Raw genomic sequence first — 102,114 nt, forward strand, 5'->3', positions numbered from 1 at the left:
CAAATGTGCCAGCCTAGATGATGTTGAAAAATGTAACCTTAGGTCAAAATAATGTTGAGCACAGTGACACTGTAAGCTTTGCACTTTTTGCTGATAATTAGTATAAGATACATATATTAATACATCATTATTGAAATTCCAGAGTGCATATTCAAATAATAGGCTAAGGCTGGATGACTGGTACATGATAAATTGCAAAACCAGTAGTGAAACCATAAATGGCTAAATATCACCAGAATACAGAATGTTGACTTTTTAAGAAATTTAATTAGCTCATTTACATATTAACCAAACTGCTGTTTCAGTAACAATACTTTTTGTGTCGGATATTTTGCAGCGTGTGCTACACGGTACTCACCTCGAGGGTAATGCCACTCAGTCGCACAGGTACGATTTTAAACGTGCTCCTCAGGTACCGCAACCCAAGAAATATTCGATGTGGACGATGCTGCAAACTAAGAACCACAGACGCAGTGTCTGAAAACTCACCAGGACTGATAAAATGATCAGTCGCTGTATAGACTGGACCAAAATGTTGTGCAGACATTTATCACATCAGTACTGCATAAAAACACGAAAGTTCGGCAGGCCTGTAACACCGCAGTTGTGATATCCATATTATTTTGACGTTTTATTTCAGCACGGGTCAATGAATAAAACTGAAGATTAGTGGTTAAGTAAGTAAATAAGTAATCAATTTCTAAATCAATTCTTGATAAATGTTATAGTGATAGATTTGAACATTGAACAATTATTTGAACACATTTTGAACATTAACAGGAGATTATATTGGGTTGCAGGGTGAAGGGTAAAGGGTTGGGTGGTGCAGTGGGATTGACCAAGTCCTTCTCTGTGGTGGGTCTGGGGTTCGAGTGTTGCTTGTGGTGCCTTGTGATGGGAACTGATTTAATTTTAAGCAAAATTACACCTATTCTGGGGTCAAAGGGCGTGCGGTGGCACAGCAGGTTTGGTTGGGTGCTGCTCTTTGGCAGTTCTGGGGTTTGAGTCCTGCTCGGGGTGCCTTGTGATGGAATGGCGTCCTGTCCTGGGTGTGTCCCCTTCCCCTCTAGCCTTATGCCCTATATTGCCAGGTTAGGCTCTGGTTCACTGTGACCCCACTTGGGACAAGTGGCTTCAGTGTGTGTGTGTGTGTGTGTGTGTGTGTATTTGGTTATGTATAAGGCTACCAGTATTCCTGCTCCTCCACTGCTGCAGACTATAACAATTTCCTGTATAATGTAATGTGTTCATTTTGCAGCGATCCCTCAGCCAGAGGAGAAGTCACACCTGAGAGTGCTTTGCGGTGAGATTATTAGTCACCACAACGGCTTTTTTGTTTGACTGATACATTAAAGAAAATAATGACAAACAAATTCAGACCAAAGGCAAAAAATATGCAAATGCAGACAGAACTGACGCACAACAAGGAATAAAAGAGAGGATGTATGTCCATTAATGTGATACTGCATCAAAACATACAACATCCTACTATAGTACACACCATAGTTCTGAGATATACAGGCTAACTGAATCTTTTACCATTTGGCAAAAACACCCTGGTTCTTTCATATTGATGTCATTGGTAACATAATGATGCACTATTGACTATATCATTGTTTAAGTGGTTTACTGTGGGGACAGCCAGTAGTGTAGTTGGTAGAGCTGCTTGCTGCCTTTAGACTCAAAGATCACAGGTTTAAATCTCACCTCCAGCTGTAGTACCCTTGAGCAAGGTACTTATACTAAATTGTTCCAGTAAAATTACCCACCTGTATAAATGAGTAAACAATTGTAGGTAGATTAAAACTGTAAATCACTTTGGAGAAAGTGATGTATGGGGTAAATCAAATCAGTTTAGCCATCTATACAACGTCAGGTAAATATCTTGCTTAAAGGTACTAGAGCTGAGATTCAAACCTGTGACCTTTGGATCCAAAGGGAGCAGCTTTAAGCACTACACTACCAACAATCCAGTTACACTGTTTGCTACCTTACCATGGATGAGACTATGTCACCGCTACCATAACCATACCTCTGACTTTAATGGTAATGTGGATAGTACATTATACAATAATTATTATACAAGAACAGCACTTTAAATAAAACCAGAATGTCTCACATTCTAACTGATGTGAGCAGGGATAAGTCTATACCACAGACGGACATAACTTACTGATGAAGATATAAAAGTGACTGAAAAGATTCATGAACGTAACATTGCTTTCATTGCTCCTCCTTTGTTTTCCATGGCTGGTAATTGGGCAGTTCTCAGGCAAAAACCCACTGAGTTCGAGGAGCTTCCTGTCAACCGCTGATTTGACTTTGCACGCCATGGGTTGCACCTGCTGCCTGACTCATGTCTGGCGTGAGAAGAAGTCCCAGAACATTTCAGTTAAGAGACACAAGGTGATCATCACATCACGCTGCTCTGCACCACACATCGACGAAGAGCTCAGAATTAAGGTGAGACCCACAGCACTCAACTCTTGTCTTGGGTATGTCTGGTACAACCTTCTGCTCAGCTCCACTTGCTTAATGTCTGATTGGAACTATACCAATTGTCTGCAGGTCTTCCAGTTCCTCCTCCAGCTCTAGCATTACATCAGTGTCATCAGTGTCTCTTCCTCATCTCCTCTTCCATTTCCTTCTCTTGACCTTCCAGCACATAGCATCTCCTCCATAGTCCCTCCTTGTTGTAAACCTTTTTAACTGTCAATACACTGAAATTCTCAGTCCCCACTGCTGACCTCCAGAAGTGCCTCCAGAATGGACTTTCTGCTGAGACTTCTGCTTCTGTCCTGGTTATTTCGACCTGGTCATTGCAACGATCAGCCAGGGTGGTTCCAGAACATCACCACAAACCTATTTAGTTCATCTGGAAACATACTGCTAGGTGGGCTCTTTCCCATCAATGACCTCACTGCAAACTGGAGCCAAAATCTAGGACCTAACAGCATTCGCTGTGACAGGTAACAGTAGCCAGACGGCTTTTCATAACATCTGTCTGAGGAGAACATTCTAGAACAAAGAATGCAACATTGCGTGGCCCTCAATTAATTTTATGGAAGAGATATTACTCACTTCTCTTAAAAATGTCCTTTTATATTTATTATGAATTGTTTTTTTCCTGTGGATAATCACATGTATCTGTATTTTTTTATTTGCTGAATGAACGACACAAACTATTCAGATAAATAATATTAAAGACACAATTAATCAATCAATAGTTTTGCGAGGTTCTCTTTGCAAGACCGATTTTGCTTTTCATTCAACAGCATAAATCCAAATGGCCTGGGTCTCGCTCTGGTTATGAAGTACACAGTTGACGAGATCAATGCTACACCACATTTGCTCCCCAATGTTACGCTGGGCTTCGAGATCTTTGACACTTGTAGGCAGTCGTTCATCATCGTGAAACCCACCATGTTCTTCCTGACCAATGGCTTGTCTGAGAACGTCAGTGTGTTATGCAACTACACGGACTACAACGCACGGGCCATGGCAATCATCGGACCCCAAACCTCTGAGATGGTCACTATCATTGGAAAGCTTCTAGGTTTCTTCATGATGCCACAGGTGGGCCCAAGTACAAGGATTTACCCCACATTTTACATTTCACTGACACCGCAATTTTAACAAGGCTAATGACGGCAACAATCATTTGTTTAAAGCCTTCCACAATTACTTAAACACCACATGGGTAAATACACTGTAATTATAGACTTAATTATGTCACCAAGATCACTTAGAATACTATTATAATAAAAAATGATGAATTTTAACAAACTGTCAGTCATGTTGATTCTATAATTCCCAGATCAGTTGCTGTGTCACCTGGGGCAGTATCGTTGTTTATGTCACTGTACGCAGGTCAGTTATGGAGCCACCAGTGACACGTTCAGTGACAAGGTACAGTACCCATCCTTCCTGCGCACGGTTCCCAGTGACCAGTGGCAGGCAGCTGCTATCGTGGACCTGCTGAAGAAATTCAGCTGGAACTGGGTGGCTGTGGTGGGCAGCGAAGACGAGTACGGCAAGCAAGGGCAAGCAGAGGTGTCCTCACTGGCGGCAGACAACTCTATCTGCGTTGCTTATGAGGGCCTCATCCCTGTCTACAGTGACCCTATGCCCGTGGTATTGGATATACTGGATGGCATCTACAACGCCAAAGTTGGTGTGGTGGTGGTCTTTGCCCTTCCTAATCCTTCCCAGATCTTCTTCTCCCAGGTGAGTGGCTTCGCATGAGCTCCTTTCACCGTGCGTCACTGCAATGTGTGATGAAGACTCTTGCCGCTCATAGCCACCCTCGTATTTATATTGAGTATTCCTATTCACTTTGTTGTAGTTTACCATGCCTTATGTCACAAAGGATTCATATACGGTTCTCACTGTTTGGAAAGCATTTTTTTCCAGTGCAGTTGTCTTTTAAGAACATCCTTCCAGTAGGTTCATGGTTCCATCAACAGCAGTGATCAACAGCTTCAACAGCAGTGATCTGTCAGCAATTTTAATTTTATCCATAATTTAGTAGAATTTAAACACATGCTTAAGGACTAAGCAGCATAGCGAAAAGGCAACTTTAAGGACACTGAAGAGATGTCTGCTGCTGGACCTTGAGCACTGAGACTGCCTCCTTTACTCCTGGTCAGGTGATTCAAAGGAACATGACGGGTGTGTGGGTGGCCAGCTCGGCCTGGGCCCTCAGCGACCTGGTGATCAGCCTCCCTAACATAGCGAGCATAGGCACCGTGTTGGGCTTCACTGACAACACGCAAAAGCTCAGCCTGCTTACCAGCTATGTCACGGTGCTCTTCACACGTATGAAAGAGGAGAGGGAAAAGGGGCTGCTGTGGAAAGAGGACTATTTCCCAATGGCGAACCCTTGCCCCAGCTGCTCAAACCTCTCCCCAAACAACATAAGTTTGATTACTCAACCTGTACTGCAACGGACGGCCTTTAATGTGTACAGGGCTGTGTACAGCGTTGCCTACGCCCTTCACCAGCTGCTTGACTGCAATGCGGCCAGCTGCCAGAAGGGCCCGTCCACCATCTACCCCTGGCAGGTGGGTAACTTTCTCGAGGCAGCAAAAACGAAAGAACCTCCGAGACAGAGATTAACAGGATGCGTTCGTATCTTTATTGCCGCAGCTCTTGGAGGTGCTGAGAAATGTGTCCTTCGTCATAAAAGGCAAACGCTTTCAGTTTGACAGTGATGGGAACCCAAACGTTGGGTATGACGTCCTGACATGGAACTGGAAGAACGGCACCTTTAACTTTACAGACATTGGGCAATTTTACAAGACCCTGAAGATCAACCAGTCTCTCATAAACTGGTACACCAACAGTTCGGAGGTAACCGTTGCGTCACAAAGCACTCGGATCCTTAACAAATGTACATTTATGTGAGACACCTTGAGCACACTGCATAGTTTCACTGCATTGATGAGGAAAATGTTTGTACTTATGCACATGAGGAAAAAAAAGAACGAAATAAGAATTCACCTGTAATTTGCATTATGTATTTAACACAGGAGGGTCCAGGTATTAGGGAATCTATTAACACCATACCGCCAAGTGTGAGAACGATCTCTCATCTACTCACCCATCACACAGGTCCCTATGTCCACTTGCTCTGCAGACTGTGAATCTGGACAGGTTCGTCGTGTCAAGGGCTTTCAGTCTTGCTGCTTCGATTGCATTGACTGCAAGGAAGGAACCTTCCAGAACCGTACTGGTGAGTCAGCCACCCACATATCAGACATTAAATTTATTCTTTTACATATGTGATGCGTTTCCCCCAAGCTGCTTACAACATTAAGATACTTAGAGTTATTTACATATTTATACAGCTGGGTAATTTTAGTGGAGCAATTCAGGGTAAGTACCTTGCTCAAGGGTACTACAGCTGGAGGTTGGATTCAAACCTTTGGCTCCAAATGTAGTAGCTTTAACCACTATGGTGTTAGCTGCCCCTATACATGCAAAAGACAAGCTTTGGAAATTAATCATTCAGTAAATCCAACCCAGAACGCCAACAAATATTCATGTAGAACCTTGGCAAAAAAACATTGCTGCACGTGGAATGTAGAAAAATGTCGTAGAAGAGCTTCCTGAAAACATCTCCCGTTGTTCTGACAGAGGACATCCAGTGCACGCTCTGTCCCCAAGGCCAATGGTCCACGGTCCGCAGCACCAACTGCACTCTGCCCACTTTTACATTTCTGTCGTGGAGCAGCTATGAGGCCCTGGGGCTGACGGTGGTGGCAGTGACGCTGATAGTGTGCCAGGGGGCCGTGGGCCTGCTCTTCCTGCATCATCGTGGGACCCCTTTGGTTTGTGCTGCGGGGGGCACCCTGAGCATTCTAACCCTACTTGGCATAATAGGAGGGTGTGCTAGCGTGTTCCTGTTCCTGGGCAAGCCAGCCAACGTGATGTGTCATCTGCAGCAGCCTCTGAGTGCCATGTTCGCCACAGTGACCCTGTCTACCATCCTGGGCATTTCCCTGCAGGTGAAATCAGTGTACATACTGAAAATATAAAATGTCAATAAAAATGTGTAGTTGTTCACATTTATGAAAGCATACTTGAGGTTGAACTGGACAAAAATTTAAATTTAAAATTATTTGGCATCATAGGGGTATTGGTGATCAGTCCCCTGTCGCCTCTTCCCTCAGATTGTCTGTGTGATGGAGTTCCCTGAAAAGACTCCAACCCATCTGGAGATGGTGCGTGGCCCCGGCAGCTGGCTGGTGGTGTTGGCGTGCTGCGGCGTACAAGCAAGCCTCTGTGGCTGGTTCGTGCAGCAGGGGGTGTCGCTGTCCGTCTACCTCTCCACCTTGAAGATCAACTTTGTGAGAAAGTTTTTGCGCTGCCCAGTTGACCCAATGGTGGGTCTGGGTCTGATGCTGGGTTACAACTGCCTGCTGGCTTTGTTGTCTTTTATGTGCACCTTCATGGCCAAGAAGCCATCCAGACAGTACAACCTGGCCCGTGATGTCACCTTCTCCACCCTGTTTTACTGTGTGGTGTGGGTGGTCTTCATTCCCATATACACAGGACTGGATGAAAAGAACAAGTCAGTTGCGCAGATGGTTGCCATCCTATTCAGCAACACGGGACTGGTCGCTGCCTACTTCCTTCCCAAATGTTATCTGCTACTGAGGAATCCAGATCTCAACACGACAGAGTACTTCCGGATCTACCTGGAGGCCACCCCGCCCGCCTCTGAAAAGGATCAGGACCAGTAGAATTGTACTAGTACTAGTACTAATACTAGTACTGTATTCAGCAAGCGCAAATGCATGGAGCACATAATTTAATTGATATAGTTAATGATTTGAGAAATATTATGCTAAAAACTGTGTAATGTGTACAATAATGTGTAATGTCCTCAAAAAAGATTAATTACTTTAGCAAACTCTTTTGGTTGTACATTTCAACAGATGATTTGTTATTCAATTTCATAGTAATTAGAGGTAGTACAGTTGGCCTGTGCTGGCTGTCTAAACAAATGTGTATGAATTCATGCAAAATGGTAATAAACAAAAAAGATCTGCACTATTTTCAACTTTTCAAATCGAAATATACTCGTACAGTGCATTAATAATAGAAAAAGCTATAGCTGCAACAGCTTGTTGTATTTGTCAAATCGCGTCTAGATTTATTGTTCTCCGTCCAATGATTTTCCATGTAAAATGAAATTGTGGGTCACAGAACATCGTTTGTTCCCTATCCATTTACACTTTTTGTGTACACACTGCAGACCTGAGACTGAAACACATTTGTGTTCAACTTCAAAGTGCATTTTCAGAAGTCTTTCAGAATTACTTGCAATAAAAAAATACTTTTTCTCCACAACCTCCTGTTTGCTGGTTGATTTGTCGCATACGTTTTGCAGTGTTTCTGCCAATTTTTACTGTTCCATATGTGTGCATTCAATAAAAGATTAATAATACAGGTGCTCCTTGATTTATGTAAAGGTTCAGTTCTGTAAAAATCTAGGATGTACAGCAGCTATAACAAAAAAAATCTTTTTCACTTTTTCATTTCACCTTTTTTACCTTTGTACTACATTAAAATCAAAACTAATTTAAAATGACCGAAAATAAAAATACCTTGTCTCTACAAACTCTTGCTCAATAACAACTTGACAGATTTAGCCCATCAGCAGAAGTTATTAGAGGTTTATGACACGAGCATTGGTACAACTCGAAAAAACCATGTGTAGGAAAAGCACTTTTGCAAATATATACAAGTTTTCTTAAGCAAAAACTTAACGACTCAACATTGCAAACAAGGTGTGGTGCTGTTATCCATTTGTCACAGTCCAATCCAGTGCTGAGGTCTGGTCTAGGCAGTAAGAGGTAGTACACAGCTGTCCCTCACATTGGTAATAACATTTTGGCAGCATTTTTACACTGTTGCGCCAAAGGTCATATTACGTTGACTCCGCCTACCGTGTCGAGTCTCTTGGAAATGGTTGCTAACAACAAATGTTGAAGCCTCAACCTGACACTAGATTAACCTGTCGTTGAGAATATGTATTAATTAGAAATTTTTCCTTCTTTTAAAATTATCCCTTGCTGGGTCATGTGACATGTATGCATTTTACCCAGAAGGCCAATTTGTAATTTGCTTTTTTAGTTTATGTCTCATTTAACCTATCCGGACCCTGTTGAACCTAAATTTCTGTATCCCTGAAAGATGCTGGGTTGGAACATTTGTAAGTTGTCTTCAGATATTAAAAAATGTAAGGACTAGGTTAACGAAATCCAGTATGGCAGCCCATTTGCCACACTGGGACTCATGGGGATAAATGAAATTCCAAGGTCGAGGTCTGGTATTGGTCAGCAATCAAATTCCTGGCGCTCGTGCTCGATAACATTATGGTGTAATTTTTAACACTAGTGGATCAAAGGTCATATGAGGTCAGCTCCGCCTACCAGGCAGGGTCTCTTAGGAACAGATGCTCACAGCAAATGCTACAGAAGAAGTCCTCAGATTGAAGGAACTGCTGTGATCCTGTGGTCTCAAAGGTAGTTATGAACATTGTTAGACATATACAGAATAAACATGCGTTAAATGTGCGAGAAAAATTAATTTATGGCTGTTACACAGATTAGCATGCAAAAAAAACACTACATCGATAGGGGACATGTTGATGCTGCTCTCCGCAGTCCCTATGACTGATCTTACACTGTTGTCATAGACGAATGTAACAATATGTACAGAAAAAGCACAACCTCACATGGACAGTGTTTTCTGCATTGTTTACAGTTTGGGCAAAACAACTCCAAGTTGTTAGCGAGATAACCAAATGAAATAATTTAATTAAACGACTGAAGGATTTGACAGTTTTCAAACTCTGAAACCTGTTTTAACTGCCAAATTAACAATAAGTTGTGATGATCATGAATATTGTATTTAAAAAAAGTTAGCATGTTCAGTATTCTTGTTAATCTTTGCTGTTGAGACAAATAGGAAAACACTTACATAGTGTTCCTAAGTTTTAAGGAATTAAGTAAACTGCTTGGCAAAAAAAAAAAAAATTTAAACATTAATGACTGTTTATGCCAAACTTGTTTAATTTTTTTTACAGGAGTCCTGCCAGACAGTACTTTCTTACAATGAGCATTTCTGTTTTGCTGTTGAATGATCATTTTCACCTGACCTGCATTGTGATACTGGGTTTGATCTCCTGTTCCTGTCCCTATGTAGTAAGATCGATCATCATGCCTCGAGGGCGGTCAGCCAGGAGCATCCATTCCGACAGAAGTGAGACCGACCTTGGTATGTATGTGGTCTCTTTCGGGAAATTCATAACTGGAATAACTGAAGACCTGCTCCTGCAACACACTTCTCTCTGGTACTCAGAGTGTTTCTGTGTTTTCTGTGTGTGTGTGGGTGTGTGGGTGTGTGTGTCGTGCAGCCGAGGTGGAGATGACCAAATTACAGAGGCAGTTTCGGATCATGGAGGGAGACCGGCAGGCGTACACCATACAGGCACAAGAGCAAATCCGCACTCAGCGGTGAGGTCCCTGGACTACACAATTCACAGCATCAATCTGTCTACATTTTATTATGTCACAATGACGCCCACAACTCAGTCAGCAGCACCTGGCTTTAACAGGAGCGCTTGGCTATAAAAGACACCACTGGACCACTTACCAGTTGCGGAATCTCGCTTGAGACAACTGTCCCTCTCCGCTCTCACCACTACCTCACCTTACTTCTCCCATGTCCTGTCCCTCATTGTTGCCCAGTCCTGCTCACGTCTCCTTGGTAACGACCGCCCGCCTTGTCCCCCAACCACAACTTCAGATCCTTGCCTTCAGTTCGCCGATCAACCGACCATTTGTCCGTCCCCGACCAAGAGAACACATCTAATCCTTTGGGTCTGAATAAACGATCCTGTACTTGGGTCCAGCCTCCTCTGTCTCCTCTGTTCACCATGGTAAAGCGAGGGGCTAGTGCAAAGTGAAGCACCCTCCCCCTGTAGGAGTCCCGCACATGGGCGCAAAAAAATCACAAAGTCCACCTCCGAGGAAAGTTTAGGGGTCAAAGCGGGTGGTTGTTACAATGAGGAACAGGGCTTTGAATCTAAAGATAGCAGCTCTACTCACTACACTACCAGCTGCCTGTATAAACTTGTATGTCTATGTACATCGGTGCATGTCAACTATACACACAAAAAAATTTCGAACGACACCATTTACACCCCAGAGCCTGTTCTCTTCATATGTTCATTTATTGTTAAATCTGACAATTTCCATGTGGCTTTGTGTGTACACTGTGTTATTTGTATGAGTTCATAGCTTTTTATTGGATGAGTGCATACTGTATTTAGGAGTGTTTAATTTTGAGCCTTTTCTGGATCTGCATATGTGTGTGAGATGCAGACTAGAGATAGAGAGGCTCCAGGAGGAGCAGAAGGAGTTGCAATGCAGACTGAACGTGTCCCAAGGCCATTCCCTCCAGCAGCAGGATGTAGCCATGCGTCGCTTGCTGAACCAGCAGGATGAGGTCAATGAGCAGCTGGAGCGACAAGGGGAAACCCTCAGCCAGCTGGAGCAAGAGGTGCTATGTTTACGTTCATCTATTTAGCAGACGCTTTTGTCCAAAGCACCTTCCAATGAACTCTCTGTAGTGTTATCAGCCCACACACCTTATTCACCATGGTGACTTACACTGCTAGTTACACTACTTACACTGGGTCACTCATCCATACATCAGTGGAACACATTCTCTCTATCACTCACCCACCATGGGTGAACCTGAACAGCATGTATTTGGACTGTGGGAAGAAACCAGAGCACCCAGAGGAAACCCACGCAGACATGGGGAGAACATGCAAACTCCACACAGACTGAGCGGGGATTGAACCCATCATCTGAAATCACAGCCCTACTATAGTGAAACACACTTCATCCAGTGCCATGCCACTCTCTGGAGCAACCTACTTGCCCTGCAGTACATTGCTTCAGCAAAAATGATCCAGCTGTAAAAGTGGATATTAGCTTAACATTGGAAAGCACTTTGGAGAAAAGCATCAGCTAGATCACTAATTTCATCCCCTATAAACTGGAATTTCACTAATGAAGTGAATGAATGACGATCAAAAAGAACCCTGTTCCCGATATATGAGGGACAGGTGTATATTGAACACACCTGTCACTGGATGATGACCATGTGACTGAAGCTGATGACTGCCTACCACGTTGGACGACACGTACTTTTGTGAACTGGGACATCAAGTTACCATTCAGTCAAAATGTTATTATTAGTTCTAAACTGACATAAAAGTCTTTTCTAATCTAGAATCCCAGGAGGGTGGGCAGTCACTGGCACTTGGACCCCCTAAAGGTTTCTTCTCCTTTGCCTTTCAGTTGGGAGTTTTTGCTTCTTTCCTCTGTGGCCAGTAGGCATAATTATAGCATCAGTAACATCATGGATAATGTGTTACTCTAGTTCGTCAACTGTCTTATTTGTTTATTTCTTATCCCTTTGTTCAGGGCTCTGTGTTACTGTGTAAGAAGAGCTCTATTAAAATAAATTGAATTGAATTGGTTCCAAGAAGAGGCAGGACAGAAAGTTATTTTGTGCAATACAATTTTGTTCGGTAAGCCCATTAAACATATTACTGTCCATGAGAAACGACAATGTTCACCTGTTTGTCCTCTTTCCTGGTGGAACAGATAATCAAGATGGAGAAGAAGCTGGCAACGCTGAGGAGAACTGGGAACATTGTGGATGCTACACAGAAGTCTGAGGCCTTCGAGAAACAGAAGGCCACCTTGGAGAACAAGCTGCACCATGTGAGCACCTCATGGTATCACCAAGATGGGAAAGCTGGTAGTGTAGTGTTTAGAGCTGCTACCTTTGGATCCAAAGGTTGCTGATTTGAATTCCACCTCCAACTGTAGCACCCTTGAGCAAGGTACTAACCCTAAACTGCTTCAGTAGAATCAACCAGCTGTATGAATAACATTGCAAGATGCTTTGGAGAAAGGTGTAAGATAAATGAATAACATAAGATGATGTATCAATGCTGAAAGGCCAGAAAGATGGTATGGGGCTGATCCCTGGTCATTGCTGTTTCTGCCCCTGCTATAGGCCCTGGTCCAATTTAATGAGCAGCTTACCAAGAACGCCCAGCTGAGGGAAGATCTGGAGGCTCTGCGGTTGCAGTGGATCTGGTTCCAGCAGCTTCAGTATAAACTGGACAAGGTAAGGGTTCATGTGTCCAAACCAGGAAAGAATCACACCTAAGCAAAGAGGCGCTTAAGCAAAAACTCTCTGCTTCAACTGTTTCAGGAGCTGCAGGAGGTCCACAGGGACATTGGGGATATGATAAACCAGTCCACGGTGACCTATGATGCAAGGTGAAGCCTTCATTTGCCATAAAAACAACATCTCACATGTTTTAGGAAAACTTTTGCATGCAAATGCCGCTCTCTTCTATTCTGCGTCAGGGTTGAGGCTCAGTCCAAGATGGTGCAGCTGAAGGAGAAGGCTGACAAGGACCTGGCCCAGTACAGTGAGGAAATGAAGGAGCTGGAGAGCGTCATTGCACACGAGCGTCGCCTCAAGGAGTTCATTAGCACCAAGAGTAAGGAGAGGAGTAGCAGAGAAGACAGCCTGGATCCCACACACAGGCAAGGTATGATGATGTGAGACACACATGAGAAAAATGTGGTTATTTGGCATGGCGATCAGTATTGTAGCAGTACAAGTGGTGCTTGAACCTTGTAGCTCTTGGGTTTTGGCTTCAAATTCAGCTCTTTCGGCTCCTTCGATGCGTGTTTTCCCCCCATTTGTGGCAGCATGCTGGTTCCTCACAAAGTCCAGATGTGTTTCAGGTGAACTGCTGGATCAGAATTGTCCGTGCGTACATTTGCACTGCGATGGCTGGGCGTCCAGTATGTACCCTTTCTCCAACCTTATGGTTTGACTCCAGTTTGACCAGATCGATTCCTGATCACGGCAACCATAAAACGAACAAATGGTTTCTGAAAATGGACGCAAGTGTAGATTCAAATATTTCCATTACTCTACAGAGAGAACTTGATATTTATGCTTCGTTACAAAAATCACAGTGACATACTACAGTACATGTCCCATTTTACAACACTGCTGGTGTATGACAAATAGCGATGGGGTGAAAACAGGAGAACTGTAAGAGGTGTGCAAATTAGTTTAGGTGGCTTCTATACATCCGACAGTTCGGTTCATCAAGCTGCATAAGGGTTGCAAATAAGATGTTTTGCACCGAACTGGAAGATTTTGTTTTACACTCATAAATGTTACAAACCCCACACATTTTTCATCAAAGAATCTAAGGTAGCTGCCACATGCTGCAAGCTCACAGGTAGGTTTTGTTAGATCTACCTCTCCATTTTGTCACCATTTCCACAAGTTATGATATATTTATGTGTGGGTTGTGGTGAGGCATGGAATGTATAAAAGCAAATGTTTGTCTGGATGAAGGATAAGTCTTTTCTGCAGCATTAGAGGAGAGGGAACGCAAGAGAGTGGAACCAGGGGAGGAGATGCTGGACTCTCTGGAGGAGGTCTTTCACAAGATTCAAAGTGTGACTGGAGAGGAGAATCTGGACTTGCTTGCATCTAAATTCATCCAGGGTGAGTCCGCACACAGGCACGTTTCCACACCCACTAGCCGTTAATATATGATCCTCAGACTTTTCTCTATCAGTTATGAAAATGCCATCATGTGACATACAACTCATTTCCAGAGAATAACTCATCGTCATGTTTCATCCTCTATAAAGTGAGCAAAAGGATTACTCTTGTTTTTACTACACTCGCATAAAAATGACAGCATGCTTTTCTCATCCATCATAATAATGACATTTTATTACACTTCCTTCATGGCGCTGTCATAATTTTATGCGTAATGACGTCACGTCAGCAAAATTGAAATGGACTTTATGGTTTCAAGAGGTTTCTGGTACCTTTGGTCTCTGCAGTATCTCGTGGCCAGTAATAGGAAAACGTTGGCAATATTTTGATCTTTTGTTTTCTCTGTATCCATGCAGTTGAGGGTCAAAATTTTGCCCTGTTCAACTACATCATCGAGCAAAACAATGAAGCCAAGTCGCTGAGGGACCAAATAGAGCAGGTCAGGTTGCTTTTGTAAGACACGGGGGACATCATCAGCCGGTTTAGAGGCACCACTAAGACAGAACACAGGCTTCCCTTCCATAACGAATGTAATTCCCTCCACAAGATCTGCTCATAAAGATAATTTTCAGAAAAAGAACTTATCATTACCCATAATTCTAAGTTTTCCTTTCTCTTTTCAACTTTTAGCTCTTTAAAGCCCTTTTACTTTAAGTGTTTTTCTATGAATGATGGAGTCACAAGGTTTGTTTGAGATGCTTGGGAGCGGCACACGGCAGTCTGATGACTGCTTGGCTTATGTAATACTTCACACGTCACCAAGATGCACGATTATTTCATTTTCTGTTCTTCCTAAAGGTGTTTCTTGTGAGAACTGAGAGTTTGTCGTGCAAATTTAAGTGTACAAGTTACATTTGCTCGTAAGTCAGAATTCTCATAAAAGAAGCCTCTGTATACAAGTGAAGCCGTGAATGTTTGGTTGCATTGCAGGTACTTTTGAATAAAGCGATTTACCCATTTTAAAAGGTATACATCTGGAAAAACCTTGTTCAGGCCAGGATATACAGTAGGTATAGTCCATAATAGAACAGCGAGTAGTGCTGCTGTCTGAGAGTGCGTTGGTGGTGCAAGAGGAGGTGGGTTTGCTCCCCGCTCAGTCTGTGTGGAGTTTGCATGTTCTCCCCATGTCTGATTCCTCCAGGTGGTCTGGTTTTCTCCCACAGTCCAAAAACATGCTGTTTTCCCATGTTCCCATGTTCACCCATAGTGTGTGAGTGACAGAGAGAGTGTGCTCCACTCATGTATGGATGAGTGACCCATTGTAAGTAGTGTATCTAGCAGTGTAACACACCACGGTGAATAAGGTGTGTGGGCTGACAACAGGTTAATATAAAATGACAGATCCAGCAGGAGATGGACCAGTTCCATGCGGAGGAGCAGAGCCAGGAAGCAAAGTACCACAAGCTTTTGAGGGACACTGATATTCAGCAGAGGGAAGCAGAGGCACAGGCACAAAGCTATGAGAGCCAGGCTGTAGCAGCCAACAACATCTTGGAGCAGATTAAAACAGGTACACACTGCAGCTGCAGTCTATCTGTTCCGTCAAACGCGGTAAAATGCTCCTAAAAACAAGTACCTTTTGAAAACTTGGATATGTATAATTGATATAGTACGCATACAATTTACATAGTTTATTTATAGTACACTCCCTTTACACATTAACATCCAAGCTAAATCTCTGCATGCCACTCAGCTTGATGTTCCCAAAACTCAGGGTCTGACTACCTTACCTGCACAGACTACATACCACACACACACACACACACACACACACACACACACACACACACACACACACACACAAAAGTTAACTGTCATTACAGAGACTTCCTTTCTGCAGGAGTGGATCGGATGTTCCGGAAACTGAACTGTGACCTCTCTGCACTCGAGGACATGCTGGGTTCCTCCACAGAAATCAAGGACAGCAACATCATGACCTACCTAAGCCTAATAGAGAAAAGGACCAATGAGCTCCTGAGCACACAGGTTTTACTCAGCTCAAAGGTACTCCTGGTTCAGTGGACTCTTAAAGTTGTGGGTTGCTCCTCTCAGGATCCTGCTTTATGGTGATTCTATTCGTGTAACGTCTGTCTTATACAGACCCTTGACAGCTACGATCCAAAAGATGTGGCTCGGATACTGTTGGGTCAGAGTCTTCACCTTCCAGCACAAAATATATCGATCCAGTCACCAGCTCCTTGGTATGTAACCTGTTTTACATGACTCATCACCTCTAAGCTCCAGTTTCCACTCTGTGTAATCTATTATATACACTTAGAATTTAAAGCCCTTCATGCAGTGTAGCTTTCTGTACTAAATCTGAGAGCGTGAGGTATCGGGCTTGTTCTGATCCATCAGGAATGACCATGAGACAGAGGGTTCTCTAGTCACTGATGAAGATGAATGGTCTGTGACGCAGCAAGACCTTCGCCAGAGAATCATGATGGAGGTGAGAACAACACACACACACACACACACACACACACACACAAAGAATACAGTTTACTGTCATTCACTCAACGTTGACCTCAAGTGCAGAAAAAAGCCCACAAATGACAAAATAAGTACTCGATGTACACATCCCGAGCAATGAATGAATAAGTAGTGTTTCAGTTCTGTGTGGACTGTGGGAGCTTCCAAAGTGCTCGCATCTACGTAAAACATGATTATTCAAGCCAAAGTGCTTCAACAGTTTCATATATACGCAGTTTTACTCAGTGATCTGCTCACTGGATCACACAGTTGCAGTCAGACTCTTGCAGCTATTCCGCAATTAGGGGACACTTATTTAAGAAAAACACATTTCTCACCTGTGCATACAGGTAGATGTCTCACTGGAGCAATTCTGCATCTTCTTAGGTGTTAACAGAGCCCTTGTGGGGTTTCATCCAACATTACGCTTCCTGATGTCACCTGCAGGGTAAATAAGGTTCTGCTGAGTGCTCTTTCCATTCATCCTGTGAATTACATCTCAGGTCCTACAGAAGGAGGCAGCAGCCCAGTCAGTGAGAGAGAAGGATGAAAAAGGGTTCCGAATTGGCCTGGCTTCTGGGCACCGGCGGCGTTTGCCGAAGCCCAGCGGGGGGGGTGGCTCAGCGCGCCCTCGCTAAAGGCAGCAATTTCATCCTCTTTGGTCAATTGCCGAGTGAGCGCAGGGGAGCAGTATCCTGCACAGCACAGGTTCCTCTTAGAACCGCAGGTTACCCGTGCCATTTTCCGAAAATAAAGAAAAACATTTACTCTTGCTGTGACCCTGCAGCAGTATGCAGTGGTTACATGTGTGGTGCAATGAAACACTTCTGTGAAAACAGGTGGAGCCACAGTCTTCTAATTGTGTTCCCAGCAATTTCCACAACTGCATCTATGTGTTGTTTGTGTAATGACATAGTTCACACTATAATTTACACACTACCACTAACACACTCTCAGAAACGACAACAAAAAAATGGTACCAGACAAGGAATATAAAGAAAGAAACCAACAACAAATCCCTACTCATACTGCCCATACAGTGCTGCTCGAAAGTGTGTGAACCCGACAGGGATGGCCATTATTCCTGTATGAAATATTAAAATAAACTTCTAAAATCCAAATGTTAAATCTTAAACTAAACTTATAAAATGAATAAATGATTATGATTTACACACCAGATTCTACTTACCTACTTGGTGTAACCAATGCATTTTGGGCTTCACTTCTTTTTACACCTGCACTACTTGTGTGTTTCTACTACACACATGATTTCCTCTAAAGTAACATGGGATTTGTCATTACATACCTATTATGTCAAATGAGAAACACCGATTGTCATTAAATAACTGATAAAACTAAGGGGTACAATGGGTTCACACACTTTCAAGCAGCACTGCAGATGAACAGCTAATGTCACTTGAAAATAAATACACATGTACATAAATGGTACACAATTATTGTGATAGCAAACATCCACAAATATACACATGGAACACATGTAAAGTGTACCTAAAGCATCCATATATGCAGTGATTTTCAGAATGAAACACATCGTCTGATGACACTCGTCCCGAGCGGGGTCGTGGCAAGCCAGAGCCTAACCCGGCAACACAGGGCGGAAGGCCGGAGGGGAAGGGGACACACCCAGGACGGGACACCAGTCCATCACAAGGCACCCCAAGCGGGGCTCAAACCCCAGACCCACCAGAGAGCATAACCTGGTCAAACCTGCTGCGCCACCACGCCCCACTCAGAGTGAAACATAACAGACTAAATATGAACCACATGCAAAGGTTTGGACTCAACTCATGTAAAGTTACTGGAGCAATTTCTCAAGGGGTACTACAGTGAGAGGGGGAGTTTGAACCTACAACCTTTGGTTCTAAAGGCAGCTCCAGCTACAACACTACCAGCTGACCCTTGCAGATGCTAATTATCTCTTGTTTGTGACTCTACGGTCTCAGTACAGCACCTAAACTGTTTCCAGATCCAGGTTGTTCTCTAAGCAGCCCTCCTCTGACTTTTCTTATTCTGTCCTTGATTGAAGAATCTGTTAATTCTCCAAATTCACATATTACTGCAGCTTCTCAGCTCAGATACTGTTCATTTCATCAGCTTTTGGCATGATTGTACAAAACGTGTGCTTCTTATAAGCAGTTTTTCTTTAAGATGCACCAAAAGCATCAAACTTGTCCGTAATCGCTTGCGTTCTCAGGCTGCCCTCAAAGACCCAACACGTAGTCTTAAACAACGTGCAAAAACGAGACTTTCATTTTACCGGCCTTGCGATCACCATGCATGGCTGAAGAACACATCCCAAAATGCTAATTAATAACACTTAACTTGGAGTTTTTTTTCTTTTTTACATTTAACTGAAGTGTGAGAGGTAGCTGTACATCTTCAGGGATTGGGGCCTTGTTGTGGTGGAAGGGCTTGCGTGATCTAGGGCTCTCCAGAGCTATATCATTGGGAGAAGAATGCTCCTGGTAGGGGGGTGCGATGGTGCAGTGGGTTGGGCTGCAGTCCTGCTCTTCAGTGGGTCTGGGGTTCGAGTCCCACTTGGGGTGCCTTGCGATGGACTGGCGTCCCGTCCTGGGTGTGTCCCCTCCCCCTCCGGCCTTACGCCCTGTGTTGCCGGGTAGGCTCCGGTTCCCCGTGACCCCGTATGGGACAAGCGGTTCTGAAAATGTGTGTGTGTGTGTGTGCTCCTGGTAGGGTCTCCCATGGCAACAAGTTCTGGAGTGAAGATCCAGACTAACGCGATCCAAAAAAACCCCTATGGCAAACGGGAACAAGAGAACGTTTACCCTGCCCGGAACGGGGTCACCAAGACCTACCCCTGGAGCCAGGCCTCAAGAATAGGGAATACAAGAGTTACACCCCATACAATCACTAGAGTGACCATGGTGTTTGTTCACCACCTGGCAGGGAGGGTATTTCACCCACACACACAGTCTGAAACTGCTTGTCCCAAGTGGCGTCGCACCGAGCCAGAGTTGAGGCTGGCAACACGGGGCACAGGGCTGGAGGTGGAGGGGACACACCCGGGGCAGGACGCCAGTCCAACACAAGGCAGCCCAAGCATGACTCGAACCCCAGACCCACCAGAGAGCAGGTCCCAGACAAGCCTGCTGCACCAGCGCACCCAGGCAGTGCACCACTAACCCCTATTAATAGAAATTAGCAATTTGTTCAATAATGAATAAGCCTATATGCAGCTACACTGGTTCATATGTTGCAATGTGACAAATTAACTGCACTCTGGGACAACCTGTCTGCATCAAAATCTTCTGTTGATGTAATGCGCTTTTAGTTAGTGTTTTTTTTTTCTGAGCTATGTCGCTTCGGAGAAACGCGTCTGTTAAATGAATAAATGTAAATGAATAAATGGAAGTGTAAACGTACGCAGTGCGCGCGCCACCTAGTGGCAATGTACTGGAAGAACAGCGCGAGCTCCCAGTCGGCCCTTTAAAGGATCCCGCAAACAAAAACGCGCAATTGAAAATCAGAGGAACAGAACGAACAAAAAGAGCGACGTCAAAATTAGAAAATCATGACATTTTGCCACCACATTTATCGCATTATTACTATTACCATGGCTGCGTTTTTGGTCTCTTGATTCTGAGCGTCCCTTACACGTTTCATTTACATTTATTCATCTGACGCATTTACAGTGTGTAACGCGGTACTTTCAATAATTTTGCCATTTCAGCAGCAGGGTCCTTTTTACTGGGTAAATTCAGGGTAAGTACTGCGCACAAGGGTATTGCGGGTGTTTTAGAAATCTGCAGAAAACTCTTCAATCAGATGTATATATATACTGTATATATGTGTTCTCTCTCTCTCTCTCTCTCTCTCTCTCTCTCTCTCTCTCTCTCTTTCTCGTGAATATACGATATTACCTCCCTACCTCCGGAGACAAAGCGATCAATTATGTATGTAAAAGTGGGGCGGTCCCTTTAAGGCGGCATTCCTGAAATAGGTAGCCCCTTTAAATAGGGGTGGGAAACCCCACTTGCTAGGTCTCAAGTGCAGAGGTCGTTTATTCGTAAATAATAAATATGTTATTAAAATAACGTTCTGAATGTTGTTTTAGTTTGTGTAATGGGTTTGCTGAGTTTCAATGGTGAATTTAACATTGCTCTTCATCATGGTGGCAATCACTTGCTGGTTTTTATTCCATGTGTGTGGCGACTCACTGACGAGACGTGTGAGCCCTGAGGCTGAGGAGCGGAGATCATAGTTGAGCTGTTTAATTTAATATTTATTAAGTGCATCTCTTTAGGGAATAAACTTGCGCTGTTTCTGTGTGCAATGAGTTTTTAATGGTCAAATTTTTGATGTTTGGAGAAGTCTTGTCCTCATCGTTTTGTGTTCACAGGGCCTTTTTAAATTATTGTTCAGTTTTCTCTCATTCTTCGTTTGGTGTTTTAAGTTGAGTTTATTCATTTTTTATTTGGTGTGATGCGGTTGATTTTTAAAGACAAGTTGCATCCAGCAGTGTTGAGGTTTTACCTATCTACCTATTGATTTGTCAATAAGTTAGATATATTTTTGGTAATGAACTCCGGGTCTTTTATTTAACATGTACAAAAAGCAAAGGTGAAGAGTGTCGCGCGAACAAACGAGCCGACGGGATGCGCGCGGAAGGACGATTCTCCTTGGCAACGGTTGCTAACAACAGATGAGGACGAACTCTGCGAATTGAAGCGCTCGCCGTCTGTGGCCCCAAGGTAGTTCATAACGCTCTTAAGACCCATGCAGAATAATAATAATACCCTGGTGTTGCAGTAAAATTGGTTTGTAAATCCGTGTAACTGTGTAACTATGCAATCATCAGCATGTATGTATAAATAAGAGTACATGGAACACGTTAAGGCTCCGCTTGTCTGTAACCACAGTTTACATTGTTTTTGTCATAAATGTTTCTATCTGTAATAATCCACTGGCTGCTGTCATACTAACAGCGTTAGTGTGTTCAGTATCACATTTAATATTAGGTCTGGATTACTTGTCATTATCTAATGTTTCAATGCTGAAGGTTAAATGTTAAAAATGGAATTTAAATATTATACTTATTGATCAAAAATCAGTCTGAAACATTCAGATTTGTTTTGTGCATTACATCAAGCAGAGACAATCACAATGCTGTTTCTTAGTGAGCATTTCTGTTTTGCTGTTGAATGATCATTTTCACCTGACCTGCATTGTGATACTGAGTTTGATCTCCTGTTCCTGTCCCTATGTAGTAAGATCGATCATCATGCCTCGAGGGCGGTCAGCCAGGAGCATCCATTCCGACAGCAGTGAGACTGACCTTGACAATATTGGTATGTATGTCTCTACAGCATGGTTTCACAGTAAATAGTGTGGATAATCATCAGAAAACACAACTTTGACCAAAATAGGTGATAGTCTCAGGTTCCCCTGTGGACTCCTTTGGGAAATTCATAACTGGAATAATTGAAGACCTGCTCATGCAACACATTTCTCTCTGGTGCTCATAGTGTTTCTGTGTTTTGTGTGCGCGTGCGCGCTCTGCAGCCGAGTTGGAGATGACCAAATTACAGAGGCAGTTTCGGATCATGGAGGGAGACCGGCAGGCGTACACCATACAGGCACAAGAGCAAATCCGCACTCAGCGGTGAGGTCCCTGAACTACACAATTCATCGCATCAGTCTGTCTACATTTTATTATATGTACAGTATATTATCACATACTGTATAGCTGACACTGTTTTTCTAAAGTGTTTTACAGTTATTGATCCATTTACACTCGGGGCAATTTTACTGGAGCAACTTAGGGTAAATACCTTGCTTAAGGATACTACAGCTAGAGGTAGGGTTCAAACCTGCAACCTTTGTATCCAAAAACAGTAGATGTACCCACTACCCTACAAGTTGCCTATATAAAGTCTACCTACATCAGTGCATGTCACACACAAGATAAGTTTGAAATAAAATATTTACACCCCAGATCCAGTTCCCTTCACCAATTAACTAATTTCTCTTTATAGCTCATCATTTCCCTGTGGCTTTGTGTACACTGTATGTTCTTATATTTGTACGTGTTTCTAGCTTTTTTTACAGCATGTGTTGTATGTTTTGCGCTTTTCCTAAATGCATATATATGTATGAAAGGCAGTCTGGAGATAGATAGGCTCCAGGAGGAGCAGGAGGAGCTGCAGTGCAGACTACAAGTCTCCCAGAGCCACTCCCACCAACAGCAAGATGTGGACACTGTACAAGCCATGCGCCGCCTGCTCAACCAGCAGGATGAGGTCCATGAGCAGCTGGAGAGCCAGAAGGAGAGCCTCGTTCACCTGGAGCAAGAGGTGCCCTGGCATGGAGTGCAGATAGGCATGGACATAAGGGGGGGATACAATGAGACCAACTGAAAAGAAAAAAATCCTAATTTCAGTACAACAGTAGTATCAGAACTCTTGTGTAAAGCTTTGAGCCTATAATGTCATATTCAGACTATAACCTGGTATTGTACTGTAACTGCAAACTCAAATAATGGATCTACACTGTATGAATGAGCTATAGTCTCATTCTTGTTCAGACTCCTGGCAGAGCAGAACAAACTTATTTTCCTTTGTATCATATGAACTCATGTTTCAATTACGTATAGTATGACCGCAACAGGGCCTCTATTTGAGTTACAGATTCTCAGCATGGAGAAGAAGCTGGCGGGCTTAAGGAGGACAAGAACCTCTGTGAACCTGAAACAGAAGTCTGAGGCCTCTGAGAAGAAGAAGGCTACCCGCACGCTGGAGAATAAGCTGGACCGTGTGAGCACCTCAAGGCATCACCAAAATGGCGTTCTAGAACCAAAAAGCTGCAAGGCAGTGTGATGCTGATCCCCAGCCGTTCTTGCTTGTGTCCCTGCTGCAGACCCTCGTTCGATTTAACGAGCAGCTGACCAAGAATGCACAGCTGAGGGCTGACCTGGAGACGCTGCGGCTCGAACGAGTCCGTTTCCAGCAGCTCCAGCGTAAATTGGACAAGGTGAGAACACCTGCAGGATGTGTTCTGGACAGGACAGAATTGCACTCAGGGATCTAGGAAAGGAGAAGGGGGAAACATTCTGCTTTTTCTGTTTCAGGAGCTGCAGGCGGTCCACAGGGACATTAGGGATACGATCAACCGGTCCACTGTCGCTTATGATGTCAGGTGAAGACCTCATTTGCCATAAACATCATGTGGTGCTTGTTTCAGGAACGGCTTTGCTTACAAATCCCTCTCTTCCATTCTGCTGCAGGGTGGAGGCTCAGTCCAAGATGGCGCTGCTAAAGGAGAAGGCAGTGAAGGACTTGGCTCAGTACAGTGCAGAAATGAAAGAGCTGGAGAGGATTATCGCACACGAGCAGCATCTCAAAGACTTCATGAGCACCAAGAGCAGTGACAGGAGCGGCCATGGAGGCAGCTTGGATCCTACACATAGCCAAGGTACAAGAGTGTGTGACAGACTGTATCGGGTGTCCCTTTAGTTACTTTTCGTGGCGGTGAGGTTGGGTACAGTAGGTGCCATGGAGTTGAAATTGACCCATAGCAACCACTGGTTTTCACGGTAAGAGGGTAAAGAAGTGGGGTACCTTTGCCTTCTTCTGCACACGTCTTTGGACGGCAAACATTTATGTGCATTTACTTTTATTTATTTAGCAGATGCTTTTCTCCAAAACGACTTCCAATGAACTCTATGTAGTGTTATCAGCCAACACACCTTATTCACGAAGGTGACTTACACTGCTAGATACACTGGGTCACTCCTCCATACATTCTCATCCAAACACTGGGAGAACATGCAAACCAAGCACAGCATGAGCTGGATCCAATCTTACACCGAAACCTTTTTTTGTGAAGTCCTTTGAGAAGCTGCTTTTAAATGTGCTATAGAAAATACATGATATTATTATTTTTATTATTATAACACTGCCTAACAAGGCAAGGCAGTTCTCCAAATTTACTGTATTCACTCATAACACTAGTAACCCCTCTCTGCTCTGCTAAGTATCATTCGTGATAAACGAATGGCTACTAATTGCATTGGTTCATAAGTACGAATACTCTTAATATGAGCATTTGTTATGCCAGTGAAGCCTGCAGAGCCAAAAATCCATGTTAATAACCGATGAGACCGAATCCTCATTCCAATGAAACAATTTTTATTTTAAACCCACAAGCAATAGAAAAGCAATGACTAGAATAAGAAAAGGAAGAAATGTACACCTACTTTGTATAACCACTGAGACTGTTGGAGTTGTTAAACATCCATTCAGAATATGTTTGTGATAATGTCAAATCTGGAGAAAGTATACAGCATTTTGTAGGGGCACCAAGGTCTGAAAGTATTCCCTTACTGTCAAAGCTAAATTGACTTTTATGTTACTTTTATACATCTTGTAATATGTGTTTTACCACTGAAATTTTTTTTTTTTTTTGGGTGATGAGCACTGGTTTAGGTCTTGCACAATGAAATATCTTCATCAGCAACAATATTGTGAGCAGCACAGTAGATAGTTGGTACTTCATAGTGCCCAGGGTGTGGGTACAGACACACACACACACAGGCTGAAACCGCTTGTCCCAAGTGGGGTCGCAGCAAACTGGAGCCTAACCCGGCAACACAGGGCGTAAGGCTGGAGGGGGAGGGGACACACCCAGGATGGGACACCAGTCCATCGCAAGGCACCCCAAGCGGGACTCGAACCCCAGACCCGTCAGAGAGACAGACTCGAGTTTGAACCCAGATAAGCCTGTAAGGAGTACCCACGCTCTACTGGTGTTGAGCTACTCTGAGCACACAGAGTAAACTTTCCTCCCACTGAAGACCAAGGTGTTTCAGATAGATTCAAAGGGGTGACTTTGAATTGCTTGTCGTGTGTGTATGTGTGAGCGGTCACCTGATTGCCGTGTCTGCTTATGAAGTTCTGCTCTGAACACCGTTTGTGGTTCGCATGCTATCAGTGGAATGCGTAAAAGTGAAGGGTTCTCAGTGTATGGATGTCTGAGGATGAAGGGCAAATCTCATCCCCAAGAGCCAGAAGAGAGGGACCACAAGAGAACGGAAAAAGGGGAGGACATGGTGGACTCTCTGGAAGAGGTATTTCACAGGATCCAAAGTATGACTGGAGAGGAGGATCTGGACCTGCTTGTCTCCAAGTTCATCCAGAGTGAGTCCACACACACGTACATTTGCAAAGTCTACTGGGGCCATTATTGTGTAATAATGATGTTAATTGAGAGCTGAATCTTACTGGAATTTTCATAAGTGATATCTGAAATATCTACATCAAATCAGTATCTTGCATTTTTTTATTTCAATAAGGGCTTACAGTCTTGCTTTACACCCTATAATCTGTTTATAGGAATGAAGGATGTGCCATTGAATGATTTTCAGTCTTTTTTATAATATATTTATTAATTTAGCTGATGCCTTTCTCCAGAGCAACTTATAGTGTTAGGCCCCCTACAATTACCTGTTTATACAGGTAGGAGAAATTTAGGATAAGTACATTACTCAAGGGCACTACAGCAGTAGGTGGGATTTGAACTGGCGCACTCTCTCTACACTTCGCTACCTGTAACACCCGCTGAGATGGCACCAGGTTATTTTTCACATCTTTTGTTATTATAATAATCACACTCAACTCCCTCAAACTTGGTTATGATGTAATGGCTGTGGGATTCTTCTTTTTTTAATAAAGACGTCTTGGCTTCACATCAGCAAAATACTGACCGCATTATTAAAGTGGCTTGTGCCTTCTATTTCAGTAGCACCAAAAAACCCTCAAGTGGATGATGGAGAAGCAATGGCCCCTCTTTGATTTTCTGTTTCTTCTCTGTGTCTGTGCAGCTGAGGAACAGAACTTTGCACTGTTCAACTACGTGAACGAGCAAAACAACGAGGCTGAGTCTCTGAAGGACCAAATCAAGCAGGTCAGGTTGCATTTGAAACACACGAGGGACTATACCAGCTGCTGCGGGGCCACCACTGAGTTGTATCAAATTTTCCAACATTATCTTCTGTGTACGGTGAAAATTTCATCCACAGTTGTTTATCATTTATCATTTATAAGATAGACACTGTAAGAATCTTATGTGAATCAAGATATATAAGCCATGTCGCTCCTGGAACTTGAACAGACACCTTTGAATTACAAGTCTGAGTTTTGCTGCAGTCTGAGTCAATGCACGATGACAGGTTCAGCAGGAGATGGGCCAGTTCCAAGCAGAAGAGGAAAGCCAGGAGGCAAGGCATTGCAGCCTTCTGACAGACATTGACACGCAGCAGCGCAAAACCGAGGTCCGAGTGCAGAGCTATGAGAGCCAGGCAACAGAAGCCAGCAAGATCTTGGACCAGATTAAGACAGGTAAATATTGCAGGCTCAGTCATGTTTTTACACCTGGATGCAGTTACACTCTTGAAAAGGCACCTATATACAGTACAGTCACACTAGACTCCTTTTACACACTTGGATGCAGCCACACCCTCGATTTACCACCATTTAGTCTTAATTGTGCGATGACAGCACTGCTCTAGGCTAACAGTCACATCATCAGTGATTATACGCCAAACACAGTGGCACAGCGGCACGGTGTGGGCACCATGGGCGGCACGGTGGCACAGCGAGTAGCGCTGCTGTCTTACAGCGCCTGGGTGGTGTGAGAGGATGTGGGTTTGATCCCTCCTCAGTCTGTGTGGAGTTTGCATATTCTGCTTGTGTCTGTGTGGGTTTCCTCTGGGTGCTCTGGTTTCCTCTCACAGTCCAAAGACATGCTGTTCAGGTTCACCCATAGTGAGTGAGTGACAGAGAATGTGTTCCACTGATGTATGGATGAGTGACCCAGTGTAAGTAGTGTATCTAGCAGTGTAAGTCACCGCGGTGAATAAGGTGTGTGGGCTGATGACACTACACAGAGTTCATTGGAAATCGCTTGGAGAAAAGTGTCTGCTAAATTAATAAATGTAAATGTAAACACCCCCATGTGATTTCTGTACCGCAGGAGTGGGACGGATGTTCCATAAGCTGGAGTGTGACTTCTCTGTACTTGAAGATATGCTGGGCTCTTCCACAGAGATCAGGGAGAGTAATATCATGACCTACCTGAGCCTCGTAGAGAACAGGACCAATGATCTCCTCAGCATGCAGGTCTTCCTCAACTCCAAGGTAGACCTGGCTATGTAGACTACCGATAGCATGGACACTTCAGCTCAGGAAACTGCCTCGTGTTGGTCCTATAGGTGTAATGTAACACGTCTGTCTTACACAGAACCTTGGTAACAACTACGATGAAAAAGATGTGCCGTGGTTCCTGTTGAGTCAGAGTCTTGACATTCAGCCGGAGAATTTATTGATTCAACCACCATCTGCTGGGTATGTCGACCAGTTACAGCCTGTATGTGGTTTTTTTTTTTTTTTTTTTTTCCTTGGCCTCAGCACCTTCCAGTTGGCTCTCGGTACTCGGGGTGATTTCTGATGTCGTCCCTTGTGTCGAGCACCTTAGACATTGTGGAATTCTCTGAGTTTGTATTCTTTTGAGATGTTGAGATTGTTCCTGTTCGGAAGGGATGACATTGAGACAGAGGCTTCTCTTGTCACCGATGAAGATGACAGGCCTCTGACACAGAAAGAGCTCCGCCAGCGAATCCTGACAGAGGTGAGGACAACACACACACTTGCATACATTAATCCCCTTTGAAATCCGAGCCTCATTTCGCCCACGCCATCAGTTTCATTTGCACACATTAGCTGCTGTCATTGGTGGTTATTCAGTTATTTAGGAGACACTTTTAGGCAAAATAACTTACATAGCTGAATGGATATGTCACTGAAGCAATTCTACACCTTTATTATGTGCTGAACAAAGTGCACGTTGTGGACTTTCACCAACACTGTGTTTTTAAAACTTCTCCCGAAGCTGTGTGTTACCTGCAGGCCAGTTAAAAAAAAAAAGTTCTGCACAGGACCTCTTCCGTTCATCCGCTGAATTTCATCTCAGGTCCTACAGAAGGAGGCGGCTGCTTGCTCAGCCGGAGAGACAGATGATAAAGACTCAACAATCAACATGGTCTCCAGCCAACAACGCCGCTTCCAGGACTTAAGTCTGGATGTGTCACCTTCCCTTCTCTGAGAACAGGTTATTTCATTGCCCTTGGACAGTCCCAGAGTGAGCGCAGGTGACCATACGCCGCACACTGTAGGTTCATGGGCATTTGTCGTTTTTCCGTTCTTACGGCAACAGGCCACATTGTCTGCCATTTTCCAAAAAAGTAGACATTTAGGAAGCACTCACATGGTATCCAGTGCAATGCGGTGCCGTGGCAGTAGGTGGAGATGTGGTCTTTCACTTGTTTTTGCAGCCAATTTCAGTGCTGTACTGTATGTATTCTTTAATAATTAACACATTGCGTGCAATAACTAACATTTCTGAAATTCTAGTTTCACAAATATAAATCACTGTTCCAGGCTTTCAGTAACTGATTTTAAGAATATATGATTCAGACTTAGGAATTAATTTTAAGTAACTCATATATATTTAAATAATGTAATTGATCGTGTAATTTAGAATAAATGCATTACATTTATTGAAATATACTATATATAGGTAAAATATGCATTATTGCATTTTATATATGTAATGTACTATACATATGTAATATGTATAGTACATTACATATACCTTTTCTTCTCTGGCTAGATGTTTAATTATCACACAAAGTTAGAAGGAAAAAACCAAAAATTTGAGAAGATCACTTGAGTGTTTTTATCTTTTAATTATCGTACATCTGAACAGTGCATTGTATAATATGTTATAAATTGAAAGCAATACATTCATTACACAGGAAACTGATGCCAAATACAACACTACAGCAATACAAATATGATACAATACACACACGCATATTGACTGCTTCTCCCGAGTGGGGTTGCGGCGAGCTGGAGCCTAACCTGGCAACACAGGGTGCAATGCTGGGGGGGGACACACCCAGGACGGAACTCCAGTCCGACGCAAGGCACCCCAAGCAGGACTCGAACCGCAGACCCACCAGAGAGCAGGCACGGGTCAAACCCGCTGCGCCCCCGTGCCCCCCTCAATACAATACAAAGGAAAGTAAAACTGATACAAATACAGTCCAAAAAAAAACATTTGAGGTCTTTATACATACACTCTCCTCAACATCTAGTAGTAGTTGTGTGCATACACAAGTAGGTTCATGTGCCCCCCCAAGATTAATAATGCATTATTAAATTGTTTCTCTGCCATTAGTTAATGTTCTCAATATTAATTTTCTGTAAGACATTGAACTTCATGCGGTGGGTTCTTCAGATGCATCAAGGTGTAAAGAGTTAAGGAATTACCCAAATTTGGACTTTTTGCTTTAGCTTGAGATCCTGGCCGTGGCTGTGCACCTTTATTCGAGCTCCATGTTTGTGCACATTTGGAGCGCAGCCTGCAAGAGCCACTGGACCCCAAGAATATTGCAGTATGTCTAACTGCAGAGTGGGTGTTGTCTTCAAACATTTCTTTATTCATCCGTCAAACCCTATTGAATGTTTAAATTCACTTACTTTCGTTACAAATGAAGAATGTCTTGTATGAAAAAGTTCTTGTATGATAAGGCTGGAAGCTTAAAACTGCTGTTTACTGAGCAGTGACAACAAATATTGTTGCTTATGTGGCAGATCTGTGGGCTGGGAGTAAAAATTACATCACTACCATGTTGTGTCTCGCAAAATGGTATTCTTCCTTTGCTTTGATTGGGTAAAGAGGCAGAAATCCCCTTTTGAACTGTTGAAACAATTAAATGAGTAAACCTCTAATGCAGCCACTCTTTCATATGTAAAAAGACCAGACCAACTTTATATACAATCTTAAACGATGTTTGTGAACATTTGTATAGCTTCGTACTCAACTATTTATATTGAGTATGTTCAGTGCTGTCAAGTGAGTTTATATCTTCACCTGCTGCTATCATTCATGTGTGTCACTGAATGTTCAAACATGATGCAGTGTATGCATATGTGTTATCGATGGTGTGTGACCACGCTAAGAGGCTTCACTTCATTCAAAGTTAACAAAGGATTCATACTTAATGGAAAAAAGAAAGGGTTCACGTAGCAAGTACAACCACTACAGCCCTGCGCTGAAACACCAGATGTCTCCGGATGGATCCCCATGGAAATGCTGTCTCACCCGACATACACACATGTCCACTTGGGTTCCCAGTGCTCCCAGTCCAGATGGAAGAGCATTCCCTGTGTTTCCAGCACCAGCCAAGGTGAAGATGTGGCTGGGCGGACCTTCCGTCTCAGGCATCCCCAGGGCCTTTCTGGCTTGAATTCCTTGTGTTGGCACTGTCACTGCCCCCATTTAGGGAAAAAAAACAGGCATCTGACAATAATATCCTCACCACCACCCAATTCGTTTAAAAAATACATTCTCAAAGAACTAGACTCAAGTGTTTGCTTATGGTATCTTTCCAAGGTGCTTAGTACATTGTCCTTGGTCCAAAAGGAGCACTTGTGCTGAACAACATCCTATACAATATATAAATCAATCACGTTATAATCCAAGTTCCATTCACAATAATCTTTTGTTGTCTATGCATCAAATTGCAGATTTTCATTTTTTATATCACTGGTTGTGTGTTAATACACCGCCTATCTCCTTAGAGTGGATAGAATGGAGTTGATCTCAAGCAACATGCAGAAATCCAAACATAAACAACCTTGCATGTGGCTCCAATGAAAGAAATGGGGTTATAGGATCTACTGCACCCGAGACCACAAGATGTTAACCAGTCCAGTTACACTAGTCATGCAAAAGAAACTCACTTTGAAAGCATACTTGTTCCGCAGAATAAACACATCCGTCACTGGAATGCGTAGCCTTCATTGGTGGTCTTAAGAAGTTACGAAGGTACGGCATTGTGGAGGTGATCTCAGAAGCAGCTGAGGTGAGTGACTCTAGTATGTTGTGGTAAATGTTTGTGCTCGCATCTCCAGAGCTCCAGGCCCCATTCAAGGTGTGTAACAATCTTCAGTGTGCTCGAACCACCAGTCCTTTGTCTTCACACAAATCACAGTATGAGCTGCAGGCGGGATTTAAAGAGCCACTTCATGTTAAAAGCAACGTGCTATATATGGATATTTGTTCATACGGTTCTATTTTAATCTTCCTATTCAACAAACGTGTTTGGAGGCAGCCTGAACAAAGGGTGCGGTAAAAGTGCTTGCAGGTTGACTACACATGCAGCGGAGGGCCCAGAGAAGGAAACAGGTCTGATTTTGTGTCAAACACTGACAACCTTGATGTTCTCAATTTCATCAAGCAGAGAAACTGAACTCTGGTGTGTGTGCCTTGTAGGTAAAAAAAAAGACAAAAATGAGTCATTCATGTTAGTCTAAGTAGATCATTCACCACCAAAAATCAGTAATGAGTGTATTCAGCTTCACATATGGGAGTCAGGAGCATGTGGATCGTGCAGGAGTGTGTCTGGTTATGCGTATACCGTATGTGTGTGTATGTGAATAAGGAAGTTTTCCTTCCACAGATGTGCACGCAGTCAAAAGGAAGTGAGACTATAGCCCCTTATGCTTTTTATGACTTTTGTTTTCATAAGATAATCTCCTTTTAAAATAGCCTTGCTGTGTGATTGCAAATACTGATTAAGACGGGGAAGGAGGGAGGAGGACCCACGGGTGGGGGGCATTAGTTCCCTTTGAAATCCGACCCTCGTTTCGCCCCCGCCAACCCTACCACAATTCCATGTGCACACGGCCCTTCTCCGTCACCATGGCGATGCTCCCTTTAATCATAGCAGAATCTCATTTCCTTGTCTTGACAACGGCGCCAGGTTGCCCACAGAGGCTGCCTGCACCATTCACCGTCCAGCTGGTGGAAAGATCCCGCCCCCCTCCTGCATGTTGCCCCGCCCACAGGCAACCAGCCACAGTTCTCCATCTTCTTACGCTCCCTCCTTCCATCCGTTCATCCCCGTCTTTGCTCTCCTCCACCTCTGAGCCTGCTCAGCTCCTCTTTTCCTGCTAACTTCTTTCGCCTCCCCTCCCCCAGGTATGCGCGTCCTCCTGCATCGTTTCCTTGTCTCTGCTTTCTGTCAGTCCTCCCACCATGTCGCCCATGCTGGTTCACTGATTTCACTAATACATTCCTAGACTTATCCTTTGCAGCTGTGTTCTCATGGATCTTCAAGTGGCAAACTGCTGCACAGAGCTGTACTTAGGAAATCACCGTGTCCACTCTTACGGTACCCCACCACGGTGACTTGTGTCCACTCAGAGTATCTTGCACCCTCTGTCCTCTTGTCTCACTCCTATATGCTTATGAGCCTCTGGCTTAATGCACTTCTCTCTGTCTTTCCCACTGTGCTGGTGTTCTCTCCTTCACTCTTCTCTTTACCCCAGTATTACAGTGGGTAAAGGAAGTACGGTGGTATTACATTCCCGCTAGTGCTTTATTCAAAGGAAGAAATCATTAGAGAATTAATCGAGCTGCTTTGACGTTAAACGGATGTGATGGAGCACCTTCTTTTTCGACCCTTTATTTTATAAATGTTCATGTATTACCAAAACTGAGACTTATCCAGTCTTACAGATCTCTTACCAGGAAAAGTTTCATAAATGTCTTTTTTTTTTATTGCCATACGGATAGGATCCGTTGCAATGAATAATCCACCAGGGTTGTTGCGTAAAGTACCGTATATTCAAAGTACAGTATAAAAACTTTGGCAGAGGACTGAGCTACGAGTTTCACTGACAAAATAGAGACATACATTTGTCGCTGTGTGATTGTGTACGTATGGCTGCCTTTTAAACCAAATCAATCCCTGTCCTTCTCTCCCCCCTCCCTCACCCCATCCCCCTCCCTCCTCCCTTCTCTCTCTCTCTCTCTCTCTCTCTCTCTCTCTCTCTCTTTCTATCGCTCCTTTGCTCCATCTCCCTTTCTGCCCCCCCCACCCCCCCTCTCCCTCTCTCTCCAGCAGTTATTGTGTGTTTGTCTAGGCAGACTGCCTGGTATTTTCCAGCCACTGCTGTGGTTCCAGTCTGCAGTCTCCACCCAGAAACCTTCCTCCCTCACACACACATACACACATACACACATGCTGGTTTCTCGTTGCTAGGCAATTTCCCTTGTGCAGGCAGGTTGAGTCTGGCCAATCAGGGAGCTCTGTTTACTTTCAAACAGGTAAGGGGCAAAGGAGGAGTCAGGCCTTTCCAGCGAGCACTTATTCAGCGCACTGCAAAAATCAGCTTTTCCTCATTTTATATTTATATTTATCCCTTCGGCTGACACGTTCTTCCAAAGCGACGTACAATGACGATTGTGTAGTGTTTAGCGCACACCTTTATCCAAGGTGATTACAGTGCTAAACATACTACACTTGCCTACAATCATTCACCCATTTATACACTAAAACAATGAATGACACAGATTCACACACACTAAACATTTTAATTCACTTATCACAGCAGGTCCTTTTTTTACAAGTCTGGAAACGTTGTCGGTTACAAGACTTTATCCCACGAAACACTGTGATCCAGATCTAACATAAGCAACCACTTGTATCTATAAATTACTCTTTATACAAATATCCTCCTTCAGGGATGGTGAAAAATAACAAAGTCTACCAAGAACACTCCAGACTATACTAGCAGGGAAATTTATAAACATGAGAGCAAATGTTTTGAAAATAAAATTGCCCAGATACCTAGATCGTGTGTAAATTCGTAGGCGCTCTTGGTCAAGAGGCGCAATAACGTTAGAGGGCCATTAGACGGCACCAACAGCAGTTTGACTTCCAGCTCCAAGCAAAAACGGTGCGTTGCTAGGCAGTTCCGCAGCTAAAGTACACACTCCGTTGCCCTGATTGTCACGTACGCTCTTGTTCTTGCTACGACTTCATTATCGCTAGTGGTGTTGTGGTGTTAGCAGGTGGTCACACCACCAGGGAACCAGCCCAACTGCCACTTATCCTGACCCTGCGTCGGGAGGGACGCTTGCTGCTGTGAAGGCAAAGGGGAGCTCAGTGCGGGGTCCTCAATGGTGGCGTAGATCTGGTAGAGTAAAACCCCGTACGAAATCAACAGTAAAAAAACGGACAGAGAGATCTGGCAGCAGGAGGCTCTGAAAAACCTCTGACACCAGTCGGTGCATATTAAAAATCTAAAACTCTGCACTTTAAACAGAAATGGCATCACTTTCCTTCTTGGCGGTACACATAAGCCGCGGGAGCACGACGTGCTCCGAGGTGAAGCTTCAGCAAGCCGACAGGAGCGCTGCTGAAGGTGAAAAAGGGCGGTGGCTTCTTCAGGGGCTGGAGAATGTAAGAGATCCGTCGGTCGGCTCCACGCGCATGAGTGTGTTTGTCAGTAACCACAACATGGCCCTTGACTGCATGCAGCACTGACGCTCCAGGCATCTGCAGCCCCACACGCTGCCCCCCTGCCCTCTCCAACAAGCCCCATGTGCTCCTAATTCCCGCAGTACTTGTCCTGTCCTGTTCCACTCTGTTATTCAAACTTTTTTTTTTTTTTTAAGGCTTTAGGGCTAATTTGGTTCTTGCCAGCTCCTACCTTCAATCCTCCCTTCCCCCTCATTCTCTAGCTTTTCCAAGATCCCTTTTGGCCCTCCCTCCTTCCCTCCTTACTTGGATCCTCCCTCGAGCCCTTTCTCCTTCCCTCTGTCCCCCACCTCCCCCAATGGCACTTCTCCCCCCGTGTCTCTGGTGGCTACACATGGGTTGCTATGCAGATGGCTCTTTGTTGGCATGCGACAATGGGCTCTAGGGTCAGCGCGACCTACTGACTCACAGTTCTCCCATTTGGGCCTTGTCCCTCTCTCCCTCACCTCCACTCAGCAGTAAAGAGTAGAAGAGAAAGAGTCCGAAGGGCAGCTCGCCTCCCCCCCCCACTCTTTCTCTTCTGCTCTTTACTCGACCTTTCTCTGTCTCCTTCCAAAGAAGAGAAACTGGCTGCACAAAGCAAACACACACACCCCATGTGCGCATTCCAGTGTCAGGTTTTAATTGCTGGCATATAATTTTTTTTATCGATTTTTAACAAGAGCCCTCCTTCGTTTTCCCAGGTTACACACACAGTCCGAAACTGCTTGTCCCACGCGGGGAGCCGGAGCCTAACCTGGCAACAGAGGACGCAAGGCTGGGGGGGAAGGGATGCACCCAGGACAGGACGCCAGTCCGTTGCAAGGCACCCCAAGGGGGACTCGAACCCCAGACCCACCGGAGAGCAGGCATAGGCCAAACCCGCTGCACCACTATGCCCCCATCTTCCCAAGCTATATTTCATCCCATATTCCTTACTTCTGTCTGATATGCATAAATGGGAATATACATAATTTCCATCTGAGCGCAGAGAAATAAGACTTTGGTTGTTGTAATGGTACAATAATAACAAAAGCTGGCCATGTTTTAGAAGCGAAAAGCGTTAAGGCAAGTGCAGATTTTCGAGGAGGTCTCTGGCGAACTGTGGAAAGGTGTTAAGTGTAGGCGTCACAACACGTCTGGGTAACGGTTCAGCTTTTTTGTGGTTTAAATGCTGCGCCGCAATAGCCGAATTAATCAAAGTGTACTTTGCGTTTAGCGTGTGCACATTTTTTAAAATCCAAGTTTGAAGTATATCATTTTAATGACACCGGTATGGCCAGGAACAATAACATGAATATTAGACACGATTCTGTTGTAGGAGGTGGGCAAACAGTTGAGGATGTATTGTATGACTTTAGCCCTTGTTTTCGCGAGAGCTGAAGGAGGCCCACATTTCATCTCAAAATTCCCACCTTGAAGGGCCAGGAAGCAGAGAGCCAATCGCAGGAGGCCGACAGTAATATAGTCGCCGACAGATGAGCTGTTACCGCGGTGAGATCACGCAGACCCTCAACCAATGAAAAAGCCCCGCTGCCGGACAGGTAGGGGGAAGCTGCATGTGGGAGGGCAGTGCTGAGAAGTGTCAGTTCGCTGCATTACTGGAAATTTCCACGGAAGAGGTGGGGTAGGGAGGGTGCAGAGTAGAAGGGAGGCTGGGAAAGGAAGGCGCTGCGCAGACTCGATGCACAAGCCGAAGGCGTCTCACGACATGCCTGCCTGTATCACCACCATCTCATTCTGTGCTCGAGTCCCACAGAAAGGCCTTGGGGTGGGATTCGGGAAACTGCTGCACATCTCATGTTACTACAATGACCGTCCGCCCTGAGCTCCAGTCAGTCTCACACACGCCATCGCCGGATTCTTCTCTGTTTTTCCCACGTGCCGTTCTCTGCTCGTTTTGCTCAGTCTACAAGTCATGTCTTTCTGTGTTTCATCTTAAAACTTTCTCATTCTTTCTTTCTTTTTTACCCCAGCCACTACAGAAATACGCCTTCTGTCCATTCTCAGGCCACAGCCACAAGGATTTACATTAATGGGCTTTTATTTTTTGCCTAATTTGCAATTTTATAAACAAGACTTGCAGTGTTATACACATGAATAAATAATAGATGATAAATATTTATGATAAATGCTGAGGATACAAAGGCAGTGTCTTTTTCAAGACGTAACTCTGCGAAGTTTGAGTTCGCAGTATCAACATGGAATGTGTCTGTGAAGCATTGTGAGAACGTACAACTGGCGGAAGCCACTCGTCCTGAGCAGGGTCACGGTGAACCGGAGCCTAACCCGGCAACACGGGGTGCAGGGCTGGAGGGGGAGGGGACACACCCAGGACGGGACGCCAGTCCATCGCAAGGCACCCCAAGCAGGACTCAAACCCCAGACCCACCAGAAAGCACTGTGCCACTACACCCCCCATTGCAAGATCATCAAACGTTAAATTATCTTGGTTTATTCATATATGATGGATAATGGAGACGGTACCTTTCTTAATGTCTTAAGTCCTACACGTCTCTCGTAGAAGGATCAGGGAAACTTTGAGCGTCACTTTACCATCACTTTATACATCCAGCTCCTGAAGTAAGAGTGGAGTGAATTTACACTGATTCTCCCAGGTATGTCCGCTTTTTTTGTGGAATCCTGGAAGAACCTTCGGGAGTCTGTAGCACCCTGCTCGCACCCTGCTCCTTCGGACAAAAGGACCCAGCGAGGCCCGACTGCCTCCCAATTACTCTGACCATAACCCCCCCCGCAATAATGGCATCTGACCTTTACTGACCCCAATCCCTCCTGCACTTCTCTAAGTTTGGTGTTCCATGGGTCAGGTTGTGTTTTTTTGATCCCTTCGTTTCCAGGTGGAACTGGGAATAATCTGTTGCTCATTTTAGAATGATCTTTTGCTCACCTTCATCCTCATAATGGGTACTATGAAATTTTGTGCTCAGCTGAAAGGGCCACAGTATTTCACTGGGCCACATTCTTTCTGCAAAACTTAACATATTTAGTTGTCAGTCTTCAAATACATTACATTTATTTCCAAAGCAACTTATGAGATTAAGCTACTTACAACTATTTACCCATTTATACAGGTAGGTCATTTTACTGGAGGAATGTAGGGTAAGTACCTTGCTCAAGGGTGCTAGTGGTAGGATTCAAACCCGCAACCTTTGGGTCCAAAGGCAGCAGCACTAACACTCCACGACACTGAACTACCACCTGCCCCTATGTAACTAAGTCAGTAATAATACAGCCAAAACATGCGTATTAAAAACATCAAATGGAAAGTATTTTCAAATGACATAATGCAATTTCTTATTGTAAACTCACAAGTAGCAAAAAACAATGGTAGGAAGGAGAAATGTATAAAACATAACCCTATTTTTTTGTTTAATTAGTGACTCCATTGGAGTTGTTAAGCATGTATTCAGAGGTAATGCTAAATCTGGACAAGAGGTACAATATTTCCAGTTGCCTGATGCCCAAAAGGTATTCTGTTACTCCATGGCTACGCACATTTCCTTATTATTTGCTTTTCTACATTTTGCAGCGCACAAATTTTAAGAGACGAAGAACCTTTTCCAATGATCGATTTGTTTTTAGAAGAATTTTTTTCATTGTTCTTTTCTTCTAAAATGTCTTTCTCGTGGAGCTAAAGACACCTTAATTTTCATGCTCCGGATTATAGGAATGTGGCTTCCACTGGTATCTGGTAAGGAAACGGAAAAAACTATAAAAGTTGTCCAAAGACGATAAACGCTGGATGTGAATTTTATTTTGAATGCTGTGAAAAGGTCATTTCTAATCTTATAAAACAAGTGTTACAGTCCAACGGACTGGTGTCCCATTCAAACTGTATCCTGTCTCATGTCTTGCTCTTCCATAACAGGCTCTGGATCACTGTGACCCTGCACTGAAACAATCAGTTATTGATAATGGATGTACTTTCATTACAGTTTTGCCTGTGGTTTTACAAAGCCTAATCCGTCAATAAACATATAGCATTTTTATTTATTGAAACTTAGTGGGTCAGGAGGTACCACGGTGGTTAGTGCTACCAAGCTGAAAACAAAGGACCCAGATTGGAATCCCGCACCTGCTATTGAACCCTTGATCAAGGTCCTCACTTGAATTACTCCAGTAAAAATTATCCTGTTGTATTAATTGATAAATAATTGTACGTAATTATAACTGTTTTAACTGAAAATAATCAGCTAAATTCAATACATTTATCTGATATTGTGCTCCGAAGCAACTTGCAACGTTAATTTACCTACAATTACTTTACCCATCTATACATGTGGGTATGTGGGTAATTTTACTGGAGGAATGTGGGGTATGTACCTTGCTCAAGGGTACTATAGCAGCAGGTCAGATTTGTATCCAAAGGCAACAGTACTTATCACTGCTGCACCAGCTGGCCCTTAAAGTATTTCCTAAAACATTATTTGCAATTTGAATTAAATCATTATTCGTAAAAGTGACTTTGGAGTTGCAAGCAATCTGAATTAAGAACACATTTCCAGTTGCAGTTATGATCATCAGCTGGGGAGCCAGTGTACAACATTTTAACAATAAAAATAGTGATGAGATTTAGTTTAGGCATTCCTAGTGGCATCAAAAATATTTTGGTCAGCAATATTACATGAATACAGTTTCTACCAGGATGCTAATTACAACTCATGGGAACATTCCGCACTGTGCTGGTCCAGCTCCTGGTGTTTTTCCATTGAGTTTATGGCTCTTCGTGTTCCCAACAGTCAGATTGAAGCGGCATGGATCTGGTCCCTGTGTAGTAAAAGTTATAACTGATGCATGTGGGGGGGGATGAGTATCTTTGAATGTGGCAGATCTTGGATCAAGATTAAAACAGTGCGGAGACCGCACTCCAACGTGTCAAATTCAGTGTCAGATTCTTCATATTATAACCCCGGCAGCAAAGAGATCTCAGTATGAGCGTATGAGCACATGTGAGTCACTGGATGCATCTCTTTCCGTTCACACGTGAGTGCGTGTACAGTGAAGGAGGATGGATTTTGTGTGTTCGAAAGCTTTGCATTACTTTTTGATTGGTTTACCGAATTTTTTACTGTGCGCTTAGATAGAGGTGACAATTCAAATTCTGTCCTTAAATCACTCGCCGGTTCGTAAGAGAAGGTGGGTGTCTAATAGGAAGGATAAAAACATATAACCTGTTCGCTTCGTAGAAAGGGCCTCTACTAAGAGATTATTTTTTAATTCTTGAGAATTTTATGTTGAGACAAGAGCTGTGTGTCACATTTTCCCCTGCATGAATACATTCTTTTGTTATTTCTTCACGGTGACCTGATCACAAGTGTGGCTAAACGTGTTTTACCAATAGAAGTGACGTTTTCTGTTTTTAAAAGTCGGCCTTCGTCCCTTCATCCATTTCTTTTGGCGTTTTCGTATGCCTTTCCACCTCCACGCCGTTTCCAGGCACGACATCACTTTGTAAGCAAAGTAGAGACTTCAACAAGTCTATCTTTCAACCGTGTGATGTGAAAAAAGTCAAAAACCCTCCCGAGTCCAAAGTGAGCTCTGCTCAGAGCACTTTGACAACTTTACACCATTCAGACATGTTCACAGTAACATTTACGGTGAATTAAGCAGTAGCGCAAGCCCGTTCCCTCGCACTCCCTCGGCGCTCTCTCCCCCAGCGGCCCCCGCCACCTATAACAGCATCCACCAGCAGGACAATTTTGGAGGAGTTCCAGTATCCATGGAAACGGGTCAATGTAGCAGGATCGCCAGAATAGGGGCGAAAAAATCAACAGGAAATGACTTCACAAAGACAACCCCCCCCCACCCCCTCGCATGCTCTCATTTTTCCACTTACAGTGAGTGAGTAATACTTGGACTGGTAGCCCAGGATTTTATCTGACCAGCACTCATGTGGAAAAGCAGACAACTGCGGACACTAGATTACAGAAGGCTGTTCCTGTTGCTCTCGTGTAGTCCTCCTCCGAATGCGCAACGGCCATTACGCACTTGAGTCAGAAGTTATGTGCGAAAACTTTGCTTCTCACTAATAAATGACTCGAGGTATTTCAAACAGGCAGTAATATGTAAATGATGGGAGTATACGGTACCAGTGGTAGCAAATTCACACCCATGCAACAGGTCGGGACGCTGATGCAGATACTAGATTCATGGTTGGCCTCTGTTTTACTATTAGTCGCATTTCCTCAGATGCTGCGCTCAGTTTCTTGACAGCTCAGTGGGGGAGTCCTGGAAGAAAATAAACTTTTGCGGTGGGGGGGACATTGAAAAAGGTCTGTCTCTCATTATGACAGCTCACTAGTAAAATGAGCAGTGATGAGGTCACAACCTCCCCTGCACTGGATTCCCAATGATATCGATTTCTCATGAAAAATCTGGACAGAAGTGTACAATTTCATGTTGCCTTTTACAGTGATGACTTATTAAATAAATGGTGCTCTTGTGATGCACAATCATATTCAAAAAATTATAAACAGGACCATAAGATTCACACATTATCCATACAGCTGGTAGCAGATTGCATACCTTACTGGTCACCATGGTGGTAACTTTATTTATTTCAGAAAAGTTTGTATACATAGATAATGGTGTAAAAAAAGTTTAATCTCTAATCACACTGAATAAAAACATCTGCGGATCTTAATACACTTCTCTGCACTGAAATTCTGGTTTATGCACCAAAGCATAAACCAAAATATGGGACAGCTTGCAGTGTGATGGTTTGAGCTGCGGCCTTTGAACCAAAGGTCGCAGGTTTAAATCCCACCTCTGGCTGTAGTGCCCTTGAGCAAGGTATTTACCCTAAATTGGCGCAGTAAAAAGTTACCCAGCTGTATAAATGGGTGAATAACTGTAGTTAACACTGTAAGTTGCTTTGCAGAAAAGCATCAGTTAAATGTAAGCAGAAATATATGCATTTTTTTTTAAATTGCTGACTTGGAGGGAAACAGAAATAAGAGTAAGTGAGAATGTAGGCAGAAAAGTGCGAGGGGAGCCCTGCACTCATTGACCCCTGGCCCCCACCCCCAGCACTAGTCCAATCCGCAGCGTGAAAGATCCAGTCCAGGCCTTACGTGTCAGCTGCCAGATGAGGCTCAGCACCGAGTGGAACAGGAGAATACGCCATCTGTGAGCTCTGAGAAGGGCATTGTCACTAAATGTGGTGCTTTAGAGGGCAGCTCCAGGGCCAGTCCAGATCCAAGGCAGCAGAAACCGACACGCTGCCCTCAGCGCACACCTGGAAGCGCACAGGGAGAATGGCTGCCCTCTCCTGGACACCCCTGCAAATGACAGAGGGATGAAGGCGCCAAGGTTACGGACTCCGAACGCCCCGTACAGCTCGCTGGTGCTGCTCAAGCGCGGCTGTACTTCTGGAAGATGAACTTTTAGACGGCCCGCTTCGATGTCGGCTCACTGAGTCAACTCCACGCAACGGGCTCCGTGGCAGGATCCCGTCTATAAGCCCCCCAAGTCGGCAAAGAGGAGGAACTGAGATAAAACAGGACTGTGTAACAGAACTTCCTCAGTACTCATTATGAAAGTGTGTGTGTTTCTTTCTGGATTCTTCCAGAGGCTCAGTGAAAATGAAGAAATATGGCTTCTTTTAATTAAAAAGCACCAATGCAAGGCAATGTGAGCGAAGAAAAAAAAACAAAGCTCAAGTGCAGAAAATAGCACAGTAGTAGTGTGAGACGGGGCGACGAGGGGAGGAGGCCTCGCCGAGAGCCGCCCTGCGTCACGCTGAATGGAGCAGCTGCTTGGTCAGCTCCATCCGCAGCACAATGGCCTCTACACAACATGCTAATGAAACAGTGGCCATAAACAAAGACTCTACAGCAGCCTTGCTGTGTGCATCAGCCCAGCGGCAGGCTGTCGGCCATACACACACAGCAGACACGCGGCCAGCTCAAGAGGCTCTCCGCCCCCACAGCCACACAGCCAACATAATCATGTTAAGGACCAAAATGGAAAAATCCTCTTCTGTAAATCAAAGGAACGAGTTCTGTTAATTATTTCACTGACTTTTAAAAATAATGCTTTACTTACCTATACAGTTATCATGGTTTACCATTGTTCATTTACTTTTCATAGCAAATATAAGTAAGGTGAACTGATGAGTCTAAATTGCCTATAGTATGTGTGTGTGTGTGTCCATCAGAAAGTCTGTTACATTGCTCAGCAGTATGAGTAGCTGAATGGGGATAGAGTTTAGCAAAGTGTATGTAGTGCTTTGTTACACTACACATTGTAGAAAAGTGTGTCACTCTGGGTAAATGCTGGTTTTTTCCCTTAAAGAAACATGAGTGACAAATTTAAGGTGTATTCATACATCCTACCATGCAGAATCTACACAATCTTCTTAGAGTGACCTAGCCTTCCTTACGAGTGGTTGCTTAAGTTTTGTTGTTGTGTTTACCTGTTTTTTTTTTCCCCATCAGTCACAAGAAGATAATGATCTACAGTTATAGAAAAATACCCATTAAAATGAAATGTGTCTGCTTCAACGAGTTTTTTTATCAGTAACACTAGGTCACAACAATATAAACACCAAAAGCAATGTGTTATGAGTACATCTGATACTCATAACACATTGCTTTCAGTTTTTATGTTTTTCTAATAAACATTTCAACATCTTTTTGACACACTTCTTCTGGCTGCAGTGCACTGATCTTATGATGCTGCATAAAGAAATCTGTTCAGCTTTATCCTAAACACTGAGACAATGGCATACAATTGGTCTTTCTTCCGACAGTCTTTAAACGCCAGTCCTCGAGCATTTGTGGCTTTTTGTCTTCAGCTTTACTTGAGTTTAGACACTGTGCCTTGTTTCCATAAGAAAGGCTTTGGTAGGAACTACTGACAACAGTCAGCCAGTCCATGCAGAAGTCAGGCAATCGTGGACAGGTAGCAGGACATATTGAAGAAAATGAACTTCCCAAGTAGCGTTCCAGGGCCTCAACAGCTGTTCTACAAGTTACTCTTCTAGAGAAATTTTTATTTATCTTGTTGTTGCCTTAAAATGTTCCCTTGACCACCTCAGGGACAAAGGACAGCAGGTGGCACAGTGGTTATATCTACAGCACGATACTTAAAACCTTCTGCTGTAGAACCCTTGACCAAGGTATCTACCTTTCACCGCTCCAGTAAAAATTTCCCACATGTACAAAAGGGTAAATAACGTAACTGCAAGTTACTTTCACCACTACAAGTTCCTTTGGAGAAAAACATGAGCTAAATGAATAAATAACTAATGAGGATTCAAAGATCAGCATCTAGGTTCTGACCCGAAATCCCACCCACAGCAGTTACTGAACACCAGACAAGAGAATATAACATGTAAAAAAGCTTCATTTTAAACAACGGTGTAGAGCCCCCCCTCAAAAAAAAAGTTATTTTCCATTGATATTTTACAAAAAATGCAATGAAGCAACAACTTTAATTCCCATATTCTTTCATCACGTGGCACAGGGGTACCATCCTGGGCTGTTTGGCCCTAGGTTTGAATCTGGATCAGTCAGTGTAGAGTTCTTATGTTCTGTGTGTGTGGCGACTGATCCGTCGAGTCCAGCAGCCTCCGCTTCCAAAATAGGCTCCGAACCACCATGGCCCTGACTGACTGACATGGACACAGTATTGAGGTATTGATAATGATTGATAGGAATAATGACCCTCCCATTAGACTGCAGTAAGACTTTCAAACTAAAGTTATTGCAGACAATGCATTTATGGATGTTAATTTAAGATCTTTGCTCTGCAGAGCCTTTAGTTTAAAAAAAAGAAATCAGTCCCATTTAAAGTTGTGAGGTCTTCTTTGACATTAAACGACAATGAGTTATAGATCTGACATGGATGGGAGTGAACCAACTACAGCCAGGTGTGGATCCAACCACAGGGGCACCGATGTGTTTTGGTAGACGAGTTTATTGACATGAATCTCGACCAGAGTCCACTAGCGCTGCTGGTTTCACGTTTAACAAATGGCGCTCAGATCATCTGCGAGTTTAAACACTGATGGGGGGGTGGAGAGGGGGGTGCTGCGCTTCGTCGCGCGCAGAAAGAGGAAGGCGCTCCTCGCGCAGGGGCGTGTTTTCGCACAGAGCGCCACGGTCTGGAACCCGCGTCCAGCTGTAACCCGACACCTGCAACCGTAGTTAGCGACGAGCAGGAAACAAAGGATGAGAAAACGTGGTTATACCACACTGAAATGAGCTCAAGAAAACACGTGGTTCAGTTAACGATCTTAACACAAGCTAAGAAATGTCGTAAAACATTTACTGGCACAGGAAATGAGTCTTTCAGCGCATGTCTCAGGTTTCCCACCGCTCCAGTTAGACGTTTTTTGTGCAGTTAAATCCCTACTTGACACACAAGTCTATGTCGTACAAGTAACATCACTTTCAAAAGTCTCAGTTCGCCTGGACTGTTCGTACGTGTGAGTGTTATACTAACGCTGCAAACTAGTTTCGGAACAGAGACGATATCAAGCATAGCTAGTGGATTATATAACGCAGCCAGTATTTTTTATTCTAGTTATTCAGATCCTGCCGCGATTTACAGTATGCATTGTCTAATTTCTGTTTAATTTTACTTGCACTAAAAGATGCCGTTCTTGCATTCGGCCAATTAAAAAAATTAGAGGCGGAGTTTAGAAGGCGGGATTATTTTGATAAGATTGACAGTCGCGGTGTCCAATAGAACATCGACAAAGCCTTCGGTTCTTTTCTCTGGCCAATCCCGCCATTCCTTGACCTGCTCTCTCTCCCTCTCTCTGTCAAGCGTCGAGCTTTGAGTTCTGGGGTTGAAACCAATTTGTTTCACTCCTCTTGTAGCTTCCAGATCCGTAGCTCGTCTTCATCACTGTATTTCTAAGTACAAAAACGGAAATAGCCGAATAAAATTAATTTGGATATATTCTTATTCCTTGCAACAATGGCAGACAGCGCAGTTGACACCACTACAACCTCTGAGGTCTCACCAAAGGTAAGATTATTTGAGTAATACTTATGAATATTAATTTAATGTTAGAAACTTTAAATTAAACCCTATCTGATTTTTTTGATACCGTTAAATATCGCGTATAAGTTAGTTAAATAGCGCAGCTGTGGCTTAGTTTTTAGGTCCACTTACTCTGACTGTGTGTAGATGCAGTATTCTTTAAGATCGTATTCTGCCTCGGTCCCGGTTACAGAACCGTTACGTTTTCACGTAACAGTATTTCTCTTAGTTTGAGAAACTGTCATTTTACTTGAAAAGGCATGAAAACTGCTCCTCGCCGTCATTTCTGTAGTAGGCATAGGGAAATTGAATTACTTACTGACGTGACGTTCGGAAGCTGCCGCGTTTTCGGTTTTGTTCGTGGATTACAACATATAATACTGTTGTAAATATTGTCGCCGTAAAATTAGGCAAGTTTTCCATTTTTTATCGCCGCGCGGTCCTGCTGAACATCGACAATTGGGACTAACGGGAGCGGAGTCTGAAACGGCGGGAAAACGGTCATTTTAACGCTGACCTTCGGAGCGCGCGGCTGGCAGTGCGCGCGCGTGCGCTCACTCGCTCGCTCGCGCTAGGTGGTTTTCCTCGCGAGGCGGCGCGCGTGCTCGCGGGCGTTTTTCGCGGCCACGTTTCTACTAATTCTTTTGTCTACCCGTCGAGCGCGCGCCACAACTCAAGGAACCAGTGACGCGCGACGCTCTCTATGCGCTCAAAGCTGCGGCAATTCCGTTTTCACTTTTAAAAACAAAAAAATAGTAAGCTTGTTAGGGAATGTTTTATTCCTTCCCTTTGTTACCTTTTTTTTTTTAACTCGTTTTTTCCGTCTTGCGCCGTTTTAATTTTTGACTACTTGTACCTTTTTTTTTGCCGCCTAACGAAAAAAATGTAATACGTCGCTCAGCTCGGTATTTGCAGAGAGTGTTTTTTAAAGGTTTTTCCTGACTCTTTTATCGCTCTATTAGTCAGTGTGGCCGTAAATTCATTGTGAGGAGTTAGTTGAGGGCAAAAGATAACATATGTCAGGAAGCTATTTGTGGTTTTCACAGCATTGGCCCATTGCTTAGTTTTTCCACTTTAACTGAGTAGTGCTTTACACCTGCTTCATTCCAAAAGAGAAGGTTGATTTTTTTTTTTCTTTCTTCAAAACAAGCATTGCAGAAAGTTATCTCAGTGACTCTTTATGTAATTTTAAGCACTGAAACCAACCGTTTTCTCTCTCTCTCCCCCCTTCTTTCCAGGACTTGAAGGAGAAGAAAGAAGTTGTAGAGGAGGTGGATGAAGCCGAGAAGGAGAACGGCAGCGACGACGCACCTGCCAATGGAACAGTGAGTGTGGCCCCATCCCCCTGTGGGCCCCTGGGCCTTTGTCTCCGGCACCCTCGTGGCGCAGGTGTTGGGTTCACCCCTCCCCCACTTCACCCTGCACTTCTTTGTTTGGGTTGTGAAATGACACAGATGTGAACCGAATGGGGCCTTCAACTGGTCCTCTGTTTACCTTCTTCCCTCTGGTTAGTGTGAGGATTATGATGTGAGATGTACAGCAGTTGGAAACTTCATTCACAATTCTGCCATTAAATACATTTGATTAAGCGCAATTTAGCCAAATTTAGTCTTTCACCAACTAACTGCTTAATCCAGTTTTGCTGGGTGTGTGTTTTTGGGCTCCTCAAATTTAACGTTGGTCTCATTTTAAGGATTATAGCAGTCTAAAAAATTTTCATCACACGTGTGCAGTCCATGCTACAATCAACATTACTCATTGCTGTTTCCTTGCGTCAATTATTATTTAGAAGACAAATGGTGCTGAAAATGGTGATGAGACCCCTGAAGATGAGGAGGAAGAAGAGGAAGGCAAGTGATTACTTTGGCTTCTCATTCATCCTTTGGCTGGTGCCATTGACTGACTCTTGCAGACCTTCTCTTCATGACACAGTGTGACTTAATCTCTGATGTTAGGAGATGGAGATGAGGGTGAGGATGGAGAGGATGGTGCAGAGGAAGAGGCTGATGGACATGCTGTGAAGCGCCAAGCGGAAGAGGAAGTATGTAACTCTGCATACTTTGTTTCAAGTCCAAAGTATCTTGTCACTGATTACTGACAACTAAAATGTAATGAAAATATGCAGAGAGCATATTGTCTCCTAATATAGTTTTTCTCCTTATACTTACTTAGGAAAATGTTGAAACAAAAAAGCAGAAGACAGAAAATGGCAGCTCTACAGAAGATGAAGTGAAAGCCTAAAGCCTCAGTCTACTTTCAGTAGCTCTGTCCACATGGTCAATATGACCTAGTAGAGGTTGTGCTTTCATATACATCACAGAAACATTTCCCCCATATTCTATTTGCACTGGAGTTCTATAACGTCACAGCCCTTTTTTTGTAAAATGTTATTTATTGGTCCCTTCATGGCCAGTTTTAATTACTGCTGAAAATGGGGCCTGTTCATGAGAACAGTCCCTTTTTTTCCTTCTTCAAAACAGTTGTGAAGCACATTTTCTACTTTGTTACCTGACCAGCTGGTGATAGTCTTAAGCAGCTGTGCCCTTTCTTATAAGGTTCAGACATTTATATGGTGACCTCTTAAACATTCAATGAAGACCAAAGATAAGTTTTAAGCAGGGGGTAATGGACAGTTAGGGTTAGAATGGTTCTATTTTAGCTTGTGCTGCTAGTAGTTATAAAACCTTGCCTTGCTGGTCTGTAATGTAACGGCAGATGGCACACACAAATTTGAGGGCCTCTTTACTGAACATGATAATTTGGCCCACTGAGCAAATAAGCTTATGCAATGTTTATTAACCCCTCTTAAATCTTAAGGTTTTGGTCCCTGTTCTGTATCCATTTGTTTTCTTCAAGGTCTGTACAGTTTGGTTTAATATTTGCTGGGATAACAGATTTAGGTCTTTAAAAGCTTCGGAAAACCTATACTGGTGGTCCTTACTTTGTCCTCTCTAAGCAATCTTTTTTTAAAAAAAAAAAAAAAAAACAACAAATGGTTTGTTTGCGCTGACCACTGCTTTGTATATTCTGGTTCTGGATTATAAATAAATCAGTCTTGTCTTTTTATTTTTGTGTGTGTGTTTTATGATTGATCACCAAATGTCTTGAATTTTTGTCCTGCAGACCTTTCTCTGTACAAGTATAGGGTATAAGGGCAACACTGGCACTGTGGATAGATCTCTTGCCTCACAGGGCTTACACTATTAGGATGTAGATTCAAATTCAGTTACCTGTGGTGTTCTCATACTTGAGTAGGTTTCCAGCAGGTGCTCTGGTTTCCTCCCACAGTCCAAAGACAGGGTTCAGGTGAACTAGAGTGAATGTATGAATGGCTATGCTGCAAAGGCTTGGCATCCCATCCAGGGTGCACCCTGTGTTTCCAGGATGGGCTTTGGACTGTTGTGCCCATGCCCTGGACAAGCATTTAATGAAAGAGAGAGAGGTATGGTCTCAAACTGCTTTTATCGTATGTTTTACGGTTTGTCGAACTTTTCCTTGTTGGAAAAATTTACTGACAATGTTAAATGGAAACACCGTAGACATTTGCATTAAGCAAGTAGTCCTGTTTTGTGATTTTGGGTGTGTACAGTAGTGTGAGGAATGCTTTGTCTTCTGTAATTGCTGCAACTGTTTTTCAAATGGCAAGTTCTTCAAAGAAAATTTAATTTTTTTTTTTAGAATTGGTCCTTGTCACTTAAATCTTAGAACTTTTTTCTTAGTCATGGTTTTAATGTTTGTTTTCTAGCAATAGTGGCTTATCACTTCCCTCTAGCTGTTAAAGGTAAAATTGCAAGTTTCTACTGCTGCCATGGAAATACTGTTCCTTTCATATGACACCTTTGTCCAAGGCCACATCCAGTGTCTGCTAATCAGCTTTACAATTATTTACCCATTTATGTAGGAAGATGTTTGCTTTTACTGTTAATACCTTGATTAAGGGTACTGCAGGAGTAATCTTCAGACTTTTCAGGTTATAAAGCTAAACACTGGTACTACTCAAATGTTACTCTCTAAAAATAGCATGAATTACAGAAAACGGAGATCTTACATTCCAAAAACAAAATAAAGTATTTGACCCACATTAATTCCAGGCCACAAAACTGCTGAATGAGTTGAATTGCTACCATTAACTGGCATTCAAATAATAAGTTTGGTTATAAATTAATAACTGTCAGTTCTGTAACACAGGTGATAGTTATCATACATGATATATTTAACATGTAGTTTCCCTACTTTTTTTTCCAAGAACTGTTTTCATGACAACAGAGAAAAGTAAAACTTTATTCTTATAAGTAAGTTCAAATAATAATAGCTGTGTTACAAAAAGAAATTTTAAATAATTCATGCTGGTAAAAAAAAAGCTATAGCTATAAAACTGAAAAATAACTTCTTTACTGTGTAAAGGAAAAAGCTTTTAATGGATGGAATTGAAATCAGGGGCCTTTGCTGTATATAATATTGAGTTGAGCATGATACACTTCTTTTATTTCCATTTGACTGACAGGTCCAAACCATTGTTATAAGGGCTGCTGTCAACGTGGAAAACATTCCAGGAAGAGTGGATCTCCTAAAGCTGCATGGATGTAAGCAAAACTGAGCAGAACAGCTAAAGCAGGGTAGGTAGTAGGTGTGCAGTATTGGGGGGGGGGCATCTTCAAGACGTTTCAGTGAGCATTCCAGGGGGTTGGTGCAATAATTGGGAAGTGGTTTGACCATCATCTGAAAGTGCTTTTGCGTCCTCCTAAGTCCCTGTCACACACACAGCCTTGGCTCTTCTCTGGGCTCCAAAGAACATCAGTAACAATTTTCCTCCTTTTTTTGAGAGGGTTTTCAATCTCGGGTGGTTTACTTCTCACGTCCTTTTCTCTGATCCTTGGAAGCACAGATAGTATGAGGTTCATCAAGAACACAGTTCGCCAGCAACTAAAGATGAAAATGTCACCTGTGAAACCCATGACAAGACACGGGTTTCTAGTTAAACATCTGCAGTGTAAACTCCAGAACAGTCAGGTGTCACGGACTTATGAGGGGGGGAAAAAAAGCATCCTAAATCCTGTTCTCGTGCGCACAAGAGCCCCTGGGAATGCACATCACCTTTGGAAGGTCAAAAGCTCCTCTGATCGACTGATTAATGCTCCTCACTGGTTACCGTAGCAACAGTTCCCCACAGCCCACTTCTTCCAAAACTGTGATCCGTGTGATCATGCGTGTGTTTGGCAGCCTTGTTGGTGCGGTGCGTACTTTCAAGCCGTGGATACGTGCGTATTAACCTGTGTGCGGAGGCGTTAGCAGCAAGGTCAACGAGACGTCCTCAAACCCCAAGAGGACAGCTGAGCTTGTGCAGCAGCTATGAGGTAGAGACACACACACACACACACACACACACATTCTTGAACATGAGCTCTACCTCAATTACATGATATTAATCAAAGGTTCATGCAGACCCCCCGAAACATTCCTTACGTTGCAGATGCGTCCCATTCGCTTTCTCGCTTAGAGACACCACAAATTTCAAAAAGGCTTTCAAACACGTTTTCCGCCATTATCTGTTTTTACCATGATTGGCTGTGTTGTTTCCAGCAAAGAATCCAAAGGTCTTGATATTGCTTTGGACAGGAAGATGAAGCGGAAAGTAAACATGAGCCATTCCCACAAGTACGCTCACCCTCCCGAGGTGACTCACCTGTCAGACAAAGGTGAGCCAGGTGTAAACACCTCCGGACACACTCGGCAACACGCTTGTTCGTAACTTATTGTACCTCACACACACAAAATGCACAAATGTAGAAAGATGGAGAGCATACACAGATGTCCATGCACACACACGCACGCAGCCTTCAATATCTAAATGCATGCGCTCCCGCTACAAAAGGGGAACGTAAGTGTGCATCACGCAAGGCGGGGGGCTCTAGATGTGCACAAGCAGGGGCTGCGCTTCGCTCTGTGGGGGCTCACCCTCCGCCGGGGGCAGCTGGTACACCACAAACAGTGACGAATATATGCATCCGACAAATGACATCACGCTTGCGAAATACATCACCCCCTGGGCCCCGCCCACTAGGGAGGTCAGAGGTCCCATCGCCACGGACACCAGGATCTGAGCCAGGAAGTACTGACAGCTGAGCAGAGAGATATCCACACCCATCCCCCGCCTCGTCCCGTCTTCCGAAGAGCCGCAGAACTGCACAAACACACGCGCGAAAAATACAGGGGGAACGTAAGAGCACGTACGCGTTCACCCAACACACTCAACGATCGGTGTCACCAAAACATGTCTCGTTTTTAAAAGGCACGCCGGCTGAAGCCTTACACAAATACTATAGTAAGAAACCACAGACAAAGCCATATACTGTACTTTACGTCCAACACGCACAACAGGATAGCAGGCGCTGCCTTGTGTTTTACTCACTTGTGGGCACTGGTAGTATTCGCAGAGGAGGGAGTAGGGCAGGGTGCAGAGGGACGAGAAGAGGACTCCGTAGGTGACGCACAAGGACAGCACCACGTACAGGTTGGTGGAGAGCGTGGCCAGGCCCGTCCCGAGCCCGAAGGCCAGGTAAGCGAAGAAGTACAGGGAGCGTAGAGAGAAACGTTCCTCCAGCTTTTCAAGAATAGCTGTGTCAGAAACAGACAGACACTGAGAGGCCCACCAGACGCTTAATAACATTTAGAATCTAATACAGTCATCCCTCGTTATTCGGTCTCCCAATGTCTGGTTTTTCATGTATCTGGTCCGAAAATTATTAATACCGCTTATCCTTAATCGGTTCAAATTGTCGTTTATTCGGTCCGCCGCATCCGGGCCGGGTCCTCGACATTCTGTCCCGTGCAATAAAGCGAAGCCGCATTTGGAAACTGTGCCCAGAATCTGTGAGAAACGCTGAGCTGCACTGCATTGTGGGAATCGTGTACCCATGCTCTCAGCCTTCATCTTACTCAAGCCCATCCACGCACAATACCACGGTAAGTTTACTTAATAAAGTCACTTTTAAATGTATCTTATCCACATTAGACCCTTCATGAACAAAATTTCCACAAATAGGTCACCGCTACCCTACTTAGGTGTACTGTATCGAGGGGGGTCCTAACACCATCATCATCATCAGCAGCTGCGAGGAGGCAAAAAAGAAAAAAAAACTGCACTATAAAATAACAAATCTTTAATTATTTTCTACATTTATTTATAAAGTAGAATAAAAAGTTAAACTATAATGAAAAGAAAATTCATTGTTCTTAGCGCTACATTAAATGTGGACTAAAAAATTTTTTTTTTTTTTTTAAATTAATTACATTTTCTCTGCTGCACTTCTTCAGGGACATGGATTTATCCCCAAGTCAGGCCACACGTAACACGGTGGTGTCAAGACTAAAACGCTCATCCACGTGTTGGATCTTTATATATAAAATATAAAATAATGTAGTGGTAGTTATTATGTGAGGCTGCTACAGTGAGAAAGTCTCCCTGGAGGGTTAGGGTCACAGATTCATTCATGGCTTCGATGGAAACCGAACACGTTGTGCCTGTTGAGCTCATAGGTCCTACCACTGTTTGGGCCACACCTCCACACCTATAACATATCATCTTCCGTTTCGTCTGCAAGCACGCACAACTCCGAAACACGTGCGGGTGCGTGTTTACGTGCGCTCCCTGAACGTTCACTGCCGTGACCCTGCGCAACCCTTCACGCACCTGAGTAGAAGGCAGCGCTGAATGCGTAGATGCACATTCCCCAGCAGCCCATGCTGACCCCAGCATTGTAGCGCTTGTAGGCCTCAGAGTCATGGGGGGCCTTTGGATCTCCAGCAAACACCACCTCTCCCATAAAGTCAGTGTAGAAGAGCAACATGCCCTCAAAGGACAGCCACCCTGCAGGACAGCCAGAGACAAACACACCAGTCCAAGTTCACGTCGACACAACCACGCTCGGAACCCTACGCCCCGCTCGGGCCACCGTTGCGCTCACCCAAAAAATGGTTGGTGCAGAGGCTGCGCAACGACGGAGGCATCCTGTAGATGGCGATGCAGAGCAGCTTCATAGACAGCTGTGTGTCGGTGGTGTCCGCGTGGTCACTCAGATCGCTGTCGTACCGCATCCCATTCAGAAGTATGTTTGCTACCTGAATGAGCAGAGCAGAATGAGACAGACCATTAAAGCACTTTTCTCTGCCAAACTGCTCTTTATACCCATTTTCTATGAATAATACAAAGGCGGACGACGTTAAGGAAATTTTACGGTAAATATGAAGTTCTGCCTTTGATATTTGAATTTGTCCTTTTATCCTAGGCAATTACGATTATTTACCCATTTATACAGCTGGGTAATTGTACTGGAGCAATTTAGAGTATCAGTGGGTTGGACTAGGTCCTGCTCTCCAGTGGGTCTGGGGTTCGAGTCCCGCTTGGGGTGCCTTGCGACGGACTGGCGTCCCGTCCTGGGTGTGTCCCCTCCCCCTCCGGCCTTACGCCCTGTGTTACCGGGTAGGCTCCGGTTCCCCGCGACCCCGTATGGGACAAGCGGTTCCGAAAATGTGTGTGTGTGTGTGTACTCTCAGGGTATTACAACTGGAGGTGTGATTCAAACCTGCAACCTTTGGGTCTACAAGCAGCCACGCACATGACTATGCTACTAACCATCCCACACGTTAACTACAGTAACACCAGAACCTGACAGAATACACACTGCTCTATACTTAAAGATTTCCTATTGTCTACACCATCTCCTGCCCCCACCCCACACACACACTTAACACATCAAAGCATTTAAGCAGGTTTTTGTCAGTATTCATTAGCAGGCAATTTTATCCAAAATAACAAAGTGTTCTCTTTTATTTAGCTGAACTTTTAATAAATCAATTTACATTGGGTATCTTACTCAAAGGCAAAATATCAAGAAGCATGTAGTAGTTACAACAGCTGCCTTTGGGCCCAAAGGTTGTAGGTTCGAATCCCACCTCCAGCTGTAATACCCTTGAACAACATCTAAATTGCTCCAGTGAACTTGCCCAGCTGTATAAATGGGTAAAAAATGATAAGTTGCTTTGGAGAAAAACAACAGCTACGCAAAAAAGTAAATGCAATATAGACTTGTTACCTAGCAATCAAATGGATTCTGGTTTAAATCCCAATACCTGCTGTAATACCCTTGATCAAGACACTTACCCTGAATTGCAACAGTTACCCAGCTGTATAAAATGGCTAAATAATTGCAAGTGACTTAGTATAGAAACATAATATTGTAAATCATCAGATAGCTTGTAGTGTAGTGATTAGCGCTGCTGCCTTTGGACCCAAAGGTTGCAGGTTTAAACCTCCCCTCCAGCTGTAATACCCTTGAGTAATGTACTTGCCCTAAATTGCTCCAGTAAAATTACCCACCTGTATGAATGGGTAACTAATTGTAAGTTGCTCTAGAGAAAAGCATCAGCTAAAAGAATAAACAACCTTAGCCAAAGGTAACGGCTGAATGAGCAAAAGAACCGATGCTTGATCTTTCATCAGCAGTCCCTGTCCATAATAACTTATATTCAGTTACTTTGCACATAATTTTACCCAGAGCTCCTGACCCATCAAGGCACATGAATACAGCAGTTAATGCACTGAACAACTGTAGGCGATCCCCACAAGCGGAGAAACAGTACGTGCGCAACACTTTGACGAAGGTCCCTTTCCTGCATCCCTGCAGCGTTAACCTGATGCTCAACACACTTCTTGCTGCTGTTAAGCAGAAAATATAAACAAAAGATCTTTGATTGTTCCGGCTTGAAAATCAAGACCGCGATAGGCTAGACAGTGAACGCACACCTGCTGGCTGAAGGTCACCGTACGCCTGCAGCCGTTCTCAGCCCCCGCACAGGGCATCAGCAAAGGGTCCTCGAGCAGCGCCAGGCTCTGGGGCCGTTTCAGGATTCCCGTGGTCCCAGGACGAAGCGGACACTGGGAAGGGGGGGTGTCCCCGGGGGGCAGCACCTGCACCGCGCTCTCCGGGTCCGGGGCCTGCGGGGTCTGCTGCCCCGTGTAGCAGTCGATGAGCACGCTGTCGATGTAGGACGTCCCGAGAGAGTTGGCAAACTCATTGATGCCGGTGAGGGAGCTGTCTCGACTGATGAAGCTGCCATACTTGGGGGTGAGGGGGCTAAGGGGCGAGATGGGGCTCACGAGGCCAGCGCACAGTTGTGCCCCGGCGCTGGCTGAGTGCGTCAGTGGGTCAAGCTCGCAACGATGAGGGTTGTAGCTTTGGTAGCTGTGAAAACCTTCCTGCCTTTCTTCCTCCGCCTCTTCTTCCTTGCCTGCCTCCGGGACGACGGGGGGTGAAGGCGGAAGGGGCAGGTTTGGACTTTTCAGTGTGTTTCTGGCGCTCTTTGAGGCGCGAGTCTGGGCAAGGGGGCGCTCTGGGATGCTCGTGAGGGTCATCGCTGTGGCAGCAATGAGCGTGACACTGGTGAACAGGTAGATAACCCTCAGTTGACCTCCCATCGATTTTCCGAACTCTGTGCGGTCCCAGTTAATTCCGCCCACAACGTAGCCGAAACCTCCACCCAAGCCTGCGAAAGACAAGGAGGAGCAACGGATGGAATTAGACGGGAGTCAGAACAGTCACCATGCCGGCGTTGTCATTTCAGTGGAGACCCATCCCCATGAACGCTGTGGCTCTATCTAACCTGCGAGGAGAGCATGGATGTTGAGACCACGGTCCTGGTCCTCTGGACTGCAAACATCCATCATGTAGGCATGGCTGGGGTTATCGGCCGAGTCAGCGCTGAAGTCCATCAAAACAACGCCACATACGGTCAGCACAATGCCCCACTTGTGAGTATCCGCAGCGTCCACTAGCGCCGTTCCAATGTCCCGTCCATTCAGCACCAGGGTTAATCCGATCAAAGCCCCTAAACGGGAGGAGCGTAAGTTTGAACACTTGGACACACGGAAGGAGATGATGCAAAAGCACGTGCTGAACCCTAAAAAAGGAGGAGTCGGTGAAGTTGGTGCATTTGTTAGGGCTGAGAAATCCTCACCAACTGCTAGAGCCAGGATGAACGGTCTCCGGCGGCCAAAGCGAGATGTACACCGGTCACTCCAAGCACCAAGAATAGGCTGGACCAAAAATCCTAGAGGAGAGTAAGATAAGAACAGAAATACGTACGCATTTCCGTATAGATGGAAAGGAATGCAAAGAACAAAACACAAGAACAGAATACGCACTTGAACAACGTCTGCATAATATTTGCAAGAGAGGTAATTCGGCTTTACTCGGCAGCTGGTTCGAAAACGCTTTTTTTAAAGGTAATTCTAAACTTTGCAGTTGAGTCCAGTCTCCGGCTGAGAATGCTGAAATTTATCTCGTGCCTCTGGCTCTGATGCCTCAAACACAATCCAAAGAGCACTGGTGTGTATGTTAGTTTTCAGTCATTTTATTTCCCTAATTGGCCCAGCTGGTCAATTACTTATCTCTTCGAGACATTTCTGGAATGTTCCGAGAACCACAAAACCGATCCCTCTGAGAAAATGCTGAAATGAAGCATTGCATTTGACTCGACAGATGACAATCACATCCGCCTTCTACAGGCTGATCATGACAGCGCTGCTGTAGCGTCTTTGCGGCATCTCTGCGGTGCGTGTTGCCCAGTTGTTTACCTAGTATGGGGCTGATAAACCACACCAGGCTGTAGAACTGGTCCGGCAGACCCATCTGCAACAGCACAGGGGTGACGTACGCCGTCTCCATGGCGTAGCTGAACTCGATGCCGAAGAGGATGCAGCCATTGCAGAGCAACTCCAAGAACGAACGCCGTGGGGGCAGCTCACTCAGGTCCAGATGCTCGAGCGGACAGGGGGTGTTGGGGGGCGGGGGCGGCGAGGGTCGAATCAGTTTCCGCCGTTTCGGGTGCCTCTGGAAGTTGTTCGCACGGTGGCTCAGGTGGCGAGTGGTGGACGATGGGAAGCTGGAGGTTTTGGGTATGGATCCTCTCCACACTCCATCGTGGGCTGTGCCCAGTCCCCCTCCTGGACTGGTCAGGAGGGGGTCACTAGGGGTGCCCAACCCTGGGGATGACATCATTCTCTATCCACTGAAAGAAGTCCTTATGAATATCCTTCAAAAAGTCTGCACCACAGCTGCATCCTGTCAAATATTCTCATAAAATCTATCAGTCAGTTTCCACGAGGACCGATCAACACTGATTCATTAATATTCCAGCGGAGGTGAGCACGCGCCTTGCCTCGGGCTACCTGGCGACACTGCGCATCACTCAGAGTCTGACAGCAGGAGGAGCAGATGCTTCAAGCCTCCTTCACATCTGATGTGAAAGTGGAGGAAGTCGGTGTGAAAATGGACCAACGCCGCGCCCAGTGTGAGTGAGGAAAGGTGACGCTCAGCACGCTCTACTCTACTCTAGTCTACCCTGCTCAAGAAGTGTTACGGTGTTTTTACCGCGTGTTATCTGCGGTCCGTTACGAGGAGGTGCGCATCGCCCATGTGCGTCCAGGAGCCGAACGGAGCGCTCCGACCGGGAACGCGCATTTCTCCGCGCCCGTCCTTCCTCCGCACATGCACGCGCTCCCCCCGCCCCCCGCACGCGCTCTTTCTTTATTCTCGTAACCCGCGAAACGCCGACTGGAATACGCCACACGAGGAAGAAAGAAAAATGTAAATTTACATTACGATGTTGTATTTACACAGTCTCATCCGATGAGATGACGGTTTGTTACATTTTTTAACCAAACACACAGCGGACACACCTGCCCATTTTAGTGTGCTGGTGATGGAGATCCTGACAGTGAGGTAATTATTCGCAGTAATTCAGGGTGTGTACAGTACAGTACAGCACAGCACAGCACAGCACAGCACAGTGACTTGCCGTTTTTGCGAAGTGACGACCAGACAATCGAATCAAAAATGCTCTCTACCTAACAGGACAAAGCGTGCAAATGAAACATAAACGGAAAGAAAATTACCTTTTTTGAGGGGTTCTGCTCATTTACTACGGCATACTTATTTGCTAAATAGACATACATTATTTTATGATTTTTTTTTCTCTCTTTCAGTTGCATTTTTGTTTACGGAGTCGTGATTTCTCTCCCAAGTCCCTGATGCGGTCATTTCTCAGCTTTCATCCTGCGTCCCTGAGCCTTCCCCCTGTCCTTCGCTTCCCCTCCCACGGTCACCCTCAGCCCATGTGACGTCGGCCTATACACACACACACGGGCACCCCCCCCCCCTCCCCCCGCCCGCGCGTCGCCGCCGCTGCCGCTCCGTCCTCGTGCCCGCGCTCGCGGACAGACCTGCAGAATCCGTCCTTTTCGTCTGCTGTCGCGTGCACAGCTAGCCTTAGCGGCGCGCGCTCCCCGTGTCCATTCTGACGGCCAGCCTTTCGGTAACCATGGCAACCGTCTTTCCAGCTCGCGCTCCTGCGAGCTGTTCGAAGGAGCGATTGTGTGTTATGGGCACCGATCAGTGTGTGCAGCCCGGTGGCAGTGATCAGAGCCAAGTTCTGGTAATACGAGCTAATTAATTGTGATGATTTAAAGTGTGCCAGAGGGGGGCGCAGCGGGTTTTTCTGGGTCGTATTCTCCGGTGGGTCTGGGGTTCGAGTCCCGCTGGGGGTGCCCTGCCAGGGACTGGCGTCCTGTCCTGGGTGTGTCCCTTGCCCCCTGTGTTGCTGGGTTAGGCTCCGGCTCGCTGCGACCCGCTCGGGACAAGCGGTTTCAGACAATGTGTGTGTGTGAAAGTGTGCAAGGTGACCTTGACTGAAGCTCAGTTAGTGTTCTTTGTAGAATAATATCCATCCATCCATCTCCTGTCCCACTTGTCCTAAAAGGGTCGCGGGTAGAATAATATATTGCTCCATAGTAAATTTCCTACAGTACCTAAAATATTGGCCTATTTCACAATTAAACATTTTAAACTCCACATGCTGCACAAATATGTGAATTAGAAATTGTTGTGTAGAACTGCTATGGAGAGGCATCCCATCCAGGGTGTACCGTGACTAGCCTGGCGGCCACTGCTTTCAAAATGGACTCCAGACCACCACCCTACCAACTTGCTTTAGCGCTTAAACTTACATTGCCATGTAGCCTACGGTTGTTCATTTTGCAAAAGCTTTTCTCCAAAGTGACAGACATCCCAGAAAACAATACAACAGTGCATTACACCAACAGAAGAGATCTAGATGCAGACACATGATTCTTGAGTACAATCAACTTGTCTCATACACCATAATAAACCAGCATACATCAAGAGTAGTTACATAAAGAGATTTTTTTAAAATAACAACATAGTACAGGTATATTGTGAACATATGAGACCAGAGGAGAAATGAGCCTGGAAGAGATGTGTTTGGAGACCCTTCTTGAATGCTGAGAGAGATTCAGCAATTTTGAGTGAGAGAGGGAGGTTATTCCATCACGTTGGAGCCAGAACCAAAAACCTCCGCAGTTTTGATTTTGGACCTTATGTGTGGGACCACCAACGGACAGAGGTGGAAGAGCGAGCAGTCTGGTTGCAGTTAAGCGAGTGATCCGGCATTTTAGGTATTGGGGTTGGCAAAGGCTGAAAGACCAGAGAGAAAGGAATCACAGTAGTCCAGGCAGGATATCGCCATGATCTGGACCAGAAGTTGCCTAGAGTTTGTTGTGAAATCAGGACGGATCTTGCAGACAGTATTCAGAATATATATGCAGGACCTGGTTATGGCTTTCATGTGTTCACCACAGAAGGACAGACTCGAGTGAAGCTCGAGTCTCGCAGGCTCTTAGCTGGTGAGGTAGGTGAAAAGAGTGAGTTGTGCATTAGTGATTCAGTGAGTGATTGAAAAGTATTTCCTTGGGGTATGCTTATTGCCAACACTGTTGTATAACTGATGTGTTTTACAACAGGGGTCATGAGGAAATGTAGATATATAGTGTTTGAAAATATACATTTATTCTGTCTGAGCTCTGAAATTCTCAAAAGCACCTGTTAAGTAATGCACTGTCAATTAGCTAACTACATTTATATGTAAATGCAATCTTTTTTCTTACATTGTCCATATTATGTATAAAATGGATCTGAAAATACAATGTCATAAACTTTGAAATACAAAGGTCACGACGCACATGACAATCTTTTGACAGTCAGCCGCACCCACTCTGAAATTTATGCAAGTTGTGAGTTTATGCAATTAACCCCGCCCCTTGAATGACGAACCGCCTTTGCTCCTTTTGATTGGTGGGATTTTTCAATCTTCAAATTCTCATTGGACATCTCAATATTAGTGGACGTGGTTCTTAGCTTGTCAGTCCTGATACCGCCGACAGAGAGTGGTGTAGTTTCGTTCGCTGATGTTGCTGCTGCTCGTAATTAAACGGTGCAGGACAATTGACTGAGAAGTAACGTAAAATGGCTTCTGTAGATTTGGCCACAGTTGGTCTTAACGTACTGAAGAGAGCTACTTCGGGAGAGGTATGCCAATTCGTGTGTGTTTATGTTGCTTCTGTGCCGTTCGGGAGATGTGAATGCCGCGGTTTAAATAAACCGGGCTTGGATTTACTTATTCAAACAGCGGAATTAAATGCATCCGCTGACCGGATGTTCACCTGAGTCCGTCCATTACGTCACCGTCCAGCCTCGGCGATTGTGTTGGCTCGTGAGTTCGGCTAAGCGCTAGCTAATTTCTTACAGTTTTTAATGTACGTTTCTGAAGTTCACACATGACGTGTCAAGTCAAGTGCAACCTTTTGAAAATACGTTAACGATTAAGGACAAACAGATAGTTTGTCGTTTTAATAAAATGTAACGTAATTCTCCCTCAGCACGTCACGTGCTGCCGCTCCTCCTCAGCCACAGCGACTGGCTCGAGACGAATCGAGAGTGAGTGTCAGCGCGCGGCAGGTGCTTGAGTAGCTGACCGCGTGCGTGCCGCAGCGAACCGGTCGGTTCCCTCACACCTGCCGACTGACAGTACTGCCTCAGTTATGGACGTGGAAGTTGGAGGAAAACAAAAAAAGTCAAGTCAGAAGCAAGCACCGAAGTGAGCTTAGTTTGCTCAACTCGTGAGTACAGTAGGGTAACGTAGTGTAAATGTGGTAAAAAGGCGGGTCTCTTTCCGTTACACACCGGCGACGTAGAACTGCGCAGGAGCCCGGACAGTGAATAGTCACAGACAGTGTGTATTTCTTTTCTTTCTTCCTTCGTTTATAAACGTAAGTATTTACACTTACCATGGCATTAAAGCTGATATTTTCCTCTAAGGCTTAGCGTCGTAATTAATTGTAGGTATTAATCATTTATCCATTTGTACCGTTGGCTACTGGAGCAATTTAGGTACGGTGTCTTTGGGTATTACACAGGTGGAGGTGGGATTCAAACCTGCAAGCTTTGGGTCCCAAGGGCAAGGCAGCAGCTTTAACCACTATGCTACCAGCTTCTCCAAAGTAAATTGCAGTGCTTTTTTTTTATTTTTTAAACAAGAGGCAATTGCATTATTCATCAAAAACATCAGTTGTGTGTGTGTGTGTGTGTGTGTGTGTGTTCTATGATATACAACAGCAGTCCAACTTCACAATGTTCAGTTTAAGTAGCTTGACCTGAAACTGAAATTAACGGGAGAAAGATGGAAAAAATTAAAAGTGGAAGTTATGTGAGTAATTTATACCTTAAAAGTTCTGTTTTTGAGGGAATGTAGCGGGTTTGACCGGGTCCTGCTCTCCAGTGGGTCTGGGGTTCGAGTCCGTGTGCCCTGTGACAGACTGGCGTCCTATACTGGGTGTGTCCCCTCCATCCCTACGCCCTGTGTTGCCGGGTTAGGCTCCAGCTCCCCGCGTGGGACAAGCGGGTTCAGATGATGTGATGTGAAGTTCTGTTTTTTTTCCCAGTTTGCCACTGACATAAAATGATAGAGCGCTTCTCCCGTACCTTTCGGGTGGTCGCTCACCTATGGTTAGCTATCCTTTTTCTGTCACTAATGCTAGAAAGAGGGCAGTGAGTGACTAGTGTTTAGTGCACACCTTCATCCACGATGACTTGTACTGCTACATACACTGCGCTAAGTCGTTTGCCCTTTTATGTAACAGTGTAGCGTAATGCTCTTTCACACGGACAGTCACGCTGCTCAGAGTCACCAGTTCACATGAAACGCCTGTCATCAGACTGTGGAAAGAAACCAGAGCACTGGGAGGAAAAAGTAATTTGTTGTTTAAGTGCAGTTTGATATTTGAACAATCTGTACAGACAGGCGTCTTACAGGTGTCATTTCTTTGACCAGTGGTAGCATGGCAATAGCACAAAATTGGGTTTGAACCAACAGCCTTCAAGTTACAAGTCCATGTAGTTCATTGGTACACATTGCTGCATTGTTTGGATTAAATTTTAATCAGATGTTCTGAGTTTCAGAATTTTCCATTAGAAATCCTTTTAGTCCAAGATTAAGGTTAATCTGTGTCTGGAAAATAAGTGTAGGGTAGAAAAAGGCTTGAAAATAGAGGTTTGTACTGGAATATTTTACACAGGCTAGTTACTGCGACCTCCAGCTGAAGTATCGACTTGTGTAGGTGTTATATTTTTGTTTAAAGGTATTTATGGGGCCCTTTCAAAGCCCACTATGCTAAGGGATAGAAATGTGGCAATGGTGCTTTGCTCTTAGCTTGCATGACCATGACACAGGTTGTTGTGGTACAAGCCTCAGGTGCTAGTCTGACAACCAACCAACCCCCGCCCCCTGCTCCACCTGCTACCATCAGAGCGTTCAGCTGCAGACGCTATGGAGCAACCAGGCGGTGGTTCTGTTCTTTCTCCGCAGGTTTGGCTGCCAGGTGTGCCGTTGGACTGCGGCTGAGGTCAGCAAGCTGGAGGAGAGCTTGAGGGACAACGGCGTGGCACTGATTGGCATTGGCCCAGAGGAAGTGGGCCTCAAGGAGTTTGTGGATGGAGGGTTCTTCAAAGGGGGTGAGCAGTGCAGCATTTTTGGATGTCTACGAAGTATCCTATGACGAAGTGTTTGTCCAATACCTCCTGAATGTGAGAACGCTTGTCTTCACACGAAGCGTCTTTGGCAATGCTACTGCAGCTTATTGAATTCCTGTGTTTTCTAGAATTTAAAAAAAAAAAAAAAAAATCTAAAGGAAAATAACGAAATACTAGTGTTGTGTAAGCGACGTTAAAGTGTTTTTTTCATTGCTATGTTTTTAGAACATTGTGGACCACCAGCTGTCCACAGGGTAGTCTTGTCTGAAACATTGCTCTGTCTCGTCTCTGACTGGGTCATAGTATTATTTCTTTCTTCATTGTGGCTGTGGCTTGCAATGTTGAAAGGAAATGCCAGGAACATGTGTGTGATGCAGTGAAAGTTTTTCTTTCCCCCCCCCCTAAAATTCTGTCCCCAAGATCTTTACATTGATGAGACAAAAAAGTGCTATAAGGACCTGGGCTTCAAAAGGTAACAACTTTTCCTGTTGTTTCTGAACACACATGGGCAAAATATTCTGTTGCCTAATGTATAACATTTGCTTAGATATTGTAAACTGTATTAAAATCTGTAAACATATTTTTGGGGTTTTAAATGGTTGTGCTGAATTTTTGGCTCTCTTGCATAACAGGTACTCAGCTCTGAGCTTGATTCCTGCTGCAATAGGGAAGAAAGTACGAGAGGTTGTCACTAAGGTAACCTTCCAGTGTGCACTTCACTCATTCAGATGGGAGTTCAGCAGTGGTTGTGGCACCTTGTTAGAAGTCTACATTAACCCTCAAACTGTCCTCCTATTTGGTCAGAGTTCTCTATTGCTTTGTGTACCTCACTAACACACTGCCTAACTCATTAACTCTCTGTGCATGAGGTCAGTTGAGTTCACTAGTAAAGAAGTCTTTCTGCACTTTTTCCATGTTTAGAGTTTTGTTTGCTTTCAATTGGACAAAAAGATCTTCCAAGAAAGAAAGTGGTCTGTTTTGAAATGTTTGAATTATTTCCATGAAGTATTTTGTAAATGTCTTGGATCTCAACCAACACAAAAATAGTTGCCCTTGGCTTTTGTAATCAGTTCCAGTGAAATTACACTTACAGACAACTGACAAGAGTGTTGATGTGTGTTTGTGTTTTTGCTCAACAGGCCAATGCTCAGGGCATCCAGGGCAACTTCAGTGGAGACCTCTTGCAGAGTGGAGGGATGCTTATAGTGGCAAAAGGTAATCATGTTGTTAGCTTTGAGACGATGGACTTGCACAGCCTCTTTTGGATCTGCATCTGGATAAAAATACTTAATAGAGTTGTTATAAGAGTTAATGTATTTAACAGCTAACCAGTTCTTAGATACAGTAAATACCTGACTAACCACTGTTATGTTTCTAAACACCACTCAAGTAAGTTGTGCAAGTGTCCAAAAAAAAAAAAAAAGAATAAAGCTTTGACTCTGTGTTACACAGAAACAGCATTTTAATTCCTCTATTTATCATCTACATTTTTGGTTCCTGGATCCATCTTGTTTTTTCCTTAAATATCAGAATCAGAACGGACTTTATTGCCAAGTATGTTCACACATACAAGGAATTTGTCTTGGTGACAGGAACTTCCACAGCACAGACAGATGACAGTGACAAGACAGAAGGGAAGATAGAGTATGTGAATAAGGGTTAAAAAAAAAATATATAAAGTACCCAATATACAAAAATAGTCACTAGATACAAATGCAAGGGAGTGTGAGTAAGAAATATGTGATAAGTAGTTATAAATAGTGTTGTGTATTGCACTGGTTTACTCTCTAGGGAGGATTTAGCTGTTCATGAGGTAGATGGCCTGAGGAAAGAAACTTTTCTTGTGCCTGGCTGTCCTGGTGCTCGGTGCTCTGTAGCGCCGACCAGATGGCAAAGGTTCGAAGAGGAAGTGGCCTGGATGTGAGGGGTCTAGAATGCTTTTGCTAGCCCTTTTACTGACTCTGGACGAGTGCAGTTCTCTGAGAGCTGGGGGGGATGTGCCGATGATTCTTCAGCAGTCCGAACTATCTGCTGTAGTCTTCTGATGTCTGATTTCATAGCTGAGCCGAACCAGACAGTTATAGAGGTGCAGAGGACAGACTGGATGACTGCGGAGTAGAATTGCATCAGTAGCTCCTGTGGCAGGTTGAACTTCCTCAGCTGGCGAAGGAAGTACAACCTCTGCTGGGCCTTCTTCACAATAGAGTCTATGTGAGGCTCCCACTTCAGGTCCTGTGAGATGGTGGTGCCCAGGAACCTGAATGACTCCACTGTTGCCACAGTGCTGTTCATGATGGTGAGTGGGGATAATGCTGAGGTGTTTCTCCTAAAGTCCACATGTTCAGCTCCAGGTTGTTATGACTGCACCAGACAGCCAGCTCTTGGACCTCCTGTCTGTAAGCAGGCTCACCACCATCCCGGATGAGACCAATGAGTGTGATGTCATCTGCGTACTTCAGGAGCTTGACAGAGGGGTCTTTTGCGGTACAGTCGTTAGTATACAGGGAGAAGAGCAGTGGGGGGAGCACACATCCCTGGGGGGTGCCAGTACTGATTGTGCGAGTATTGGATGAGAATTTTCCCAGCCTCGCTATCTGCTGCCTGTCTGTCAAAAAAGTTGATGATCCATCAACAGATGGAGGTGGGCACAGAAAGTTGGGTTAATTTGGACAGGAGGAGGTGTGGGATGATGGTGTTGAAGGCTGAGCTGAAGTCCACAAACAGGATTCTTGCATAAGTCCCTGGTTTGTCCAGATGTTGCAGGATGTAGTGCAGTCACATGTTGACTGCATCATCCCCAGACCTCTTTGCTCGGTAAGCAAACTGCAGGGGGTCCAGCAAGGGTCCAGTGATGTCCTTCAGGTAGGCCAACACCAGTCTTTCAAGTGACTTCATGACCACAGATGTTAAGGTGACAGGTCTGTAGTCATTAAGTCCTGTGATTTTGGGTTTCTTCAGAATGGGGATGATGGAGCGTTTGAAGCAGGAAGGAACTTTGCACATCTCCAGTGATCTGCAATATGCACAATCATTACAATTATGAGTAATGTAGTAAACAAATACAACAAATCCTACTTTTACAAAAGCAGAAGAATAGTTCATGAGATGACTTGTTGCACTTCAACAGATTGTAAAATGATAATGTAATCATAATTTATCTAAACGTCTAAATATAATTGACAAATACAAGTTCTACATTTGTCTTACATATATGTGGTATGTGAACATTTTTACACAGACTTTATGTAAGCAATATAGTGGACAAGTTGCAAAAGTGTAAGCTGTGGTATAATAGCAGAAGAACTGAATTAGAAACCATTGGTCAAACCTGGAAATAGAAAGATGATCACATTGGTAGGTAGATTGGCACAAGTTCATTGCAGTGTTTGTGGACATTTTGATAGGTGATTTGTTTTAAAATTCTGAGATTTGTGCAGTTAGGAAGGACAACACCACATGACTTGTGTTTATTTGAACAATCACAAGTTTCCTGACCTTGTTTGAAAATGGCTCCTTTGGGTAGTGGCTAGATCTGCTGCCCTTGGACCTAACAGTTGTGGTTTTGAATCCCACTTCTAGTTGCAATACCCCTGAGCGAAGTACTTAACCTCAGTTGCTCCAGTAAAATTACCCAGCTGTATGAATGGGTAAATAATTGTAAATTGCTTTGGAGAAAAGTGTGAGCAAAAGGAATAAATATGTTAATTGATATTAAGCTTTCTTTTCATTGCTCACTGCACAATATGACCACCAGGGGGCAGTGCAGTATTGATGATTTTTATTGGCTGAATGTGGAGCTCAGCTTCACAAAAACAATAATAATGGAAGATTGAAATATTTATGTAGAAGAGACAAACTGTGTGTTCATACTAGCTGTTTGCTTTTCCCTGTGTGTTTTCTCCATTGTTATGGATAAATGTAAAAGTTGGTATGCCTCAGTTTCTATAAGGTGATCAGTTCTTGTCTTTTTCTTACTATATTTCTTGGCAGGTGGAGAGAAGGTGCTGCTTCACTTTGTCCAGGATTCTCCTGGAGACTATGTGCCTCTGGAGGACATTGTTAGAGCTCTGGGCATCACTGCCAATGTGCAAGCAGGAGAGAAACCTCAGGTGAGAACTGGACTGCAGGCTAAGGCGAGAGACCCCAGTGGTGGCAAATAGGAGAGAGAGACAAGTGAAGGGTCAGGAGTGAGTGTTTTCAGAGTGGCTGCTGCCAGTGAATGATTTGATGAATGCCTGGAGGGAAAAAAAACATTGTGTGAGAAAGGGAGGGTTCAAGGGATGGGAAGGGAATTGGCAGAAACAGATTATTTTTCCCCAGACATGAAGACAGGAGAACAACATTGGAAAACAAATATTGCTGCCCTTTCAGTAGTTCTTGTTCAGTCTCTGCAGGCAATATTTGTAGTCTAATATTTTCCTTTTCAGATTGTGATTTTGGACCCAAGTCAGAACTCAGTAGTGGCCTTTAGAATCAGCTTCCACATACTGTGACTTGCGACTAAGTATAACTAGTATGACTCTACAGAACTGCGCAGAAATTCCTCAAATAGGAGAATGATAGTGAGTATGATTAAGACAAAGTTGGAAGTTGGGTTTGTGTTTAGGTCTTAATGCTTGGAAACTTTAGGCAACTGGGATCGCTCATAAAACTAACTGGTAAGTTTCACCTCCAGCTGTAGTACCCTTGAGCAAGGTAATTATTCTATTCTAAATTGCTCCAGAAAAATTATGCAGCTGTATAAATGGGTATGTAATTGTAAGTAGATTAATGTAAGTCGCTTTGGGGAAAGGCATCAGGTAGGTACAATAAATAAATGTAAAACAGTCTACCCAAATGCTTTTGCTGTTCCTCTTGTTTTGACAGTGTAAAATGTGTGACCACACACTGCACAGAGAGGGGGAGAGTGGTATTGATTTCTGGCAACATCTCTGTGGTGGCTGTACCAGTTGACCCTCTGTGTTGTCAGTGGAAGGGCTTCTCTGAAGACCCAGCTTCCCACAAATTCACTACATGTGTACTTTTGCTTTTGCTGACACAGAACATGCATTTTTCATGAAAATGCCATTGATTGCTTGAACCCAGCTGTAGTCCTTTCTGTTTTTGGAGACGAGCCATGCCGCATGCCCATCTTTGTTGCTTGCAGTTTTGAGCATGTACAGACTCCCTTGCAGGTAGTTTCAAAGATGTTGGCCCCCAGCTATGTTGTCATGAGCAATCAAATGTGGAACACCGTCCTCACCTGTTAGCTGTCGCAGCTGTGGTAAACACCTGGCACTCAGGTGCGAGTCAGAGAATCAAGGCTATAACTGGGGAGGCAGTTGTGCTGGGAGGGCACAGAGGGATGAGAGCAATTGTCCTGGGAGATGAAGGGGTTCTTCTCTTTCTCATTACGTTGGGGCATAATAAATCTCGAGGCGTGCCACTAAAGGGGGAAATAATGGAGGCATGCTGAGACAGCCCGGAAAAAACAAACCTTCCTTTTCCTATTCCTCAGGCTCACAGGGGTAGCACCATGTCCTTTATGGGCTGGTGTATTGTTAACAAGCAGGAAGATTTAGTAATTTATTTCGGTCTTTACTCCAACACTTCCGTGGCCGACCTTCTGCCGTGACGTGAATAACCTCCTGATGCACTCAGTCACAATGTTCAGCCCCAAGTCGTGGCCGTGAGTGTGTGAGTGAAAAGTGTGTGTGCCTTTTCTCTCCATGGTGTGCCACACTAAAGTCTTTTCAGAGAGGAGGGAAGTATTAAAGATGGGCGTGTGGGACTGAATATTTGTCGTCTACTGTGTAATTCAGTTGCTCCTGTAAAATGTATATATGTATACAGTATGTAAAATGGGAAGAGCAGTGACTGCACAGTGGTGTAGCAGGTACTGCTGGTGCCTCACATCTCCTTGGCTCTGACAGGATGTGGGTTCAAATTCAGCTTAGTGTATATGGAGTATGCATGTTCTCCCCTTGCTCATTTGAGCTTCCTCTGTGCTCTTTTACATCATACATTCATTCATTTAGCTGATGCTCTTGTCCAAAGTAACTTCTAGTGTTTAGCTACTTACAATTATTTACCCATTTATATAGCTGCATAATTTTACTGGAGCAATTTAGGGTTATTTCCATGCTCAAGGGTACTGCAGATAGAGGTGGGAATCAAGCTTGTGACCTTTGGCTCTAAAGAGAGCAGTTCTAACAACTACACTACTAGCTATCACCTGTTTTACTCCGTAAGACCCATGTTTCAGGTTAACTGGTGGCTATTATTTATTGTTCATAAAGCTCCAGAGATTTTTACCTGTAGCTTTGACCTTTTTATAACCAGATCATCTCTTCTACATAGGGGTCATACATTGAATGTAGTTTAAATAACACATGTCTTTACCGGTGTCAGTTTAAGCACCAAAGTCACTAACTTGCTGTATAGCACCAGTGACAAATGTTCAGTTTTGCGACACTGTCAAAGGCAAGTCACCCGTCAACCTTACCTAGCTGCTTAAATACAGGCTGCTCACTAGCTGGAAAAATTAACATTAGATTAACCATGAAAAATTAACATTAGATTAACCATGCCTGTCCTGATAGGCACTGACTTCGGTGTCGTATGTCATCCCTTTTAGCTGTGGCTCATCACAAAAGGCACTGAAATCCAGAGAGATTTACTCACATATTTACGTTGTAGAGGGGTAACTTTATTAGAGATGAATACAGATGGTTGCAGCTTTTAGATGTTGTTCTTTGCCTTAGTGTCTTTACGTGCTATAACTTCTATCTAAAACAGGCTATTGCAATATTATATGAAAATACATGAGCAAAGGTAGGTTGTATGGCAGTGTTTTGTTAAAGTAAATGTAACCTATTGTACAGCCACAGACAATCCCAAAGTACCTTGAGTTGTTTAACATAACATTCAAGAGCAGAGCAGCTGTTTGTGTGGTGTGTTGATTAGGAGACACACTGGCATATGCAGCTACTGTACCACTGGGTCAGTCGTTTGTGTTTTCTTTGAATTGTCTTAATAGTTGTCAGATGACACGGTGGCACCACGAATAGCATCGTTCTCACAGCATTTGGATGGTGCAAGAGGATGTGGGTTCAATTCCCAGTTCAGTCTGTGTGGAGGCTGCATGTCATTGTCATGTTGGTGTCAGTTTCCTTCAGGTGTTCCAGTTTCCTCCCACCATCCTAAGAGCTGTTTTAGATGGGGCTAGCTGGTAGTGCAGTGGTTAGAACTTCTACCTTTGGACCCAGAGGTTGCAGGTTTGAATCCCACTTGTTGCTTCAGTGCCCTTAAGCAAGGTTCTTACCCTAAATTGCTCCAGTATAATTACCCAGTTGTGTAAATGGGTACATAATTGTAAGTAGCTGTATGTCACTCTGGAGAAAAGTGTTAAATGAATAAATTCTAAATGAATTCCTAACTTTTAAACTGCCTTTAGTATGTGTGTGACAGTGTGTCACATTGTGCTGATGTGTAGGTAGTGTACTATGGTATATCTTGTCTTGTAAGTCTCCTTGGATGAAAAGATGTCATCTAAATACTCCATGGTGTTCATTGGAAATCACTGAGGAGAAAAGTGCCGGAGAAGAGAATAAATGTAATTGGTGCACAAAAGGCTTTCCAGAGACCATGAAGGAGTGTGTGTGCTGTTATGTTTCTTTAATTACATATCGATTAAGAATGAGGATAATCCTATTTTAGTCAGAAGCAGGAACCCAGCATTATCTTCCCAGCGACACTCTCCGGAATTTGGTAGCACACGCATCTCGGGGTTTCTGCTGTCTGCTTTTTCCTCAGACTTGCTAGTTGCGTCATCAGGGTTTATGTCTTGTTTTACTTTGACTGGGTTGTGCACAAGGTGTTTTTTGCAATGTCCAAAAATACGCCAGAAAAGAAAACAAATGGTGGCTCCCCCACCCTATTGTGCACTTGCCCTCCCCTCTTCACCCAGTCTCATGGCCAGTGGCATCACGGTTTTTCCAAAATCCTCAACCAAGACAAATAAACTAGAGGAAAATGTGCAGATAAAGCGGACGTTTCCTGTGTCGTGCTGTAATATGTGGTTTGCATGGCCTAGAAATGATCTGATGACTCTGGTCCTCCAGATGCCTGGGCTAGAGAAGGGCTTTGGTGACACTGACCACACACTTTCAAGCCATCCATGTCTGAACTACTTTGTTTGTGCAGATGGAGTTTTTTAAGTAGCAAATTATTGAAATCCCCCCCCCCCCCCCCCGTACTTCTGAAAACAGTGTGGGGAGGGATTTTGGAAAGCTCCGTGTGGAGACCTCCATGCCATGGTGAGACATTTAGGCAGTGACAGGAAGCTGCTGTCTCACTAAAAGAACAATCGAGAGCTAAAAGTAGTGCGTGTGTGATTGAAAGATGTGTCTAGACATTCATATGACAGCTTGGTCAATTGAAACGGAAGCACAATAGTTACCCTTTGGCCCCGGGCCACCGTTCCCCCTCCCTACCAATGGGGCAGGCAGGTCTGGGCTTTGTTTGCCAGTAAACAAAGTGTCACTCAGTGGACCCTATCTGGGGGGGGATCTGCGTCGCACACCGTAGGCTTGTTCTTTACACACTCCACACCCTGGGTTAAGGGTTATAGGATATTATTCTGTCCTCCGCCACAGGAAGGAAGAAGTAACCCACCTGAACGTAGAGGCCATAGAGCACTGACAAAGGAGGGCAACGTACAACGCTATTCAGAATTTCCCCCATCTTCACATTGCAGTGCATGAGGGTCAGCCTGATGTCACTTTACTTTGTTCACGTGTGTTGCTACGTTTCTCTGTCTGCTAGCAGTGCCAGCAGAGTTTCCACTGGTGACACAGTTCAACCACATGTCAGCCTTACTTGCTTCTACAAAGGGAGGGAATTATGTTTGTAATCACTCTGCAACATTACATGGTTTGCACAAGTTTTACACTGTTGAAAGCTTAGGTGATGCAGGTAATGGTTTTGCCTAAGCGGCCAGGCTTCCCACCTCTGATATTAGTTGTGCGGCAAAGTTGCCGTGTTTCCTGTAACATCTGTTCACTAGGCCCCTAAGTATGTTTGGGAATGTGTATGAAAATGAAATTGTGTTCTCTGGTCTAATTAGCGTCCTACAGTGTATTCCCACACTCCCCCACATAGGAAAGAACAATACCAGACCCGGTGCAATTCTCAGAAAGGCTCTGATTGCATAGCATTTAGAACAGGATGTAGTAAGAAACAGGAAGGCTACGTGCCTCCATTTCACCTACAGCAATTGGGCCCCCCGTTGGGCACAAACTGTTTAATTCACGTCGCTTCCTTTACCTCTGTTGTGCTCAAACGACTTGCTCTTTGGCATTGGGAGGAAACGGGAGGCCGATGTAACTCCAAGAGCACAAAGCAGTCAACGTGCAGTCGTAGTGCCTCTGCCCTGCTGCTCTCCAGTGCTTTCCACATGTAGAGTCGCACTGATGTGTTTTCCCATCCTGTGTGCGGATTGGACAGGAAGGTGCAGGTGGGGGTTTTTGGGGGACCACAGAGAATTGTAATCTTTCTTTTACACTTCAAATAATATTAGATCTTGTCTTTTAATGATACGTACGCTTTTCATTTGAAAGCCATCAACCAAATCTCATTTTACCTCTAGAAATAGCAACACCATGTACTGTTGAAGAGTGGTGTTCATTTTTACATTTAGTTTTCTCCAAAGAAACTTACAAGGTTGTTACTTACAGTTATTTACCCATTTATACAGTTGGGTAATTTTACTGGAGCAATTTAGGGTAATTACTTTGCTCAGGGTACTATAGCTGGGATTCAAACCTAGAACCTTTGGGTCCGAAGGCAGCAGCTCTAGCCACTATGCTACCAGCTCTCCCACCTCCTTGAGATTGCCAGTGTTCATTCCAACATTATTGCATAGTGTAATCAGGGTATTAATTTATGGATGTTAATGTACACTTATTGGATACAAAGTTTTGTATCCATGAGGCTGTCAGAGGAAGTAAACCACTTCCTGGGATTGGGGTTCGAAGCAGTGGTTGGTGAAATGGGTGGAATTAATTTAACATCTTTATTTCTCTATATCTCTTGCAGTGCAATGATGATGTCTGCTCAAGATAAGCAACTCATTCCGATTTCCTTTCTCCCACAAATGGGAAGGAGTCTGAGGACCTGATTGGGATCTGAAGAAGTCGAACCTGCCTCTTGCAACCCTAATATGTTAATCACCATGGTTACGCACTATTCATCTTGGTTATGACATTAATTTTTCACTTGACTTTGAGAATGTCAATACAAGAATTGGGCTGATACAGTACAAGGACCCTTTGTGCCACACACCTACTTTTTTTTTTTTTTTTCCCCTCAAATTGGGAGGAGGAAAAGTGGTACAAGAATTCTTTTGTTGCAGTATCATTAACCATATGTTTACTGTAGAGATTTGCTATAACATCTGTTTGGCAGCAACTGCAAGTAAAAACAGGAGCGCTTAATTCTGAACCACTATTTAAATGTATTGCATAAATTACGTCTAAATTACCTAATTAAGACTTGGCTCAAAATCTGTCAAATCCCATTTTCTTTAGTAAACATAAATACAGGTCATTTCCATCGTAACAATACGCTGTTAACATGCATGTAATTTTTTCCTGTTTTGGCAGTCAATGTACAGTCTAAACAGAAGTGCATTATGTAATATTTAAAAACCCGAACTGCTGAAGTAAATTTTTGTTGAGAATTTGTACTTGAGGTTGCATGTTGAATATCTCTGAAAGTCTTAATGAACAAACAATTGCCTTTTCAAGTACATTAATGCGTTCTGTGAGGCTTCTATACTAACCTCACCTGGATTTTTAAACGTTTTCGGAAGTTTGCTATAAAATTGTCCTGTATTGTTCAGTGAATTTATATTTGTAATAAAAACTGTACAGTTATGTGGTGTTTCAGCATCCCCTTTCCATCCCAATTTCAGTTTAGATGTACAATGAACACTTACTTTTTATACATTATATAGATTTACACTCCAGCGCATAGGCGGTTGTCAAACGGTTTGTCTCTACGTAGTAGTAAAAACAGATCTCACTGTGAATGTGTGTAAACTGCTAAATATATTTTGGTAAGGGTTACAAGAGTTAAGTACCTTGCTCAAGGGTACAACACCTAGAGGTTGGATTTGAACTCTTGTGTCCAAAGGCAGCAGCTGTAACCGCAACATTACTGGTTTCAAACAATTAGCAGCACCTCTTTGCTCTCATCTCACTTCTGAGGATTTCGCTGGCTGTTGTCAACAGTCCATCCTTCACAATCTGCTAAAGTAAAGAAGTCCCTTTTACTGCAGACCAACTGTAGTACTTTCTTACCGTCAGCTGCGTTCTTCTCTGGGTTTCGTTATTTGCCGAGTTGTTCCTACTTTATTATTTTGACTTTATTGGTTTAACTCTAGCATGATAAAAGAAATGCCATTTCAGTGTTCATAATGTGAATAGTAAGTTAATTATCAATACAGGTTAAAATAATGGCTCATTTCATTTAAATGTACCAGCAGTCTTAGTGGTCTGAGGAATTTTAAGTTCTTGTAGCTGGTCATTGTGAGTGGGAGTAAGCTGTAGAATGCCTGCAAACGTATGTTAATATTGCAGCGGGATGGAGGCACAGCTGAACCTGGAGACAACCTATCGGGGAGGAACAAGCACCAGGTGCAGCAGCAGCTTCCCCAGTCACGGAAAGGACTCGTCTTTGGAAGCTGAACGTTTAGAGGAGGTTAATGCAGTTTGAATTAAGACCTAGAGCAACAGTGTGTGGTTGGAGTAACAAAATAAATTTGTGCTAGAATTATACTGTTAAATTCTTTTAAAAATGTTTTATGGCTACAAAGCCATTATGCTTAATCATTTATCTGATGCTTTTCCAAAGCAACTTGTTAAGCTGCTTACAATTATTTACCCATTTATACAGCTGGCTAATTTTTATTGGCACAATTTAGGGTAAGTACCTTGCTCAAGGGTACTACACCTGGAGGTGGGATTCAAACTTGTACCTTTTAGGTCCAACAATAGCAGCTCTAACCACAACACTCCCAACTGTCTTGTTCCTTTGCCTTAACTGATTGAACTAAGTAGACTTGTGTGTTTGTGAGTCAGGCAAATATGGATTTTGTTAGGAAAAGCAAAGTGAAGTAGGTCCTCCTGGTTGAACACTCCTCACATCCAACAGTTTGCCGTACTAATTCGGTGACAAGTTCTCTGCATTTTCTGACCACAACTTCACTGTCAGCATTAGCAGTGAGCCCTCATTTATACACTTAAATTAGACATTTAGCTGCAGTATCTTGGCTCTTAACATGCTATGCTCATTAATTTGTTTTGTATTTGAATTGTCACTGAGAGTAGCTCATTTTGTTGCGCAGCAGGCTTAATTTATCACAAACGTTTTTTTCTATGAGACAAAACGGAATGCAGTAGGCCCTTGTCTTGAGAATGTCTGAATAGCAAACTTTGAGAAGTATTTCATAAATCTTTCCTTCATAAGAAGGCGAGTAACTGTGAAGTGTCTCCTCTCTATTGTTCTCCACTTCTGAGTTGATGTGCAATTTTGTGCTTCAAAGTAAATAACACACAGCTTACAAGATATTGTTTTCAATGTCTTCTTATGCTTGTGTCGGGTATTAGTGAATTTCATGTGATGCGGAGTAAAAGAAGGGATCGAGGAGCTGCCAACTGAGCGCCATCACCCTGGTTTTGTTCATTACTGAGCTTTTTTATTTATAGTGTTACAAATACTTGTCGAGCACCCAGGCATGTGCCCAAGGTGTTTTGGCTCACCAGAGGGAGGGCTTGTCTGCCTCCCTGCTATGAGCAATCTGCTTAAGGGGGTGAGGGATAGTGATGCCCTGTTCACGTTCAGAAATCTTTGCTGTTGCCTCCCTCCCTGCATAGCTGTCTGACTTGCTGAAATTTATATTATGTGAATCTGTTCACATTTGTTAATTTAGTAGGCAAACGTGAACAGATAAACCTTCACCTCGGAAGTGATGCACAAGTCAGAGAAAGAAAAGCACATTTCACAACAGATGGAATTTTAATCATGCAATTTCTGTAATGCCCCTCCGCGAACCGTCACCTTACCGAGGTGGAGGGGTTTGAGTGCCTGAATGATCTCAGGAGTATGTTGCTTGGGGCTATATGCCCCTGGTAGGGTCTCCCAAGGCAAACAGGTCCTGGGTGACAGACGAGACAAAGCGCGGTTCAAAATCCCCTTATGACTATTAAATCAAGGATCTCGTTCACCCCGCCCGGTATGGGGTCACCGGGGCCCCACCCTGGAGCCAGGCCTGGGGGGGGGGGCTCGCATGCGAGCGCCTGGTGGCCAGGTCTATACCCACGGGGCCTGGCCGGGCTTAGCCCGAAGCCAAGACGTGGAGCCGCTCTTCGGTGGGCTCACCACCTGCCGGAGAGGACATAAGGGGCCGGTGCATTGTGATTTGGGCAGTGGTCGGGGCCGAGTGCCCGGTCGACCCAAACCTCGGACGCCAACTCTGGCTTTTGGGACTTGGAATGTCACCTCACTGGCGGGGAAGGAGCCTGAGCTAGTGCAGGAGGTTGAGAGATACCGTCTAGATATAGTCGGGCTCACTTCCACTCACAGCTTGGGTTCTGGAACCACTCTTCTCGACCAAGGGTGGACTCTCCACTATTCTGGCGTTGCCCAGGCTGAGAGGTGGCGGGCGGATGTGGGCTTATTAATAGCCCCCCAGTTCAGCCGCCATGTGTTGGAGTCTACCCCGGTGAATGAGAGGGTCGTCTCCCGACGCCTTTGGGTCAGGGAACGGTCTCTCACTATCGTTTGTGCTTATGCGCCTAGCAGCAGTGCAGAGTACCCGGCCTTTTTGGAGTCCCTGGGGGGCGTGTTAGAAAGCGCTCCCACTGGGGACTCTGTCGTTCTACTGAGGGACTTTAACGCCCACGTGGGCAGCGACAGTGACACCCGGAGGGGCGTGATTGGGAGGAACGGCCTCCCTGATCTGAACCCGAGCGGTGAGTTGTTATTGGATTTCTGTGCTAGTCGCGGTTTATCCATAACGAACACCATGTTCATGCATAAGGGTGTCCATCAGTGCACTTGGCACCAGGACACCCTAGGTCGGAGGTCGATGATCGACTTTGTAGTCGTTTCTTCTGATCTTCGGCCATATGTCTTGGACACTCGGGTGAAGAGAGGGGCTGAGCTGTCAACTGATCACCACCTGGTGGTGAGTTGGATTCGATGGCGGGGGAAAAAGCTGGACAGACCTGGCAGGCCCAAACGCATAGTGAGGGTCTGTTGGGAACGTTTGGCGGAGGCCCCTGTCAGAGAGGTCTTCAACTCCCACCTCCGACAGAGCTTCAACCAGGTCCCGAGGGAGACTGGGGACATTGAGTCCGAATGGGCTATGTTCCACACCTCCATTGTCGGGGCGGCGGTTCGGAGCTGGGGCCATAAAGTCTCCGGCGCCTGTCGCGGCGGCAATCCCTGAACATGGTGGTGGACACCGGAGGTAAGGGATGCCGTCGAGCTGAAGAAGGAGTTCTATCGGGCCTGGCTGGCTCATAGGACTCCTGAAGCAGCTGACGGGTACCGACGGGCCAAATGGAGCGCGGCTCTGGCAGTCGCCGCGGCAAAAACTTGGGCCTGGGAGGAGTTCGGTGAGGCCATGGAGGAAGACTTTCGGTCGGCCTCAAAGAGATTCTGGCAAACCGTCCGGCGACTCAGAGGGGGGAAGCGGTGTTCCGCCAACACTGTTTACAGTGGAAGTGGTGCGCTGCTGACCTCAACTGAGGATGTCCTCGGGCGGTGGAAGGAGTACTTTGAGGATCTCCTCAATCCCTCCGACACACCTTCCGTAGAGGAAGCTGAGGCCGGGGACTCCGAGGGGGACTCGTCCATTACCCTGGCTGAAGTTGCTGAGGTAGTCAAAAAACTCCTTGGTGGCAAGGCTCCGGGGGTGGATGAGATCCGCCCCGAGTTTCTCAAGTCTCTGGATGTTGTGGGGCTGTCTTGACTGACACGCCTCTGCAACATTGCAGAGTTCAGGGACGGTGCCTCTGGACTGGCAGACCGGGGTGGTGGTCCCTCTTTTAAGAAGGGGGACCGGAGATTGTGTTCCAACTATAGGGGATCACACTCCTTAGCCTCCCTGGGAAAGTCTATGCCAGGGTACTGGAGAGGAGAATCCGACCGATAGTCGAACCTCGGATCCAGGAGGAGCAATGCGGTTTTCGCCCTGGCCGTGGAACACTGGACCAGCTCTATACCCTCACTAGGGTGTTGGAGGGTTCATGGGAGTTTGCCCAACCAGTCCATCTGTGTTTTGTGGACCTGGAGAAGGCATTCAACCGTGTCCCTCGTGGCATCCTGTGGGAGGTACTTCGGGATTATGGGGTTCGGGGTTCGTTGCTACGGGCCGTTCGTTCCCTGTATGACCGGAGCAGGAGCTTGGTTCGCATTGCTGGCAGTAAGTCAGACCTGTTCCCGGTGCATGTTGGACTCCGCCAGGGCTGCCCTTTGTCACCGATTCTGTTCATTATCTTTATGGACAGAATTTCTAGGCGCAGCCAGGGGACGGAGGGTGTCTGTTTTGGTGGCCGCAGGATCTCGTCTCTGCTTTTTGCGGACGATGTGGTCCTGTTGGCTTCATTGAATCAAGACTTACAGCGTGCACTGGAGAGGTTTGCAGCCGAGTGCGAAGTGGCGGGGATGAGAATCAGCACCTCCAAATCCGAGGCCATGGTCCTCAGTCGGAAAAAGGTGGATTGCCCCCTCCGGGTTAGGGGGGAGCTCCTCCCTCAAGTGGAGGAGTTTAAGTATCTCGGGGTCTTGTTCACGAGTGAGGGAAAAATGGAGCGGCAGGTTGACAGACGGATCGGTGCGGCGTCCACAGTAATGCGGTCATTGTACTGGTCTGTTGTGGTGAAGAAGGAGCTGAGTCGTAAGGCAAAGCTCTCAATTTACCGGTCGATCTATGTTCCTACCCTCACCTATGGTCATGAACTCTGGATCATGACCGAAAGAATGAGATCGCGGATACAAGCGGCAGAAATGAGTTTCCTCCGCAGAGTGGCTGGGCGCACCCTTAGGGATAGGGTGAGAAGCTCGGTCACCCGGGAGGAGCTTGGAGTAGAGCCGCTGCTCCTCCGCATAGAGAGGAGCCAGTTGAGGTGGCTCGGGCATCTGTTCCGGATGCCTCCTGGACGCCTCCCTGGGTAGGTGTTCCAGGCATGTCCCACTGGGAGGAGGCCTCGGGGCAGACCCAGGACATGTTGGAGAGACTTCGTCTCCCAGCTGGCCTGGGAACGCCTTGGGGTTCCCCCAGAGGAGCTGGAGGAGGTTTGCAGGGAGAGGGAAGTCTGGGGGGCTCTGCTTAGACTACTGCCCCCGCGACCCGGTCCCGGATAAGCGGAGGAAGATGGATGGATGGATGGATGGATGGAATTTCTGTAATGGAATCGGCGTGCAGAAGTGACCGGCCCCTCACCCGCTATGGTTCGTATTCAACCGATGAACTTCAGAACGAGCGAACCGTCTCGATTCCGGTTACGTTTGTAAGTACTGCTCTGAAAGTGACAGTTGTTCAGACATTAGAAAGAACATATACCTTTTTTTTTTTTTTAAAAAAAAACAAAAAACTTCCCTCTCCCCACAAACCACCTCCAGCTCCTCTGGGGGAACCCCAAGGCGTTCCCAGGCCAGCTGGGAGACGTAGTCTCTCCAACGTGTCCTCTTTTTTTTTTTTTTTTTTAAAAAAAAAAAAAAGTACTTCCGTTTTCTTCGACTGCTCCACCCACTTTAAAAAATTTGTGATCCATTTTTAATAATTTCAAGGTGTTTTGGACATAACATAATTTCTCCTCTTTCGCAAGGAAAGTGCTGGCAATGTGGTCAGGTTAAAGACAAATTATGCAGTATTTAAGAAACTACTCTTTGCCAAACAACTGTGAAGCCTTCAGCTTTTTTCACACAAGGTTCAAAAAACCCAATTTAAAATAACACCGAATTCTTCCATCAGCAATTGACTTCGCTCTACCGTTGTACCACCGTCAACTTCCATAGCAACGGTATCGGCCACTGTGAGTCAAACACGCAAACGTGAAACAAAACGAAACTTTATGAAGGTGTTTCTGTATGTTTGTCAATGACGCCGGGGTGCGTTGTGGCCACAACCTGGAGCAGCACCTTTACGAGGGGTGTATCCCCAGTTTGTCCAGGTGAGCCATAGCGCCGTTCCACAGAACTGCCCTCCTGCTTTCAGTCCTCATTGCAGTACTCCTAAAAAATTGAGAGGATGGCTCATCTTCATTCTTCTAGTCTCAGGGTGGACGGTGCTCGATGTATTCTCCTCTGCCCCCCTGGCCCGGCTGAAGGTCCATAGGAGGCTGCTATTCATGGGAAGCTTTCAGATGTTTCAAGTCTCCTACTCTGAATTTTTTCACATCCCTGTCATGCGGGGACTGTAAGCTCTGGCACTGCGCTGGGAACAGGGATTAAAGGTGTATTTTTACCACAGATAGAACCTGTACTCCATAGGATAACATTTGACGTGTTGAATTATGTAAGAGAATTTTAACAAACTACAGTAAAATGATATATGAAAACAAGGAATTAATTCCTTTAAATTTTTACTTTAATTGTGCTAGGTAGTCATTTATGTAAACAAATTTACATTTATCTGACACTTTTCTTTAAAGCAACTTAAAAGGTTAAGGATACAGTTATTTACCCATTTATACAGCTGGGTAATTTTACTGGAGCAATTTAGGGTAAGTAAATGTAAATGTAGAACTTTTGGTTCTAAAGGCAGCAGCTCCAGCCACTCCACTGCCTGGTAAATTAATGGTTAAAGTCAAATAATAGTGTAATTTTAATAACACCTGCATGAATCCTTTTTCTTTGTAACAGCGCAACTTGAATGGATTATTTGACATATCCTGAAATGCTTGTTTGGCAGTAAAAATATTGCAGTTTCAGTGTCATCATCACGTATTACTTATGCACAACTAAGAGAAATTACAGAAAATATAAATAAGTCAATTTAGACCCAAGTTTATGCAGATGCTTTATTTTGTTATTGGATCTCTCTTGTCTTGCAACAAACAAAATATGCGAAACAAACTGACAATTTTTACTGTATACATCTTTGAAAATAATGTTTTAAAAAAACTACTGCATACTATATAATATTTTAATGAAAGAAAATATTTTTTGTGGCTCCACCAGTATTTGATGGATCAATACTTGGACTTATGACAAGAAGCAGCCGGATTTAACTGATAAGTATCCTGTTTCATTTATAAAAAGCGTAGAGGTTTTATTTGGTTTTTTGCGCTGCGGGTTATTCAACCAAACATAAACTCAGGAAGGGATGAGAGAGGGATGCAAACACAGAGCATGGCCCCCTGATTGCAGAAATTTTTTTTTCCATGAAATGTGGCTATTTCTAGCAAGGTTTCCTTCCTTTGCTGACATGGGCTGTGTTGTTTTGCAGGTGGGAGAAGCTCAAGAACGCCAGCACGTTCCTGTCGGAGGTACACAAAACCATCCCTGCAAGCTTTCCTGCGGCTAACAGCCCCGGAGTGTGTGGGGGAGGGCCGGAGGCCAGGTGTTTACTCAGTTGCTCAGGCCCAGGTAAAGCTGTCTTTATCTGCAGCGAGAGCATCCACCCCCAGAACAGCCAAACCCATTTGCAGCAATTTCTGTAGCAAGCTGAAAAGCCACTCATTACCGCTATTTCAAATTTTTAAGCGTACAATTCGAAGGAGAAGAACTTGGTTATTGTCGGCCGCCATGCATAACGTTACGGCGGGATCGTGTGTGAGACACAGCTGGAAGGGGATCTTTGCAGGACACAATAATGTGTGGCAGCAGACAGGGGGGTGTACAAGTGCATTCCCGTTAGTTGCTTTAATGACCACGGTAACCATGCTGCCAGCAACACGAAGGCATAGAGTAAAAGTAGAATTACTGACGTTAACAGCGGAAACGCTGAACTGAGCACAAGGAATGGGACACAACAATAAAGGATACAACAACAAAGGACACAGTAGTGTGTTGAGTTCTAAATATCACCCAGCAGAATAACACAACGGCACAGTACACCACTAAAATCCCGACGGTTTAGTTGGATCGTTCAAGCTATTATCGTCTTAGACGTTCTCTTAACAATATTCATTTATTGTACTGAGTATACACAGAGGTCACTGTTCTTCATAGCCCACAGACATATTCAAAACAAACATTAGATATATTACAAGGATAAAGAAAAAGTTTTGAAGCTTTTTTTACAGAGCATTATACTATCGTCTGACAAATATGTTAGTGCTCAGAAGAAGTGACTATAATTCAAGTTTAGGTAAAGGAAAAACAGAACTAGAAGGCCTACAAAGCCATATGTTTCAATACTTGAATATTATTTCCAAAGCAGTGTTGTCTATGGAACAAAATTAAGAAAAATACCACTGATGATAGGATTAACTGACATATACGAATTTATTTGCGACAGAAGATACTCTGATAACAGTACTGTAGTTTTATTTGTAAATGTCTTGGCACGATTTTAAAAAGGCAATTTATCAAAACAGCATTCAGAACTGTTTCATTTTTTTATTTAAAATATACATACACATCTAGGATTAAAGCTCATGTTTAACAGTCTTAGAGTCACTCATCTTCCAGTTTACTGCTTACTGTCCACTGTCCCTTCATTATAGGAGTAGCTCAGCATGACTACATGCTTAACTGCTTCACAGGCTATTTGTTTTAATGTCACTGAGTTTATTCTTCTTTTTTTTTTCCCCCATGGGCAAAGTATTTTTCAAATATTCCTTGTCAGTAGATTCAAATTATTTTCCTGAAGGTGGAAGGAAAGCTTGGGTTATATGCGGGACTCTGGCCTGGAAGCAGCCTCGCGCCATTAACGCATCTTCACTGCCATTCCCTTCAGGCAGGGGAAACGTCTTTAGGCAGAATTCTCACCGTAGCGTTAAAAAGTGCAATAAAAGCTAGCAGTAGGCCTGGCTACCTTAATGACCAGTAAGGCAATTGCTCTACCTTCAACGTGTACTGTAGGTGCAGGTGTACAGTTGTACATAACCACTTAATAACGATTCACTTTGTAAACAGAGACAGGCAACACCTACTCGTTAAAGCAAAGAATATGCAAGTCCATCGGACAGGAGACCCGCCGCTGAAAACTCACCTCCGATCTTGCAGCGCTATCTACATCACATCAGGACTGACTGTCGTTACTTTCAGAACATAGCCCTAGCTGTTTTAATTTGCAAAGACAGCAACTTCTACGTGTTGTCCACTCTAGACGGTCCTCTGCAACTCCGCTGCCTGCGCTGGAAGCAGTTTCCGCTGAGCAATGCGGGTAGGACACAAGATGTGGTAGACAGGCACATGGCTGCCTAGCTGCGGCCCCCACCATCCACATCAAAACAGTGAAGAGCACCCACTGGTTACCACACCCTGCATTTCACCACAGGGTTCATGGGGCTACCTGGCTTGCAGCTGAACGCCTCCGAGAATGAATTGAAATTCTGCAGAGATCCCATCACTCTAGATGGAGGAAGGAAGAAAAAGAAGTTGATGAAACGTATGGCTTGTGCTTCGCAGTGATTTAGCAGGATGGCTCCTTTCGGAAACATATTGGGTACTCTTTGTCGGAGCACCTTACCTGTATTCAAGGGGGCTGTGTGAGTCTGTCTTGATAGACTGGCTGGCGTACTCTGGTCGGTAAGAGCCGCACCACACCTGAAGGCGGAAGCAGATAAACCCTCGATTAGATATCAAAGAAAGTGCACCAGCGCTTAATTTTTCTATCAGTGGAGCCATTTTCGAAGATGCAACCATTTTTAATTGCACATTCTTCACTGCTCTGTTTCCTAGAACTTGTTACACCAGGGTGAACACACCTAACAACATCGAAGAGCGGGAGTTTACGGGGACAACGTGTTCTATTTTCACTCATTTTAAATGAGCTATAATGTAGCTTAAAGCAAAGAGAAAGGTTAGTCTTTCAAATTGTTTTGTTCTTATTGCTGTATCTGAGACTTTTACAGAACTTTACCCATGTATGAATCAAGGTATGTCTGTGTTATTAAACTTTTACCTGTTGTAACTGTAGTATTTAATAACAAAACGAATTATGAGGGCTTCCGATCCCAGTTGTGTTCTTAGGCTGCAGAGCCAGTGTGCTGCTGTTCACTGGTCAATCTTTGCACACTGGAGTGTTATTTCAGCTCTTCTTCAATTTCTGTATATTTAATGTAAAACAACAGTTATGTGCTGTGCTGTTGCTGTGTGCTTTCCCATTAATAAACTTATAATGTACGCAGCTGTAACAATTATACCCCACTTTCACGGGAAGAGTATATTAAAGTCAAACCGTTTAGGGTCTGGGATTCTCCCGTTACCTTCTGAAACTCCCCTTCACTATCTTCTACCCTGAAATGCTTTTTTTCTTTTTTAAAACCACTTCGCTCTTTGTAGATTGTCTCAGTATATTCCACGTGTCTTCCTGTGTTGCTAACCTGGGCGAAGTTGAGAAAGAACAGCTGTCTGTGATTGAGATCCAGGCCAGGCAGACGCTGTTCCTCACCTTCCCTCTCCACCCACTTCATGTAGGCCTGGAACGTAGATGTGGAACAGAACAGGCGGCCTGACACCAACTCCCACTACCAGTCCCACTCACTAACCAAGCAGCAGAAATAAAGACATGCAGTTGAGAATATAAACATGCTGGCAAATTGAAAAGAGAAAAAAAACCCCCCTTGTATAACAGAATTATGAAGAGAATATAAAAACTTGAATTTACATTGTGCTGTATTTCATTCCCTTAGTCAACGATCTTATAAAATGTTTCCTCCACAGTAACTTATTGGCGAAACTGACACTCAGAAATTGTCAACATAATTTAACATTTCACATTTTAATTTAAGTATTTTGGTTGTTTAACAGAGGCTTTTATTAAAAAAATCACTTGTTCAAACCTTACAATTTATAGCTTAGTCATTAGTACAGCTGGATGCTTCTTACTGGGTAAAGTACAGTGATTAAGGTTACATGTCTTGGTGTACTGCCTACTGCCACGCTACACTGAAGCAGGGATGGTAAATAGCTGAAAATATACACTAAACGAATTATCCTCCAGTCTTCTCTTGATCTCCATGAGGTGTTTGCTCACCTTGTACGCCTGACGGACCCCTCCGTTGTCTGCAATGTTTTCCCCTAAAGTGCTGATTCCACTGACCTGGAGAACAAGGAAGGAGATTTGACACCATACATTCTTACCGCCCATCTCTATTCTCTCCTCTGCTCCGCCACAGTAAATGTAAATGCTTTGCAGTTATAATGATTTCTCTCTCTGCTTTTTTGATTTCTACTCAGTCTTTAGTCATTGTACATGGTGATCGGTCGCAGTCGACATGCTCTCTGCGCAAAAAAGTTCACGTGTTGGCTGCCGATTAAATGAACCCGCAAGACGGAACTCACATTCTGCCCCCCTGCAAGCTTCCAGCAGAAGTTGCCGTACTGCTGCACCATACACTGGGACTGGTCTTTAAAGTGCTCTGCAGAGTAGTTGCTCCACCAGTTGTTCATGTTCCCATCCTTGTCAAAATTGCGTCCTGCATTGGTGACATGAAAAGGCCCAGATTCAGGAAATCAAGATATTTGCTGCAAATTTAAAAAAAAGCATTGATCTTAAAATATATGCTTTCTCAGAGGAAATAGCTCAGCTTTCTTCTTTTCTCAGACTAAATGAAACATATTGCGTCCATTTCGTACCATTGTCATCAAAGCCATGGGTGATTTCATGTCCGATTACCATTCCTATTCCCCCGAAGTTCAGAGCCTGGAGTTGATGTTTGCTAAAGAAAGGAGGCTGCAGGATTCCAGCAGGGAAAACTGTTGGATAGATAAAGGGATATGACTAGTATGGAGAGACAGGTAGTCCTGAGATGATGCCGTTCCAGAGGGCTCCCTGAAGAGTATCTGTTGTAGGAGGGCGATACTAAAAAGAACTTCCAGCCAAACATGGGAAAGACGGACAAGCCAGAGCGAAAATTAAGTGCACATTAGTCATTTTCACAACGAGATAACTGACAGGAGGCGAATACACAAATAAGGCATAAAGCCATACAGTGAACGACACAGTCCATCCGAGGATCAACAGATTATGTGGGGGAGGCAGTCAGTTGCTCTGAAAATCCATTGTTCCTGACATTTGTATATTCTATGTAAATATGAAAGAGAGAGAGAGAAAGTGTACATACAAATATATATACATACATACCTGCAAAGTTTTATGTACATTTTTAATTTAACTGGAGATTTTTTCCAAAGCAACTTAGAATGTTAGGTTACTTACAATTATTTACCCATTTATACAGCAGGGTAATTTTACTGGAGCAATTTAGGGTTAGTACCTTGTTCAAGGGTACTACAGCTGGAGGTGAGATTTAAACCCGCAACCTTTGGGTCCAAAGGCAGCAGCTTTAACTAGTACACTTCCAGCTGATCAGTTTTTATTGCACGTGTGCACATATGTAGGTTCCTGAAGAAACAACTGAAAAGTTAGAGAACTTACTGTTTCCTCCTCATTTTGTGCTCCTTTGAAAAGTGAAGGTGATGAGGCTGAAAGCGGTGATTGTTTTGACGGTTTCCTTTTTGCAGAGATGGTAGCAGGTGGACTCGAATGTTTAATTAGTACGAGTCCACGGGACCTTGACTTTTAGTGATGGGTGCGAGTGGTGGCTGAGGGTTCTGTGGAGTTGGAGGAGGTGCTTGTTCCGAATGGCTCACGTGTAACGCAACGTATGATAGGCCTGCATGCAGAGCCCTTTCGTAGACATGTTGTGGAAATGTGTATTTCTTTATATGTATGTATGTTTTCATACATTTTTTATTTTCGATGTCCTTAGTCTGTTTTGTTTGCTTTTTATTTTAATTTTTAAATTTCTTTCATTAATTTTAAATTTTTTTCCTCCAAGAATAAAAAAGTAATTTTTCAGCCGCTCTCTGTTGTTCCCCAGTTCTGCTATTCCGGTGTCCACTGTTCCACGGATGGACTGTATAATATTACACGGCTGTGGATAATGTTGGTAACTCTTACCATGCAGCGCTGTGTGTTATCTTACCTATCTGGTTTCTGTTAGGAGAGTAGAAAGCATTGACCACTGCAGCTCCAATAATCCACCTGTGAACATTCAGGCAAACAGTTATTGTTGCTGTGCATCAAACCTCCTTTTCATTGACTGTGACTTTATAAAACAGTACATTTTGCGTGAAGGAGAATGTTTTGTTCTCACACATCAGGATCCACTGGTTCTCTCAGTTTCCTCAGACTCTTATGTGCCCCTGCCTGGAGGTTCTCCAGGATGTTCTCAAAATAGTTCTCCTCACTGAAGTTCAGCTACAAGATGAGGAAGGACAGTCAGTTAATCCGTCAGAAAATCCATGTGTGTTTCATTCGGGTCCGGCAGCTCCCTCTCCTCAGTTCTTACATGAGCATATTCTAGATCCAGCTTCCGATTCTTCTCTTCCAGAATGTGATCGGGGTAACCAATCTGCTCCTTGATCGACATGGCCTGCAAAACAGCAGTCCAACAGCAGGATGATCCACTGGTCCTTGCATCTTACGGGTTGCTTTACTCAACGCTAACCAAGACTGAACAATCGTCCCCTCACTGCACCCACACCGTTACTCCATGTCTGTGCAGGAGAAACAGAGTGGTGGCAGCGGCCGACTGCGTAAACCCTAAGCAAGGTTCTGCGGTTAACATCTACCTTCTCCCTGGCCTTCTCTTTAGACTGAGCATCCATCCAGCTCAGTTCCTCCAGCGTCTCCACGTAGGCCTCTTGAATTTTCTTGATCAAATCACTCACCTGAAAGAAGAACACCATTTATAATGGCAGACCATACAGACACTGTCACCAAATGTTAATAGTCACTCATAGACACTTGGTAGCTTTGACAAAGGTCCATCAACAAGATGGATTTAAACAGGCTGCCATACTGTAACAATTTCATATGATATTTATTGTGAACCAGTTCAGGATACATCAGGCACTCACCATGCGCTTGCTCTCCCCAGCAAATGTCTCACGGACGTAGAGGGCACCCACTGCGTTCTCCATGCTGCTCTGCACGTAGCGTACGCAGTCCCGCCAGCGTGCCTCCTCAGCGGTGGTCCCATACAGTGCCTAGAGACAAGCATGTACATTACATGCAGTATCTGGCGTACGCCACCGATGCAAGATAGCCACACTGCCGAGCTAACAGTTTCCTGTCCAACTTAAATCAGTGATATTCTTAGAACTGGACGTATAACTTGTGTACAGTGCTGCTTGAAAGTATGTGAAGCTCTTGTGTCCCTTAGTTTTATCACAAAATAGATATTTAATGAGAATCAGTGTTTCTCCTGTGACATAACAGGTGTGTAATGACCAATTCCATATGTTGATTTAGAGGAAATCATGTGTGTAGTAGAAACACACAAGTAGTGCAGGTGTAAAAAATAAGTACAGCCCAAGTTGCACTGGTTACACCAGATAGGCAAGTAGAATCAGGTGTGTAAATCATGGTCATTTATTCATTTTCTAAATTTATTTTCAAATTTAGATTTTATGAGTTTATATTATTTTATACAAGAATAAGGATCATCTCTACTGTAACACCTTCATGGTAATGCATGTTCTTGCTGCAGTCACACCTGTGAACCGGCTGCACATCAAAACTACTTCACAATATCTCTCGGTGACCTTCCTGCACTCGGATTTTCACCTTTTCCTTACTGGTCAATAGCAGCTCACCTTGTCCTTATTTTGTTCACACCTCACCTTTCTGTACTGAGCCCGTGCCTCCTTGAAGCGCCGACTTAGACTGCTCACTCTCTCTATGATGAGCTGCCAGGTAAGGTAATTCTGCATGGTCCTGGCAGAAACACCACAGTGCATCTTGTTGCACAGACAAAGACAACATATGCTAAAACACACACACATCTGTAGTTTATTTTCTGGAAAGCAGTAGTTCAGATTTTTACATGTGTCCCCTCCCAATTTCACCTGGTATCATGTTTGATGAGCACATCACCCAGCTTCTGCAGATAGGGGGCGCCATACACCACAACCTCCTCCTGGGGCTGCACGTCAATGGCGACGCTAGAGAGCACGCCTCGAACAAACCGAGTCCAGTTGAAGCCCTACACCACCACAGACAAGGAAGCAATGCAGCTTTTGCCATCTTCTCTGCGTTTCATTCTCCTTCAGAGGCTGTGTTTCGAACCCCAGCATTTCACTTACATTGAGACCGAAGGTTTCCTGGACCTCACTCAGCGTCATCTTGTTGTAAAGCAGGGTGACATCCTGGCGCTCTTCGGCGGGGGATGTAGCCTGCGTGCGAACGCAAAGCATGGCTGTCTGCCGTGCTGGCGGAAACCAGTGTCATGTGCGTGTTACTGGTGTGTGTCTGAGCGAGTGTCCCTCACATTAGCAATATCTGTCTCCAGCTCCATCACCATCATCATCTCCTCCCAAATGCGGTCATCGTCCTGTGTCAGGTTCCTGTCCTCCCGAGCTATCTTCGCCAGGGACACCATGAACTTCAGGTACGCCTCTCTCACCTGCCGGAGACATGTACCGTGCACAGTCAGATAGCTGATGCTGAAGCAACAACAGTTTCCTCAACTTCCTGAGATCCTTCGGACAAGACAGTGTCGGAAATTACGCGTTTGTAGCTGCCATCATTGAAGTAATAATCCCTCGATGGCATTCCAAGCCCAGGCTGGTCAATCTGTTGGAACAATACAGAATGAGTCAGAGATGCTTTCAGGACCTCGCATTACCCACGAGACACCCTCTGCCATACTTTGTTTCTCTTTTTTGCTCAATATTTTGTGCAGAATCCACCTCTTCAAACAATGTTTCAGCGGCTGACTTTGGGCCCTTATAGATTCTTACGTAGATGATATGTCTGCTGGAATCGCGATCGTCCGTCCACACAAATAGGTCCACCAGAACCTTTTTGTGGAATCGAGCGTTGAGGGTGGCCAGGGTGTCTTCCAGACTCCACGCGTCTCCTGGGCACAGAAACAAGGACACTGTAGCACAGCCGAGGCAGCAGCCCACATACCCACACAAGGCAGGATGCTGCGAAACGGAGATCCAGCTGGCCAGTGGACTCAGCTCTGTGCCAGCAGTCTCAAAGCTCAGCGATTTACCTTACTCTCCAGCCACCGCTTGTGCGGGGATATAAATAAAAACAAGCCGACCTCCCATGAGAGCCGTTCCCAAAAAAAACCAGAGTAGTAAAATCATATTCCACCTAATGTGCCTTATGTCAATGTAAGGATTTTTGGGAAAAAGACCCCATAAATTTGTCTGGGCACAGACCAACCTATACATGGGTGATTGGATTAAAGGCCACTCTCCACATCAAGTGAAATTACAGCGGTGGCGGGCCGGCGCCAGACAGTCAAAGAAGCAGAAATTGCCCTCCTACTCCACTGATCTTAAAACCTTATTGAGCAAAACGAGCGACAAGACAGCTTCCCACCTCCGGTGCTATTCCAGTCCTCCGAGGCCACGGGCCAATCCCCGACGGTGTCGATGAGCTTCAGGAGCGGCTGCGAATCGCGTTGCTCGATCAAGCCTGCAGCGGACGACACAGCGTATGACTTACGAGTAAAACACCCAGCAGCGGCTCCAGTGGTCACGCCTGAAAACGCTCCTTTTAATCATCAAGCTTAAAGCGGACTGTAGCTACGATCACAATCGCACTCACTTTCATTCATGCAGGAGCTGTAAAGCGTCTTGGCTTTCTTGAATGCATCTCTGTCCATGCCGTTCCGGGTTTCCAGAACCCCTGCGAAGAATTTAAAAAGCGAGGCTTGGAAGAAACGTGCCAGATTTTGACGTGTTTATACATTTATAAATATACTTTCCCATTCAAATCGCCCTCAATGGATCTGCAGTCTAACTTCATTGATTCAGATTCCCAGCTACATTTTCTCTTTCTGAAGAAAACAAACTGCATCAGTCTGTCCACAAAATTCTACAGTCCAAGTTATTAGATTTTGCCCTGTACATAGATTTTTACTCAGAAAACCTCAAGAGCTGAATCTCCAGTGTTTCACATCCTGGATAGTGATCCATGTACTACAAATTTTACCACATTGCACTTTCTTTTTTTTTTTAATAACCAAAATTAGGCAGACCATGTCTTACTCCCCGATTTCACCTGTGATCATTGACCATGAAATCATACTGTCGGTTAATGATGTCCTGCTGGGTGATTGAATGTACATGTTTGTCTCTGCAGACAATAGCTACCCTTCAGCACGATTTCCAGTTCGTCTCTTAAGATGTCAAAAATGCTGTGTCGGGAGCTGGTCTCCGGGATCACGTGTCGCTCCAACCAGCCTCCGCAGGCGTACTGGTAGAAGTTCTCGCAGGGTTCCACCTTGGGGTCCATGTTCTGAAGGAGTCTTGCAGCTGGACACCAGTGAGAGGAAGCACAGATAACAGGAGGTTGGTGTCGGGTTGCAATGAAGCAGAAGCAGTGGCGCAAGCCGAATTACAGAAATTACTGCTCCGAGGTTAGCATGCACAATCTGTTTTTAATTCTTTTAGTTTCACTGGCTGTGCAAAAGTTAAAAGAAAAAAAAAAAAAACAGGCCGTGAAAGTGAACATCTCTCGCTCGACTGAAAGGCGACGCACTGAAGGATATCGATCCAGTGACCATTACGGTAAATACTCTTGTTTTACGAGTCAGTTACTAGAAATAACGAAGAAAACTAATAAAACTAAGTTGGCAAAGGCAGTCGCACTTGGATGGTCACTTACCAGATGTCACACATTCTGGGGTAGTGCAAACATTGTTTGTGTTTTGACGATACAACAAGCCTGAAATGGGAAATCAAGGAGAAAATTAAAGATTCTGCGTATGCAGTCATATCATCCACTTCTTGTACTATAAGTATTTCAGTGCACATTTACAACCATGTTTATGAATGGAAATCATCTTGTTTGCTGTGTCCCTTGATCAGGGCAAAGACGTAATAAATGTACTAATGTGTACATATGCGTTCAGTCATGTACCGTGCTGCTTGAAAGTATATGAACCCCTTTGTCCCTCAGTTTTACCACAAAATGGGTATTTAATGAGAATCAATGCATCTCATGTGACATAAGTGTGTAATGACTAATTCCATATGTTACTTTAGTGGAAATCGTGTGTGTAGCAGAAACACACAGGTAGTGCAGGTGTAAAAATAAGCAAAGCCCAAGTTGCACTGGTTACACTAAGTAGGTAAGTAGAATCAGGGGTGTAAATTATAGTCATTTGTTTAATATTTTATCCAAGAATAATGACCATCCCTATAGGGTTCACATACTTGCAAACAGCTCTGTGTCTAGGAAGAACGCTGTGTGGCGCTGTTGAGGTTGCAAGCCATTAGTGTACCTTATTGATCAAAATTTATTTTCATATACATCTTATTTGTTATAAGTATTATTTGTTGAGTGTTAAAGATTGCTAATTAAAAAATATATATTTTCTCAAGGGGGGGTCAAGGGCCACTGTTTGGCGGGTCTGGGGCTCAAGCCCTGCTTGAGGTGCCTTGTGATGGATCGGCGTCCCACCCAGGGTATGCCCCCCATCCCCACACCCTGCGCCGCCGGGTTAGATCCCTACCCACTGTGACTCCGCCCAGGACAAGCAGCTGCAGACACTGTGTGTGAATTTCCTTAGGTAGTTCCACCCTAAGATGCGAGTACTCGTGGGCGAGGTGGTCAATACTTGTACAGGATGAATTGGACAGAAGAGTGAGAACAAGTGTCCTATGCCTCCAGGGACTGCTGTACAAGAGCTGGGAGACAAGTCGGCTGGTCTCCTCCTGGAACTTGTCAACCGAATGTGTAAAAAACTAGTTTCCAGCAAGCGTACTGGTTTTTAGCCTTTAATTCACTGTCTTTCACTTTCAGCATTTTCAACTGTGCTCATGGTTTCCGTATCTACTTTTTAATCACTTTATACACTGTGACCTGACTAGCGTTTTCTTTCATGATCACATGCTGAAGATGGTGCTGTGTTTTGAAGTCAGAACTGCTCCCAGTTATCTACAAGACTTGATCATTCGCTACACCCCAACCAGACTGCTACGCTCTTCCACATCTGCCCGCTTGGTGGTCCCACGCACGAAAGGTAAAGCATGATGGTTCTTGGTTCTGGCTCCGTTGTAGTGGAATGACCACCCCCTCTCACTCAGAACTGCTGAAACTGTCCACATTTAAAAGGGTCTGAAAACTCACCTCTTCCAGACTCACTTCGCCCATGATCTCTTAAGTTCATGTGAGGTGTAAATGTTCATGCACTATAGCTTTAAGCTCATGCTTGGAAAAACCTTTATGCAGCTACTCCTGTAATGTAACATAAATGTTTATATGTACCTCCAAAAAAAAATTACTAGGTAGGTGATCAGGAATCATTGATATTCTGGTAAAGTTTTTTGCAGCTACTTGTATGATGAACGTTGGTGCATCTGGTGAAGGAAACTAACTGTAGTTAAGAATCACACATCTGAAACTATATCCCTCTTTTTCCTAATCTAATGAACACATTGTATTTTCTATGAGATGTGCGTTGCTTTGGAGAAAAGCGTCTGCTAAATGAATACCTGTAAATGTAAATGAACTCAGCTGTGGTATCATGACTACACCCCCTACAGGCTACTGTAGATAGGACACAGTGTAGTCATATGCCGCCGCTTTGCATGGGTTCTAGTGTGATGGCAAAGGGTTCTGTCATTTCCAGAACCGTTTGCTTTGGGTTACCAGCAATTACCGATGATGCAAGAAACAGTTTTCAGCTGGGGACAGGTGGTGGGGTAGTGGTTTGAGCTGCTGCCTTTAAACCTGAAGGTTGCAGGTTTGAGTATCATCATCTGCTGTAGTACCCTTGAACAAAGTACATACCCTAAATTGCTTGAGTAAAATTATACCCCTGTATAAGTGGGGAAATAATTGTAAGTAGCTTAATAGTGTAAATTGTTTTGGAAAATGGGGGATGCGGTGGCAGAGTGGGTTTGACTGGGTCTTGCTCTCTGGTGGGTCTGGGGTTTGAGTCCTGCTTGGGGTGCCTTGTGATGGATTGGCATCCCGTCCTGGGTGTGTCCCCTCCCCCTCCAGCCTTGCGCCCTGTGTGTTGCTGGGTGAGGCTCCGGCTCGCTGCGACCGCACTTGGGACAAGCGGTTTCAGACTGTGTGTGTTTTGGGAAAAAGTGTCAGCTAAATGAATAAATGTAAACCAGATGTGAACAACAGCCAACTGACATGTTAAGACATATTGATCCAATGCCATTTGTTAGTTTTAATTTACGGATTCACTCATTCCCATTCCTAACCACATGGCCAAGTGAGGGTCATGGTGATGCAGAGCCTATCCCAGAAGGCACCAGGTAAAGTGTCAGTCCATCACAAGATATTTTTCTTTCATGTTACTGGCACGATTTTTGATACCTCTGTCCATGGCTGGTGTACCATGTTTTAACAATTATGCTAATTACAACTTTTTACCCATTCATAAGGATGCTGTTCTTAGTGCAGCATTTAAACACCTTGATCAGTAGTACCACAGTAAGGGCCACACGCAAAGGCAACAGCCCTAACAACTGCAGTACCAAACCACACTTATTACTACTACTACTACTACTACTACTATTATTATTATTATTATAATGCTATTTTTCCAGAAGACACATTTTGAGACCTTATTATTATAGCGACGGCCCGACTTACCGTCAACAAGCGCCTTCCTTGGGGGGGCGGTTCGGTGGGATCGTTCTGCGTTCAATCAAAAGTTTCAACAAAAATGAGTGTAGCTCAATACACCGTTTTCATAAATAAAGTTCAGTTTTATTTCAAAAATAAATACAAAAAATACACAACAATGCGAATGCAAAGACTGCGTAATTATAACTGAAAACATGCGATTTCTGTTAACCAAATGTGATGAAACGGATACTTTACGAGTTATAAGTGGGGGACTAATCAATAGTTGTATAATCACATAATCATAAATATTAAACAAATTAAACAATTAAAAAATAAACGAACTGGTCTTAAAGTGTATTTATTTCAGGCCTAAACGCTGAACTAGACTGGATTAAAAGACCAGCCGCATGTTTATAAAAGTACAAACGTTTGTCTAATGTACCTTTGGAGGAATTACAGAAATGTGTAGTTTGTGACTCTTGTCATTTGGAATTTCGCTATTTACTCGTCATGTGCAGCAGCGCGCGCAGCCAAACAACCTTCCTCCGATTCCTCATTACTTGCACCCCATATTTACTTTTAAATTTACCACCATGACTTTATGAACGCTTCAAAAACTTAACTTGGTCGACGGCTATCAAATTATTTCATATTTTACATACGAAAACAGTAGTGTTTCGTTATATTTTATTTCATCGGTTCAAGCGCTGACGCCGCCGCGTGCACGCTCGCGAGGCGTGTGCGCGCGCGCGCCCTCCACCCGGCTCCACCACAGAGCGGTACCGCACCGGCGGCTCTCACCTTGCACGGCCGACGTGTAGAGAACCACGAGCCCGGCCAGCGCGCAGCTCACGAGCAGCAGCAGCACCGACAGTCCCACCTCGGTGGCGCTCCAGCGGTGCTTGCCTGCCTTCGGCCACTTCTCCACGATGTCCATCTGGCTTTCCGATTTGCCCATTCTCTGCGCCCTGAAAAGTGCCGCGAGGCGCGAAGAGCGCGAGGTGAGCAGCACACGGGACTGTGGCTGCGCGCGAGCGTTTGCGCAGGGCGGGCGCGCGCCGCCAGTGTCAACGTTATGTGAAAATGTACAGCATCAGTACCGTATTTAAATTCATTGGTCCGCTTCAGCAGTCGTTTGCTTCCTAAAAAGAGCGCCGTTTTCCACGCGGAAGGAGATTGGAACTCTTTCTTCTTCAGTAATATCATAGAAGCCCAATTTTACGACCTGTTTTTTACTGAGGTGAGGGAGTTCAATCCCCCAATGTTTCAAAGTCGAAACGCAGATTCTGCTACACATACGCCGAAAAAACAAGCACGTAAAATGGAGGAAAAACTGTTCTGAGGGATATATTGAGGAGCGCGGGCTGTTGCGCTAAGCCAACTTAATTAAGGTACAAACGTTTCTCTAGTGAAAGACAGAAGAGAAGGAAGCAAAGAAAGTAAGTTAGTCGCGCTCGTGTCGCGAGGAGAAGTAGCGAGACGCGGACGGTAGGGGGCAGCAGACACCGCAGGCCGCACGTCCCTGGCACGAGAGCGTCGCGCGTGAAATGCGGATCGATCGCTTGTTTACTTTGATGTTCTTAGTCTCGTGGCCACTTAGTCACTGACTTTAATAGCGCGAAATTATAGCACGTCTGTCACTGATGCGTTCGGGTCTGCACCGGTTCTCCCACTAACTGCTACTTTCCGACTCCATAGCATCAATTCAGTGAAATGAAAGTGAATATGATGAAGCTGATCATATGGCAGCGTTATCGTTTCATCATCGTTATTATTTATTATTACATGAGTAAGTGAGTGATTGGAAGAAGTCAGTTCTAAGTTTCTCTTACTTTTTTTTAACCCTCCGAGCATTATTCTTAATATTATTAGCACAGCTGGTAGTGTAGTGATTAGCGCAACTGTTTGTGAACCCAAAGGTTGCAGGTTTGAATCCCAGCTGTAGTACCCTTGAGCAAGGTATTTAGCCCAAGTTGCTCCAGTAAAATCACGCAGCTGTATAAACGGCTAAGTAACTGTAGGTAGATTAACATTGTAAATTTCTTTAGAGAAAAGCACTGATTTAATGAGTGAATGTAATAAAATATTTTTCCAGCCCAAATATCAGCAATCACTGAGTGATGTGTGAGTTTGACGTAACTGCTACGCTGGTGTTACTTGTAGCTTTTACTTGCTGTCGCACTACTCCATCCGAAGGAGATGGCGACCGAGAGTTAGTCTGTGTGTGGTTTGTGAAGGTGGTCCTATTCCAACCCCCCTGCCTGTTGTACCCCCGCTGGCTACAGAGATAAATTGCTCTGTGGGTAATAAATGAGGCCTGTGTGCTGCCGGCGCCCATTAGGCCTCCCTGATGAATACACACCAGCACACGTCTGGCACTGCGGTGATGGATGTGACTGTCGGATGGAGACTGGGGGCGGGGGTGCGCTGGTGGGCTGGGGTGGGTCACGCTCTGGTTGGCAGATCTCATACCTGTAGCACCTGCTACTGGTGCTTGCTTTGAGCGTATTGAAATCATATCTGGAGCCACAAACGCCTGATATTTTGTCATACTGACTGATGAAAATGATGAAGCCCTCGTTGACGATGACTAGTTGTTGCACACCTGTTTCCTTCTGCACACGTGCTGAGGGAAGTGACACCTGAGACATCTGAGTGTTGACATTTTTTTTGGATAAGGTTTACTTCACATACTGTATGATGAATATACAATAGTCCAACACACACTTTGTACGTGGAAATATAATCATAACACGTCAATCTGATGATAGATAGCAAATGATTCAGTAATATCTAGCTGGTAATGCACATAAACAGGATTTTTTTTTTTTTTATTATTATTATTTATTTATTTAGACTAGCTGGTAGCATAGGAGGTTAGAGTTACTGCTTTTGGATCCAAAGGTTGCTGGTTTGATTCCCCCTTCTGGCTGTAGTACCATTGATCAAGGTACTTACCCTAAATCCCTCCAGTAAAATTACCCAGCTGTATAAATGGGTAAATAATCGTAATACATTCAACACTATAAGTGGCTTTGGAGAAAAATGTCAGGTAAATGTTTATTTTCTTGAAAGTACGACACACAGCACGCCAGCTGGCTTGTGAACCACGAAAGAAAATAGCCGGTGAGTGTCAAATGGACAGTTTTATCCTGCTTCATTATTATGTTTTCATTTAGCAAATGATGGCGATAATAATAATAATCTTGCTTTTATATTAAAAAAAGAAAAAAAAACTCTCATGCATCTGGAAAATTCACTGTGTATCAAAACCGTACCTTGTGGCTCATCATGGAGGGTTTCTAATGAAGTGGACCTCTCTGGTGAAAAGAGGATGTTTGTAACTTCTGAGATCCTTAAAAATGTTCACTGAGGTTGATGTGGTCCCAGTGATTAATGCCCAGTAGGTCTGTGAATGTCACTTGCACATGGGCTGTGCTGGCTCTGAGAGCCTTCTCCACCGCTGCCGCCTTGGCCATTAATCTGTGCCCTATATCCCTACAAGCGTTCTCCCAGAGCGAGGAGTGAGAGGGTACCCGGGAGGTGCCTCTTCCTACCTGCCCGTCGAAGGTGGAGGTCCCTCCACGGTTTGTCCGGCGCAAACAGGCGTCTCTCTCCCCCCAGAGATGTTCAGCAGCCTGGCCGACAGCGCTCTGCTCTCATCGCGCGGCGCTCTGCGAGGAGGCACAGCTGGACAAGTGGCTGCGAGAGGACGCGTCTGTGTCGTTGCGCCTCCGAGTGAGAGAGCGAGCAGGGGAGTGCGAAGCAGGGGGAGGAGGGGGGTAGACAGCAAGGGAGAGGTGGTACTGCTGGCTTTCTGGGTGATAGAGAGAGAGAGTGTGTGAGAGTGAGAGACCGAGAAACAGTGATAATCACTAATCAGGAGGACCATGATGCTGGAGGAGCACAGACAGGAGGGACAGAGAGGCAGGAAAAGAGAAGAGGGGAAGAGCGTAGACTTTTTCTCCCTCTTCCTGTGAGCGTCTCTTTCCCCACACACGGCAGTTCTCCTTGAGGATTCTCAGCTGCGACGTGAAAGAGAACAAAAAAGGGCGAGCGGGGAAAAGAAGGGACCGATGGAGGCGGGTGGGATGGGAGAAAGGGTCGAATAAGGGGAGGACAGATGCAGCGAGCATGATGAAAGGATGATGAAAAGAGAAGGGATCTCCAGCCCTGGGGGTGGAGTGGAGCAGAGCAGCCGCCTGGGACTGTGCCCTCTGCAGTGGGAAGAGCAGAAGGACCACTCGCCAAAGACCATCTCAAGCCTCTGCTCTTCAAGTCCCCCGTGAAACAGCCCCAGATGGGGAGGGCCAGCGCTGACTAGCAGAGGCGAGAACCTCGTCCAGCTGTCAGATTGAGATGGCACTGCGCCCGGTGGCAGCCATTGCCACAGTATTGCAGTGATTAAGGGCTTGATCAAGCATTGTAATTATCTCCCACACAAAACGGGCACAGGGGTCGGTGCCAGCTGCCCATGCACGGTGTATCTCACTTGGGGGGGGCTGGAAATCCAGGGGTGGCCGTGTTCTTTCAAGTGTGCTTCTACTACCCAGCCACTGATCTCTGTTAACTGAGAGCAGAACTAGACCCAGAAAAGCTGGCGAGGGCCTCCCAAAGGACAGAGGCACAATATGCGTCGTGAGCACAGCGATCACGCTTTTTGAAACCTTCACGAGCGGCATAAGCCCTCTCCGCTTGCCATCATGTTTACCCCAGAGAACTGCAGGGATTACCTGTTGCCAGGTCCTCCGTTATCGTTAGCCGGAGAAGCGATTTTTGTGCAGGGGATGGAGAAGGTCATGTGGAATAGTTTGACTCAAAGCACAGGCTTTGCCGTTTGGGAGGCAGAGCTCACTGACTGATCTTTAGCAGTGGTAGTGCAGTCTGAGGGAGATGTGGAGGAGATTTTTGTCGCCAACCTCCAGCTCAAAAAGAACGGGAAAAGGTGGCAATTCAACTAATGTGTCAAAAGTGTAGACTGAGAATGAGTTGGAGGCCTGTGCAGGTGTAGAAACGTTTCACCTTGTTCCACAAAGCAGGTGTAGCAGAGGATGTTCTCAGATGGTAGTGAGAAACCCCAGGAAATCCCGTTTGAATATAGTAGTTTTAGTAGTGGAAATTGTTTTAATTTTTGAAAGTTGATTTTCTGTTTTCTGTTTATAATAGTGTCCTCATGTGACTGTAGCCCTGTAACGATGTAGGTACGCATGTATTTACCTTGTAAGTCACCTCAGCAGGGGGTGCGGTGGCGCAGCGGGTTTGGCCGGGTCCTGCTCTTCAGTGGGTCTGGGGTTCAAGTCCCATTTGCGGTGCCTTGTGACGGACTGGTGTCCCCTCCCCCTCCAGCCCTGCACCCTGTGTTGTCAGGTTAGGCTCCGGTTCACCCTGACCCTGCCTGGAACAAGTAGTTTCTGTGTGTGTGTATATATATCACCTCAGCCAAAGACACAAGGTCAACAACAGAAACACTACTATTATTGTCACCGCACCGTTTCACACTTTAGTGACTGTGGCTTTATTACATTCACATTAATTCATTTAGCAGACACTTTTCCCCAAAGTGGAGGGGATGCGGTGGTGCAGTGCATTGGACCAGGTCCTGCTCTCTTGTGGGTCTGGGGTTCGAGTCCCGCTTGGGGTGCCTTACGGCGGACTGGCGTCCTGTCTTGGGTGTGTCTCCTCCCCCTCCAGCCTTACGCCCTGTGTTGCCAGGTAGGCTCCGGTTCCCCGCAACCCCTTATGGGACAAGCGGTTCAGAAAGTGTGTGTGTGTGTGTTTTTTCCCCAAAGTGATGTACATCTCAGCAAAAACACAAAACGTGTATTACATCAACAGAAGTAGAGATTTGGATGCAGAGACATGATTCTAAAGCACAGTTAATTTATCACAATCCGCCATATGAAGCAATCACACAGGTAGCTGTATGTTTATCCATTATTCAACAGCTATAGCCACGAAGTTATAGAGCAGGAACATTTACATGTTGACATGCACTTAAGAGATCGTGGGAGAAGTGACTCTAAAAGAGGTGAGTGTCAGACCCTTCTTAAATCACACCTCAGTGGTGCGAGAGGATGTGGGTTCGATCTCCACTCAGTCTGTGTGGGTTTCCCCCGGGTGCTCTGGTTTCCTCCCACACACAGTCCAAAGACATGCTGTCCAGGTTCCCCAATAGTGTGTGTGAGTGACACAGAGAGAGTGTGTTCCACTGATGTATGGATGAGTGACCCAGTGTAAGTAGTGTATCTAGCAGTGTAAGTCACCACGGTGAATAAGGTGTGTGGGCTGATAAC

The 102,114-nt window shown here is 44.6% G+C and overlaps 7 protein-coding genes across 12 annotated transcripts; 5 read left to right on the top strand and 2 right to left on the bottom strand.

Annotated features, from left to right (window-relative positions):
• Window positions 1–2,766: 2,766 nt before the first annotated feature.
• tas1r3 (taste receptor, type 1, member 3) lies at window positions 2,767–7,247 on the top strand. The gene is made up of 8 exons (XM_029247953.1): window positions 2,767–2,969; window positions 3,276–3,576; window positions 3,871–4,227; window positions 4,650–5,063; window positions 5,149–5,352; window positions 5,614–5,734; window positions 6,139–6,509; window positions 6,675–7,247. The coding sequence occupies exons 1-8, from the start codon at window positions 2,767–2,769 to the stop codon at window positions 7,245–7,247; spliced, it is 2,544 nt and encodes an 847-aa protein (XP_029103786.1).
• A 2,484-nt stretch (window positions 7,248–9,731) lies between these two features.
• odad1 (outer dynein arm docking complex subunit 1) lies at window positions 9,732–17,309 on the top strand. Its single transcript, XM_018725394.1, has 14 exons — window positions 9,732–9,789; window positions 9,929–10,028; window positions 10,899–11,076; window positions 12,195–12,314; window positions 12,613–12,726; window positions 12,814–12,881; window positions 12,972–13,159; window positions 14,005–14,139; window positions 14,556–14,638; window positions 15,541–15,709; window positions 16,040–16,203; window positions 16,300–16,400; window positions 16,558–16,648; window positions 17,175–17,309. Exons 1-14 carry the CDS (start codon window positions 9,732–9,734, stop codon window positions 17,307–17,309), a joined length of 1,704 nt encoding a protein of 567 aa, XP_018580910.1.
• A 2,847-nt stretch (window positions 17,310–20,156) lies between these two features.
• Window positions 20,157–29,214, top strand: LOC108918333 (coiled-coil domain-containing protein 114-like). Of its 5 annotated transcripts, none has more exons than XM_018725463.2 (16): window positions 20,157–20,415; window positions 21,269–21,404; window positions 21,921–22,001; window positions 22,216–22,315; window positions 22,817–23,006; window positions 23,340–23,465; window positions 23,569–23,682; window positions 23,780–23,847; window positions 23,936–24,123; window positions 25,713–25,847; window positions 26,531–26,613; window positions 26,879–27,047; window positions 27,682–27,845; window positions 27,949–28,052; window positions 28,245–28,335; window positions 28,678–29,213. In XM_018725463.2, the coding sequence occupies exons 3-16, from the start codon at window positions 21,935–21,937 to the stop codon at window positions 28,807–28,809; spliced, it is 1,731 nt and encodes a 576-aa protein (XP_018580979.1). In that variant the 5' UTR covers window positions 20,157–20,415; window positions 21,269–21,404; window positions 21,921–21,934; the 3' UTR covers window positions 28,810–29,213. The 5 variants fall into 5 exon arrangements, with proteins under 5 accessions (XP_018580979.1, XP_018580980.1, XP_018580982.1 ...); XM_018725464.2 differs by lacking the exon at window positions 20,157–20,415 and adding an exon at window positions 20,690–20,913; XM_018725465.2 differs by lacking the exons at window positions 20,157–20,415; window positions 21,269–21,404 and adding an exon at window positions 21,433–21,470.
• Window positions 29,215–45,872: 16,658 nt separating this feature from the next.
• LOC108918339 (prothymosin alpha) lies at window positions 45,873–49,162 on the top strand. The gene is made up of 5 exons (XM_018725474.2): window positions 45,873–46,081; window positions 47,335–47,421; window positions 47,886–47,946; window positions 48,052–48,137; window positions 48,269–49,162. Exons 1-5 carry the CDS (start codon window positions 46,031–46,033, stop codon window positions 48,335–48,337), a joined length of 354 nt encoding a protein of 117 aa, XP_018580990.1. The 5' UTR covers window positions 45,873–46,030; the 3' UTR covers window positions 48,338–49,162.
• A 1,260-nt stretch (window positions 49,163–50,422) lies between these two features.
• On the bottom strand, window positions 50,423–59,244 carry slc45a1 (solute carrier family 45 member 1). The gene is made up of 8 exons (XM_018725334.2): window positions 57,729–59,244; window positions 57,110–57,202; window positions 56,756–56,980; window positions 55,899–56,638; window positions 54,061–54,214; window positions 53,787–53,963; window positions 52,506–52,711; window positions 50,423–52,277 (listed from the first exon to the last, which is right to left on the bottom strand). Exons 1-8 carry the CDS (start codon window positions 58,150–58,152, stop codon window positions 52,005–52,007), a joined length of 2,292 nt encoding a protein of 763 aa, XP_018580850.1. The 5' UTR covers window positions 58,153–59,244; the 3' UTR covers window positions 50,423–52,004.
• Window positions 59,245–59,523: 279 nt separating this feature from the next.
• Window positions 59,524–74,886, top strand: prxl2b (peroxiredoxin like 2B). 2 transcript variants are annotated; one of them, XM_018725316.2, is made up of 7 exons: window positions 59,524–59,587; window positions 63,813–64,017; window positions 64,456–64,507; window positions 64,668–64,731; window positions 65,175–65,250; window positions 68,026–68,144; window positions 74,113–74,886. In XM_018725316.2, the coding sequence occupies exons 1-7, from the start codon at window positions 59,534–59,536 to the stop codon at window positions 74,137–74,139; spliced, it is 597 nt and encodes a 198-aa protein (XP_018580832.1). In that variant the 5' UTR covers window positions 59,524–59,533; the 3' UTR covers window positions 74,140–74,886. The 2 variants fall into 2 exon arrangements, with proteins under 2 accessions (XP_018580832.1, XP_018580831.1); XM_018725315.2 differs by lacking the exon at window positions 59,524–59,587 and adding an exon at window positions 61,367–61,536.
• An 8,625-nt stretch (window positions 74,887–83,511) lies between these two features.
• On the bottom strand, window positions 83,512–99,552 carry mmel1 (membrane metallo-endopeptidase-like 1). The gene is made up of 24 exons (XM_029247661.1): window positions 99,379–99,552; window positions 96,623–96,789; window positions 95,846–95,890; window positions 92,894–92,953; window positions 92,380–92,541; window positions 91,832–91,912; window positions 91,604–91,699; window positions 91,009–91,127; window positions 90,776–90,841; window positions 90,537–90,671; window positions 90,352–90,441; window positions 90,115–90,251; window positions 89,890–89,983; window positions 89,125–89,253; window positions 88,837–88,935; window positions 88,554–88,637; window positions 88,359–88,462; window positions 88,188–88,246; window positions 86,836–86,955; window positions 86,542–86,675; window positions 86,234–86,299; window positions 85,581–85,676; window positions 84,725–84,801; window positions 83,512–84,606 (listed from the first exon to the last, which is right to left on the bottom strand). Exons 2-24 carry the CDS (start codon window positions 96,777–96,779, stop codon window positions 84,507–84,509), a joined length of 2,310 nt encoding a protein of 769 aa, XP_029103494.1. The 5' UTR covers window positions 96,780–96,789; window positions 99,379–99,552; the 3' UTR covers window positions 83,512–84,506.
• Window positions 99,553–102,114: the final 2,562 nt, after the last annotated feature.

This window comes from Scleropages formosus, chromosome 22 (assembly GCF_900964775.1).
Source record: "Scleropages formosus chromosome 22, fSclFor1.1, whole genome shotgun sequence".
NCBI lineage: Eukaryota > Metazoa > Chordata > Actinopteri > Osteoglossiformes > Osteoglossidae > Scleropages > Scleropages formosus.

What these genes read in the sequence shown, in the direction of transcription:
- tas1r3 (XM_029247953.1), top strand. Translation starts at nt 2,767, where the DNA reads ATGGACTTTCTGCTGAGACTTCTGCTTCTGTCCTGGTTATTTCGACCT. An exon ending in AACAGCATTCGCTGTGACAG is followed by an intron (nt 2,970 to 3,275) that starts GTAACAGTAGCC and finishes TTCATTCAACAG; the next exon opens with CATAAATCCAAATGGCCTGG. An exon ending in GTTTCTTCATGATGCCACAG is followed by an intron (nt 3,577 to 3,870) that starts GTGGGCCCAAGT and finishes CACTGTACGCAG; the next exon opens with GTCAGTTATGGAGCCACCAG.
- odad1 (XM_018725394.1), top strand. Translation starts at nt 9,732, where the DNA reads ATGCCTCGAGGGCGGTCAGCCAGGAGCATCCATTCCGACAGAAGTGAG. An exon ending in GGATCCCACACACAGGCAAG is followed by an intron (nt 13,160 to 14,004) that starts GTATGATGATGT and finishes TCTTTTCTGCAG; the next exon opens with CATTAGAGGAGAGGGAACGC. An exon ending in ATCCAGTCACCAGCTCCTTG is followed by an intron (nt 16,401 to 16,557) that starts GTATGTAACCTG and finishes CTGATCCATCAG; the next exon opens with GAATGACCATGAGACAGAGG.
- LOC108918333 (XM_018725463.2), top strand. Translation starts at nt 21,935, where the DNA reads ATGCCTCGAGGGCGGTCAGCCAGGAGCATCCATTCCGACAGCAGTGAG. An exon ending in GACTGACCTTGACAATATTG is followed by an intron (nt 22,002 to 22,215) that starts GTATGTATGTCT and finishes CGCGCTCTGCAG; the next exon opens with CCGAGTTGGAGATGACCAAA. An exon ending in TCCAGCGTAAATTGGACAAG is followed by an intron (nt 23,683 to 23,779) that starts GTGAGAACACCT and finishes TTTCTGTTTCAG; the next exon opens with GAGCTGCAGGCGGTCCACAG.
- LOC108918339 (XM_018725474.2), top strand. Translation starts at nt 46,031, where the DNA reads ATGGCAGACAGCGCAGTTGACACCACTACAACCTCTGAGGTCTCACCA. An exon ending in CCTCTGAGGTCTCACCAAAG is followed by an intron (nt 46,082 to 47,334) that starts GTAAGATTATTT and finishes CCTTCTTTCCAG; the next exon opens with GACTTGAAGGAGAAGAAAGA. An exon ending in TGAGGAGGAAGAAGAGGAAG is followed by an intron (nt 47,947 to 48,051) that starts GCAAGTGATTAC and finishes CTCTGATGTTAG; the next exon opens with GAGATGGAGATGAGGGTGAG.
- slc45a1 (XM_018725334.2), bottom strand. Translation starts at nt 58,152, where the DNA reads ATGATGTCATCCCCAGGGTTGGGCACCCCTAGTGACCCCCTCCTGACC. An exon ending in CATCCATGCTCTCCTCGCAG is followed by an intron (nt 56,639 to 56,755) that starts GTTAGATAGAGC and finishes TGTCTTTCGCAG; the next exon opens with GCTTGGGTGGAGGTTTCGGC. An exon ending in AATACTACCAGTGCCCACAA is followed by an intron (nt 52,278 to 52,505) that starts GTGAGTAAAACA and finishes GTGTTTGTGCAG; the next exon opens with TTCTGCGGCTCTTCGGAAGA.
- prxl2b (XM_018725315.2), top strand. Translation starts at nt 61,474, where the DNA reads ATGGCTTCTGTAGATTTGGCCACAGTTGGTCTTAACGTACTGAAGAGA. An exon ending in AGAGAGCTACTTCGGGAGAG is followed by an intron (nt 61,537 to 63,812) that starts GTATGCCAATTC and finishes TGCTACCATCAG; the next exon opens with AGCGTTCAGCTGCAGACGCT. An exon ending in GATGCTTATAGTGGCAAAAG is followed by an intron (nt 65,251 to 68,025) that starts GTAATCATGTTG and finishes ATTTCTTGGCAG; the next exon opens with GTGGAGAGAAGGTGCTGCTT.
- mmel1 (XM_029247661.1), bottom strand. Translation starts at nt 96,779, where the DNA reads ATGGGCAAATCGGAAAGCCAGATGGACATCGTGGAGAAGTGGCCGAAG. An exon ending in GGACTGGAATAGCACCGGAG is followed by an intron (nt 91,128 to 91,603) that starts GTGGGAAGCTGT and finishes TTCTGTGCCCAG; the next exon opens with GAGACGCGTGGAGTCTGGAA. An exon ending in AAGAGAAGGCCAGGGAGAAG is followed by an intron (nt 88,638 to 88,836) that starts GTAGATGTTAAC and finishes GCTGTTTTGCAG; the next exon opens with GCCATGTCGATCAAGGAGCA.